At 51.7% G+C, this 136718-nt stretch overlaps 9 protein-coding genes and 4 non-coding genes across 20 annotated transcripts; 5 read left to right on the top strand and 8 right to left on the bottom strand.

Annotated features, from left to right (window-relative positions):
• The first annotated feature begins 297 nt into the window (after window positions 1–297).
• JPT1 (Jupiter microtubule associated homolog 1) lies at window positions 298–14285 on the top strand. 3 transcript variants are annotated; one of them, XM_068977749.1, is made up of 5 exons: window positions 298–449; window positions 6536–6678; window positions 7023–7120; window positions 8480–8502; window positions 13456–14285. In XM_068977749.1, exons 1-5 carry the CDS (start codon window positions 394–396, stop codon window positions 13706–13708), a joined length of 573 nt encoding a protein of 190 aa, XP_068833850.1. In that variant the 5' UTR covers window positions 298–393; the 3' UTR covers window positions 13709–14285. The 3 variants fall into 3 exon arrangements, with proteins under 3 accessions (XP_068833850.1, XP_068833852.1, XP_068833851.1); XM_068977751.1 differs by having other exon boundaries at window positions 8480–8498; window positions 13456–13714; XM_068977750.1 differs by lacking the exon at window positions 8480–8502.
• A 2853-nt stretch (window positions 14286–17138) lies between these two features.
• NT5C (5', 3'-nucleotidase, cytosolic) lies at window positions 17139–18696 on the top strand. Of its 2 annotated transcripts, none has more exons than XM_068978787.1 (5): window positions 17139–17334; window positions 17684–17784; window positions 17865–17925; window positions 18269–18383; window positions 18495–18696. In XM_068978787.1, the coding sequence occupies exons 1-5, from the start codon at window positions 17143–17145 to the stop codon at window positions 18674–18676; spliced, it is 651 nt and encodes a 216-aa protein (XP_068834888.1). In that variant the 5' UTR covers window positions 17139–17142; the 3' UTR covers window positions 18677–18696. The 2 variants fall into 2 exon arrangements, with proteins under 2 accessions (XP_068834888.1, XP_068834889.1); XM_068978788.1 differs by having other exon boundaries at window positions 18371–18373; window positions 18503–18696.
• Window positions 18697–20104: 1408 nt separating this feature from the next.
• Window positions 20105–34446, bottom strand: ARMC7 (armadillo repeat containing 7). Of its 3 annotated transcripts, none has more exons than XM_068978794.1 (3): window positions 34108–34446; window positions 33868–34011; window positions 20105–20466 (listed from the first exon to the last, which is right to left on the bottom strand). In XM_068978794.1, exons 1-3 carry the CDS (start codon window positions 34196–34198, stop codon window positions 20105–20107), a joined length of 597 nt encoding a protein of 198 aa, XP_068834895.1. In that variant the 5' UTR covers window positions 34199–34446. The 3 variants fall into 3 exon arrangements, with proteins under 3 accessions (XP_068834895.1, XP_068834897.1, XP_068834896.1); XM_068978796.1 differs by having other exon boundaries at window positions 20312–20466; window positions 33932–34011; XM_068978795.1 differs by lacking the exon at window positions 20105–20466 and adding an exon at window positions 31191–31248 and having other exon boundaries at window positions 33855–34011.
• Window positions 34447–37108: 2662 nt separating this feature from the next.
• On the bottom strand, window positions 37109–56263 carry SLC16A5 (solute carrier family 16 member 5). 3 transcript variants are annotated; one of them, XM_068977788.1, is made up of 8 exons: window positions 56210–56263; window positions 52217–52264; window positions 50541–50694; window positions 46799–47045; window positions 43562–43705; window positions 40200–40561; window positions 39752–39851; window positions 37109–38405 (listed from the first exon to the last, which is right to left on the bottom strand). In XM_068977788.1, the coding sequence occupies exons 4-8, from the start codon at window positions 46995–46997 to the stop codon at window positions 38158–38160; spliced, it is 1053 nt and encodes a 350-aa protein (XP_068833889.1). In that variant the 5' UTR covers window positions 46998–47045; window positions 50541–50694; window positions 52217–52264; window positions 56210–56263; the 3' UTR covers window positions 37109–38157. The 3 variants fall into 3 exon arrangements, with proteins under 3 accessions (XP_068833889.1, XP_068833886.1, XP_068833887.1); XM_068977785.1 differs by having other exon boundaries at window positions 39752–40561; XM_068977786.1 differs by lacking the exons at window positions 52217–52264; window positions 56210–56263 and adding an exon at window positions 51888–51965 and having other exon boundaries at window positions 39752–40561.
• Window positions 56264–66003: 9740 nt separating this feature from the next.
• On the bottom strand, window positions 66004–77683 carry LOC138083700 (E3 ubiquitin-protein ligase TRIM65-like). The gene is made up of 9 exons (XM_068977522.1): window positions 77667–77683; window positions 71903–71978; window positions 71706–71748; window positions 70747–71414; window positions 68557–68652; window positions 68120–68353; window positions 67720–67882; window positions 67434–67496; window positions 66004–66563 (listed from the first exon to the last, which is right to left on the bottom strand). The coding sequence occupies exons 1-9, from the start codon at window positions 77681–77683 to the stop codon at window positions 66004–66006; spliced, it is 1920 nt and encodes a 639-aa protein (XP_068833623.1).
• A 2558-nt stretch (window positions 77684–80241) lies between these two features.
• Window positions 80242–91867, bottom strand: KCTD2 (potassium channel tetramerization domain containing 2). The gene is made up of 6 exons (XM_068978407.1): window positions 91526–91867; window positions 89858–89966; window positions 87623–87714; window positions 83511–83606; window positions 81723–81848; window positions 80242–80687 (listed from the first exon to the last, which is right to left on the bottom strand). The coding sequence occupies exons 1-6, from the start codon at window positions 91865–91867 to the stop codon at window positions 80658–80660; spliced, it is 795 nt and encodes a 264-aa protein (XP_068834508.1). The 3' UTR covers window positions 80242–80657.
• A 280-nt stretch (window positions 91868–92147) lies between these two features.
• On the top strand, window positions 92148–96922 carry ATP5PD (ATP synthase peripheral stalk subunit d). Its single transcript, XM_068978598.1, has 6 exons — window positions 92148–92198; window positions 93638–93768; window positions 94042–94138; window positions 95562–95633; window positions 96501–96563; window positions 96714–96922. Exons 2-6 carry the CDS (start codon window positions 93647–93649, stop codon window positions 96843–96845), a joined length of 486 nt encoding a protein of 161 aa, XP_068834699.1. The 5' UTR covers window positions 92148–92198; window positions 93638–93646; the 3' UTR covers window positions 96846–96922.
• A 3575-nt stretch (window positions 96923–100497) lies between these two features.
• On the bottom strand, window positions 100498–100570 carry TRNAR-CCU (transfer RNA arginine (anticodon CCU)). The gene has a single exon. It is a non-coding gene; the product is annotated as a tRNA-Arg (tRNA).
• Window positions 100571–101040: 470 nt separating this feature from the next.
• Window positions 101041–101113, top strand: TRNAR-UCG (transfer RNA arginine (anticodon UCG)). Its single transcript has one exon. It is a non-coding gene; the product is annotated as a tRNA-Arg (tRNA).
• Window positions 101114–101437: 324 nt separating this feature from the next.
• Window positions 101438–101510, top strand: TRNAR-CCU (transfer RNA arginine (anticodon CCU)). Its single transcript has one exon. It is a non-coding gene; the product is annotated as a tRNA-Arg (tRNA).
• A 429-nt stretch (window positions 101511–101939) lies between these two features.
• TRNAR-CCU (transfer RNA arginine (anticodon CCU)) lies at window positions 101940–102012 on the bottom strand. Its single transcript has one exon. It is a non-coding gene; the product is annotated as a tRNA-Arg (tRNA).
• Window positions 102013–110977: 8965 nt separating this feature from the next.
• On the bottom strand, window positions 110978–117806 carry MRPL58 (mitochondrial ribosomal protein L58). The gene is made up of 6 exons (XM_068978436.1): window positions 117621–117806; window positions 114795–114831; window positions 112658–112717; window positions 111676–111758; window positions 111413–111582; window positions 110978–111191 (listed from the first exon to the last, which is right to left on the bottom strand). The coding sequence occupies exons 1-6, from the start codon at window positions 117804–117806 to the stop codon at window positions 111107–111109; spliced, it is 621 nt and encodes a 206-aa protein (XP_068834537.1). The 3' UTR covers window positions 110978–111106.
• Window positions 117807–121093: 3287 nt separating this feature from the next.
• On the bottom strand, window positions 121094–132877 carry CDR2L (cerebellar degeneration related protein 2 like). Its single transcript, XM_068978193.1, has 5 exons — window positions 132799–132877; window positions 126933–127045; window positions 126466–126614; window positions 124511–124675; window positions 121094–123439 (listed from the first exon to the last, which is right to left on the bottom strand). The coding sequence occupies exons 1-5, from the start codon at window positions 132875–132877 to the stop codon at window positions 122551–122553; spliced, it is 1395 nt and encodes a 464-aa protein (XP_068834294.1). The 3' UTR covers window positions 121094–122550.
• Window positions 132878–136718: the final 3841 nt, after the last annotated feature.

A 136718-nucleotide genomic window follows, 5' to 3' on the forward strand; every position in this document is an offset into this window, starting at 1 on the left:
CTTGTACGGAGCGCGGGGCAGGTTTGTCTTTTGTCCAATCATCTCCGAGATTTGGGGGTGGGGGAGGGGAAACGTCCCCAGACCTTCCCTGATTAGGAAGGGGGCGGGTTTAGGCTGAGCAGGGCCCGTCTCAGCCCGTCTTGACGTCTCAGGATGCTTGGCACTCCAGAGAACCAATAGGAGTGAACAGGGTCATTTGAATCGACCAATGCCGCCGGGGTGGGGGCGGGGATTTGCGAGCCCTATAAAAGCGGCGGTCCGTCCGGCAAGCCGCGGCGGAGGCTCCTGCAGCGGTCGCCGGTTTTGGGTTGGATAGCTGCTCTGCCCACCTCCGACCTGACCCTTTCAGCGCTCCGCTCCGCTCCGCGCCAGCCTACCTCGCTCTTCGGCGCCATGACCACCACCACCACCTTCAAGGGCGTCGACCCTAACAGCAGGAACAGCTCCCGGTGAGGCGAGGGGTTTCCGGGGCGGGAGGTCTGTTGCCCAGGGGGCCGGGCGGGTCTGGCGGCTGGTTGTTGGCTGTAACGTGCCCCGGGCGCTGCGCTCGCGCCCGGCCGACTGTCCTGGCTCGGCCACCGGCTCCGCCTTTGTGCGGCCGGCGAGCTTGACGCGCCGGCCCCGCCCGATTTCTGCTCCTCTCCCATTCATTCCTCCCCCGAAGCAAGGGGCTGGGAAGGGCCGGGGCCCCTCGCGCTCGCCGTGCGGCCGGTTTTCGTTAGTCGGGACGTGCTGAGAGGGTTCGCTTTCTGCCTTTTGCGGCGCGGCCGGTTCGGCCCCAGGACGGTGGTCTTGGGCCCCAGGTGTGCGGGTAGCCCGCGGGGCACCTTGATCTGGCCCCATTGTCCCACCCCCGACAACGCGCTCGTGTCTCTAGCCCGGGAGCAGGTGGGTGGCCCCGCGGCCGGCGTGGCGGTCAGATCCTGCAGCCGCAGCGATCGGGTCCGGCGGGCTCCTGCCCACTCGGGTCCGCCTGGCAGGTGGCATTTGTCTTCGGGCGGGGCTGGTCAGCACGATCCCCGCCCCCGTTCAGGACCCAACCGTAAACCCTCCGCCAAGTGCCTCCCCTCTGCTAACAAAGGAAAGACCCCTGCTCCTTCCCCTCCCGCGCCCACCTCCGAATGGGAGGGGGAGCGTGTCGTTCCTAGTGGGTTTTCTACGCTCAAACCTTCGGACCTCGGTCTTCGCATCCCACCTCTTTCTCTTCCCCCTTTGACGTTTGCCAAATGAGTTCACCTCTGGGCCGGATTCCCGGGCTGGATGGAGGAGGTTTCCTGTTCTTGGGCGGGGCCGGAGACATCCATTGTCTCTTCCGTACTATCTCCACCTGCGCAGCCCGAGCCTTTCTGGCCACTCATGCCACTGCAGCCAGGCAAGGGGGCCCTGGGCACGGTGTGTGGACTGGGAGGGCCTCTCTTCCGAGCCCTTGCCTAACTTGGTGGAAGGCTTTGGATGCCGTGGGAGATGTCCACATTGTCTCGGCTAATTGCACGCAGGCTGTTCTTCAAGGTGGGACACAAGCATCTCTGGGATCCTGCCCAAGGCGTGGAGGCAGCTTAGATTCCACTTTTTCTGAGCCTCTCTTCTTCACCGACCACGACCCGCCGTCATGTGTGGGCAGCCTTGGGGTCCTGGGCAAGCGGCACAAAGGGAGCCATTTTGTGGGGCTAAGAAGACAGCCGTGAAAGAGCAGTGTCTCACAGGGGTTGGAGTCCTTGGGGACAAAAAGCAGGCCGCATCAGTGAGGCTGAGGAGGTAGTGTTGGAAATGACATTCTTAAGACTTCAACTCTTTGGTTGCCTTTTCAAATGTAGAAAAGAATGGGGAAGATTTTAACAACTAAATCAGTGTGCTGCTCGGAGGAAGGGGAACTTGAGTAGATAGACCTACGCAAACCCTGGTCACTCCCTCTTCTCTTGTCATCCTTCCAGTGAGATTTTTTTTTTCCCAGAGGACACTGGAACAAACTGAAACCTTGGTTTTTCATTTTGTGCCCTGAGGTCAACTTTATGCTGGCCAGACTGTAGTGATTGGGATGTGAAAACTCAAGCATTCTATTAAAAAATCAAAGGTTTTTTTATCCTTTGTGGTTGAGCGCAGTTTAGTGCTGAATTCATAAAGAATTTAAGTAACCAGGTCAAATGAATCCTCACACTAGTTTTTTCATTTGTAGCTTTGAAATGTGAGACATACATGACTTTTGGTTTTGCAAAATAAATGTTTTAACCCCCTTTTGTCATCAGTTTTCCTCCAATATTGTCATCTTAAGACTCTGTGTAGCATTGTCCTTTTATTTACTTCTACCTTTCCTTCTGGCCTAATTCTCTTAAAACTTCTTTCCTTCAGTAACAGTTTCCTAGTTCTATAAACAAATTATAAATTTAGTCTGATAGGGAATGATCTGCAAAGCTCACATGGAAACTCTGGGATTTAAAGAGATAAGAAAGAAAAAGAGTACTTTTTGAAAATTGCTACCCGCAGTTCATGGACACATTTTTGTTGAGTCTCAGATACGTAATTCTGATCTCATTATCATAGTTCAGGAAGAATAGCAAGATCTTAGAAAATAAAATTGAAATAATTTCTCTTATGATCCAGATCCTTTGTTTGGGGATGTCTCGCTGTTACAAATGGGCTCCACAACACTGACGTCATTGGAGTAGGTAGAACCTGCTCTTGCAAGAGGGACACAGACCTTTAAAAAGTTGGGCTGGTCAGAGCTTTGACTTTCTTTTCTAAGCTGGTGTTTGGATTCTAGTGTCTTTTTTCTTTTTGTAAGGTAAAAAAGAAAAAAAATTCTTGGCCTATTAGGATTTTGAAGATTTTCATCTGGCTGAAATAATTCATGAGAATTTAATTATGATAGTAAGGAGAATAAGTCTAATCTCTGGGGAATGAAGGGGATGACAGTGAAGCAAGTTAAATTTGTTTTGGGGGGGGATCTTAGTTCCCCTACCAGGGATCAAACCCATGCCCCCTGCTGTGGATGCATGGAGCCCTAACCACTGAACCGCCAGGGAAGTCTCTGAAGCAAGCTAATTTTGATTATAATATTTCAAGTGTCTGTTGATCTGAGGTACAAATGATAAAAACCTAGTCACTTCTGACTTTAACATAGAGAATGACTATTAAGAATTTGTAACATATTTTAAATTATTATTTAAACAATTTTATTAGCAGACCCCAAATTATAAGAGGTATGCCTGAACATGATTTCTTAATTCATTTAATGAATTTAATCTGGGTGAATGTTTAATATGGGAGACTTACAAACAGTGGGCTTTTAAATGTTTTACATGTTATAAAAGCACACAATGGATTCCCCCCACCCCCACCCCTGGAAAATAATAATGACATTTTAATTTAGTGTAAATTGAGTACTGAATTTTACTATGGAGAGACATGAATATTAGATTTAGAGAAAGATGCTAGAGGACCTATATAAGAAATATATTCAGTCTAGAAAACATGAAAAGCAATCAGAACACCAACTATATAGGTTTGTAGTTTAAAGAGAAAATGGTATTGAGTGATCCCCCTACTTCACTTTGAGCCCTTTTTAAATGTGCCTGCCAGGGCTTGGGGTCTGGCCCCATCTCTGTCACTTGTTTTAACTAAAGTTGGGCAGTTCATTTAGAACTTCTCCAGGCCTGACTTTGTTCTTTTAAAAAATGAGGCTGTTTGTTGAACTAGACAGAGCAGAGCCCAGTGTACTACCACCCGATAGCCAAGTCCAGCTGGCACCTGATTTTTACAAGTATAAATGGCTGAAAAGGGCCAGACGAAGTATCTTTCATGACTTGTGAAAATGACAAGAAAATCAAATTTGTGTCCATAAATAAAGCTTTATTGGGACATAGCTGCCCTCATTCATCTTCGTGTTGCCTGTGGCTGGCCTCTGTGCTGTTATGGAGCTGAATAGCTGCAAAAAACCGAATGACCCACAGGCCAAAAATAATTAACTGTTTGGTCCTTTACAGAAAGAACTGGTGGCCAGAAAGAGAGGGTATCTAACATTCTTTCCTTTCGGTGTCCTACTGCTGATTTCTCAAGGTCATGGAGGGCTTCCTGGAAGAGGAGAAGGTTTAAGAAATGGGCTGGATTCTGAAACAGTCACCGAGGAAAGGGTGGAAAGTGCTCTGGGCAGGAGGAAATATGGGAGTAAATATTCTGAGGTGGAGATAAGGCAGAACAGTTCACGGAACAGGGAAGAATGTGGTCTGACTGGGCTGGAGAAGATGGTGAGAACTAGATATAGTTGAGAGGGGAAGTCCGAGCAGTTTGCTTCTGTTCTGCTTAGCCCTAACCAAGCCTGCATCTGCAAGCTTACTTGTACGTACGTCTGCTTATCTACTTAGGAAAACTTATGGAAGTAGAACCCCTTCCCTGATTCACAGAAGATGCAAATTTAAACACTTGATACATTTTTATCAAAATTATCTGTAGAAAGTTTGTGCAAATTTATATTCTCACACTTCAGTTCACACTGGAAATTGGCATTTTTTTTTTCATCTTTACCAACCTAATAAGCAAAAATACATTCTTTTGTTTTAGGTTTCATTTATTTGCTTGTGAATTTGAATTTTTAATGTTTAGAAACTACCCATATTTTTTAATTGTCTGTTAGTCCCTTTTGTCCATTTTTATTTCTCTCATGATTCTTTTAATTATTTTAAAAGTGATTCTATCATCCTTTGTCAAATATGTGTATTTTTGCCAAGTTTAATCTGTCCATTTTTCATGGTTTCTGGCTTTCATCTTGCACTTAGAAGGAAAGCCTTCATGACTAGAACCAGATTCGTACATGTTTTCTTCCAATATTTTTGTCTTAGGCTTTAAATTTAAATATTTGACCTAGCTGGAATTTATTGTGGTAAATGAAGTGAGTTAGGAATATATATTTGGTTTGTTCCTTTAATCAAAATGACTAGCCAGTTAATCCATCACAGTTCTCCCTTCTGAACTAAATAAAATACTCCAATGGTGGTCTTTTTGAGAGAGAATTCTTGACAGTCCTGAGCAGAAGTTGACAAAATCCCCCATTGCAGAAGTTGGTAACAGAATCTCAGTAATTGATAAAACATACTTAAAAATTAGTAGATTTGACGGCACTTTCTTGGTGGTCTAGTGGTTGGGATTCTGTGCTTCCAGTGTGTGCGGGGGCTGCAGGTTTGATCTCTGGTGAGGAACTAGGATCCCACATACCATGTGGCGCAAACAAAATCAGTAGATTTGAACAACTCAATTAATAGGCTTTATCTAGTAGACATATAGAACACTGCTAAGTATATGTTCCTTTCAAGCAGATACAGAAGATTTATAAAATGAAGCACCTATTAAGCCATAAAACACATCATATTTCAAAGGAACATGTCACATAGATCCTGTCTGTATTATAATGGAAAGCTGGAAATCAGACTAGAAAGACCTATGTTAGCAAATTTACAAATGTACTTTTAAATAATTTTATGGGTCAAAGAAGAAAATAATGGAAATGAGAAAATATTTAGAATGGGAACAAAAATCACAGCTTGGGGATGCCTCTGGAGGGATACTTAGAAGAGAATTTTTACCTAAAGTGTTAAATTTTTCCTTTCCTTTCAAATATAAGGAGCTGAGTTTACAAATGACAGCTAGATTTATCTGGAAACTTGAATGAAATGGACACCTTCCTAGAGAAATGTTTCTTACTCAAAATGACTTAAGAAATAGAAAAATAGACCACTCCCATCACCATAAAGGAACTGAATCTGTGGTTAGGACATCTTCCCATGAAACCATCTCCATTTTCTATGTTTTGAGTAGTGACAGGACAAATGAAATTGAGTTTTTTCATGGAGGGGACAAATTGGTCAACCTGTGTCCGGAAGACCTGGAAATGGGAAAGTGCCATATTTCCTTGTCAAACACAAGAGCTGTAGATGGTGTCTAAAGGTTCACGGGTGTAGAGCATGTCATGGAGTCCTACACTTAACTCTTGATTGACTCTCCTTGTGACTGGTCACTTGCGATGGTTAGTGAGAATAGTGAGGTACACGTGTATAGACAGGGCTTGTGAATGATGCTGAGATGGCAGAGACGGTTACGAGCTTTCCTTGGGCTTCTAAGTTGGTCATGTATATGTATAATCTTCCATTTAAAAATGTTTTGTTGGAAATAAAAATGGAAACTTTTTTTTTTAAATAAATAACAAGATGTGCTTCTAAACTTCTTTGCAAATGTGTCCAGCTGGGCCTAGCAGACAGGATCCATTAGGCTTTGGCCTGTTCCTAAAAGGGGATGCCAACCAGCCTGTTGCTGGTACTTTAGGACTGTTGCAGCTGCCTGGTGCGGTGCACAATCTCACCACCTTAAGGTCCATCATTGAATTTATACCACGTTGGAATCTATTCCTAATTTTCCCATTAACAGTTCTCTTTTGTGGGGGTGTGTGTGGAATGAATGGGTGGGTGAACTGAAATGAAAGGTGTTTGAAAACATGTACCAGGAAACATCTTGATCTGATCTGAAACTGACATCTCACCATCATTTCTAGGGTTTTGCGGCCTCCTGGCGGTGGATCCAATTTTTCATTAGGTTTTGATGAACCAACAGAACAACCTGTGAGGAGGAACAAAATGGCCTCCAGCATCTTTGGGACACCTGAGGAAAATCCCCCTTCCTGGGCCAAGTCGGCAGGTACTGCTCGTCTCTGTGGTCGGTGGTCAAGGGGTGGGCCCAGCAGGACCACTGCAGCTGGGTGTGTGCTGCTGACTAACATCTAGCTTAATCGTGGGAAACAACAATTAAAGCTTGTCATGGGAGGAGAGACGGGGGCTAAGACGGGGGAGATGCGGGAGTTGGTGTGATGGCTGAGAACAAGGAGAGCCGTCAGCTGGCTCATATGGCCCCTCTGTGGCATTTTACTAGCCGCCACTCCCTGACACTGTGGGCTCATGTTGTCATGTGACGCGAGCCCATTATATAGTGGCGTGCTTTAGGTCTTTCCCTGGTATTCCTCACGAAAGTATATTTTGATTCAGGTGCCAAGTCTAGTGGGGGCAGGGAAGATTCTGAGTCATCTGGACCCCAGAGAAGGAATTCTTCTGAAGCGAACTCTGGAGACTTCTTAGATCTGAAGGTCAGTGCAACAATACAGGGGGAGAGACAGGCTTGGAGGTTTACGCCCTTTAGAAATGAAATCCTCACGTCACCCCCCGCCCTTCCTCCACTATACTAAGACTTGCCACTGGAGTTTCGGGGTTTGTTTTTTGTTTGTTTGTTTGCGCTTAACCACTAAATTTTTATTATAACATCAAAAAATACAATATTAGTAAATAGAAATACAGAGTAAAGAGAAAGTAGCATAAATGGGGAGGGGTGGGGAGGTGGGGCAGGGGTAAGGAGGAGGCCACGGACAGGGGCATAAGCCTTGTTCTTAGTCATCACTTTCCTGTAACTTTCGTGAATCTTTCCCATCCATCATCACCAATATCACTCCAGCAACAATTTCTCAAAGGGCATCTGTCTATCCTAACTCTCTAAAGGCTTTGCTTATGATCTCAATCCCTGGAGTTAATACCCAGGGCAAAGAGCCTCTATTAAATTATTTATCCAGTCATCCCTGAGCTTTTTCTCCCACTAGGTTTTTATCCACTGGAGTTTTATTATATCGAGTGGTAATTAGGAAAGGGACTTGACTGTACTGCTGATGGAGGATTGATAGAGTAGATCAGAAAAATGAGTTCATGTGACCTTGGTCTGTTCATGTATCTCTGCTACCAGTTGGGTTCATCTTTATCCTTCAGTATTGATTTTTGAAACCGGATCACTTGCACTTCCTGTGTATCTCACACATAGTAGCATATCTGAGCTCAAGGATGTTTTAGTTGTTGGCAAATGTTGCCTGTTGTTTTGAGCTAAACTTCAGGAGGCTGTCGCACGGTGTTACCATTGGTTGTCTGCAGGTGAGCACGGCTCCTAGCCCCAGATGTTTGTCTGGAAAGCCTGGTGGGATGTCCCCGAGTGGGGACCTCAGGGCACATGGAGACGGCAGCCGCCTGAATGTGGGCAGACTGGTAGAAGGGCTTTGGAATTGATGAAGGCCCTTCAACAGCTAGATTAGAAAGAAAGGAAAGGGGGTGGAAAGATAGGTTTACCAGTTTCCCATTCTGATAAAAGCTCCTCTGAAGTGCTAACTGATATCATCAGTGTCAATGTTAAGGTTTTTTGGTGTTTTGACCATGTTACTAGTACTGGGGCAATTTATCCAGTAGCATGTTTTTTTTTTTTTGGTCCAGTAGCATTTTTGTGTAGCATTGTTCCAAGTTGAATAAAGGCTGTTTATTGTAAAGAGCACCTTGACCTTGAACTTGACTACATCAAAACAAAATTTGACATCTGTCTTCAGGGAGACAGTAGCTTCTCTGAACTATGATTGTTTTCTTTGTGTGTGGCCAAATTAAAATCTGAAGTAAATTGTAACTTTTTTCTTTTCCAGGGAGAAGGTGACGTTCATGGTGAGTATGTCTGAAAAAAGTATGCCAATTTCTGAATGTTAGAATAGACTCAATTTTGACTCAAGTCATGTCCTGGGGAAAGAGGCTGGCTGGAGAGTGAACCTGGCTGAGCCCCAGGTGCCAGTGTCCATCCTCTAGGGGGAAGGGAAAGCAAAATGGAAGCTATCAAGCACGGCCAGCAGCGAGAACAAGGCTGGAAACCTCCTAAAGCTTTCAGAACAGACGGATGTCAGTCAGGTTGGTATTTGTTACACTCAGTGAGAGCTTCTTAGTAACCGTCTCTGGCATCGCAAGCTCAGACCTCAGCATTACATTTACAGTTGATTTTCTACTGAAGTGCTTACTCAGCACGACAACCAGTAACCCTGTGATCTTGTGAATGATGACTTTAGCGGGCAGGTGTAAATTATCAGTTAGCATCCACATCATCAAATTATAAGTGGAAAAGAGCTGTAATCATTTAATTATTTAAAATCTTTGAAGTATTTATTGGCACTTCTTTAACAAGTGCCAGAGAATCACTGCTGCATGTGATGTGAGGTTTACGTGTGTTTGGCCTGCAGCCATCAGGTTCAAGTTGACCCGGTGACACGCAGCCGGCCCAGGACAAAGCCACTTCTTCAAGGCTTTTTTCTGTCATTACATTGGGCAAGTCAGTCTTCCAGGAAAACAGAAATTCCTGTTCAGTTTCTTGTTGTCTCTCGCTGGGCGTGAGGGGAGGAGAATCTTCCGAACCGTTGTGAACTTTACCTGGGTTTTCCCTCCGCAGACAGATTGCTTCTCATTGGACTGAAGGTGTATTAGTTTTTGTTTCTATCTAGTTTGTTCCATTTAAAAAGATTGTTCTGCAGGTTCAAAGAAAAAAAAAAATCTAGACTTTTTGATTCCGCTGCTTTTTGTATTCAGAAATACTTCCAATGTCAGACCTTATTTAGCAAGAATAATAAGTTAATCTTTCTTTTAATAGAATTTTATTTATTTTTGGCTATGCTGGGTCTTGGTTGCTGCACAGGTTTTTGTCTGGTTTCAGCGAGCGGTGACTGTTGTCTAGTTGAGGTGGTCAGGCTCCTCATTGCGGTGGCTTCTCTTGTTTTGGAGCACGGGCTCAATAGTTGTGTCACGGGCTTAGCTATTCCACATCGTGTGGGATCTTCCCTGACCAGGGATCAGACCCTTGTCTCTTCACCACTGAGCCACCAGGGAGGCCCAAGAAACAGCTCATCTTTATTCACTAATTTTGATCAATGAATAGAATTACATATTTGGGGAGCCCACAGTAGTATGTGAGAGCCTGAAGTTATGAAAATATATGTCATATTTGTCCTGCTAATAATTAATTCTCTTAACCTCTCCTTTGGGGTCGGCCCGCCTTCACGCCTTGAGGGTAAACTATTCTTTGTTTGCTGAATAAAACTCTTGAGCTGTAACTGAAGAAAAAAATTCTCTCCCCCACCCCCAGCTCAGTGTTACAGATCCTTCAGGTGAGTAGCACGTGCACCGTGTACAGGTCCTTCCTTTTCGTGTTTTTTGATCGATCGTCAGTTTGGCACCTGATTATTCTCTGCTCCTGACTGCTGCTACTTTTAGCTTGTCTGTCATAAAATGACAAGGGGCATGACAGTTCAGACCATGTCTAGTGAATAAAAGTCAACCCCAGTTCTGTTGGCAACGTCACTGCAAAGCCAATCAGTTCTGCTCAGTTAAATAAAGCAGATCTTGCTTGGATATACTGCCTTCATCTTTGGGATAATTAAAAACAGGAATGTCTATAGTGAGGACTTTGGAAATCTTAAAGAAAGAGGGAGAAGGTCCAGGAAGCTTGGGCAGAAGTCCTTACCTGCCTTCAGGCAAGTCTGTTGTGTTTTCTAGAGGTTCTAATTTTGTGATCCTTAGATGAGTCCGGTTTTTTCTCTTCTGACATTGCTATCTGATCAAGTTACCTTACTGCTATGCCAGAGAAGACAGACAAGTAAGGAGTAGATAGAACGTATATTATGGCAGAAGCCATAATTTTGTTTAAAAAAACAAAAACATCTTTAAAATTACTGGATTCAGTAGACAAACGATCTCTGTCAAGTCCCATAAAAGTTTCTAAAGCCTTTACTCTCAATTCGTATACTTATCACAGACTCAAGGAAGTAACAAGCCAACCTCTATTGCTGGCCAGAGTATTTCTGACCAGATAAATGAGTGTTTAGGTTAAGGGCCATGGTTGTGTAGTCTCCACGGGTGCTTTTTTCCTCCCTTTTTCTCGTTTGGCTTCTTGTTACCCAGTTGTGAAAGACAAAGCGGCTCCGTGCATAATGATAAAGGCAAATGTGAGATTGGCAGGAATGAGCTTGTTTATCTAAAAATCATTTTATGGAAATAAACTACCATGCCGGGTAACATTTGTGTCCATCTGAAGTGCTCCTCAGCTGGGTGGCCCGGATGGTGGATTCAGTTAGATCCTGTCCAGTGGGGAGGCTGTGTCCTCGCAGCAGAAATGAAACAGCTTGGGTTGATACGCTGGCTCAGGCAGAGTTCGTGGTCTGTATTCGTCTGTCTTGAATGGCTTTAAAATTTGGGTTCTTGGGTTTTGTTTGTATTTGCAGTAAATTGGACATGCTTCCCTAGGTTATTTAAGGGCGCCTGTCGGAGGACTTGGGTATGGTGTGTTGATGCATTTGGTCCAGTTTCTTGTGCAACAGGAAGCTGAGGGGTAACCCTTTCTTGCCAAGCTTTGGTTCATAACTGAGTGCTATCATCTTGGAAAGCGTGTACTACATTTTTACCTGTAGTTGAATAGTATAGAACATTATATGCCTTAGAAGTCAGGTTCTATCAAATAGTCCAAAAATTCATGAAATGAAATGTTTAAAGCAGCAGTAGCATATTCCTGAGATGTTATGTTTCTGATCTAAGACTTCCTCCTTGAACTTCTCTGTTTCAGTCGGCAGAGTGAAAACTTAGTACAAGTGGTTTTAGGGATGTGGACCTTTAATGTTTAGTCTGATGAGGAACTTTTTTTTTAATGAGTAATTTTTTTGGAGTTACTACTTTGCATTGGTGTCTAATATGAGTGCTTACAAAGTTCTTACATAGGATATGTCATAACCAGTATTTCTGCTTCGCTGCTCCAGGGTTTTGGAACTTCTAAACTAGGAGGAAATAAATGTCTTTAAACCTTAAGGTAGTTTTTCTTCCAAGTCTTATAAATATCTTAGTTTTTTATACTAAAGGTGCCTCTGTGTGATTATTGCAAGGTAGGTGTTAGAATATGCAACAGAATTTAAGATTTAACACTGAAATGAAGAGAGCTGGCTTTTCTTTTTAATTAAAAATAAGTCTGACATGCCTTAAACTATTAAACTCTTCATAAAAATTACCTTTTGCAGAAAATAATGCATTTTTTTTCCTTTTGCAATTACTCTTGAATTTGAATCAGTGGCAACAACCTGGTTAAGGATTCCTATATGCTGGTTGAGAATTTCACAAGTCAGTCTGGGAATCAGTCAAGCAGTATGTAGGACTGGATGAATTGGGTGATAATAACACTGGTTCTTAAGACTTTAATGAGGAAAGGGCAGGGTTGATATGATGGGAGTAACTGGATTAAGATAATTAACCATCAGTGGGTGGGGGTGGAGTCTTTAATAAACCTCTGTAAGCTGGATATTAAAAGTCAGCCTCACTCGTTAATCATGGAAACGTTAACACATGACAGAATTAAATAATCGTTTTTCACCTGTCACTTAGGCAGATATTAAGGTGAGGTGGTTATCAAGTGGGGGAAGTGGACCGATGTGAGTAGAGGATGCTCTGACGTGGGCGCTAGAGTGGACCTGGACTGCCACTGTGGAAGGAGGCGCCCAGTCTCTGTTCAAACTGAAGACGACAGCACGTGTCCCCCTGGGCCTGTGTTCCAGAGTACACACGTTACGGTTTCAGAATGGTCAGACTGGTTTTACTTTTTGGCTATCAGTAGAGGATTAATCACATATACTGTATATATACTAGAAAGCAGTGACTTAAGCAAGATCAAGTGTGACCATGTGTATGTTGTTTAATTGTTCAGTCATGTCTGAATCTTGCAACCCCATAGACTGTAGCCCTCCCAGGCTCCTCTGTCCACGGGATTTCTCGGACGAGATTACTGGAGTGAAGTGGGTTGCCATTTCCTCCTCCAGGGGATCTTCTCGCCCCAGGGACTGAACCTGAGGCTCCGGCATTGCAGGTGGATTCTTTAGCACTGACACCAGGGAAGCACCTGACCATGTGTATAAGTGAAGTGAAGTCACTCAGTCATATCCGACTCTTTGCGACCCCATGGACTGTAGCCTACCAGGCTCCTCTGTCCATGGGATTTCCCAGGCAGTAGTACTGGAGTGGATTGCCATTTCCTTCTCCAGCGGATCTTCCCGACCCAGGGATCGAACCCGGGTCTCCTGCATTGTAGACAGACGCTTTACCGTCTGAGCCACCAGGGAAGTCCTGACCATGTGTATAAGTGGGGGTAAATTTCCAAAAGGGACAAGTTGCTATCAATTATGTTAAATACAATAAAAACAAGATTGTCTGTGATATGCTGGAAATAAAGCACACAAAGCTTACGCAAAACAGATGGACAGAGGATGCACACAGCTAGTAGTGGGGCCTCTGGGAATACAGGGAGGAGACCCACCCAGCAGTGGAGTGGTGGACCTAGAGCTTATCTGTAATATTCACATTTAAAACATTTATGTCGCCATATACTTAAGTAATTTAGAAAAGAACATACACAGAGAAAGACCTGGGGATGCATACGGCAGAACACTAACAGTGGCTGGTTCTGGATGGTGGCCATGTGCCAACTGTTTTCTTCTTTATAGCTCCAGGCGTGGTTTGAACCATCCTCCAAAAAGCCCCTTCAAAAAACTTAGACTCGTCATCTTCACTGGGAATAGTTATTAGTCTTAATTTCATTCTGTTTTCCTAGAAAACGTGGACACAGACTTGCAGGCCACCCTGGGGCAGAGCGAGGAGAAGCCTGTGCCCGCCGCCCCTGTGCCCAGCCCAGTGGCGCCGGCACCTGTGCCATCCCGGAGAAACCCCCCTGGCGGCAAGTCCAGCCTCGTCCTGGGCTAGCTCCGTCTGCCCCGGACTCTCGTCGTTTTGTTTCTTTGTTTTTCCGTGCTTGTGAGCCGCACAACTTGAGCCTGACTGGACATCTTTTGGATTTGTTTCATTAAAAAAGAAGCACTTTATGTACTGCTGTCTTTTATTTTATTTTTATTTTTTGGAAGAACAGGTTCTCTGTCTGTCCTTATTCCTCTGGGTCTGTAGGCCTTGGCATGAGTGTTTTCTAGTAGTAGATTGGAGGGAAAGCTTTGTGACACTTAGTACCGTGTTTTTAAGAACAAACCATTTGGTTTCAAATGTGTTAGAGGATCTTTTGTACTGAGGTTTTTAAAACCCTTTTTTGGTCAGCTTTACTTGGGTTTACCAAGCCTGGATTGGACAGACCAGTAAACAGTCCACAGGCGCTGTCCCTTCAGGCCCCCAAACAAGGTTGTCTTGATGCTGAAACCTACCTGGTGTTGCCCTAACTTCTCAGTGCCCTTTGCTAAAAAGCATCTTCCTGTGCCATATGGAGTGATAAAAGGCCTGTGCCCTATGCCTTGCCGCCTGCAAAGCAAAAAAAAAGTAAAACAAAAAATTGCCTTTTATTTCTGAACCTTAAGATACATTTAAGCCAGATACTTAACATGACTGGCTGAGCAAAGCCTGCTGCTCCCACGCAGAGGAAGGCTTGATGTTCACTCAGACTGATGAACTCCAGGTGGTGAAGCAGGGGCGGGGTCTTCGTGGGGAAGGGACCCGTGGGGGGGGCAGTGCTCTTCTTAGATAACTTGAAGCTGTGTGCATGATGCTGGTGCTTGACCATGAAACGAAAGTCTCATCCTTAAAATGTGTGTTGTACTTCACAACCCTGGACTGTTGCTTAAAGTAAACGATGTACAAATTTTGAAACACTGTGTCCTGTGTCATCTTTTTGAGATTGTTTCTGCAGTTCTACCTGCTTAGTTGCTTTTTTCTTTGTTACTAACAACCCTGCTACCCAATGATTTGATGAGCCCTTCAAATTAAAACAGACTTAAGGAAGGCCTAGAGAGAAGTGGGCTTCTCTGTAAAGAAAACAGGTTTAAAGTCAGTGTGAGTGCAGAATGCCAAAATGAACATTAACTAATATCTGGTAGTAAAAGACAGGAGTAATACAGATACCTGGCTTCCAGAACAATTATTAGCCAATACACTTGGGACTCTTCTACCACTTATCCTCCTTTGCTGGGTGATAACATTAATATTTTAAGTTCTCTCATGCCTACAGGATGCCCCTCGATGGTCAGTGATCAAAGAAGAGGGCTCCAAAGAAAAGAAGGGTCATGTAGCCAGAAGAGGACAAGGTCATCTGAGTCTTGTCAAGTGATACAGGAGATTGGAGAAAGCACACTGGGTTCTAGGGAGAAAGTTCCAGATCGAGGTATCAAACGTCCAAACTGGGCACTGTCCGATGGCTTTTTCTGTGTACCTGGGCTGCTAATCAGCAGCGTTCCTTGGGCCTGTCATTTGGAAGCTCGATTCCTAACTTTGAGACTTTTGGGTACTTCCTTGGTGGCCCAGTAGCTAAGACTCCATGCTTTCAAGGGGGGACTGGTTGGGGAACTAAGATCCTAGGGGCGTGCCCTAAAAGTTAAAAAAAAAAGACTTTGAAACAGGTCACCTTTAACCATCCCCCACCATGGTTGAAATGATTTAAGCCTGGTTTGTAACCACCAGCTCATTTGACTTAATAAGCATCTCTTTGGGAAGAAAAAGGGTAATCATAGGTTGTGGGGGTGTTTTTCTTCCTTATTATTTTGCAAAACAGGCAGCTGTGCTATACAATTTTTCCAGTTTCACTAAAACAGATTAATCCTACAAATAACCTGAGTTAAGGTTTCTGTTAGAACTAAAGAGGCAGGAAAGCTGCGCCCTTTTCTCAGTAACTGGACAGACCTGGGAAAGACAGCTCCCTGATTTGTGTCATAACTGTAACTTGGCTTTAGCTCTCCATGCTATGAAGGTAAGTGCCTAGGCCAAAAGTGTTGTGAAGGAGTTCTGCTGGTCATCTTGGTACTGTTACAGATTTTTAAAATTCTTCATAAACATGTTTGCTAAGGGTGTTGAATTTTTCTCCTTAGAAAGCTTATGGTTTAGAAAGTGAAGTTGAACTTAAAATGATGAGGGCAGAAGAGTCAGTATTTTGATGACAGTCTTGGCTTTTTACACAGTTATGTGACTTGAGTGGCTTGGTATTTATGGCTAATACCTAGTCGTCTTCTTCGGAGAAGGCAAAAGCAGCCCACTCCAGTACTCTCGCCTGGAAAATCCCATGGACGGAGGAGCCTGGTGGGCTGCAGTCCATGGGGTCGCTAAGAGTCGGACACGACTGAAGCGACTTAGCAGCAGCAGCAGTCTACTTCTTAAGTGTTTTAAAATTAGACCACCAGGCTTCCCTTCCTGATGCATTTAGAAGTACTGGGGTGTTCAGAACCCAGTGGAACAGAAGCATCAGGAAGGGGAAGGGTGTTCAGGTGGGGAGTGACAGGAAGATGGGTCAGTCACTCAAATCTGAATCTAGTTTGTAGTAAATATATTTACATGTGAGCTTCTCTGGTGGCTCAGACGGTAAAGAATCCGCCTGCAATGCGGGAGACCTGGGTTTGATCCTGCGTTGGGAAGATGTCCTGGAGGAGGGCATGGCAACTCACTCCAGTATTCTTGCCCAGAAAACCCCATGGACAGAAGAGCCTGGCGGGCTACAGTCCATGGGGTCGCAGAGTTGGACTCGACTGAGTAACTAAGCGCAGCATATTTACATGTATTCAGGAAATAAATTATATGAAATCTACAAAAAATTGAGAGTCTACAAAAGTTAGCAGTGACCAGCATTTTCTCAGAGGAGTATATAACTGAGGAGGGTTCTAGAGAAAAATCAATTCCACAGAAAGGATGGTCCTGATTACCTGAGCCTGGTGGAAAATCGCCTCTTCCAGGTAGAACAGGAGGTTTGAAGTAGATGCTCCCATGTTTCAAGCCAACTCTGGCTTGTGAATTCATCTCTGAGGAGCTGTGCTAGCAAGAGCCTGTTGTCTTCAGATTCCCGCACTTCAGCTACTGGGACCCCCCGAGGTTCGGGTCTTGGGTTGGTGCTGCCTTGACTCAGGGGGAGGAAGCTCTCCTCCTATCCCCGCAAGCGGGGTGAGCAGGTGTGGGTTCTGAGAAAGCCGGAGCCGGTCCACGCTCCCCAGTATTCAGGCCAGTCCAGGGGACCCCCCCGGAAGGTCTGGCCCAGTAACGTTTGGGGTGAGCGAGGGCGTCTGCTCGAGCGGAGGGCGGCTGATGTCCACGCAGGCGCACCCTCAGACCAGACGCGTGGCGCGGGCACCGCCAAGTTCGGTCGGGCGCTGGGGAAAGCCTGGGGCTCCGGCGGGCGGGCGGGGCACCCGGGCGCCCATGCAAATCAGGGCGGCCCGGCTCCGCCCGCCGCCGCTCCGGAAGCGGCCGTTCCCGCGCCCAGCTCCGCGCGCTCCCGGGGCCGGTTCCGCGTTTCCCCCGGGTACCCTGCCTCGCGGCGCTGGCGATGGGGACGCCGGCGGGGCGCGCGCGGCCCGTGCGGGTGCTGGTGGACATGGACGGCGTGCTGGCGGACTTCGAGGCCGGCCTGCTGCGGGGCTTCCTCCAACGGTTCCCCGAGGAGCCGCACGTGCCGCTGGAGGAGCGCCGCGGCTTCTTCGCGCGTGAGCAGTACCGGGCGCTGCGCCCCGACCTGGCGGTAGGGAGCGGGTGGATGGGAGGGGTGCGGCGCGAGGGGAGCGGGGCCCCCGACCCCACAGGACATCCGGGGACGGGGAGCCTCTTCCATGGGTCAGGACTGTCTCTGCTCCATGTCCAGACACCTTCCTGTTTAAAATGAACAAAGCTCTCACCTCAGAATCCACACTGCACTTGGGACTAGACAGTCTGGGGGTGTTTCCTTACCGCTATACAAAATCCTCCACCCGGGACTCTGATTTGGGGACCAAAGCCCCCCAGGAAGCTCACCTTTGAGTCTTCGCTGTGTGTGTGCGGGGGAGGTGTGTGGTGAGGGGGCTTAGCCAGGACGGGAACGCTGTATCTTTCAGGACAAAGTGGCCAGTGTGTATGAAGCCCCAGGCTTTTTCCTAGACTTGGAGCCCATCCCTGGAGCCTTGGAAGCCTTGCGGGAGATGAATGACATGCAGGAGTGAGGATGGGCGGCGAGGGAGTGGGGGCTGGGGGGCAGGGGCGGGCACCACCGCGTCTAATCGTGCCCCCTCCTGGCAGCACCCAGGTCTTCATCTGCACCACCCCTCTGATGAAGTACGACCCCTGTGTGCCCGAGAAGGTGCGGCTGCCCCAGCGCTCCACAGGCAAACTTAGCTTCCGAAGTTCTGATTTGTTAAAAGAAACCATGGGGGACTTCCCTGGCAGTTCAGAGGTTAAGACTCTGTGCTCTCAATACAAGGGGATACGGGTTCAGTCCCTGGTCTGGCAACTGAGATCCCACATGCTGTATGGCCCAGCCAAAAAAAAAAAAAACAACTCCAACACACCAGCAGAAACACAGAAAGTTTGGGGGGGGCGGGGGTGGAGGGGTGTCTCTCACAAGCTGTAGACCCTCCCTCACACCTACTGGCCCTGAGTTCAGGGGCCTATCTTGCCCTGTTGACCCTGTGCCCACCTCACAGTACCGCTGGGTGGAGAAGCACCTGGGACCCCAGTTTGTGGAGCGCATTATCTTGACGAGGGACAAGACCGTGATCTCAGGGGACCTACTCATTGATGACAAGGAGGTCATTCAAGGTGGGGAGCCTTTCTCCTTAGCAGCCTCCAGGCATCTGGCCTGCTGGGATTAGGGGGAGGGAGTTCAGATAACCAGATTAGGGACTTCGGGTTCCCTGTCTCCCCTCCCAGGCCAAGAGGAGACCCCCAGCTGGGAGCACATCCTGTTCACCTGCTGCCACAACCAGCACCTGGCCCTGAGCCCACCTCGGAGGCGGCTGCGCTCCTGGAGCGACAACTGGAGGGAGATTATAGACAGCAAGCGGAGAGCCCTGCCACTGGACTCCAGCTGCCTAGAGCTGCCCCAGCAATGAGGCTGCAGACAGCGGCTGGAGGAGGGTGAGGCAGACAGGCAGGGAAGCCGGGCAGGACCGGGTCCCCGTGCAGCCTGGTGGCGGTGACCCCTCAGCACCGTGCTGGCCGGAAACACGCTGGGAGAACACGCACCTTTTAAATAAAACACTTCAGTTCACTGCTCTCTTAAGGCCTTTTATTTGGGAAAGGGAAGGGCCAGGACCCTCCGGAGGGCAGTGAGAATACAGGCCGACGAGGAGGCCTTTCCCTCCCTCCCTCCCTCTGGGCTCCTTAGTCGATTAGTCCCATAATCCACCCACCTCCAGGTCCACCTGGACACCGTTCCTCTCCGAGCCGCCTCTCCTTGGTCATGTAAGAGGTCAAGCTTAAACGGGGCCAGGACCTTCCCCTGCTCCTGCACCCCAGCTTTCCACAGGGGCCCACACCCCTTCCCCCATGCTGAGCGGTGTACCCTGGACTCTGGGTCCTGCGCTGTATGTCAGCATCTGATCCCCTCTCCCTTCAGCAGCCCTCTTACTTGCATCCCCGAGGCCCGCCTGAGGCCCAGATGTGCTTCCAGGCACAGCACCCCGCCCTCACTAAACCTGATGGCAGAGAAGGCGGGCCAGGGCTTCCAAGCAGGGACCGTGGGGTGGGGAGGGGAGAGAACACCGCTCCAAGAGTCCGTGCCTGTCCTCTGAGGTGTCATCACCCTCATGGCCACGGTAAGAGTCACTGGGCTGGACTCTCAACAGCACGGGGCGCACTCGGGTCTTTGAGGTGCCCTCCCGTGGTGTCTGGCTGACAGGTCTGTACGGGTCAACAGTTAAGCCAGAGAGTTCTCAGGGGCAGCATCCGCCAGGCCCAACGCCCAGCCTGGAGACTTGCGGGGCAGGTACCCAGCCTCCACAGACGGGGGCACAACACCGCCCTCAGCTTCCCGGAGCCGCGATATACTTTGAACAACAAAGCTTCTCATTTCTGCGTCTCAAAATGACTCCAGACACCTCTGTTAGGGGAGAATGCTTCCTTCCTCAAGCTCAGGCAATTCTCCTAAGCTCCAGGCCCAGCTGTTCCTCAGGAGAAACACCTTCTGCGAAGCCTCCGAGTCCAGGGACCGCGCTGCTTCCTCCGCGAGGTTGAGACCCGGCGGGGGTGGGCCAGCACGAGGGCCTCTCAACGAGGTTGAGAGCAGCAGCCCGTGAAAACGGCAGCATCTTCAACTTCCCCATCCACGCGCCTCAAGGCCTGGCTTCCTCACTCGTCTGGGGCCTTTCATCACAGTGCAAATACCTGCCATGCGGAGACAACGCACTTTGAAAAGGGCCGAGCGCGCGCCGTTAGCGGAGAGGGCGCGCCGCGGACGGGCGGCCGCCGCCGCCGCCGCCGCCGCCGCCGCCTCTCCCTGAGCCCCACCAGGGTTTCAGTCTCGCCCGGCGGGCAGCGGGTCAGGGCTGCTGTGGGGCCTCCGTCCTCGGCAGGGGGATCCCCAGGGCGGCATCCGCTTGCCAGCTGCGGGCCTCGGCCACCTGGCTGGGGGAGCAGAAGTCTTCCAGGAAGATCTGGGCCAGGTTTCGGAGCCGGGCGCTGGCCGACAGGGAGAAGCGCAGCATGCACTGGACCACGGGCCGGGCCGTCAGCTCGGGGTGGCGGCGCGCGCCGGGCGCTCCCAGGCCCATGAGCGCGGTCACGGCGGACAGCACGGTCTCCTCGCTGGGGCTGGACAGGCAGTTGACGATGAGGGGGACGCCCCCCGCCTGCAGGATGTGTTCCCTGTTGGCCCTGTCGGCGCACAGGTTGCAGAGGCCGCCTGGGGAAGAGCAAGCGGACTCTGAGGCCTCAGCCCTGGGCCTCCTCCGCCCTCTCCCCGCCGAGTCCCAGGGAAGGGCCGGGCCCCTGAGAAGCTGGCCCGGGGACAAGGGACCCGAAGCCCACCAGATCTCCAGCCCTCCCCTTCAAGGTTCCAGGCAGGGCTGCCTGCCGCGGCCCAGCCTTCTGGAGGTGGGCACTGGACCTTGCCGCTCTCCGTTCGGCCAGTTTGGCGCTTTCCTGGGAACTCCCTGGTGGTCCCGGGTTAGGGCTCCACGGGTTCCCTGCGGAAGGCCTGGTTCGATCCCTGGCCGGGGAACTAAGATCCCACAAAGATGTGTGGCGTGACCACAATGCACATGCACACATGCACATATATGCACACAGATACATACACGCACACATGTGTAAAGTGATCGTTTCACAGGTGTACATACGTCAAAACGTATCAAGCTGCCCCCTTTACTTATGTAAAGTTTATCACATGTCAGTTATACCGCAATAAAACTGTCAAGAAGGCAAAGTATAAACCATCTCAATCCTACCACCCATTTAATATTTGCTTTTCATCCCACGATATTTAAATATGACTCCATATACTTGATAACAATGTGATCTTCTGCTTACTGTTTTGTAAGCCAGTTGCTTTTATTTAACCATGTCCTGTGAACACCTCTCCAGGCCAATAAATCTACAATCATGGAATCATTTAACAGCCACGCAGTCTACCCTTTTACCATTTTATGAATATAACATAATTAAGAGGTTAAATATCATCCACTGCCACCACCCCCCTCCCCCAAGCCATCACTGTTGATAGGATTCTGGGGGATAAGACAAAAGGACAGAGTGAAGAGACCTGTGGTTCTGGGTCGAAGAACCCACCACCGCTCACGCAGTGCGGCCTGACCTTGTACTCTCCCACCAGCCCAGAGCCCTGGGTGTGGGAAGCTGACTTCCTGTGGCTCCTGGGTGAGCTTCCTGCCGTCAGGGCACCCCTACTCTTGGGTTCCTACTCCAAACAGAAGACCAGCATAACACGGCCGCCCAGCCAACGAGTGACTGACAGCCCACCCACTTCCCCTGCATCTCTAGAAACTGGCAGAGGCTCTGGCTTCTCGCAGCCTCAAACCCAACCCAGCCTCAAACCCAACCGGGATGTCTTTCCAAGCAAGAGGGAACAGGCGCAGCGAGGTGGGGGGGGGCAGGGCTGGTGAAGACCTCCTCCTCCTCCTCCAGGCTCAGGCACCTGCTCCTGAGCCTGGGTCAGTCTGGGTCCTGCTGAAGGGAAGCTCATAAAGGTTCCATCCACTTAACCTCTAGGGACTTCCCACTGCACCTGGAATAAAGTTCACACTCCCTTCTAGGATCTTCACATGTTGCCGCCCTCTTGTTTTTTTTCTGTTTTCTTTCATTGGCCATGCCATGTGGCATGCAGGATCTTAAGTGTCTAAGCAGAGATTGAATCGTGCCCCCCAGGCAGTGGAAGCTCTCACCACTGGACCACCAGGGAAGTCCTGACATGCTCTTGCTGGTAACCAGCACGTCACTGCTCCCTCGACAGTGAGGTTTTCGTGGAGCACCACATAAGCCACACCCTGCCACATCCAGGCCCTTCCCTCATCTCCTTGTTTCATTCTCTCTGCATGCTTAGAACTTTGATGGATCACCATGGCTTTTTCTTGCTCGCTGACTGCTGAGCCCCACTAGAAGGATACACTCCCAGAGGTCAAGACCAAGGCTGTCTTATTCCCACCACGTCCAGGGTGCCTGGTACAGGGCGCGCTCTTACAAACATTTGTTAGAAGGACTGTAAAGCGGTGAGCAGCAGGAAATGGCTGCACTGCAGATGGGTGGGAGGCTGGACGGGATGGCTCCCTGAGACCCTGCCCACCTGGGACATATGCAGTTCTGGGGTCTCACAGACAGGGGGCCTCTGAGGGGCGGCCCCAGAAGGGGAGGCACTGATGCAGGGTCCCTCCCCACCTCTCAGGTCACTCCAGTGGAGGAGCCATTAGCACAGCCTGGGACCTCCCTTCCCACCACCCTCTTTACTTGCGGTCTGTCCCCATCACTGGGCACCACACGGTAGTCATTTACCTCTGAATCCTGGGGGCCTGCAGCTGTGCTTTCTTGCTGGGCACAAACATGCTGGGCACATGACTGAACCCCAAGGAGCAAGAGTCACCACCACCACCCCCACTTGCAGAAAAGAAGCTGAGGCCATTGAGTAACTTTTCCAAAGTCTCAGAAGATGGGGAGCCCGCTGCCACTCCCAGGATAAAGGGTGTCCCTGTAGAAACCACGAGAACAACTAATCCTATCATGGGGGGACACCAGGCTCAGCCGGGCACGGGGACAAGTGGAAACGCTCCAACAGGACCCCGGCTTCTTGCACACATTGGCACCATCTCTTCTGAGCTCCGAGTGGAACTGCAGCCTCCTACCCACACTGCGGACTCAGCTCGGGGGTGGGGGATGGGACTTATCTCTGCCCTCAAGGGTGATACCGTGAAAAGCCGAAGTCATTCTCCAGGCTGGTGAGTCATCATCACGCCCAGCTGTGCCTGGGTAGGGCTCTGCCGCTCGGGATAATCAGAGGGCATCTGCAGGAGAATGGGCACAGGAGGCAGCCTCCCAACAGCCAGCCTCACCTGCTCCCCGTTTACAGGCCTGGGAAGCCTCCAGGGATGGATCGGGGGGCTGCCAGCGCTCACCGGCTGCTGGGTCCCCACCCCAGGCAGGGAACTCTTCAAGCCCCTCGGCCTTGCTGGCAGCGACCGTGGAAGATGAAAAAGAGCAGTGAAAGCCTGGAAAGAGAAGGGCTTCAGGGATTAAAAAGGCTGAGTAGGAGTGCCCGAGAAGGAGCCAAAAGACCCCCAAAGAGTGGAAGAAAAGCCGCAGCCGCTGTGAATTTTCCTCAGAGCCCACCTCTGTGCACTGGCCCTGAAGAACTAAGGAGGGCTGTAGAAAAAAGAGCAACATGAAGCCTGGAAGCTTCCTAAAGAAGGCCCAACAACAGCAAACTGGTTAAAGAAAGTAGGGTACATCCATATGATGAAACGTTATACAGTTCTAAAAATCACGTTTTTAAAAAAAAAGTGTAATGGGGGAAAATGCTTGCTATATAAGTTTAAGGAGGAAAAAAGGACACCAAATGTGTCATAAAATTGCAAAAAAAGAAAAAGGTCCAGAGAATTCCCTGACCATCCAGTGCTCAGGACTCTGTGCTCTCACAGCTCTGGGCCCAGGTTTAATCCTGCTCGGGGAACTGAGACCCCGAAAACCATGCAGTGCAGCCAAAAAAAAAAAAAAGGTCCAACAAGATGTTACCTCTTCTCAGAGCCTTCCTTGACCACCCTAATCAGTCCCCCTCCCCAAGAGCCCTCTCCTCACCACCTTCGCTTCTTTTCTTCATACCAAAGAAGGGGAAAAAAAAGGAAAAAAGCAAAAGAAGAAAATATTCATAGATTCTGACAGAGAACTCATATCCAGGATATTTAAAGAACTCCTTTGACAAACTGCACAAAAGGGCCAATATATGAAAATGTGCCCAACACTCCTTATCAGAGAAATGAAAATTAAAACCACAGCAAGAGCCCCCATACACCCGTCATAACGGAAAACAAAAAAAGACTGACAATAGTAAGTGCTGGCAGAGCCACTGGAACTCTCGTGCGCTGGTTGTGAGGAGCGCACACGCCGTAATTAGCTGGGAAACTATCTGGTAGCTAATACAGTTGAACATACATCTACCATGTGTGTGGTTATGTGTGTACACGAATGCGCATGCAAACTCAGTTGTGTCCCACTCTTTGCGACCCCGTGGACTGTAACCTGCCAGGCTCCTCTGTCCATGAAATTCTCCAGGCAAGAATACTGGAGTGGGTTGCCATTTCCTCCTCCAGGGGATCTTCCTGACCCAGGAGTCAAACCCACCTCTCCTGCGTCTCCTGCACTGGCAGGCAGGTTCCTTACCACTGAGCTACCCGCGAAACCCATACATCTACCCTGTGACTCAGCAATTCCACTTCTACCCAGGTCTGAGAAAAAAAGAGTGCATGCACATACTATACGAAATCTACCTGAGACAAATGAGTGCCTGACGTATACAAGAAAACTTGCATACAAATGATCATGACGGGCTTCCCTCGTGGCTCAGTGGTAAAGAATCCTCCCGCCAATGCCGAAGACACGGGTTCAGTCCTGATCTGGGAAGATTCCACACACTGGGGGGCAAATAAGCCGACGCACCACAGCTACTGGGCCTGTGTTCTGGGGTGCGGAGCTGGGACTGCTGAGCCCTCGAGCCACAAGTGCTGAAGCCTGCAGGCCCTGGAGCTCCACAACCTAAGAAGCCACTGCGATGAGAAGCTCTCGCACGGCAACTAGAGAAAAGCCCAGGGAGCAAGGAAGTTCCAGCACAGCCACAAATAAATAAAACCTTTAAGATGATCATAACAGCTTTACTCATAAAGGCTCTAAAGAAATAACTCAGAGCTCCACCACTGGATGACTGGATGAACAACTTGGGGCCTATTCATACAAAGACAAGAGCTACTGATACTGCAACAATTTACATGGACCTCAGAAACGTTATGTTGAGTGAAAAAAAACCAGAGACTCAACTCAAAGAAGCCTGAACCAGTCCACTTACATGAAGTTCAAGAACAGGCAAAACGAATCCACGGGGTTAAAGGTTGGAACAGTGGCTACCTCAGGGTGGAAGACACTAACCAGCAGAGGGTTATGAGGGATCCTTTCGGAGAGATGGTAATATTCTGTACCTTGATTTAAGTGCTGGTTACATAGATGTACATACACTTTAATGAATTTGAAAAATCATCAATCTGGGACTTCCCTGTGGTCCACTGGTTAAGAATCCACACTCTCACTGCAGAGGTCTCGGGTCTCAATCCCTGGTTGGGGAACTAAGATCCCCCATGCCATGTGGTGCAGCCAAAAAAAAAAAAAATTCATCAAACTGACACACCGTGTGCAACTCACTGTATGCTGATCCTGCTGCAATTTAAAGACTGGTTACCACACAAAAAAGGAGAACAAGTTCTGACTGGTGGATGAACATGTTTTGGACAAACCAGGCAAGGCAGAGAGAAAGAGAACAAGGGGCAAAGGCAGGGCCCGTCTAGACGGGAGCCCCAGAAAGGCCCGGGAGAGGCAAAGGAGAACCCCCAGGTGCCACCTGGGAGGAGAAAGCTGGCGGCTCAGAGAGGTCAGGCAGAGGATCTCAAGTCATACAGCAAGCAGGGCACTGGTGTTGGGAGGGACAGGAGGGCCTAAGGACTGTCCTGGCAATCGAGGGAGGGCGTGCTGACGAGTGCTGAGCTTGCACCTGGCGCCCTGGAGGGCGGGGCGAGTCCTTGGAGACACTGGCTGGAGAGGTTGCGTCTGAGCACCCGCCCGCCCCAGGGCATGGGGCTGGCCACAGTCAATCCCAAGTTAAAATCTTCATTGGGGACTATTTGTTTCAGGGTTTAACTTTAGTATTGGATTGGTCAAAACGTTTGTAACATGTTATGTTTTCCATACCATCTTTTTCTTTTTGGCTCTGCCTGGTCTTAGTTGGGGCATGTGGGATCTTTAATTCTTCAGTTGCATCACGTGAGAGCTTTAAGTTCTTTAGTTGCAGCGTGTGGAATCTAGTTCCCCAACCAGGGATTGAACCCTGGTATCCTGCATTTGGGAGCTCAGAGTCTTAGCCACTGGACCACAGGGAAGTCTCATGTTTTCCATAACCTCTTGTGGAAAAACCCAAATGAACTTTTTGGCCAACCCAATATCTTGAGTTGGTCTTCCCTGGTGGCACAGATGGTAAAGAATCTGCCTGCAATGGGAGAGACCTGGGTTCAATCCCTGGGTTGGGAAGATACCCTGGAGAAGGGAATGGCAACCCACTTAGTATTCTTGCCTGGAGAATCCCAGGGACAAAGGAGCCTGGAAGTCCATGGGGACACAAAGAGTCAGACACAACTGAGCAACTAAGCGTGCATACACACAGACACAACCAGTCCATCTTAAAGGAAATCAATCCTGAATATTCACTGGGAGGACTGATGCTGAAGCTGAAACTCTAATACTTTGGCCACCTGATGTGAAGAAGTGACTCATTTGAAAAGACCCTGATACCGGCAAAGACTGAAAGCAGGAGGAGAAGGGGATGACAGATGAGATGGTTGGATGGCATCACCAACTCAATGGACATGAGTTTGAGTAAACTCCGGGAGTTGGTGATGGACAGGGAGGCCTGGCGTGCTGCAGTCCTCGGGGTCGCAAAGAATCAGACACAACTGAACAACTGAACTGACTGATTCTCACACACACGTTATCTTGAGAATGGTTCTCTCTGACATTTCAGGACGGACACACAAGGGGTGAACAGCATACAGAGAAAGCTACTATTATGTGTAAGCAGGCAGCGGACAAACATACACATATGTACACGTTCACATCTGTTGATTCCATGAGAGGGGAACAGAGGGGAACGGACCAGAATGGTAGCGAGACTTCTCTAAAAACACAGGGTGATACAGTTTTCACTTGAGTGATCTGTTTTGTATAATCTAAAAAAAAATTTTTAAAAAAAATCATGACCTTTTGCGTTCCTGACCTAGACTTCAATTCTATAATTTTATTATACAGGGCCATTCCAGCAAGTGAGAAATGATACACAAATAAGCAGCACCGCCTGCGAGAGCAAAATGGAAACATCCTAGAGGGCCATCCTCAGGAGCCGGCTGGACCTCAGTCCCGCCACGCTGAGGACATCGTGCAGTGCTCACATCAGGCCGCTCTTTAAAGGCTGACACTGCACGTGTGCCAATAGGCGGTGCTAAGTTTTTTCCTGTTTTTTTTTTTTCCAAGGGACTTCCCTGGTAGTCCAGTGGTTAAGAGTCAGAGCTCCCAATGCAGGGGGCCTGTACTGGATCCCTGGTCAGGGAAGTAGATCCCAGATGTCACAACTAAGACCCAGCACAGCCAAATAAATTTTAAAAAGGGCCGGGGGCGGGGTGGGAGCGGAATACGGATATAGTGTACTACAGGCATGTGTAAGACATACAATGTATACACAGTATACATACAGACATATACATATTTGTTTATAAATCCTGCAAGTATCTCTGGGAGGATACACAAGAAACTGGTAACCGTGGTTGCCTCCAGAAAAGGCTACAGACTGTTACAGTTTACCACCTGCCCTTTTGAACTCTGTACCGGGTGAATCCATTATATATGCACATACATGAATAAAACAGACACACCCTGCCTGTGCCTAGACCTGAGAGGAAGCGGGGAGGGCAGAGGTGCCTGGAGTCAGCCTTCCCAGGCGGCGCGCGAGGAAGTGATGGGATGAGAGCCTCGACTTCAGCTCTTTCCTGTAACTAGCGGCGGGCTGGGGAGTTTTGCTCGTTTGTTTAAGCTGAAAGATGTGTGATCCTAGGACCCTAAAGGACCAATGAGAGAAGGAGGTTCCCCAGGGACCCCAGAGTTCGGCGGATGGAGCGAGGGCTCTGTGGTGGGCGGAGCTAGCTGAAAATCCCGGGAACGCCCCTGCAGACTGAGGTGAGCAGAGCAAGCAACTCCATTTCTCTAAGCCTGAGTTTCTTCATCAGTAAAACGGGCAGAGAGGATTAGATAATGTTAAGACCCCTCTCTGGCACCCAGTAGACGTGGACCAGGTACGCACCTGTTTACAGCCCCGGAGACTGGCCCAGGGCACACCTGCAACCCACACACAGAGAAAGGGCCGGCACACACAGGCAGAGGTGAACAGTGAGGACAAAGTGCCCACGTCACTGAGGCCAAGGACTGAGGCACAGTCAGCAGTCCAGTGCCTCTGCACATTCTTTTCTGACTGGATTCTCTCCCTCTCAGAGGTGAACCCCTTCCTGACTTGTAATAAACAGGACCTTTTATTTCCTGTGTGGCTTGTGGATCTTAGTTCTCCCATCAGGGCTTGAACCTAGGCCATGAGAGTGAAAGCACCGAATCGTAACCACTGGACCACCAGGGAGTTCTCAGGATCTTCCAAGTAATTTTTCTTTTTAACTACACACTCCCCGCTAAACACTATAATTCAGTTCTGCCTCTTTTTGGACTTTACAGAAATGGAATCATGCTGTACATATTATTATGTGTCTAGCATCATGTGCTTAACATTATGTTTGCAAGATAATTGCATGGAGCTGTGCAGATTGTTCATTTACCTTGCTAAGTAGTATGAATATCCACAATATTGATATTCATCCCAGTGTTGACTGTTCGCAGGTTGGGGCTATTACAGACAATACTGCTGGTGACATTTTTGCCTATGTGTCTACACGTGCCTGGACCTAACCCTGTGAATGTAACTGCTGGATCAGGGGGCATGCCTCCCTTCAATTACACTAGATACTGTTTTCCGAAGAGGCGGCTCAGGAGTCACCCACCAGTCTTTTTCAGTACACCACCACCATCTGGTGGCAGCTACCAGTATTGCAGGAAGTAGAACACAGGAAAAAGGATTTAAGCTCAATTGTGGGAGGTGCCTCCTACTTGGACTCTGTTTTGGTAACAAAACTGTCAGTATCCTATGTATCACAGAATCCTAGGATTCAGTTTTCATGGAAAAAGAGAGTTATTTCTTGGCTTGTTTACATCTCCACACAGCATCTAGAACGGGGCAGGTGTGCACACACAGCCGGTAAGACTGAGAACCAACCAGTGGTGCTTCAGGCCAATGCTCTCAAACTGATGCCACAGCCTGCCAGAGGTTTTATCTGGGGCACGAGCTCAGAACCCTTCACTCATTTGAGTGTTTACTGAGATTCTGGCTTTGCATCTGGTTCCTGATAATCCACCCACTTCCCACCCCCCGACCCAAACAAGGGTGGCTCTGGCCTGACCAGTGCCCATCACCCAGGGGTACATCCTCCTAATACCGCCCAGACACCCATTGTGAGGCTTAGGGTCAACTTTCATACCTTTTCCTATCATTCAGTGATGCTTTTCCAGAGGGAACAAACCCCTGAAACAGATAGGTCATGAGACACTATCCCACTTCAGTCTCTGGGAGATGAGGAAACTGCTTACCCTCAAAGGGGTCTGGATAGCAGACCATGCAGCTGCAGGCACTTTCAGTTCAGTTCAGTTCAGTTCAGTCGGTCAGTCGTGCCTGACTCTTTGCGACCCCATGAATCGCAGCACACCAGGCCTCCCTGTCCATCACCAACTCCCGGAGTTCACTCAGACTCACGTCCGTCGACTCAGTGATGGCATTCAGCCATCTCATCCTCGGTCATCCCCTTCTCCTCCTGCCCCCAATCCCTCCCAGCATCAAAGTCTTTTCTAATGAGTCAACTCTTCGCATGAGGTGGCCAAAGTACTGGAGTTTCAGCTTTAGCATCATTCCTTGCAAAGAAATCCCAGGGTTGATCTCCTTCAGAATGGACTGGTTGGATCTCCTTGCAGTCCAAGGGACTCTCAAGAGTCTTCTCCAACACCACAGTTCAAAAGCATCAATTCTTTGGCGCTCAGCCTTCTTCACAGTCCAACTCTCACATCCATACATAACCACAGGAAAAACCATAGCCTTGACTAGACGGACCTTAGTCGGCAAAGCAATGTCTCTGCTTTTCAATATGCTATCTAGGTTGGTCATAACTTTTCTTCAAAGGAGTTAGCGTCTTTTAATTTCATGGCTGCAGTCACCATCTGCAGTGATTTTGGAGCCCAAAAAAATAGTCTGACACTGTTTCCCCATCTATTTCCCATGAAGTGATGGGACCGGATGCCATGACCTTCGTTTTCTGAATGTTGAGCTTTAAGCCAACTTTTTCACTCTCCTCTTTCAGTTTCATCAAGAGGTTTTTTAGTTCTTCTTCACTTTCTGCCATAAGGGTGGTGTCATCTGCATATCTGAGGTTATTGATATTTCTACCGGCAATCTTGATTCTAGCTTGTGTTTCTTCCAGTCCAGCATTTCTCATGATGTACTCCGCATATAAGTTAAATAAGCAGGGTGACAATATACAGCCTTGACGGACTCCTTTTCCTATTTGGAACCAGTCTGTTGTTCCATGTCCAGTTCTAACTGTTGCTTCCTGGCCTGCATACAGATTTCTCAAGAGGCAGGTCAGGTGTTCTGAGGCACTTTAGCTTATTTAACTGTCAACAACTCTGTGAGGCAGGTATTGATCCTGCTCACCTGACTGATGATGGGAGAAGGGAAGTCACATGCCCAGAGTTAAGTCGCGGAGTGAGGACTGGAACCCAAGCCTGCCTGACCCCAAAGCCCTGCTCCTACCAAACTCACTCTCTTCCGCACCAACAAACCAACACTCGGTTTGATTCTGCCAAACCATGGCCGTGGGCAATCTTACCTAGTAGTTGTTCCAGAATTAGCCTCACTCAGGGCGCCAACCCCAAGTCAGGGGCAGGACTCTGCGTGCGTGCACTCGCCCCATCCCCTTTCCAGACCAAAAAGTCTGAGCATTCAAGACAAACATAAGCAAAGCACTCTGACCTCATGGAGATCACAATCTCAGACCTGCCACCAGAGAGAAAAGATTCAAAGCTACAAAGCACAGCGCAGAATAATCACTGACAGTGTAGCGCCACATGAAGCGCCACAGATATTAACAGGAAAGGAAACAGAAAGAGTAACAAAATAGGCTTCTAAGCACCACTTGGACTTCCAATTTATGCACAATAAATAAAAAAGAAATTTCATCTGCAGAGGACCCCATGGAGGGATTCAATGCTAAGAAAGCTGTTGCTCCTGGGACTGGGGACCTTAGGAAGGAGGAGAAAAAGAGAAAGAAAAAGCGGCCGTGAAGAGGAAAACTGGTGATAAAGATACAAACGATTATAGACAAAGTGCCTTCAAAGACACACAGACACAACAGCTCTGCTCCCCATAGCAGTCCTACAAGGCAGGCAAGGCTCAGATGAGGAAACGAAGCTCAGAAGAGATAGGACTCATCCACAAGGATCAGCTACAAAGTGAAGTGGGGACCATGGACTCTGGGTCCAGGGCTTGGTTACCCACGCTGGGAGCCCCCAACTCAATGGGCTGGGATCTCAGAGGTCTCTTGCCTTGGGAAAGGTGCTTCCTGATCCTGTAAAAACTCGCCTTGGCTGACTGCTCTTTTTAGCAAAGTTTTCTGCAGAGTCGAGACCCTAGTGGTCCAGCAGTTAACACTTCACACTGCCACTGCAGGGGGCATAGGTTCGATCCTTGGTCAGGGAACTAAGATCCCACATGGGAAGCACCCCCCTCTACCTCCCAAAATAGCTTCAGTTGGAGGAGATATATCATGGCCTTTTACCATTTACCTCTGTGGTCATCCTCCCCAATACCCATATCCCAGTCTAATAACGAGAAAAATGTCAGGCAAATCCCAACTGAAGGAAAACCTACAAAATACCTGACCAGTACTCCTTAAAACTGCCAAGGTCATTCACAAAAATAATAAGTCTAAAACCAGCAAAGCCCAAAGGAGCCTAAATCTAACATAAGATCTTGGATGGAATCCTGAAACAGTAAAAGGTTATGAGGGAAAAACTGACGAAATCAGAACAAAGTATGGACTTCAGTTAATAACAGAGGTACCCAGGTGGCTCAGTGGTAAAGAATCCGTCTGCCAGTGCAGGAGACGCAGGTTCTATCCCTGGGTCAGGAAGATCCCCTGGAGAAGGAAATGGCAACCCACTCCAGTATTCTTGTCTGGGAAATCCCATGGACAGAGGAGTCTGGCAGGCTACAGCCCATGGCGTTGCAAAGAGTTAGACAGGACTATTGCTATTGGCTTATTAATTGTAACAAGTGTACCATACTAATGTAAGATGGTAATAATAAGGAAACTCGGTGTGTATACATAGAAACTCTGTATTACCTTCGCAATTTGTCTACTGTTATAAAATACAAAGTTTATTTTAAAAGAGAGCGAGAGATTGAGATCTAAGGTACATAACAACCAGATTAAGAGCATGGATCCTGGTTTATACAGAACAACAAAAAATGTCCGCTTGGGAACTATTAGAGAAGTCTGCCTAACTGGGTATTTGGTGACAATGGAATTATTAAGTTCATTCCCTATGAAGATAAGACTCCTTTCACTATGCAGAGAAATGTTCTTTTTTAAAGACACATGCTGCAAAAAGAATGTTGGTTTTGTTCCCTTTTTGCAGGATCTCAGTTCCCTAACCAGAGAAGGCAATGGCAACCCACTCTAGTACTCTTACCTGGAAAATCCCATGGACGGAGGAGCCTGGTAGGCTGCAGTCCATGGGGTTGCTAAGAGTCAGACACGACTGAGCGACTTCACTTTCCCTTTTCACTTTCATGCACTGGAGAAGGAACTGGCAACCCACTCCAGTGTTCTTGCCTGGAGAATCCCAGAGACGGTGGAGCCTGGTGGGCTGCCGTCTATGGGGTTGCACAGAGTCAGACACGACTGAAATAACTTAGCAGCAGCAGCAGTTCCCTAACCAGGGACGGAACCCACCGCCCCTACAGTGGAAAAGCAAAGTCCTAGTTGTTGGACCACTAGGGAAGTTCCAGGAATGTTGGTTTGCCCTCAGAATAAACTCCAAACTCCCGCCCAATGCCTAGATCTGAATCCCTGTAAACTGGTGCGAGGTGCTCTCTAATTTAGCAGCACGAAATCCTTCTCTCTCATTTAGTACCACTCTGGGCTTCACTCACCACAATGGTGCCACATCAGCCTTCCTTCTGGCTCCTCCTGCTCTGGGGTCTTGGCCCGGCCTGTGCCTTCCCGCCAGGGCCAAACCAGTAGTCCCTTCCTTCCCTTGCTCTTCTTCATCAGCCTGTTTTCTTCAGTGCCTCAGCTTTTTTTGTGTGTAAACCGTGTGTCTCTCTCTACTAGAATGTAAATTCCCTGAGGGCAAAGATCTTTTCCCAACTTGTTGGCCATCTCACCAGCATTCAGAACAATACTTTGCTCACAAGGCACCAGCCCAACAAACACCTGACGTGTGAATAAATCAATAGGTCTGAGACCAGAACAACTACAGGAGCCATAAGCCCTTCCAAGTGAACGCTATTTCTCTTGATGGTGAAACATATAAGATAAAGAGGTTTTAAAAGAGCGCTCAACTTCCCCCCCCCCACCCCGCCTCTCCAAGGGGCTTCAATCCATTCCCATTTATGATCTTACCTCTAACCGACAGGGAAGGTAGACAGGTAGAAATGGTCCTGGGCGTGGGTTCCAGGCCAGACTCAAGCCACCCGTGAACCTGTACGCTGTGTCGGCCGCGGAGGCATTACAGACAGTAGGAAAGTCTGCCTTCGCTGCTGAGAGACGGCCTAAGAGCCCTTTCCCAACAACTCATTTCTAACTCGTTACCTCATCAGGCACCTAGGAGAGCGCCCCATCCTTACCAATAGCAAACTCCACCAGGGTCTCATTCTCCTCCGACAGCGAATCGAGGAATAAATCCAAGACCTGCAGCTGCCGCAGATACTGGTAGTTACCGGGGTCATAGGCGAAGTTGGCGAGGTTGGCCAACACTTGCTCCTTGGCGTCTGCGATGGAGAAGCGGGCAGTGGCGCCAGGGTCGGGGCGGTGGTCGCGGCTGGGCCCCGGCCCAGCCCCCCTGCCCCCCACCCCGAGACACTCACCTTGGCTCTGCGTCTCCTGGAACTCCGTGACCAGCGCCTGCAGGTACCCCAGCCGACCAACGTGGGGGTCTACCTTCGGCTTCTGGGCCATGGGCAGGCGGCGAGGGGCCCCGGGGAGCGGGCGGGAGAGTGTGGAAGGCGAGGCTGGGGAGCGGGGCGAGGACCCCACCTGGCTTCGCGGGGCCGGGGAGGGGAAACGAATTCCTTTCCTGGCTCCAGGCTCTCCAGCAGCTTGCAGCTGAGACTGGGCTGTGGGAGACGCGGTGGGGACTCAGAACCTCGTAGGAGTTGGGACTGAACACCTAAGTCGGGGAGCAGGAGACGAGGACCCACTCTCGCGCGGTATGAGGGAGGCCGGTCCCAGCTGGGCGGGACGTTCGGCTCTGCTCCGCACTTCCGGGGGAAGCGGCACTTGGCCACGCCCAAAGGGCAAAGGGGCGGGGCGATGAGGCGAGGGGCGAGGGGCGGGGCCGTCGCTGAGCGTGGGCCGGCTTCCAGCGGTTTGTTTCTCGCAGGCGGCGATCCGCCTCTTGATGGAAGTGGTGACTGAAGCCTGCGGTTGTGTTGAGGCGAGCCCCAAGGGCCCGTAGGAGCTCAGAGGTGCCGGGGGTCGCCTGTGTGGGGGACTGTCGGGGTAGAAGCACCTTCAGATGCACCCGCGTTTGGCGATGGGCCGCAGTCCCCGCCCCTCCACCATCCAGGGACGCCGTGGAAACGCGAGCGTCTGCTCCTTGTGTCCCCTCTGTGGCTCTTCTGACACTACCTTCTGGTCGGCTCTTCCCAAAAGGCCAGTGAGGACTTCCCTGGTGGTTCGGTGCTTAAGACTCTGGGCTCCCAGTGGAGGGGACACGCTTGGATCCCTGGTGGGGGAACTGTGACCCTGTATGCCCGAGGCGAGGCCAAGATGAAAACAAGTCAGCGCGCCTGGTATCCTCTGCTCCCCAGTCCCGAGCTGAGCCTGCCAGGTGGCGGGGCACACCCGGGGCAGCACCATCGGACCCCAGAAATACCACTTTGGTGGCTTTCTGGGTTGTGGGGAGCCCAGAATGCTGAAGCCCTCCTATCTAGTCCTTTCTCAGTTTCTCAGGAAGAGGTCAGGTGACAGAGCACCAGGGAGGAAGGTGGCCCTCTTGGACTCCAGCGTGCTTGAAAATGTGGGGGTGGAAGCGGCTTAGGCTGTGAATTTCTGGAGGGCAAGGGCCTTGCGCAAGGACAGTGACTGCCACACTCCAGCTTGCCACAGCCCCACTGGGAGCAGCCCCCACCTGGTGGGCTCAGGTGGCTGTGATCAGCCCCAGCCCTATGCACACACCTGGGGCTTGGGGACCCTGGCTGCTTCTTGCAGGGTAGTGGCCCCAGGCCCCTCACCAGAACCTTCACATTTTAAGGAGAGCTGATTCGACCTGGGGAAGTATATCTCAGCCCAAGGTGGCTAGGGGGATTCTCTGCTCCTGTCTGGATAGAGCAGTAATGACCTAGGGACAGGACAGAAGTGGGCTCTACCCCACACTGGTCAGGAACTGCTCTAGACCCTCTCTAGAGGAATCCCAGGATCAGCCAAGTGTGGATTCTGGAATCTGATGGGCCATCACATCCTCCATTACTTGCCCCCTCCTAAGGCTTTGGAAAAGCCCCTGATGCTGAGAAAGATTGAAGGCAGGAGAAGGGGATGACAGAGGATGAGATGGTTGGATGGCATTACCTACTCAATGGACATGAGTTAGGGCAAGTTCCAGGAGGTGGGAGATGGCCAGGCAAGCCTGGTGTGCTGCAGTCCATGGAGTCACAGAGTTGGACACGACTGAGTGCCTGAACTGAACTGAATTAAGGCTTCCGAGGCCCTCACCTCTGCAAAGAATTCTTTAAGTCCTTGGTTTTGTGACCAGGTCTTACTCCTCTCTGCCCAGTTCGTGACACACAGTAGCTCCTCAATATTTGTTGAAGGAATTCTGCCCAGAAATGATTGCCACTCTTGCCCAGGGTAGGGAGTGGGGGAGGGCAGGCAGAGGAGGTCAAAGTTCTCTATCCTAAATGTTTACTAATATCTTTTTTCCTTGAAATGTTTTCAAGAGTGGGCCTAAAAGGGGATGCATGTTTCAAAGCCATGTGGCTACTAGCACCAAAAAGGATTCATCTAGGGACCTCCCTGGAGGTTAAGACTCCGTACTTCCATTGCAAAGGGTATGCATGGGTTTGGTCCTTGGTCCTAGTCAGGGAACTTCAAGATCCCACATGCCGCGCATGTAGTGCTTCAAAAAAAAAGTATTCACCCACCCACCAGCCCCAGCTCTCTCCTCTTCCACTCAGTTAAGATGGAGGAGGCAGGACATGATAAAATGTGCCCAGCTGTGCATTCTCCCTTCAGTGTACAAGCTGTGGATGGTGACCAAGTGCAGACAGGTTGGGGCACAGGGAGGCAGTGGGGGGTCTTTAGGATCAGACTTTTCACACTGGAAGAGACCTTAGCTTATCTAGGCCAACCTTCTCTGTTTTCTGCGTGCCCAGAGTCAAGGCAGCAAATTGTGGCAGTCAAACATCAATTCAGGTTCCATGCCAGCTCAGAGCCCTTTGCCTCACCTCTATACTACTTTTTTTGCCACAAGGGGGCACTCGTGGGTCCTGGAAAAGACAATATCCAGAAGGGTGCTTACTCATGCCAGTTGGACTTGTGCTGGAGGGCTGGAGCAGGTCATAAAAAGAAAATCAGTTCTCTCCTGATAAGACTTTCTTGCTGAAACCCGGTTGAGCTTGAATCAACAAACCAGGTCCAGGGTGGGAGTAGCCCTGAAGGCGAATGGGAGCAAACTTACTCCAGGCCTATTTTTCAGCTTCATTACTTCACAGGGTTTATAACCCGCTGCAGAAAATGTTTTTGTGTGTATAATTCAAACAAACAGTTTTTCTATTCCCTCAGTTGGTACCCTGTTGGGACAAGCCTGGGCTGATGAGAGGCAGCTCCCAGGTGATGATGACCTCAGGGAAGGCACCGGCAAAAAGAATGTGTGTGTGCAGGGGGAGCTCTGACCTGCAGGCCAGATGCACAGGCCAACGGGGAGCAGGGGTGGCCTGGCGGGTGGCCCAGCCAGCTCCTTACCCCAGGGCTGACGCCTCTGACACAGCAGGGAGAAAAGAATGACAGGAGAGGGGAGTGAAAGGGCTTCTGTTGTGAAAGCAGCTCCATTTCACAGAGGTCTTGGGGCCCTGCCCAGCAACCCTTCCTCCCCACATCTGATGGCTGGCTCCCCGCACCCAACACTAATCTTCCAGCTGAGATGCAGGGAGGGGCCAAGGAAGGAGGAGACCCTTGAGCAGGCCCTGAGCGAGCAGGGGTCTCTCAGCCTTCTGTGATTCTAGGGCCCAAGCCAGGGGTTCCCCTCCAGTTCTCTGCACAGGTCCCCCACCCAACATTTAATCTGTCCACGGCCTGCATCCGGGCCCACACCTCCGCCTGGCCCCCGTCACAACTCCTTCTCTCCCAAGGCCCCTCTTGCCAAGGTTCCAGGAAGCATGGGGCCCGGCAACCTGTGCTGGGGGCAGCCCTTAGGGCACAGGCTGGGCCACCTGGGAAGGAGGAGGAGCAGGAGGGACTCGGAGAAGGGGCGAGCAGCTCTCCGGAACTGTCTGGAGGGTGATGGATAGAGATCACGTGGGAGGCATCCAGGCTGGACTTGAGGGTCCAGTGTCTTGAGCTGTAGCAGCAGCAAATAGGCAGGCAGCTGAGCCAAGCCAGTCATGACAGACCCGAGCTGGGCTCAGACCCACCCTCCTGGGCCCCAGGGTCTCTGGTCCTCAAGGGAAAAGTTAGGAGGACCTGCTCCTGGATTCTGCTTGTTGGAAGGAACCCTGAGTGTTTGGCGGCCAGCCTCTGAGGTCCCAGCTCCTGGTTGAGTCCCGACCTGCAGAGCCGGGATGCCTTTCGGGTCAGGCCTGCTGGGCAGTGCTTCACCCCAGCCTCTGGCGAAGCAGCCAGACATCCCCTTCCTGGGCTGAGGCAGGACTCACTGACTTCAGGGTTCGGAAGCTGGTCACACAGGTGAGTGACCCCAGGGTTCAGACGCTGGTCACGTACATGATCTCGACACGCAGCCGCTTCTCGGGACCATCCATGTCCTCTGTGGTGAGGCCCTGCTCCGGGGCAGCTTCTGGGACGGCTCCTTTGACCTCAGCCCACGGGCCCTGCCGCTCCTTCTTTCCCAGGACACAGAAACTGCCGCCCATGAAGAGGGCGGCTGAGATGAGGAAGAAACTTGACATGTAGAAAACGTAGCTGAAGTCGTCGGTGGCATCCAGGAGGAGTCCTGGGGGCACAGACAGCAAGTCAGGTCACTGCCCGGGACTATCGGCTCCCTGCACCCCCTAAACCGTGTGTTTTCTGAGGGCTGGGGTTCTGTCCCTGCCGCCTCCCCAGCACTGGCTGGTCCCTCGTTGGCATTCGTTAGGTATTTGTTGAATGAAAGGAAAGAGAAGCAAACCAGCCCTGGCCCAGGCAGCCAGTCCTCGGGCCGGAAGAGCACTTCAGGGCATGGTTCCTTCACCCTCAGTGGCAGGCGGCCAAGGACTCGAGGGCCAGTGGCGTTTGGGATATCTGCTCAGCCATGCCCTGGGCCCTCGTCAGCTCTCCCCACTCGTCAACCCTGGAGAACTCCCTTGAAAACTGGAACTCCCAGTGCCACACTCGGAGCGGGGAGTCCCCGTCACCTGACTGTGATAAGCACGCTGCCTGTCAGCTGTCCACCCCACCCCCAGCACCACAGGCTCCACACACACCCCGGCCTTTACTCTAAATGTCACACACTCAGCTTCTAGCATGGCCACTCCAGTGGGTCTGTACTTCCGTATCTGTTTGCTTCCCTTCCAGCACGAAATCACCACCATGATCGCAAAGCTGCCTCTTTGCCCCAGTCCTCGACTCTTCCACCAGAGGCTGAGCCCTGAGTGGTGGGGACCATTGCTCCATGTTCAGCCCTGCCCACCTAGTGACTGGCACAGGGGGAGGGACAGTTACAGTGGGTGTTCTCATCTGCTTTTGCAGATGACACTGTGGCTCACAGAAGGAACATGACTTGCCGAGGGCCCTCAGGCAGGAAGTTGGAGGAGGAGGGTGTTAACAGCAGACCCAACACGTACATAGCTTCTACCACATGCCAGGCTCTCTACTGACCTCTTTGTGGAATGACCTGTGATCCCCACAAACCAGCCTATGAGGTAGATTCTACTGTCATCCCCACTTTGCTGATAAGAGAACAGAGGCACAGAAGGGAAGACAAAGAACTGAGGTAGGTCTGGTACCAAAAGCCTTATTTTTGACTGTTTGTACCATAATCGCCAGCTGGGGAACAGGCTGTGGCCAGTCCCCCGAGGTGATCGAGAAAATCACAACTAGGGGCTTCCCTGGTGGCTCAGATAGTAAAGAATCTGCCCGCAATGCGGGAGACCAGGGTTTGATCCCTGGGTTGGGAAGATCCCCTGGAGAAGGGCATAGCAACCCACTCCAGTATTCTTGCTGGGAAAATCCCACTGACAGAGGGGCCTGGCAGGTTTCAGTCCATGCAGTCTCAACGAGTCAGACAGGACTGAAGCGACCTGGCATACACATACCCCGCCCAGGCCACCCCCCGCTTGCCCTCCATTCCCAGGGCCTCACCAGCCAGCGGCGGGGAGATGAGGATGGAGATGCTCTCCAGGATGGTGAAGAGCCCCAGGGCACTGGAGAACCGGTCCATGGGGACGATGTCCATGAGGACCTGGAAAAGCAGGGCACCAATGCCGCTCATGGACACGCTGTACACCAGGCAGTAGCCCACCAGGACCCGGAAGTCGGCCGACGCCACACACACCAGGTTGGTGAGCCCATTGAGCAGGGTCGCCAGGCTGAACAGGTACTTGCGGTGGCCCGCAAACTCCCGGCGGCCTGCCACCAGCCCAGCCATGGGCCGCAGGAAGATGTTGCTAAAGCCGATGACGGAGATGAGCAGGGCTGCCTTTTGTTCGTCCACCCCGTGCCGAATGGCGTAAGGGACCAGGAAGACGTGGGGCAGCGGGAAACCCATGATCATCCAGACAACCCCCAGCGTGTACACGCGGTAACCCACATTGTCCCGCAGGACGTCGAAGGCCAGGTGGCGCCGGATGGCCCGGCCACATGCCACCAGGCAGCCTCGCGAGGGCCTCTTGGAAGGCGAGGGGAGGCCTTCTCTGGCCTCCGGGGTCACGCTGGCAGGCACAGGCTTCACGACAGCCCCGCAGACGCAGCAGTGGAGAAGGACCCCGCCGAAGATGAGGAAGGTGCCTCGCCAGCCCAGGTCCTCCAGGAGGTAACGGGAGAGCAGCGGCCAGAGCGTGATGCCTAGGGAGACACCCGCCGAGGCCAGCGCGTTGGCCAGCACCCGCCAGCGGGTGAAGTACAGTCCCAGCACGGTGATGCTCGACTGAAAGCTGAAACACATGCCCAGGCCTGTGGAGAGAGAAGGGGGGGCCAGCTCCAGGGCACACCCGGTGTGGGGACCCTGGGGTCACGTCCCAGGTCTGTCTTCCGTTCCAGCCCAGACCCACTTCTAGGCACCCAGGGGTTTCAGATGGAATCAGCCCACCACACCACCTCCCTGGAAGCATCTCCCCTCCCAAGGCTGCCGGGGGGGCACACCTGTTCCCATGGGCAAGGCACCAGGGGATGTTCAAACACCTAAATCGGGTGAAGTCTCTCCCCTGCTTAACACCTTCCAGAGACTTCCCTTCACATGGAGGAAAAAAGCCAAAGTATTTACTATGCCCTGGAAGGCTCTACACAGGCTGGCCTCTGGCCACCTCTGAGTGCCATCTCAGGCCACTAGCCATGATAAAGCCCCATTGGTTTCTTTCTCTTCCTCTGGACACCAAGCTCCCACTTACTGGACGTGTGCAGCTGCCGTTCCATCTGCCTGGAATACCCTCCCCACCGACTCTCTCTCCTAACAGCTCAAATGCCACCGCCCCCACCTGAATGTGCAGGAAAGCTCACCACCGCGCCCCGACCACCAGCCTCAGAGTGGCTCTTGGGCCTCCCACGGTGCCACTGCAGTTCCATCAACCGTCTACTCTCCCTCACTCTTGCTGACCCCAAGCCTTCCTCTGTGCATCCCAACCCCTCTCCCATCACTCTCAGCTGACCAACTTTCCTTCCCATCGGTAGCAATGGACAGTCCATGCTCCCAGACAAGGGCGGCCCTCCACTTTCTCCCTGCATCCTGTCTGCTCAAGGCACGTCCCTCCAGCAACTTCCCTCTCTCCCAGCCACATCCATTTTCTCTTTACTATTAATAGATCATTCTCCTCCACTGTGATTTCTTCCATGAAAACAAAACTCTCTCTTGACCCCAGTCTCTTCTGGATAACGGCCCATGTCTCTGCTCCCTTATATAAAAATTTCTTGGAAATCCTATCTCCACTGTCTCCAATTTCCTCCTTCCTGTTCTTTTTTTCAGCCATATTCCATGGCTTGTGGGATGGCAGTTTCCAACTCAGGCCACGGCAGTGAAAGCCCAGAATCGTCCTAGGCCACCCGACTAACTCCCCTGTTGTTCTCTTTTGAACAAATCAGACTTTCATCCTTACTCTGCTCCAGAATTATCAAGGCTGCCGCCCTCCACATTACAAAGCCGCAGATGGAGTCTGATGTCCGCTCAATCTGATCCATCAGTGGCTTCACGGTTCCTCCCTCCTCCTCCTCGTCCTTGAGCACTTTCCTCACTTCCTTTGTCAAGAAACCACTCTCCTGGTTCTCCTTCTATCTCTGTCACTTCTTCCTGCCCAGGCCGCGAACCGCTGGAGTGTCCATGTCCTGGGCCCCAGATCCCAGTCCTTATCATCCCTCTTCCCTCGTTCCCTTAGTGACAGCAGGGTGATAACCTCATCTCAAGACCTGAATACCAGGGCTCTCAGGACTCCCCAGCTGGCCACTCCAGCTCAGGGCCAGACCAGGTGTGTCCAAACCTGAGCTTCCCACCTGCCCTTGAACCTGCTCTTCCCCTAGGGTCCCCATCGTAGTTAGCGGCCACTCCACTCTTCCATTCCACCCTTGGTATCACCCTTGGCTCTTGGGTCACCCTGGTGTCCTTCTCTGTACTTCACCTGCAATCCTGAACGAGACCCCTTCCCTTTGCCTCCATCATACCACCCTGGTTTAAGGTTGTAGCTGCCTCCTGGCTGGGCGATGACCACTGCTGTGTTGCTCCCAGCCCAGCCCCCTACGGTGTGTTCACAATACCACAGCTAGCGTACTGCCTGCATGCATGTTTGCTAAGTTGCTTCAGTCATGTCCGACTCTTTGGGACCCTATGGACTGTAGCCCACCAGGCTCCTCTGTCCATGGGATTCTCCAGGTGAGAATACTGGAGTGGGTTGCTGGGCTCTCCTCCAGGGCATCTTCCCCACCCAGGGATGGAACCCGCATCTCTTACGTCTCCTGTACTGACAGGTGGGTTCTTTACCACTAGCGCCACCTGGGAAGCCCCCAGGGTAGTACCTAGTTCTTCACAAATAGTGGCTGGATGACATCTCTCTGCCCAAACCCCTCACAGGGCTTCCCATCTCACTACAAAGCCTTTGAGCTACCCTATCTGGCCTTTTCCCCTGCTGCCATGCCGCCCCCGCCCCCAACCTTCTTGACCTTTGTTCACAGGCTTCTACCCTATTGGGCTTCCCTGGTGGCTCAGCTGGTAAAGAATCCACCTGCAATGTGGGAGACGTGGGTCCGATCCCTGGGTTGGAAAGATCCCCTAGAGAAGGGAACAGCTACCCACTCCAGTATTCTGGCCTGGGGAATTTCACAGGCTGTACAGTCCATGGAGTCGCAAAGAGTAGGACTCCTTCACTTTCACTTCTACCCTGTGTCCTCAGTGCTCCAAGAGTATTCCTGGGCCTTTGGTCTTGCTGCTCCTTCTGGTATGTTCTTCCCTGGGAGCCTGGTGGCAGATGCCTCACCTCCTTCTGACCAAATGTCACCTCCTCTGCAAAGCCTTCCCTGATAGCTCTGCTGAAAGCAGCAAGCTGGGACTTCCCTGGCGGTCAGAGTTAAGACTCCATGCTTCCATTGCAGGGGGGCGCGGGTTCCATCCCTGGTCTGGTAAGCGAGATCCGACAAGCCTCAGGCACAGCCAAAAAAAAAAAAAAGCAGCAACCTCCTCCAACCCTGCTGTATCTTTTGCACTGGCTGTTTTAGTCATTTCACCTCTTAACTTGTCTAATCTCTGCCCAACCTCACCCGAACGAGGACACTATGGCATCAGCAGTCCTGTCTTCTCGGGCACTTGTCAGGATTGACCCTCGTTACTTATCTGTTCATTGTTCCTCTGCCTCGAGTGGCTGTGAGCAGCCCCAGAAGATTCAGAGCTTTGCCTGCCCTGTTCACCACGCCTGGCCCTTTTCAGTCTCATACCCAGTACCTACCCAGTAACTCTCGAAATGAAATGACAGTCACCTGTGATGAATCCTGCCGTGAGGTAGAGCTGGCCGAGGGTGCGGCAGAAGGAGCCGGCCACCATGCCCAGGCTGGCCAGCACGCCGCCCAGCATCATCGTTGCTCTGCAGCCAAAGCGTCCCACCAGGATACTACACAGGGGCCCTGTGGGGAGGGGGCAGGCGGCAGGTGACAGCTGAATGACGAGGTCAGAGGGAGGGAGAGAACAGGCTTGGGAGGGGCTTCCAGGAACAACTAGCAGGTGGCTTAAAGGCTTCCCTGGGGGGCTCAGTGGTAAAGAATCCGCCTGCCAATGCGGGAGACATGGGTTCGATCCCTGATCCGGGAAGATCCCACGTGCCGTGGAGCGATGAAGCCCATGCACCACAACTACAGAGCAATGAAACTGTGCTCTACAGCCCGGGAGCTCAACCACCAAAGCCGACAGACCCCGGAGCCTGTGCTCCGCGATGAGGAGCCCCCACTCGCTACAACTAGAGGAAAGCCTGCAGCGCAACAAAGACAGCACAGCCAACAATAAATAATGAATGCGTGCGTGCTGTCACTCAGCCACGTCTGACTCTTTGCAACCTATGAACTGTAGCCCGCCAGGCTCCTCTGTCCATGGGATTTTCCAGGCAAGAATACTGGAGTGGGCTAACATTTCCTCCTCCAGGGGATCTTCCTGACCCGGGGATTGAACCTGGATCTGCTGCGTCTCCTGCACTGGCAGGTGGATTTTTTTACCACTGAGCCACCCGAGGAAGCCCTCAATTAAAAAAAAAAAAAAAGGCACAAAGCAGAAGCCCTGGAACGCATACGCCTGGGTTCTGATCCCCACCCTGCTAAAGACTGGCTACAGGCCAAGCAAGGCCAGTCCCTTTCTAGGCCTTGATTTCCCCCTGCAGAGACTGAGGGGTCAGGCTGGGTGATGTCTGAGCAGCTGTGAGGTGAGGTGCTGCAAATATTCAGTTTGACCCTGACCAGGATTCCCAGAGGTACAGACTAAGGCCCTTCACTGCACTGACCAGAGGCCACATCCATCTGGATGAAATCGTGACCTGGGTGGATGCCCCTCGCAGGGGTTGGTCTCAGCGGACCACAGTCCCAGGGCGGTTACATCACAGGGAGCACCTCCAGTCCCCGTTCCCCTCTCCCTCATCCTCAGGAGGACTGGCCACAGCCCTCCCACCATCCTCAACCTGTTCAGGGTGGGCAACCCAGGGCCTCGGGCTACGCTGCGCCCCCTTGCTCCAGCCTCTGGAGGAAAGTGTGTGGGGTACCTTCTCCCCTCCCCCATTCCCTCCAGCCACCACCAAAGTCTTGCATCACTGGATGTTTGGCTTCTGGAGAAGGGCCTGTCCTCCCCCACCTCTACCCTGAGCTGCTTTCTCATCAGTGCAGACCCGGAGTAGAAGTGAGCCAGTCCTAGCAGGCTGCTCCTTGACACCTCAGAGGGCCCCATCTGCCAAATACCTTGCCCTGGCCCACCCTACCCTGCCCTCCCAAATACATACCATAGAGTTTCTCCAGAGTTAACTCTCCCAGAGCGCAGCCAAAGGGACAGAGAAAATGTGTGTGCACACGCAATGTGAGTTTGGGTGCTGGGTGTGGAGAGAGGGTGTGTGGGTGTGAGCCAGTCTGAGTGTGAGAGTAACAGAGGAAGTGAGCGGCCCATCCTCAGAGGTAATCAAGGAGAGGCAGGCACAGAGGGAGAGGAGAGGCTTTGAAATGGACATGACCGCTGACCCACACATCCTTCCCACCCCCATACTTTGACCTGACTTTGGAAAGGTGACATTGGGGAAAGCCCTGAGTCATCGTGTGTGGGGTGGGGGCTGGGACGTGTGCCAGCTTAGCTGAGATAGCAGAGGGTGCTGGGGTGGGGCACTGGGAGGCAAATGCTCCCTCTGCATGGGCACGGTTTCTTCCCCAAACTCACTCTACAGCACGGGTAAGGCCTCGGATACTCCGTGCTGGCTTGTCTTCATCTCTAAAATGTGTGGGTTTTGGGGGTACTTAGGATCAAGGATCCTTGCAAGTTAAAAATCTCCATAATACTCTGAATGAGCATGGCCTAAAGGCGCGCGCGTGTGTGTATGTAAGACAGACCTATAGGAGTCCTGGGCTGGCCGGAATGTTGGCATACCTCCTGGGCGTGAGTCTGAAGCTGGCTGGGGAGCAGGGTCCCCACTGAATGCTTGGTTCCTAGTCCCTGGCCCAGACCCCTCTCCGGTTGCAGCAAAGGAACCATCTGAGATTCACACTTCTGCCCATGCTTGTTGGCTGAAAGGTTGTGCAGTCTGAGCCAGGCCTGGCTTTGCTCCTTGCCCTGAGCCCATGCCCCAGTGAAGGTGGCTTCTATCCCAGTCTGACTTCCCTCCCGGTGCCGGTGGAGGGCAGGGAGATGGATCACCTGAGACAGGCAAACAGGGGTGAGGAGAGCCCGGCGGGCTGTCAAGTCGAGCCCCCCCCAGAGGTCACTGCCCATGGAGTCTCCCTGGAGAGCTCCCAGGAATGGAGGGGCAGTCCTGTGAGCCCAAGGCTATTGTGGAGAACCCACCCGGGCCCCTTCTCTTTCCCTGGGGTCAAGGTGAGCCCTTCACATCCCTGGAGAAGGCAACCAGGAACTGATGGGACTGCCCTCCATCTTCCCAGCCCTCTGCTTCCTGGTGAGAGATGGGGTTCTTGCTCTGCCCCCTCTTGCTCCTGGGGTCCTTCTCCAGACCTCTGCTTCCTGTCCTGAAGCCTCGATGAGGGCAGTTTCCACTGCCCGAGCTCTCAGACCTGGCTGGACTCTGTGATCTTCTCTGCAACCCTGTGTGGGAGGTGGGCAGCCTGGGGCTGCTGGCTGTTACCCCCAAATGGCAGAGGGAAAAACTGAGGTTCCAAGAGATCACCCCGCGGGAAGCCTCGCTGTTCTGTGGCGTGTGCCCCCGCACTCTTATGGTCTGGCTCGATCCTCCCACGCTCATCAGGAGGACCGGCTTTACATCCTGGGGGCCTCCCTGCCCTGTACCCCTCCCCAGCCCAGTCCAGCTCAGCCCAGCCCAGCCCCACAGGATCCTGGGTGGGGGAACTGGCCCTGCTGAAATCAAGATGACATCCCAGGAATTCACAGCACCAGGCGAAATCTATGGCCCCAGAGAGAGGGACCCAGGAGGCCGGAGAGGTTGTGGCTTCCTCCCTTCCCCCCGAGCTCCTTCTCATCCCTCCCCACACCCCAGCCCACACCCGGTCCCTCCCCGCCCTGCTCACCCCCTGCGTGGAGCATGGCTGTCAGGATGGAGGGGAACCAGGAAGTCTCGCTGTTGCTGGCCTGGAACTCACGCTGCAGTTCAGTGAAGAAGATGCCGATGCACGTGGGGAAGCCCAGGGTGAGGCCCTGCGTCACCACAGAGGCCAGCAGCACCACCCAGGCCCAGCAGCCCTCGGAGCGCTCCAAGGCCTGGGGCATCCTTGGCTACGAGTGCTGCAGCCACAGCCTAACCGCTGCCTGGGTCACCTGAGGAAGGGACAGAAGGGAGCTGCCGGCTGGCCCTGGCCTCCCTGCCGCCACCCCTGGGCGGCTGGACCCGTTCCTTCCTCTCGCCCGGCACCGGGTACGGCAGAGGGGCGCCACCCCCTGGGAGGTGGCCAGAGGCCCACACACTGGCCTTGGCATTGCCTTTCCCCTACTTCTCAGAGCCAGCCTGGCAGGAGGGACAGGAGGGGCCGGCAGGTGAACCATTGTGGGCCCCAGTGGGCGGGCGGAACGCTTTCTAGCTGTGCCGTCATCTAGGGGTCAGCAGGTGGGACTGCCTGGCCCCGCCGTGGCCACGCGCCTGCCAGAACTGCCGGTGGCCGTCTGGAGCCGCTCAGTCCCGGTGCCACAGGAGCACAGTGACACCTCTCCAACGTCCCAACCAGCCTTCCTGCTTCCAGCACCCCGGGCACAGCCAGGCTCCCTGTCAGAGCCACGGTGACAGCCGGGGAGCCAGTGGGCGGGGGCCGCCGAGTGGGCAGCTGCTGCACAAAGCGCGTCGCGCCGCAGCGCCTGAGCGCGGAGCCCGAGTCTCCCTGCAGCGCTCCAGTCACGGCGCTCACGGCCAAGAGGCCCCACACAGTCCCAGAGAGAGGCCTGTCCCCGCGCGGGCTTCTCTGAGCACACACACAGCACACACACACAACACACCACTCACATCACACACACACAAACACACTGCACACACACACACAGCACACCACACACATCACACACACACAACACACACACAGACACACTGCACACACACAGCACACCACACACATCACACACACACTGCACACACCACACACACACAGCACACCACACACATCACACACACACACAGAGCACACCACACACATCTCACACACACACACACAGAGCACACCACACACATCTCACACACACACACAGAGCACACCACACACATCTCACACACAGACACACTGCACACACCACACACACACAACACACCACACACACACAACACACCACACACACACAACACACCACACACATCACACACACAGACACACTGCACACACACAGCACACCACACACCACACACACACTGCACACACATCACACACTGCACACACCACATCACACACATCACACACACACACACTGCACACACCACACACACACCACACACACAACACACCACACATCACACACACCCCACACATACAGTACACATACACACAGCACACACATCACGCACACATACCACACAACACACATACCACATACTACACAACTTACACACACCACACGTAACACACATAAAACATAACATACAACACGTACAACACAGTCACATGAATACATAGAAAGGTGCACAAGCACATACAAAGAATACAAAACACGCGTGCATACACAGTCACACAGGAATGCGTAGAAAGATACCCATTCACACAGATGGGCACAGTTACACACACAGACGTGCACTTACATAGGTACACACACAGACACATAGACACACACCACACAGACAGGCAGAGAGAAACACACAGGACCACCAGGCACACAGAGTTACATGCAGACCCACACTTACACACAGAAAAACCCAGAGACACAGGGACACACACAGTCACGCGTTCAGGAGGGCATGACACGCACAGAGATACACATGCTCAGACACACACACATGCAGCAGCACACCCTCAGACACACTCAGGCAAGCCCAGAGACAGACAGACAGATGCTGCAGACAAACGGACACACACAAACAGGGCCGCGTGCTATGCAGACAAACGCACCCCCCACAGCCTTGGCTCAGTCCCACCTTGGTTCCTCGCCACCACCAGGGTCACTGCCCCCATCATAGAAGCTGCCTTATCCAGGCCTTGACGCCCAGCCCCCTCCCCAGATGAAAAGCCCTTTTCCAGTCCCCTCCATCCTGCCTCTCCCCCTGCTCCCTGGCCCGCAGGGGCCCCAACCTCACCCTCGCCAGGCAGTGAGAGCAGAGCAGTCTCCGCGAAGCCAGCCATCCCGGGCGCTCCAGTCCCCACAGCCTCCCTCCTTTCTGCCCCAGGCCCTGAAGATCCAAGGAAACTCAGGAAACTATCAGAAATAGGAAACACCTCTTCCTGCCCAGCCCAGCACCCCACACCTTCCCCCCAGGCCCTGGAGCTTCAACACAGCACCCAAGCTGGATCCAGCCTAACTGCCTCCTTCCTGGGCTCCAACCCCTAACCCTTCTCCAGCACAGGCCTCTTCCCTCCCCAGAGGACCCCCAGAGGCCCTGCCACGGTGAGTAGCCCATTCATCCTAGCCTGGGAGAGTGAGTGTGTGAGTGAGTGTGAGTGTGTGTGCGTGACCTTGAGTCCTGCGTGTGGGCTAGGAACACCTCTTGCCCTCCAGGCTCCTGCACGTCACACAGGCCCTAGAGATCCCCCAGCCCCGATTCTCCTGGCTCGGCCCCAAGCTTGGGGGCAAACCTCAGATCCTCCTCCAGCAAACTGGCTCTCACTCCTACCAGGATTTCTGTTCCCTCAGCAAGTAGAAAGGCCACAGAAGCCACCTGATCCCGCCTGTGAATGTCAAGTCTCCCCACCCTGCTCCAGTGCTCTCCCCTCCTCCACACACCCCGGCCCCTCCATCTTCCTGGACCTGCCACTTTCCACTTTCCTCCCAGAAGGGCCATCAGCCTTCCCTCCGGCTGGTCCCTCACCACGGTGCCCCACCCCCAGTACCCCCCCACGCCCCTTCCGAGCAGCAGGCTGTCTCTGACCAGAGGTGGTAGGGAGAAGGAAGATGGGAGAGGAGACACGTGGGGGCCCCCAACCCCCTGCCCGGCTCTGGTCCCCTCTCCATTGCCCTTGCCTCCTGCCCCTCCACGCAGAGGCCTCTGGTGCCCTTATCAGCAATTACTCCTCTGAGCCTCCCCTCCAGTGAACTCTGTCCCGAATTCTGACCTTCACCCTGCACCTACCTTCCCTCAGAACCTTTCAGTGGAGCTGGTTTCTCCTCCCTCCAGGCCTCAGGGGACAATCAGAGCCCAGGAAACCCTAAGCTCCTGTGTTCTCTCTTTACCCTGGCCTCACTCTAGGAGCTGGCTTGCAGACTTTGGCTTTCTCCAAGGAGGCTGTGCCCTCCCATGCAGCCCCCAGACAACTCCCAGGTCACATGCAGAGCTTTTCTCTCCTGTTGGTCCTCCAGCACCCCCTCCCCGAGCCAACTGGTCCCTCCTCGGGAACTCGGTTGCCGAGATTCCAAAATCCTCAGCCAGAGAGAAGTCCAGTCGGTCCTTCAAGAGTCAGCCCCAGCAGCATCTCCAGGAAGCTATGCTGACCCCCAACTCTAAGGCCCTTTCCTGTACTTCTCTCCTTAATAGTAGTTTTCACACCAAACTGGAGTGGATCCTTCCGTGCTTATCGCTGTCACCTGTATTTCTCCTCCCACTTCTACACTATGAGCAGGGAGGGACCTGTTCACAGCCGCCCACCTGGCCTCCACCTGAGCCCAAAAGGTAATATCAATGTGACTCACCTGTGCTCCTCGGGGGGGCAGGCAAGCCCAGGAACAAGGGTGAGCTGGTTTCCGGGCAGGCAGGTCCATTCCAGAAGACTCAAGCGGAACAGAGCAGCAGTGTGGGCTCTGGTTCCACCTCTGCCCCGGCAGAGAAGCTGTCTTCCCTTTGTACCTGGAACCAGGAGTCATGATCACCCCCTGGCATGCAGTTGGGGCAATGAAGGAGACAGGGCTGGAGATGCTTCACTCTCACTTTCCGGGACTGGAGGTGAGCAGCTTGCCACGGGAGCTACTGACCTCAGTCCTCAGGGACCTGCTGCCCAGAGAGAACGACCGTCCTCATGCCAGGTGACCCAAAGCTGGCTGTGTGGACGGAAGTTCAGATGACATCTCCTGTCCTTTTCCCATGACACACAGTGCCTGGTCTGTTTTTTAGGACTTCCCATCTTACGCCAGGAGACTGGCCAGGCCCTCAGAATCCATCCCCAGCCCCCCTGAGCTTGCAGGTACAGGCAAAAAAGGGCAGTGATGCTCTCACGCAGGGGTCTGGGGTTAGGGTCCTGGTGTGCAAGGGCCTCCCCCTGGACCTCTGCTCTCTTCTCCTGGCGGAAGAGCTGGTGAGAGGAAAACAGGGAACCATCACCTTTACCAACAGTGGAAGGATGGCCAGACCCTGGAGACCCCCTTCCTCCCCAGGCTCCACACCAGGCAGGATGCCAGGCCTGAAGCCCAGGGCAGAGGACAGGCAGGAGTGAGATTCCTGCCGGAGAGGGGAGCAGCGCGAGCCAGCCTGAGCTTGGGGCGGACAAGCCCTCAAATTCCTGGACCTGGCAGGAGCCTGGGGAAGGAAGAAGGCGGTTCCAGAGGTGGGCCAGCTGGAGCCGGTCACCCTCCTCCCTTCTCTGCCTTCAGAGGTGCCCCCACCATCCAGACAGGGGCCCCGGTTGACCACGGCCTGGAAGGGGGATGGGCGAGGCAGCAGAAACCTCATGACCTCTTGCCACCCTGGCACATTCCCTGCCGTCCGGATCAGTTTCCACAGGGCTTGCTTCCCACCCTCCCCCTCACGGCGGATCTCCTCTGGGTGGGGCTTCTGGGACGTCCAGGCGCCGTCCCCTGGGGAGGTTTCAGCCCAGGCCTTGGGTGGTGCCTGTCCCCTCACCCGTCAGGCCTTGGGGGTCCCCAGCCATCCCAGGCTGGAGCGGCCCGCGGGACGCGGACAAGGATCCTCAACCCCAACCGGCGGGCAAAGGGCCCCGGAGGTCCCCGGCGGGGCGGGTCCGCGACGGTGCCCACGGGGACCCCGGCGAGGGAAGACACCTCGGGGGCCGTGGGCGGGGGGGGGGGCCCGGGGAGCCTGCTCACCGGCTCGCATGGGCCCGGCGGAGGGGCGGCTCTACTCCCGCCGAGCGGCTTCCTGCGGCCCGGCCCGCCCGCGGAGGAGGCGGCAGGACGCCGGGCGGCAGCAGGGACCGAGGGGCGGGCGCAGGGCGCGGGTGGGCGGAACCACCTCCGCGTCTCCTGGAGCCTGGCGGGAGGCCTCGGGACCAGGCCCGGGGGAGCGGGGAGGCACCCCATGCTTGCAACCTCGCCCCCTCCTCCGAGTGGTCCGGACCACTCCAGCAGCCCCGGCCCGGCTCCCGGCGCCTACGGGCGCGTAGGTACGTAATTAACAAGTAATTGGCGTAGCCCACCTGCTCGCTATCGAGCTTCTTGATTTTCCCGCTCTGATTCCAGGGGCCCTGGAATGGAAGGCAGAAAGCGTGGGGTAAGAGACGGCACCTCCCAGCGGCAGTCGCGTAGGCGGCCAGGGTGCAGGATTTCTTCTTGGGAGGCTCTAGCTTCCTCCCAGTGAAAACCTAGAGCTTTGAAGGCCACATCCAGAGGAGGCCGGGCAGGCAGCTGTCGAGGAGCAGAGAAGAGGGTGGACCCCCTCAGCCCTGGGAGCGGGTCAGCGGGCCCGCACTTCTCTGCTCGTGCTCCTCTCCCAGCTAGCCAAGCCTTGATACGTATTGTTTAAAATGCATAGTTAGTGCAGACCTACAGCAGTCAAGATGGTGTGGTACTACTGGGTAGATGTATAGATCAGTGAACCAGAATTGAGAATCAGCCCTTACATTTACAGTCAGTTAATTTTCCGTCAGGGTGCTGAGACAGTATAGGGTGGGAAGAATATATAGCTGCATGTAAAAGAATGTGGTTGGATTGCTACCTCATACCGTTTAAAAAACAAAACACAACACTAAAACTATAAAAATTCGTAGAAGGAAGCATAGCAGTAACTCTTCATGACCTTGGGTCAGGCAATGGTTCTTCTTGGACACTACAGCAAAAGCAGAAGTGACAAAGGAAAAAAAAAAAAAACGGTTTGGACTTCTCTGACAGTCTAAGACTCTGTGCTTCCCCTGTAGGAGCCATGGGTTCGATCCCTGGTCGAGGAACTAAGATCTCCGCATGCTGCCTGGTGCAGCCCAAAAGCTAAAAACCTTTGTGCACTAAAGGACACCATCAGGAAAGTGAAGAGATAACTCTCAGAATGGGAGAAAGTATTTGCAAATCATATATTTGATAAGGGACCTGCATTGAGAATGTATAAAGAACTCTCACAACTCAACCTCAAAAAGACAAACACTTTTTACAAATACTTTTTACAAACAGTAAAAAGACAAATAATTCCATTAAAAATGGGTGAAATATATGAATAGATATTTCTCCAAAGAAGATATGCGAATGGCCAACAAGCCCATTGAAAAAATACTCAACATTATTATTCATCAGAGGAAATGCAAACCAAACCCTCAATGAGATACCACTTCCCACCCACTGGAATAGTTAACTTCTGGGTGAGTGAGGTAAGAGATACTGTATCGAGTTGTGAGTCATACCTTAGACATCTGTGCCCCTGGTTCCTTTACTTGGCAACAGTCACAGTGCTGGGATTGCCTCTTACTTGGGGGATATTCATCCTAGTCTGAGGTTCCCTAGATACAAACCTTGGGAGGAGGGGATTAAGGTTTATCCCACGGTCCCAAAGGGATGGTCTCAGGCTTTGAGAGGTCCTGTGTGGGGGACAAAAGAGGGTCACACTGGGTCTACACCGTCTGGATACCCCTTATCTCAGCCTGGCCCAGTACTGGGTGGCAGTGAGACAGGAGGGGAGGGGGGCAGGGCACAATCAGTCCAAGTATCACATGCACACACGCACAAATGATGCAGCTCTTGAGAATACAAAAGAGCTACTTAGAACCCGGTAGGGCCGAGATAGGGGAAGATTCAACTTCTCATAGACTTTGAGCCTCATTATGTGCTCATTGTAACAGGTTAGCATATGCTAAACGACACAGGTGTCAAGATAGTTCCAAAGCTGACCAAAACAATGGGTGGTGGCCCAATTCCTGGAAATCCCCGCCTCTACCCCAAAAGAGTTGGATAATCCTCCTACTTGTTAGAAATCACCAACCTATACAAATGAACAACCCATATATCAGAACCACTCTCATCTGAGAGGGACCTCTCTCTCTGGAATGCGTATTTCTCTAAATAAGCTCGCTTCCGCTTTCCTATGGCTTGTTTTCTGCACAAAGTCGAAAACTCTCACTTGGCACCCTGTCCCAGGAATCTCACCCGAAACCTGGAACTTGACTATACCTGTCCTGGGAACTCAGAACAGGCTGGGTGTAGCCCTCCACCCCATTTGTGGGTACTCTGGCCCTACCTAGGGACTCAATGCCCAGGGACTTCCTGGAGGCTCTTACCCTCTCTGGAAAAATCAAACTAGGTTTCCCAGGACCCCACTGTCCTCTGGGGAGCCCCACTCTAATCTTCAACCTCTGCTCAACAAGATGAGACTCAGAGAGCTGTGGGCAAACCCCCTCCTCCATCCCAGACTCTGGGTACTTCTTCAGAATAAAGCTCCCACCAGGTCGGGGCATAGTCACTGGCTGCAGAGCTCAGAACTAGGGTCTGTGACTCCCACAGGTCACCCTTGCAGCCTTCCTCTGTGACTCTGCCCCAGGGGTTGCTCTGAGGGGGCAGCCTGGTCACCGGGCCCGGTTTTGTTAGAGCATATCACAGCTGTAAAATGAGAAGTGGGTGACCAGGGACTCAGAGAAGCAAACTGAGGCATCTGCTCAAAGAGAGAGGGAGGCAGCTGCTCAAAGTCATAAACCTTTAGGAATTAACTTTAAGTAGTCAGTAGTTGGGTTCCCTGGTGGCTCAGTGATAAAGAATCTGCCTGCTAGTGCAAGAGACGTGAGTTGGATCCCTGGGTCAGGAAGATCCCCTGGAGAAGGAAATGGTAACCCACTCCAGTATTCTTGCCTGGAGAATCCCATGGACAGAAAAGCCTGGTGGGCTACAGTCTATGGGGTCGCAAAGAGGCAGACACAACTTAGTGACTAAACAATTAGTATTGAATAACCCAATTGCCACATATCACTAAGAATAACAACCACCATGTTCTGCTGCTGATCTGCCAACCCCGCCTGAGATCTGCCCGGTTATTCCATTCCCTGAAACACTCTGTCCTGATGATCTTTTTTTTCAAATAACAAAAAACGTGGTCAGCCCTTGGTTGACTTGCATGTGTCAACTTAGAAGCCCCTTCCTCCAGGAAGGCCTCCCAGACCTCCCATGTTGAGGCCCTAATCCTGCCGAGTGTTGTGTGTCTCCCACACTAAGTTCCCTGAGCCTTTGGGAACTTTCTTGCCCAGCTGATCAACATTGCCCCAGCCCTTAACACAGGGTGTAGCATAGAATATAACAATATTGGTCACCATGTGTGGAGGAGGTTCTAAGTACTGTTCAGATACTACCTTATTGGCTTGGTGAAGGAATGGAGTATTGCCCAGTCCCTCATTCCAGGATCTTAGGATCCTTAAAAATATATATATGTTTATTTATTTATCCTTTAAAAAAAAAAAATATATATATATATATATATACACACATATAAGGCCACACTATGCACAATGCGGGATCTTAGTTCTCCAACCAGGGATCAAACCCATGCCCCCTGCTTTGGGAGTCTTAACCACTGGACCATCAGGGAAGTCTCTAAAAATATTTGAATTTTTTAGAAGCTCCAGGATGGGATGCTGGTCCCTCTGCCCCTCTCTCTGGGTCTTGGCCTGTGCCCATGACCCTGTGGTCTCCTTGGCATGGACAGAGTGCCCTCTGCTGGGTTAGTGGGGACAATCCATCCAGGCTCTTCTGGACGCTGCTGGCACTGGGCCCCTGGGCACCTTCCTGTTCGCAAGCCCCTCCCCTACTCCACCAGCTCTGTTCCTTTTCTACCTTCTGCCTGTCACCCTCCTCTGCCTGCTTGCCCTCCTCTCCCAGGGCCTGTATCAACTTGTCAGCTGGTCCCAGAGGCCTGGGCCATGCCACCCAGCTCGCTATATCCCCCAAAGATCCTCCTAAACTTGAATCTGAGGGGCCAAGTCTCTCCCAGGACTGACCATAGCTGGATACCTAATATTGGGGTACCTAGTACCCCAGCCTCCCCTCTACTCCAGCCCCCTCACTCTTCTCAGCTTTCTCCTCTCTCTCTCTCTTTTTTCTGGGGGGCTGCACTGCAAGGCAGGTAGAACTTCCCTGACCAGGGATTGAATTTGTGCCCCCTGCAATGGGGACCCAGAGTCTTAACCCCTGCACTACCGGGAAAGTCCTCCTTTTGCGTTTCTTACCCAGAGTCTCTCCTCCACGCCACCCCCGTTCTGGAGCTCCAAGCCCTTCTCCTTGAGATTTTCTCACCGTCACCGGAACTGAGCCTGTCCCTACCCTGCCCACAGCAGCTTCCTCTTCCTTCACAGCAGGCCCTTCCTCTGTTCTCTGACTCCATCCCATCCAGGGCCTCCTTCCTTCCCCTTGGCTTTCATCTTCATATCCAGCTGAGCTTAATTCTACTGCCTCTTCCCTTTGAGATCTTGCTCAGATGTCTTATCTCTTCCTGAAGCTGGGGCCCCTTCAGGCCTTGACAGCTCTCTCTCCTCAGCCTCTCTGCCTGAAATGGCAGAATCATCTTCCCAAACCCTCCCCACTTTGGGGACTTCCTTGGCTGCCCAGTGGTTAAGACTTTCTGCTTCCAACGCAGGAAGCCTGGGTTTGATCCCTAGTCAGGGAACTAAGATCCCACATGCCCCGTGCTGCAGCAAAAAAAAAAAAAAAAAAAAAAGGCATCTCACTTTTCAGGGCTGCACTGGAAGGCCGTGCCGGCTTTGAGTTCACAGGACACTCCGCCAGCACCCTGGCAGGCTCTGTTCTGCACACTTGTATCCCAGTACTCCAGCCCGCATGCCTGACAGCTGGCCCTGGGGATTTGCCTCCTCACCCATTCCCACCTCACGTGCGTTTCTACACTCAGATGTCACCCCCTGGGCCCTCACTTCACACCCAACACCCTTCCTCTTGGCCCCACTCAGCCTGGCCCTGGAGCCCATGGTTCTCCCCACCTGGGCTGCCCTGATACGCTCAAAACTGTCCATTTAAAAACAAACGGGGTGGGAAGAATCTACCTTGCAATGCAGGGAACGCGATTTCAATTCCTGGTCAGGGAACTAAGATCCCACGTGCTGTGTGTGGGTCAGGGAAGCCTGCTGAAGCCCAAAACTAAATAAATAAATATTTTTAAAAAAAAAAACCCTGCATGGGAAGGGGAAGCTTCCCTGGTGGCTCAGTGGTAAAGAGTCCACCTGCCAATTCAGGAGACATGGGTTCGATTCCTGGGCAGGAAGATCCCACGTTCACAGAGCCTGCGCTCACTGTAACAAGAGAAACCACTGCAGTGAGAAGCCCTCCTGTCACATCTAGAGAGTAGACCCCGCACAGCACAGTGAGAGAAAAACCCCTATAGCAGCGAAGACCCAGCACAGCCAAAAAAAAAAAGAAAAACTGGGGGGACTTCCCTGGTGCTCCAGTAGTTGAGGCTATAAGCTCCCAATGCATTCAGCCCGGGTTTGATCCCTGGTCAGTGAACTAGATCCTACATGATGCAGCTAAGACCCAGGGCAGTCAAAGAAAAGATTCTGCAAGTAGTGTGGCAGAAAAGCAAAAAAAAAAAAAAAAAAAAAAAATCATGCCATTTCCCTGAAGGCCTGCCTCCCTCTGGGGTGGCCAGAGCGCGCCAGAACCACATGCCTGTTCCGGTTCCCTCTGGCCCGCCGGTCCCATCCCTTCCTTTGCTCCAGCCACCTCCCTGCTTTCCCATCGCTCTGGATAACCCCTACAGCTTGCAAGGATGAAGGCCAAGTGACACCCCCTCTGGAACATCCTGGTGGCCCCAGATATGTGCAGCTTTCTGAGAACCTGGGGGAGCCTCCTGCTTCGGTATCTCCAGCGCCTGGAAGAGCACCAAGCCAAACACTCAGCAGGTGTTGTGTTGGTTTCCTGTGGCTGTCACGCAAAGGACCACGAACGTGGGGCTGACGGGGCGGTTCAGGGCGGGGGTGGAAGGCCAAGGCCACAGAACTGTATTCTCTCCCCATTCTGGAGGCCAGAGGTCTGAGATCAAGATGCTTGGCAGGGTCAGCTCCCTCTGAATGCTCTGAGAGGGAGTCCAGCCCACTCCTCCCTCCCGAATTCTGGTGGCTGCTGGCGATTCTTGGTTTGCAGCTGCATCCCTCTCTCTGTTCCATCTTCTCTCTGTATCTGAATGTCTCCACGTCTCTGTTTTCTCTTCTTATCAGGACACTAGGCATTGGATTAGGGTCCACCCTACTCCAGTATGTGTGTGTGTGCGCTCAGGCGTGTCTGACTCTTTGAAACCCCGTGGACTGTAGCCCGCCAGGCTCCTCTGTCCATGGGATTCTCCAGGCAAGAGTACTGGAGTGGGTTGCCATTTCCTTCTCCAGGGATCAAACCCGTGTCTCTTGCCTTGGTAGGTGGATTCTTTACCATTGCGCCACGTGGGAGGCCCTCTACAGTATGACCCTCTCTTAACTAATGACATCTGCAAAAACCTGTTTCTAGATAAAGTCACATCCTGAGGCTCTGCATGGACATGAACTTGGGTGAGATTTTATTCAACCCGGCTCAGGTGCCCAGTGGGCATTTGTGGCTTGATGGAGACACCCGTCTTCCGGATGCAGCCCCAGGTCCACCTCCTCTGAGGGGTCTTCCCTCGTGTTCCTAGGCTGCCCTCTCCCCCGACCCTTATTCTTCCCTTGGAAACTGTGGCTTTCTTTCTTTTTTTTTTTTTTTAGCATTTCCTGCTAAATCTAGAATTTCTGCTGGGCACAGATCTACCCAGAGAAATTTCAGATCGTCATGCAGGCAGGCTGTTGTGTGAGACTGGCATTCAAACAAGCTCGAGCCTCTCCTAAAATGAAACCAGAACAAAAATCTACCCTCCTTCTCTTCATACCCGCCTCGGGCTCCCGCCCCCACCCCTCCATAGCCTGACGCCTCCACTCCCCCTCCGCTCTCTAAGGCAAACTTCTGCCCCACTCACCATTCCCACCCTGAGAGCTCACATCCAATGAGCACATCTAGTCCTGATCTGCCTGAAGCATCAGACCACACTGGTCCCTCCCTCCTTGAAATCAGCTCTTTCTTTGGTTTGTGGAACATCTCTCTCTCCTGGGCTTCCTCTCGTGTCTCTGGCCACCTGTGATGTTTGCTCTTGACGTTTGTTTCTGTTTGTCTGTGTGTTTGGATGCATTGAACAGCACATGGGATCGTAGTTTCCTGACCAGTGTTCGAACCCACACCCCCTGCTCTGTCTGTCTTTTTTTCCCTCTGAGGCATTTTATTTGTATACAGTCCATCCCTAGAAAAAGGACCCAAGGATTTTTTTCCCTCCTGTACATTTTCATCTTGCTTCTGATGCCAGCTGAGGTTGTCAGGACAGTGTCAGGACAAATCAATGAGCTGGGAGCAGGTTATTCTGCATTCTTCTAGATCTTTGAGGTGCACATCAAATCTGGGGCTGATCACTCCACGCTTATTCCTTCCTTCTTCTAGGCCATGCTGCCCAGCTTGCAGGATCCTAGTTCCCTTACCAGGGACTGAACCCATGCCTTTGGCAGTGAAAGAGCAGAGTCCTAACCACTAGACTGCTAGGGAATTCCCAAAAGATGAGTCTTTATTTACAGTTTTGATATTCTGTCCATCATAGATTTTTGCATTAATTTTGATTTGGTGAAATATTGCCTTAAATATTATTTATCTTGTTTCCTGAGTTTTTTGCCTCCTCCCCTTTGTATATGTCCGCCTCCAGCCTGTGATCATCGATGATATCAAATTCGCCGATGTAACCATGCTTTGTCATCACAATTAGAAGCCCGACGATGATTCTGGAGCATGGCCTAACATGGCGTTTGCTTCCCTTTTTGGTATTGTTGATACGCTTGAGTGCATCAGTCAGGACATTCGTGAGCACCATTCTGGCAGCCCAGAAAGACGGCAGAAAGAGCTCTTTCTTTTTTAAAATGTTTATTCATTTATTTACTTTGGCTGCTCCAGGTCTTGGTTGCAGCATGCAGGATCTTCAGTTGAGGCACGGAGATCTAGGTTCCTGACGGAGGTGGGGGGCGGTGGGGGGGTGGGGGGGTGGGGACCTCAGGTAAAACAAACAACACTCCTGCTGGCCCAATTTACATAGGACAAGCCCGGGGGTGGGGGGCGGACATATACAAAGAGGAGCCAGAGCTCTCTCTCGCTTTCTCTCCTGCATGCGGGGCCGCTCTTCTCTTCGCATCTTTGGATCAACGTGCCCTCACGCCTTGAAGATGGATTTTCCTGCTATCTTCTAAATAAAATAGAGCTGTACACTGATTTGTCTAAGAGCTATCACACGGTCCTTTTGAGACCTGAGAACTATAACACGGTCTATCCAAGACCTGAGAGCTGTGACACGATGAGGGAGCTTTAATGCCCGTCACTCCAAATCTCTTTGTTGTGATGGAACAAAAGCCGAGGAGCGTACACTCGCGTGACAAATCCACCTGCCAATACAGGAGAAGTGGCTTCAATCCTTCGGTTGGGAAAATCTCCTGGAAAAGGAAATGGGAACCCACTCCCATACTCTTGCCGGGAAAATCTCATAGACAGAGAAGCCTGGTGGGCTACCGTCCATGGGGTTGCAAAGAGTCGAACACGACTGAGCGGCTGAGCCCATGTGTGCGCACTTAAATGCCGAGCCCTTGGCGAGGATCTCACTGGCTTCAACCTAGTCTTGGCTCTACCTGAAATGCACCATGTTTTCCAGCTGTCTGGTTTGAGGAGCTCTGGGAGTTGTATTAATCTTCAGGAAACACAAGTGATATCTCAATCCATGCCTTCCTACAGATCAGCAAACAGAGGCCAGAGAGGTCTTTGTCTCTCCCCTCACACACCTGCTGGAGGGCCCTCAGCCTCAAAGAATCTTGAAGCTAGAGGGGAGGTCGAGATGGAAACCAGGGAAGAATACACAGGTCCTTTGCATCTATCTGGATGCAGTGGGCACATGGACCTGGCTTCAGGAGGGAGAAAAGGATGCAAAGGAAAAAGGAACCAGGTGAGCGGCCATTCCTGGGCCACTTGCACCCAGCCAGCCCAGCCTGACCCAGGAAAGGATCGAGTTGGCCTTCCACCCTCTGACCGCTGGAAGTGTTCCTTCAGTCCTTAGGTCAATATCAATTAAGTGCTGGCTCAGATGGTAAAGAATCTGCAATGAAGGAGACCCAGGTTCAATCCCTGGGTCAGGAAGATTTCCTGGAGAATGGAGTACACTCCAGTATTCTTGCCTGGAGAATCTCACGGACAGAGGACTCTGGCAGTCCACGGGGTCGCAAACAGTTGGACACAACTGAGTTATTTTCACACTTTCACATGTGGCAGGCATGTGCTAAGCAAGAGAGACCAACATGACATCCCTAGCATGAAGCTGGTCTGATGGAGAATTCCCACATGAAACAAGGTGGGTGCCAGGAGGGATGCATGTAGAAAGTGACGGCAGGAGAGGGGAGGGCCCACCTGGCTTAGGGAGAAGAGGGCTTGCAAGTGGCTTTCTGGGGCAAAACATGTCTTAGTTAAGTGTGTTTAAGTGATTCCTCGGGTTTTTGTTTTTTGACTGCACTCGGTCTTAGCTGCAGAATGCAGGATTTTTAGTTGCGTCATGTGGGATCTAGTTCATTGACCAGGGATGGAACCTGGGTCCTCTGCATTAGGAGTTCAGAGTCTTAGCCACTGGACCGCTAGAGAAGTGGTCCCTCCTTCTCATCACTTGTTACTTTCTCCTCCTTAGTCCTTAAGACTCATTTGAGGGACTTCCTCATTGCAGAACTAAGATCCCACATGCTGTAGGGCTCAGCCAAAAAAAAAAGAAATAGTAATGAGGAGGAAGAATAAGGTAGGGGGTGAGGGTGGAAGCATGCTCCCAGCAGAGGGGATGGCAGGGGCAAAGGGCAGGAGGTGAGCCAGGTTGAAGAGGAGAACAGAGCAGGGCTGGTGACGCAGTCCATGAGAAGTACTGGGCACTGATGTTCGAGGCAAGGAGCTGGGGTGGGAGTGGGGATGGGACTGGGTCAGCAGGGAAGGCTGGAGATGGTTTACCTCTTTATTTTTTATTTTTGTATTTTTTTTTATTTATGTTTGGCTGTGCCAGGGCTCCGTTGCCGAGTGGGCTTTCCCCAGTTACGGCGAGCGAGGGTTTTTTGTCATGCATGGGTTTTGCATTGTGGTGGCTTCTCCTGTGGAGCATGGGTTCTAGGCTGGCAGGCTTCAGTAGTTTGGTTTCCCAGGTTCTAGAGCGCAGGCTCAATAGTTGTGATGGATGTGATTAGTTGCTCCATGCCATGTGGGATCTTCCCTGACCAGGGATCGAACCTGTGTCTCCTGCATTGGCAGGTGGATTCTTTACCACTGAGCCACCAGGGAAGCCCGGTGTACCTCTGTAGAGCTGGTGGGACCTAGTCCAGGTCCCCAACAGATTGCCTTTCTCATGGAAGAAAACTGTAGGGTTTGTGCTTATGCGGGCTTAGGGGAGATGCTCCTGACAGCCCTCCAGTAGCTACTGCATTACAGGCAGGGCCTCTGCCAGAGGCTCCCACAAATGTCCCCTCCCTTCCACCTCCAGCCTGCATACACCCTCTCATGGGGGAGGGAAGAGTTAAGACTCCTTCTTGAGGCTCCTGCCAGCTGGTCCTGCTTCCTGCTCTGTCCTCACCTGTGCGATGGGATGACAAGATGAACAGAAACCTTTGCTGCTACCAGGGTCCTTCAGCTCCATCCTTTCACCCTCCCACCCCATGAGTTTGGGTCAAACTCTTGGTAACATCCAGGAAGCAACATCTTTGATTTCGGCTGGGCTGCCACTTGCCACCCACCTCTAGAGGGAATCAGGGAAGGAGTTAAAGATAAAACAAAGCTGTAGGACAGATGTGAGGATGTAACATTATGTCATGTTACGTTTTGAAAGTAACTTTGGAAAATGCATGATAGTTGCGTCTTCTAGCTACAACATCTACATCTTTATAACAAAAGAAGACTGCAAGGAAATCCTCCAGGAGAGGTTACCTCTGCAGAGAGGTGGTAAGGATTATGGTAGGAATATCTTCTTTAAAAAAAAAAAAAATTATCTTTGGCCGTGCTGGGTCTTCATTGCTGTGCTCGGGCTTTCTCTAGTTGTGGAGAACATGGCGGAGGCGGGGACGGGTTTACTGTCTAGTTGTGGGGCAAGCGTTTCTCATTGTGGTGAATTATTTTATTGCAGAACATGGCCTCTAGTGGGAGCAGGCTCAGTAGTTGCAGCTCACGCGCCCTGGAGTGCTTGGGCTCAGTAGTTGTGGTGCATGGCTTAGCTGTCCCTTGGAATGCGGGGTTTTCCCAACCAGGGATGGAACCCAGGTTCCTTGTGTTGGCAGGCAAATTCTTTACTACTAAGCCAACAGAGAAGCCCCGGAATATTTTATTTTCTTTTGCATTTCTATATTTTGTACATTTTCTACAATGAATGTGCTATTGGAGGGGTGGTGTAGCATAGTGATTGAATAAGCAGACTGGGTTTGAATCTGGCTTCGCAATTCCTGTGCCTTCGCGATCTTGAACAAGGCACTTCTTATCCTCAGTTTCCTCCTGCGCAGGGTGGGGGTTGTTATTAGAATTAAATGAGCTCAGTTTTGCCATCAACATTCCATTTGCTATGAACAGGGCCCCTGGTGTGCAGTAAGCATTACGTGTTTGTTAAATAAAAGCAAAATTACTTTTACCAAATATGCAAAATATATATATTTTAAAAATTTCCCAAGTAATATAAGGACATAATCTTGTGAGAAATGACACAGGAATTTTTTAAGTGAAATAACACTTGGGAAGATTAGTTTACAGTCTGTTTGGATTCGCATTAAAAAAATATTCGTTGTGTTAAGGCAGGAGCAGGAAGGCATGAGAAGAATGTGGGTGGCAATCTAGGGACAGCACCTTCCTTGGTCTCTTCACGGGGAAAGGCCGAGGCCAGGGGTCACCCATGTGGATTATGGAAGCGCTCTGGCTGATCCTGCACCCTGAATCACCCGCTATGATATACTCACCGAGGAGGCAAATGCTGAGCCAAGAACCCCAACATTTTGGTTTCTTAATCAGCCTCACTGACACACAGGTGGGCTTGCTGTTTGGCTTTCTGAAATACTGGCGAGCATCTGATGACCCCCCCACACACACACACCAGGACTACTATTGTGGACCCCCAGGGGCTTACGAACTTGGGGAGCTGTTTAAGCGGACAAGTAACATGCATTTGATGTGGGTTTCACACCAGCGTGTGCCTGAGCATATCAGGCTCCAGCATCACACACCACGTGAAGGCTCCTTCAGAACCTGGAGGAGCTGGTGAGGGAGGCCCCTCCATCGGCTCCCCCGTGGGGAAGGACTCATATCCGTGGAGCTGGCTCTTGCTGTCTCCTTGGGTCACACTTTTTACCTTCTCAGCATTTAAAAAATTTTTATCTGGCTGCGACAGGCCCTAGTTGCAGCACCTTTGATCTTCATCACGGAATCTTTAGTTGCTGCACATGGGTTCTTGTTCCCCGACCAGGGGTCGAACCTGGGCCCCCTGCACTGGGAGCTCAGAGTCTTAGCCACCAGACCACCAGGGAAGTTCCCCTCAGCCTTTCCTGACCTCAGTCCATGGACTGCTTTGGGGGAGTGGGGAGGCAAGATTTAAGCATTTTGGCATGCAAGCTTTCCCCCCAAAGGGAAAAGGTTTATGTTTCATATCTACCCATCCACACTAGTAGCACTGGTGAGGAATGGAAGTTACTGGACTGGTGCTGAGTGGAGCCTCCAGGGAGGAAGGTCAGCAGAACCACAGCCCAGGGTCAGAGCAGCCACAGGGTGCCCTGCTCTGTGAGGCCATCCGAGCGCACCTTCCACCTGCCAATCGGCCACCCTGCCAGGCCCCAGAGTGAGAAACAAAGGTCACTGACGTCTCTGGCGACAAGCCAGGTGGGGATGGAATTCAGGCACGCCCTGGTTCTGGACCACCTTGCCCCAGGGAGTTTTCTCCCCCGTGACTGTCTCATTTCCTCTTCTGAGCCAATCATTAACCCTCCTGGGGTCCCCCCCCCCCCTGCATGAGAAGCCACAGGAACAAGTGACTGGTCGAGGCTGGAAATGTCCAGGCCGCTTCCCTAAAGGGGCTGAGTCCCCGGTCACACAGCTGCCGTGGTTGGAGGGCAGGGCCCAGCCTCTCCCTGTGACTTCCACATGGTCTGGCTTGGCTGGGCAGGTCAGACGGAAGAGACCTGGATGTGAATGAAGCCCCTTGGCTTCCAGGCAGTGCTACCCAGGGGAGCTGTGTGCGGTGGGCTTAAGGCTGGGGGTCGGGGAGAGCAGCTTCCAGGCACCCACCCACCCGGAGAGCTTCAGTTCCACATGCTCCTCAGCTGCAAAACACCAGCCATGTGAGAAAAACTCTTGCTGGGCAGAGGAATGGGGGCCCCAGCCCCGTCTGGACAGAGGCCCTCAGCCTTTTGGGGAGGGAGGTCTGACACAGTCATGATTCCCCGGCTTAACTCCCTAGCCTCCAGTCAAGCCAGTAACTCAGAACACCTCTACCCTCGTGGGTCAGGTGCCAACTCTCCCTCTGGCCACCTGCGGGGGAGGAGTCACCTGCGGGGAGGAGCCCCGCCCACTTCTGGGCAACCTGAGACCCTCTGACGGGGCTTGGGAGCTCACGGGTCGGGGAGGCCGAGCATCCTGGTCAGGAATTCCCCCCTCTGGAGGCCACCGGACTGTCGCCAGTCCCAGGGGGATCGCCAGCCTGGTTCAGAGCCCCTTCTCCCGTGACAATGGGGACGGGAGGATCGGCCTGTTTTCGGGGATCCCCAGGACCTCCCGGGACTCCTGGGTGGTCGTCGCTAGTGAAATCCAGGCAGCGGGTCGGGAGGCGGGTTCACCGCCCGCCCCTCCACCCCCGGGCCAGGGGACCCCGCGGAGCCGGCCACCCTCCCCGGCGCGCCCCTCCCCTCGGGCGCAGCCAGCGCTCGAGTCCAGCTTTATTGGCCTAGGCCTCGGAGGGGCGCTGCTTGAGCGTGACCGAGGCGCCGCTGCTGACCATGACGGCGGGGTAGAGCGGCTCCAGGAAGGAGGCGAGGAAGCGGTAGAGGAGGCTCACGCCGCCCGCCACGCTGTAGAAGGAGAGGCAACCCGCAGCGCAGTCGAGCATCACGCCGAGCGTGCGGTGGTAGCCGCCGTGCAGCACCGTCTGCGTGTTGTTGTGCCACACGGAGAACTTGAGCGAGTCCCACTCCAGGCACCACGAGTAGGGATTGCGGCCCAGCAGATAGACGATGCTGCGGCGCGGGCGGTCGCCGAGCGGGGGGCTGCGGCGGTAGGTGACGCCCAGGCACACCCACGAGTTGGACACGTCGGCCTCCCAGTAGTGGCGGCCCTCGGCCAGGCCCCGCGAGCACAGCACCTGCGGCCACTGCTTGAAGCCCGGGAAGGGGCCGCCCGCCGCGAAGGGCTCCAGGAGGATGCCCAGGTTCAGCACCGAGTGGGTCTCCTTGAACAGGAAGAGCTCCTCGCTGGCTGTGGTGGGGTCGAAGTTCAGGTTGCAGTAACCTGGGCCGAGGGGGTATGGAAAAGGGGGCTAGGGTCCGCGGGCCAGGGAGCAGAGCGCTGGAGGTCTAGAGAGGGGAGGGCCAAAGCTCACAGCTTTGGCACAAAAGTCACCAAGTGCTTCCACCGCCAGCTCCCAAGACTGGCCCCCCCATTCCCCTCTCTAAGTCTTCAACTCTGCCCGCAGGGGTGGACACTGTCTGGCTGGGTGCTGTCCAAAGGCCTGCCTTCCTAGAGAGGTGGACAGCCAAGAGTCCCCCTATCTGCCCTCCCCCCACCAAACCCTAACAGGACCCCCTTATCGGTTTGTGCAGGACACAAGACTGGGTGGGACTGAGGGAGCGTCAGGGGCTCCTGGAGGAGGTCGCTCAGAAGGGGTCATCAGAGGGTTCATCCACTGTGACCCTGGAGACCTCAGAGACATCACCGATGATTTCTTAGAGAGTCACTTGGTCCCTCACCCAGCCTGGGAGAGGGGCTGCAGGGACATTAACTGAAAAGGGAGCCTGACTGTAGAAGGGTCATCCAAGCTGGCTTGGCTAAAGTCCAGGGGAGGTCGGCAGGCACCCAGCTGAGGGCAGAGCCTGAGCCACATCAGGGCCACAGAGGGCTGCAGAGCTGGCCTCTGGGTGTTGGTGGAGGCCCTGCCACCCATGGACGGGGACAGGACAGCCTTCTCCCTTCCTCTTAGGGCCGTGGAGTCACAGACCTTCTGAGGTCTCTAGTCCAGAGTACAAGGTCAGGGCAGGAAAGACCTGGCATCTCTCTGGAGCCCTGGCCTGCATGGAGGTGGGGCTGGGTCGGTCGGGCAAACAAGGGCCCTGTTCCTTTCCTTCCCAACCTTGGGGCTGGACCCCAGGACTGAGGACTCACACTTGAGAAGTATTTTCCTGTCCACATCCGGGGGCAGCACCTCATAGGAGTTCATCTTAATGCCTGGGGAAGACGGAGGGGCTTTGCTGAGGACACTTTCACAGCCCAGTGCCCTTCCAGAGAGAGGCATGGGCTTTCAGGAGGTTGAGTCACCTGGACAAGGCGCACACAGACAGGCCCAGCTCTCTTACAAGTGCCTGGAATCCCAACCGCTGCCCTCGGAGCAGCCCATCCCCAGAAGGCAGGTGGGTCTCCAGTCGCCCCAGGCAAGCAGGTTCTAACTAACCCTTCAGGAGGAGCTGGTTGATGAAGCTGAGACCCATGTCCACCAGTCGGGTCCGGAGCTCCGCCAAGGTCTCTGGCAGCTGGAGGAAGCTCTGCTTCTCCTCACAGTTGGTGCCCATCAGGGGCTCCATGCAGGCAGGGAAGTGCTTCAGCCTGGGCAACTCCTGCAGGCAGGGAGGGGCTGGCAGTACCACTTGTTAGCCAGGCCCCAAGCAAGGGCCAGGGGCTTAAGCGGTTCCCCAGAACCAGGAGGCAGGCGGGAAAGCTGCCCATGTTCAAACCCGGACAGCTTTCTCCCCTCCTCCTGGCTTTTCGGACATCTGAGTTAGGGCTGTCAAAGCCCCTGCAGTCCAGTGGACGTTGCGATGGGCCTGGGCGGTGGGGGTGGGGAGGGGCCTTGCCTGCAGAAACTGCTGGTCGCTGCGGTTGGCGAGCAGGCTGCGGAGCCAGATGCTGTCCCCCTCCAGCTTCAGGAGCCGGTGGTGACTCTGCTGGATGGAGCCGCCCAGCTTCCCCAGGGCGGTGGCCTCCTCTTTCTCCACGAAATCCAGCACCTTCACCTGCATCTGTTTGATCTCCTGGATGATCTCCGAGAAGCAGGCGTTCACCTCGTCCCGAGTCGCCTGGATCAATTTCTGGGGCAGGGGTGGAGGGGCAGAGAGGTGTCTTTGAGCCCCAGCTCCTTATCCTCCTAGTCAGGGCCCAGAGCTGGCTGAGGCATCACCTCTCTGTTTGCCTGGCCCCACAGCAGCCACTCCAAGCCCTTGAGAGGCCCCCCTCAGCCTGAAGCAGGGCGCTGGGAAAGCCTGGGCTGGAGGTGGCAATGGGCCAAGCTTACCGAGAGAAAAGCCACCTGGCCCCGGTGCTTTTGGCTGTCGGAGGTGATGATCAACATCTGGTTCTCCACGTTGGCCTGGACCTTCCGAACTTCGACCTGGGGTGAGAAGGTGAGGTGGAAGAGGAGTGGGCCGGTGATTCAGAGAGGTGCCGTAGCAGAAGCCCTCTGTGGGCAGTCGCATGTCAGAGCTCAGAAGAAACACACCTCTTAAAAAAAAAAAAACCCTTATTTAGCTGCATCAGGTCTTAGCTGCAGCACATAGATCTTTCCTTTCAGTACATAGACTCTCTAGCTGTGGCATGTGGGATCTTCGTTCCCCTACCAGGGATTGAACCTGTGTCCCCTGCATTGCAGGGCAGATTCTTAACCACTGGGCCACTAGGGAAGTCCCACCTCTTATGTTCTTCAGAGGTCTGATGAGAATGAGGATGGGTAGGCTGAAGGGTAGATGACCCAGGGACACCCCTTTTTTGGCTGCGACGTATGTAGGATCTTAGTTCCCCAACTAGGGATCGAACCTGTGCCCCCTGAAATGGAAGTGCAGAGTCCTAACCACTGGACCATCAGGGAAGTCCCTCGGGGCCACTCTGCTCCTGTTCTCTCATTCCCTGAGAGACTCCCCATTCTTAGGGATCAGGTTCTCTGCTTCTGACAGCTGATGACCATAGGGTTCAGATCACAAGCAGCAGCTATGGAGGGGTTTGGTGATTTGAGAAGCCTGGGCGGGGCGCAGTGGGGCAAGCAGGGGTCGATCAGATGAGGAGCCCTTGGCTCCCTGGGGCAGTGCCACCAGGTCCAGGCAGAACTGTGTCCCCAAGTCCTTTCACATAAGCCTTTAGTCTCAGCTCCCCCAGAGGCTCAGCGGTAAAGAATCTGCACAAGGAGACACTCAGGAGATGCGGGTTTGATCCCTGGGTCGGGAAAATCCCTTGGAGGAGGAAGTGGCAACCCACTCCAGTGTTCTTGTCTGAAAAATTCCAAGGACAGTGGAGTCTGACAGGCTGCAGTCCATGGGGTCACAGAGTCAGACAGGACTGAGCCTCTGAGCACAAGCACGTCCCCGGAGCGGGCGCTGTCACGATTCACAACCTACTGTAGGACAGTGGGTACCAGGTACCTGTCTGTGAACTGTTGCTGACCCACAACAAAAGAAGCAGCTTGTGCCAGGCTGTAAATCAACACATTTCTCCCTTTGTTGAGAAGGTCCTGATGTGAAAAAATTGTCAGCTGAACTAAACAGTGGGGTGAGTCGGCTTACGTTCTGGCCCAAGCTTCTTTCTTGCAGGTGGCTACGCTGGAATAGCACAGTTCTAGAATATGTTTGATAGAATGTTTCAAATATAAGCACTCCAACAAAGAAAGCAATCCAAATGGAGAAAACCTAATTTGAAAATAGAAAAAAAGGAAGGGATTCACCCAACCTGACATGTTTGTATGTTGATATGTTACCTTTCAGCCATTCCTTTTTCTGTGCAAAAATATTTTTAAATAGGATTCATCACAAATAACTTTGGATCCTTTTTTTTTTTTAAAAAAAGAACTAACCATTTTATTAATTTTTTTTTTGAGCACAGTGCACGGCATGAGGGACCTTCCCCCACCAGGGATAAACCCGTGCTCCCCTAAGTGGAAGCAGAGTCTTAACCACCTGACTGCCAGGGAAGTCCCTGGATCCTGATTCAATCCGTCTGGTGGCACTTCTTCATGTCTTGCCAGGACCCTTGTGAGCATCACTTTGGGTGCTTTAGTCACCAAGTGGTGTCCAGCTCTTTGCAACCCCATGGACTGTAGCCTGCCAGGCTTCTCTGTCCATGGGATTTTCCAAGCAAGAGTACTGGAGTGGGTTGTCATTTCGTTCTCCAGGGGATCTGCCTGACTCAGGAATTGAATCCAGGTCTCCTGCGCTGCAGAATTCCGAGCACCATTTTAATGGCTGGAGAAGGAAATGGCAACCCACTCCAGTGTTCTTGCCTGGAGAACCCCATGGACGGAGGAGCCTGGGAGCCTAATCTATGGGGTTGCAGAGAGTCAGACATGACTGAGAGACTAAGGACACTTTAATGGCTACAATCCTTTCCTTCCCAGAAAGGTGTGCCTGGAACAGAGTCCTCTTGCTCCTCGGCCTCCCCTCCCCCATTTACCCTCTCCCCCTCCCCCTCCCCTCCCCCATCCTCCCCGCTCCCAGCCCACCTCCTTGCGCGCGCGCTCCTCCTCCAGCGGGATGGTGTCGTGGTTCTTGTGCTCCTCCAACAGGCAGGCCCCGCACACGCAGCAGCCCTCCGTGCGGCAGTACAGCCGCCGGAGCTTGCGGTGCTTGCGGCACAGCCGGCTCTTGAGGTCCCACACGGGCTCCAGCAGCTGGTGCCCCTCGAACACCTGGTCCTCTAAGTGGCTGCGCAGGTGCTTCTCGCACAGGGAGGCCACGCACTGCAGGCACGACTTGACGGACTTGAGCTTCTCGGGGGCACAGAAGTCGCAGGGCACGTCCCTGGGCCCGGCCAGGCTCCGTGAGGACCCCAAGGTCTGGCCCTTGGCCTGGGTGAAGCAGGTCACCATCTCCTCCAGGATGACGTTCTTGCAGAGGCGAGGCCGCGTGGGGAAGCTCTCCCGGCACTGAGGGCAGTAGAGGGGCTCGCCCATGGTGGCCTGGTAGTCCCAGAAACCCTGGAGGCAGCTCATGCAGAAGTTGTGCCCGCAGGCCGTGGTGACTGGGTTGCGGAACACCTCCAGGCAAACAGGACAGAGGACTTGGTCCTCCAGCGTGCAGAGACTGCTGTCATTCATCAGGAACTGGCCTTGGGGAGCTCCTGAGAGCTTGGCGGTGGGCTGCAGGGCTGGGGCTTGGTCCTGGACTGGCCCTGGGAAGACGAGGCAAAGCCAGGTTGAAGCCAGGGTGGGATTTGAGGGGCCTTTGAGGGGGACCCCTTTTCTTCTGTTGGAAGCAGCTGGTCTGCCCATGGGGTACCGGGACTGCCATTGGTCAACCCACACAGGGGCATAAACTGAAGCTTGTGTTTTTGTCCCTGCCCAAATTCCTGGGAGAAATCTTGGACAAGAAGGTAGGTAGGCAGGAAGAAGTCACATGGTGACAAGGGAAACGAGCCGTTTCCCTGGCCCTTTGGGAGAAAGGTCAGCGCACAAGTACTTACGTGAAACTCTCTGCATGTCAAGGAGAGCCAGAGGCTTGCTGCCCTGTGGATGGAGGGAAGAGAACACCTGGGTGCTTAGGCCCGCGTTGGGGCGGGGGGCGAGGTCCCAGGTCTCCAGCTGCCGGGAGGTCTCCCAGCCCAGTGTGCCCCCACCCCAGCCCTTTACATCCCCCGAGGTTGGACGACCACCTTCTCACCTTTCCCTTTGGCTGCTGTTGCGTGGTCCCCCTATCGAGTTGGACCCCCTCCTTGAGACTGCCCACAGTTTTGCTCCTGATGTCACAGTTCAAGCATGACCAGCCCCAGCCTTCTGCTTGTGATGTCAGCAGGGCAAAACAGACTCAATAAAGGAAGACATGAAGATAAGTAAATAGTAAAACATGGTATTCCAGTTAATTAAAAAAACATACACATTACACTTGATTATTAACAATGTTGTGTGCCTCAGTTAACCATATATATTCATCTTCTTCCTGAATGTCTTTATAGGGTTATAAGGATTTTTAAAGCTTTTCATCATCATAGAAATTGATGGCAAATGCCTCCTAGAGTTTGAATAATGCTTTTTTGAGGGGCGGTGGGGCGGAGGGGAAGGGCAAGGTAGTACATGGAAGGGCTTCTCAGTGGCACTAGTGGTAAAGAACCCGCCTGCCAAGCAGGAGACTTGAGTTGGATCCCTGGGTGGGGAAGATCCCCTGGAGAAGGGAACAGATGCCCACTCCAGTATTCTTGCCTGGAGAATCCCATGAACAGAGGAGCCTGGCGGGCTACAGCCCATGGGGTCGCAAAGAGTAGGGCACGGCTGAAGCGACTTAGCACACACGCACATGTGCACATGGAAATCTACTTTTAATATTTTCCAGGAAAATTTACTTCAGAAAAAAAGAAAGAGGTGCCACTCGACATGCTGCAGTGGTGAGGGGTCCTGCCCACCCAGGATACTCTTTGCTCTGGAACCTTCATTCCAGGCAGGAGACAGAGTCGCTACTGCACCCAGGGCCCCTTGCAGTGGACGTGGGGGACTCAGTTTACTAAGCAGAGAAGGAAAGTGGCAACTAAGTGGCAGTGAGATCTTGGGCAAGTTGTTTCATCTTTTGGGACCTTGGTTCTCTGGTGAATCCACAGGGTTGTTGTAGAAGAGATCTCAAGGCTCATTCCTGATTTGAAGTTGAGTGAGCCAAACATTATCCGGTTGGTGATGCTCAAGATTGTTGCTTTCCACTGTGGTTCTGATCCTCAGAAGGAAAAGATGACTGAAGCTTAGGAGAGAGTCTCATCACTGCGACAGCTTCTTGTCAGTGTTTGTTTACCCAGCCTTCTCACCCAAGAAGATACACGCCCTGAAAAGTTTGCAGTGTGCCCCTCTTTCTGTTTTTTGGGCCATGCAGCATGCAGGATCTTAGTTCCCCGACCAGTGATGGAGCCCATGTCCCCGGCAGTGGAAGCACTGAGTCTTAAATCACTGGACCACCACGGAAGTCCCAATATGTTACTTAAAAAAAAAAAATTATATTTATTTGACTGCTCCAGATCTTAGTTATGGCATGTGGGATCTAGCTCCCTGACCAGGGATTGAAACTGGGCCCTCTGCCTTGGGAGCGTCTTAGCCACTGGACCAGTGAAGTCCTCCTCTTTACTTCTGAAGAATATTTTCACTTGGTAATTCTACATTGGCAGCTATTTTCTTTTCAGTATTTTGGAGATTTAATTCCACTATCTTTTTTTAAAAAAAATTATTTTTATTGTTATTTATTTTTTGGCCATGCTGCACAGAATATGAGATCTTAGTTCCCCCACCAGGGATCACCTTTCCCCGCTGCGTTGGAAGCATGGAGTCTTAACCACTGTGCTGCCAGGGAAGTCCCCTCCACTGTCTTCTGGTTTATATTTTACTGTTGAGAAGCTGACTGTCAGTCTTATTGCCGATTCTTTGAAGGTAACCTTTTTCTCCGTTTCTGGTGACTTGTAAGGTTTTCTCCAAATGTGTTTTCATTTTGCCATTTCTATATTGTTGTTCAGTTGCTAAGTCGTGTTCGACTCTTTGTGATCCCATGGACTCCAGCATGCCAGGCTTCCCGGTCCTTCACTGTCTCCTGGAGTTTGATGTGTGTTCTTATTTATCCTCCTTAGGATTTGTAGGGCTTCTTTTATTTGGCCGCCTTGGGTCTTAGTTGTGGCACATGGGGTCTTTCGCTGCGGTGTACGGACTCTCTAGTTCTGGCACTCGGGCATTAGTAGTTGCGACATGCAACTTAGTTCCCCAACCAGGGAAATCTTAAGTTTCCTATCAGGGATGGAACCCGAGTTCCCTGCGTTGCAAGGCAGATTCTTAACCACTGCATTACAAAGTGCCTGTAGGGATTCTGGAATATGAGGCTGCCTTTACGTATCTCAGAGGACCTTGATTACAGCTCAGCATTTCTACCCCTCTGCCTCTACCCAGGTTCCGATGAATACTCCCTTAGCCATTAGGCAGCTAGCTGCTTGGCTGTTTCCTCTCTGCCTCCAGAATTCCCCTCTCCCTCCAGAATTCCCCTCTCCCACTCAAGCAGCAGGACTCCAGGACTCAGCTTTCGTTGTCAGTGCCTCCGGTTGGATCCCTGGGTTAGGAGGATCCCCTGGAGAAGGGATAGGCTACCCACTCCAGTATTCTTGCCTGGAGAATCCCCATGGATAGAGGAGCCTGGCAGGCTACAGTCCATGAAGTCGCAAAGGGTCAGACACGACTGAACGACTAAGCCCAGTACAGCACATTTCCAGGCACAGAAGTGGACGTTTGCTGGAGCCCTGATAGAAGCGAGAGCTGAGCACCACGTCCCTTCTGCACCTGCCAACTACCCCCTTCTCCAACTTCAGGGTCTCATTCAAGAACTCGGCGGCGTCTTCCAAACCCTCCCCCCTCCAATAAGTGCTTATCGGCTATCCATCATAATTGCACGAAGGAGGGCATATTTGGAGGGTGTTTTGCCAACTGTGTGGACAGTGCATGTGTGGAGCCTATCAGAATGAAATATGAGGAGGAGCAACAGCCCAAGCTTAGACATAAAGCCATCCAAGAATATCCAAGGGGACCTGCTCACAATTTTCTTACAAGAAAGCTGAGAAAAACGAACTATTAGTCTTCTGTCCACTTCATGTGTTTTTCTAGAAATAATTAACAGAAAACCAACCGGTTAAAAATACTCAAATTTAGATATGAGACTTAGATTTTTTAAAAAATATCTATTTATCTGGCTGTGTCAGATTGTAGCTGTGACACTCGGGGTCTCTGTTGCCGCACACGCTAGTTGCTGTGGGTGGGCTTAGTTGCTCTGCAACATGTGGGATCTTAGTTCCCCGAACAGGGATCAAACCCACGTCACCTGCGTCGGAAGGTGGGTTATTAACCTTTGGGCCATCAGATTTCTGAGCTGCCAAATGTGACATCTGACTTGGGGAAAATAAACAGGACACAAAAGCACAAAGGCAAGCCCACAAGGGCAAAAATATGACTCACGAGGGCAAAAGCTAGAATTGGTTAAACTGAATTAAATTTCCACCAAAAATCCCTTGGAAAACCATGACCTTAATGAAAATATTTTTAAGAAATAATGAAATAGAAAAGAACAATGTAATTGCATTGTATAGAATTAAACTGACTTCACAGAGTAGCGGTTCACTCCGGGGGAAAGCTTCACTGACGAGGATCCTTCTGCGCGGTATGGTTCTTATGAAAAATTCAGCTTTGATCTGCCACCTGGGCTTATGACTGAGCAGATTCAGTGGAACTGAAATGATCTGTGAACAGTGCCTTATAGAGCCTCCAGCAAGTCCCAACAGGAGACTCAGCACGCGGACTCCAGGGTTTCGGAATAGACCCATGACTCCTTTTACAGCGACCCTCCTTTTGAGGGCTTCCCAGGTGGATCAGTGGCAAAGAGTCCGCCTGGAATGCGGGAGACCCGGATTCCATCCCTGGGTCGGGAAGAGCCTCTGGAGAAGGGCATGGCAACCCACCCAGTATTCTTGCCTGGAGAATTCCATGGACCAAGGAGCCTGGCGGCTACAAAGAGTCGGACACAATGGAGTGACTAATTCTTTTTTCTTTCTTCTCCTCTTGAGAAACAGTCCCTGCTCCCTCATCATGGGAATCAAGAGACCATATGGCCTGAGTTGCCCATCAAAACCTACAAAGCTAATCTGAGGGGTAATTAACATAGCCCAGAAATAGATGTGACTGTCTCTCAGACCTGGGAACAACGACTGTTTGCAGTGTCTTATGTTAGGGCTTCTTGGTCCATGGAATTCTCCAGGCAAGAATACTGGGTGGGTTGCCATGCCCTTCTCCAGAGGCTCTTCCCGACCCAGGGATGGAATCTGGGTCTCCCGCATTCCAGGCGGACTCTTTGCCACTGATCCACCTGGGAAGCCCTCGAAAGGAGAGTCGTGGCTTCCCTGGTGGCTCAGAGAGTAAAGTCGTCTGCCTGCAATGTGGGAGACCTGGGTTCGACCCCTGGGTTGGGAAGATCCCCTGGAGAAGGAAATGGCAACCCATTCCAGTATTGCCTGGAGAATCCCATGGATAGAGGAGCCTGGTGGGCTGCAGTCCATGGGGTCTCAAACAGTCCGACATGACTGAGCGACTTCACTTTCACGTTAGGGGAGAGGGTAAGATTGTCTTTGTGTAAAGAGTAGCTGCATCTTGTCACATGGAGGCATAAAAGTTATTCTTACCATTTTGTATGAAGTTCAAATATACATAGAAGTGAGTTTATGGATACTGAGCAGCCCCAGCTGTGGTTCCTCTCAGTCCCAACCCACCCAGACTGCCGGGTGCTGCTGGGGCTGAGAAGCTGCCGTAAGGGACGTGTGAGGGAGCTGGGGGGGAGAAAGAAGATGGGCCCCTTCCTGTTATCAGAGCAACCACAGCAGCGCAGCTTCACTCTGGCAGCAACAGCTGGTCCTGGCAGCAACAGCTGCTCCCGGCAGTGTGGTGAGCCCCGATGGCAGCATCCCTCGCAGGGCCCCTCCTTGACTATGTACGCGTTGTATGTGTCTTTGCCATTCCCCAACCAGGGATCGAACCTGGGCCCACTGCAGTGGAAGTGTGGAGTCTTAAGCACTGGACCACCAGGGAAGTCCCGCCTCAACCTTTTATTTTTCATTCTGTTTAAAAATTTCTTTTATTTTTGGCTGTGCTGGTTCTTCACTGCTGTGCAGGCTTTCTCTAGTTGGCGGTGAACAGGGGCTACTCCGTGGTGTGCGAGCTTCTCTCTGCAGTGGCCTCTGCTCTTGTGGAGCACGGGCTCAACAGTTGTGACGTGTCAGCTTAACTGCTGCTCCACATGTGGAAATCTTCCTGGATCAGGGATCGAACCTGTTTCTGCTGCCTTGGCAGGTGGATTGTTTACTAATGAGCCATCACGGAAGCCCTGCATCCTGACCTTTAATAATGCCAACCTCTTTTCTTTGTTCCCCAGAATTGGGAACAAATGGGCTTCCCAGGTAGCTCAGTGGTAAAGAATCCACCTGCCAAGGCAGGAGATGCAGGAGACCTGGGTTTGATCCCTGGGTCGGGAAGATCCCCTGGAAGAGCAAATGGCAACCCACTCTAGTTATTCTTGCCTTGCAAATCCCATGGACAGAGGAGCCTGGTGGGCTGCAGTCCATGGGGTCACAAAGAGTCGGCCACGACTGAACAACTGAACACGCACACACACCTGGGAGCAGTAACTGTCCTGGGACCCCCACGGCTGACACCCGAGCCCCCAGGCCTTTTCCTTTCCCTCCTACTTACAACTGCTGTGGCCTCCTGTGGGAGCTGTTACAGCCACAGCCCCTCTCAGTACTTTTCTGTGTACATACCTCCTCCCCAGCCGTCAGCGCCCTGTAGGAGAGACGGCCTAACTCTTTCAGAAGATCCCGCACCCTGCCCAATGACTTAGGGATCAACACTTAAAACTTGTGTGACTGGATTCTCACCTCACGTTCTTCCTCATCCTCCTGGCAGAGAAAATGGGCACCCCATCACCTGTTCTCTTCCAGGAAGACTTCTTTCCCTTAAAGACCATCTCCCACTCCCCCGTCTCCTTCCTGCTCTCCTGCAGGAAGCCCGTCTGTCCCACCTTCTGTCCCTTGGCACTCTCTGGTCCTTTCAGATGCAGTGGAATGGAAGCCAGGAGAAAGGTCCAGCCCCTTCCCTCCTCCCCGGCCCCCCAGGCAGTCTTAGCAGCAGGAGAAACGAGCACTCTGTAAGAAGCTCTGCTACAAAAGGGTGCAGTGACATTCCTCTCCTGAGGACAGTGTGAGAATCATCAATGTTGAGCGACAGGACTCCAGGAGCTCTGAGTATTGGGAAATACACACCAAAGGTTTCAAGATTCAGAAGTCTGTTCCATGTCTTTATTGACAAGAGGGGGGGAAAAAAGGGGTCACAGCATTTCAGACTTTATTCAAAGACACAAACGGCAACAAAGGGCACCCACAAGTGACAGGCATGGTCCCTAAGGCCTGGCTCTAAGGCCATCCTGGAGGGTGTGGGTGACTTCTCAGCCCTTTCCCTCAGCATCTGTCTCTTCCTCCTCTATGCCTCATGGACACCCCTGAGATCAGTTAGAACTGTGCATAAACAAAGCCACTCCAGAGGAGGCTGGGCCCTGCCTGGCCGGAGTCGCCCACGTGGCGGCCCTGGGCAGCTAGAGAGCGTGGGGCACTGCTCACATGACCCCCCAGCCAATGGCCAGGCCTCTCTCTGGAGCGGTCAGCTGGGCTCTCCCCAAGGGAGCCGGCTTTCAAGAAAAAAACACCAACTTGGTTCATGAAGGACTTGGGTAAAATACTCTCCCAGAAACCTTAAGAAACAATCCCTCCCAGATTCCTGGAGCGCTGAAACAACTGAGGCCGTCGCTGGGTGGCCAGGGGAGGGAACCTGGAGGCCCGCTGGTCCCTCCAGGCGCTCAGCGAGGGGCGCGCCGGTCTTCGCAGATTCCACGGCGGACCCGTGAGAAGCTCAAGGAGAAAGACGTGTCCAGAGGGGCTGGCCCCCTCTGCCCTCCAGCCTCCTTGCTCCTGCTCACTGGCTTGGGACCAGAGGCTGGTTTTCAGACGAGCCCCAGGCAAGCAGGTCTGCTTGGGCTTGAGGCCCCAGATGCCAAGGCTTGCCTCCTTTCAGTCTGACGGTGCTAATTCCCATTGACCAGAGTTCCTCATCCACCGTCCTCTGGTTGACGGCAGCTTTTCCTTGACATGTTCAATTTTTTTTTCCCCCTGAAACAGGTCAGGATGGACACCTGCAACCATTCTGCAGGGGTAACTGTTTATTGTAGGTAGCAGTTCCGCTAACATTTTACAGTTGTAAGAATCCTGGGCACGGGCCAGAAGTCCGTGGTGCCGACATGCATGTTCACGCTGGGGTGCAGACACAGCGTGTCAGCAGGCGCCCCGGACACACACTTCTCCCCTACTCTACACACAGACGTGTGAGGGCAACATGAGGTTCCTGTCTGGGCAGGGGCCGGTCACAGGCTCGAAAGACACTTGGCACAGTCTATAGTCATTTTAAAGAAACCCTGAGCCCAGAGCCATGTGGTGAGCAGCTGAGCTGGGGGGTAGAGGGAACCTCAGCTTAGAGCCACGGGTTTGAGGGATCTTTTATGAACAAAGCGCTCCCCACAGGCCCCTCCCCTTCTCTGGACCACCTGCCATACTGGGAAAGTCACCCAGGGAAAAGCCAGGGTTCTCCGGCCCCTTTGAGCTCCATGACTGCTCACCAAGACTCGGAAGCTCAGACAGCAATCCAGTTACGAGCTCTGAGGCTCGGCTCCTGAGTCGAACAGTGCTGGATCCTCGACGCCTCGGTCCCCACAGAAGTGGCGGTGAGGGCCGGGTCAGATGAGGGGGTCCTGGGCCCGCCCGGCAAACGCACACACACTACGGCGGATGGTGGGGGCTCACGACCACTGCCAAGGTCAGAAACCAAGAGACACAAGTACCGCACTTTCGATCAAGGCATTTCCAAGACGACCACAAGAACAGCGCCACTTTTGATACTACTACCTACGTTTGGCAACTTTCAGAGAAAACGGCTGTCTCCACCCCAAGGCATCAGAGGGTCCAAAATCCCTTTATCCTCGGCCCCAGTTTAAAAAGTCAGGGAAGGAAGACGGGCCAACGGAGGGCAGGCAAAGGCTGCAAAAGCGATTACACCAACTACCTACAGCTCTCACCAATCTGTCTATCTGACTCCATGCAGGGTACCGCCTGCCTTGAACCTCTCCTTGGGGAGAAGGTGAGCTGTCTGGGGCGGGGGGGTGGGGTGCCAGCTGCTGGAGAGAAATGAGGCAAGCCGAACATGGGGCAGCTGGTGGCCTGGATCCAGAGCTGCGACCCCCTCCATCCTCCCCTCCTCAAAGAGGCTTTGTTCATAGGAATGTGGGGGTGCTCTGGCAACTCTATCCTTCACCGAAACCTCAATTCAACAACCTAAACCAGACTCCTCTGCGTCTGCTGCAGTAGTCTGGGGTGTGTGGGAGAGAAAGGTGGTGTGATGAAGCGGCTGCCCACGTCCAGCAGGGCACACTCGGGTGAAAACATGGCACAGCTCAGGACAACCCTCTTGCGTGCGCTCCGGCTTCCAAGAAGTACAGCATCTGCAAAGACCTAGGCCTTCCTCCTCCCTGCCCCATCCCGAGACAAGCTCCACCTGGGAACCCAGCCCAGTGCTCTTGGAGAGGTTACAACACCAGCTAAGAAAAGAAAAGCAGGTTTCTGAGAAGGTATTGTGCAGCCGAAAGTGGCATCTGTCTTCGGGTTCCTGTGGGTGGGGGTGGGGCTCCTTTGGTTTTGACCAGAACTCTCCTCTGCTGGGGGCCAGGCGCAGCTTGGCTTGGCAGTAGCTCGGTTACTGTACAGGAGCGAGACTGAACTTCACAGACGTGCTCGGTTGGGCGCGCTCGTCACTGCGGACTCGGGAGTTCACATCCGAGACCCTCTCTCCTGAAGAATCTGGAAGGGCAAGGCGGGGGAGACAGGCTTGGACCCTGGGTGTGCACTGCTTTTAGGTGGGGTGGCTTCCCAGCCCACTGAGGGAGGAGAAAGAGACTGGAGTCGCTTCCCACTGGACCCGGTGGAGCAGCAGCAGGACGACCCATTACCCCGGGAAGAAGGGCAGCACCCCCAAAGCACTGCAGTGTGAAGACGCTGGGGCAGGGCTTATGTGCTGCGGGGCCACCTCCCCTGAGCGGAGGGACACAGCCAGCTCACCACACGTGGTGGAGGACCACCGCAGGCGGAGGACCACCTCCCCTGAGCGGAAGGACACAGCCAGCTCACCGCAGGTGGAAGAGGACCACCTCGCGCGGAGGAGGACCACCGCACAGGGAGGAGGACCACCGCACAGGGAGGAGGACCACCGCACACAGTGGAGGATCACCTGACATGGAGGAGGACAACCTCCCCTGAGCAGAAGGACACAGGTCAGCTCACCACACGTGCAGGAGGACCACCTGTCCTGAGCAGGACACAGGCCAGGCTCACCATACACTGATGACGGAGAACCACTGTGGGTGTGTGTGCGCGAGAGGCATAGTGGAGGAAGGAGAGAACAGTGTGCAAGAAGCTCCCAGCAGCCTCAGGGAGTTGGGGTGCAAGGTGGGGGGGGGGCGGCCACAGAGGTGACCAAACACCTTTTCTCTTGAGAGAGAGAGAGAACGGTCTCTAACTATAAAGGCAGAATACTTCCAACTCTGAGTTTCGGAATTCTCACCTTATAGGAATCAGTGGCCATTAGCGTTCCTTCTTCACTGATCTGACAGAGCCTGGGAAAAGACTACCCTACTTTAGTTCACGTGTCTTAAACTAAAAGCCTATGTCACTGCTTCAAAAATCCTGGTTTAAATGACATTAGTAAAAGGGCCACAGTGAAGGGGAAATGCAAAGCTGGTCTGAGAAGGAAAGGAAGAGCCGGCGAGCAGCAGTCCAGGCTGGCCGAGCAGGGGCTGGGAGCAGAGTCAGGGGCAGACGCCGGGCAGGGCGGCTCACCTTCGCCTTCTCGCTCGGCTCGATGACAATGCCGTTGGTAGAATTATTTAGTTCTCTGGAGACAACACAGAGGAACTCTGCCTGATCCTCGTTCCCATAGTTATAGGAAGATCCGATGCTGATTAGCTGATCAAACGAGAACACGGTCAACATACGAACAAGGATCTTAAAATATGTGCCACAAGAATCAAACCCTCTTCCTGACTGAGCTTTGTTTTGCTTCTCAAAGGACAAAGAATTCGCTGGGACTATCAAGGCCCCAGGGGATGCCTGGATCCCAGTTATTCACCAGAGCGGCACCGGCAAGGGTTTCCTGCTGTGGCCTGGCTTCCACTCCTGGCTGGTAACTTCCACCCCTGGCTGGTAACTTCCACCCCTGGCTGGTGGCTTCCACCCCTGGCTGGTGGCTTCCACCCCTGGCTGGTAACTTCCACCCCTGGCTGGTAACTTCCACCCCTGGCTGGTAACTTCCACCTCTGGCTGGTAACTTCCACCCCTGGCTGGTAACTTCCACCCCTGGCTGGTGGCTTCCACCCCTGGCTGGTGGCTTCCACCCCGGCTGGTAACTTCCACCCCTGGCTGGTGGCTTCCACCCCTGGCTGGTGGCTTCCACCCCTGGCTGGTAACTAAGCTATGCAGCACAGCCACAGAATCAACCAACCGACCAAACGAAAAAACACGAAGCCTTAAACAAACAAACAAACAACTTTGTCTTTAAAATTTCATACCAGGGAAAAAATACTTCTGAAGTGGACGCATGACATTTTGCAACCCAAAGCTGAACAAGAACGAGGCGCACACAGAATTGATTCTGCCGTGGAAGATAACTGTGAGGAGTCACCCAGTATTGGTGCTGAAGACAGAGAAGCCTGTGTTTGGTCTATAATGTAATACTGTTAACCCAGTAACTGTCATTTAAGGCAACTATATGGTTACAGTTCAGCTGACCTCTTAAACTCTACACAGAAACAAGCATGATTCATTGAATTTATAATATGGTCGTTCGAGTCATGCTCAGCTTCCCTGTGTGTTTTGAAGACAACAGATGAACAACTCTGCCATCTAATGGAAGAAAACCGTAAAATCCTGGTTCTCAGATGCTTTGTTTCGATGCTGTGGTTGTGAGCACAAAGCTAAAGAACAGAAACCCACAGGCTGCCGGGGAAGGACCTCGCCAGGCTCCTCTGAGCCCTTCATGCCATGCCTGCTCACCACACCACGTGAACAGGGAGGGTCACTGCTAAACCCTGGTCTTCTTCAGCTACTTATTCTAGAATGTGTCAACAAAGCACTTTTGAAAGGAATCCCTGAAGGAGAAAAACCCAAAGAGGTACTTTCAAGCCTAAAGAAGCTGGCTGGCTCCCTCTGGGCAGAATCACGCGCAAGTTCTGGACATGAAGCCTGGAGACGTGACACCATTCTGTTTTACCCAGCTCATCACACCCTACCATGCAGAGTCCACACAGAAGGGTTCTTTTCCCCTAGCCCTACCCGACTCCTAGGGTGACTAACTGGCTACATGGTGACAGAGTGTGGGCTCCTAGGCTGATACACCCTATGAAACGTTGTTGTTTAGTTGCTAAGTTGTGCCTGACTCTTTTGCGACCCCATGGACTGTCACACACCAGGCTCCTCTGTCCATGGGATTCTCCAGGCAAGAATACTCGAGTGGGGTGCCATCCTCTTCTCCAGGGGATCTTCCCAACCCAGGGATCGAATCTATGTCTCCTGCATTGGCAGGTGGATTCTTTACTAGTGAGCCACCAGGGAAGCCCCAAGAAACATTACCTGTTCGAATTTCCAACCATCAGACATAGTGGATACCATCTGTGTGAGCTCCTCCTCTTGGCATTGCAGGACTCTGTACACGTGCTTCACGGGGCCCTGCGATAACCACATACAGGCTCTGAGCAACAGTTTCAGGGACACAACAGTTTGCAGCTGCCTTGGTGAAGTTCTTCAAAAGAATAAAGACTGGAAAGGAGTGTGATTGGAATTTTTTTCTTGGCAGCCACCACTACCCCCTTTCAAGCCGCTCTGTAGTTTCTCAATAAAAACTTATCCGAGGAAAGAAAGACAGAGAAAATACAGGGTCCAAGAACATGAATAAAACAAAATGATCGTGAACTTCAGAAATATGAATTATGTGAGCGGCCATGCTGATAAAGTTATGACTTCATCTGTTTCCCAAAGGAGAAAACAGAGTAAAATTACTCAGGACAAAAAGGTCACATTTTCTTCTTCAGTCTTTACAGCTGATGCACATGCTGAAAATGATACCTTATATGGAAACAATACATTGAACAGGACTCTACAGGGTACAAACGCTCAAGCTATTTTACCCTCTGCTGAAGCTACCTGGAACTGTTTCAGTGCTACACGGTAACATTCCTGTGACAGACAAGCCTATAATAAAAAACAAATACTTGGCCTTTGTCGGTGGTTCCTGGCACAGACCTCCGAAAAACTATGTCAACTCCTGAACCGTAGCAGTGTCTTTCGTATGCTAATAAGCTGGTCACCAGAAAGACCCAGGGGGTTAGAGGGTTAGAACTTGTGGCCCCACTCCCTGACCATGGGGAAAGGAGGAGAGACCAGAGATTGATTTCAATCACCAAAGGCCAGTGATACAGACAACCTTTCCTACCAAATAAACCATCCTGAAAAATCCCTAAATGACAGGGTTCAGGGAGCTTCCAGGTTGGCACACACATCCATGTGCTTGGTGGTGGAGGTAACGGATGCTGGGGACTACACGGGGACAGAGGACCCTTTAGGCCTTCATCCCACGAATCACTTCATCTGGCTGTTCATTTACATCCTTCATAATAAACTATAGTAAGTATAGCATTTCCCGAGTTGCACCAATTATTCTAGTGAATTACTGAACATGAAGGAGGCACTGTGGGAACCCAAATCCCAACAAGCATCCGTGCCCCGGGCACTCTGACACTGACTTGGGTGGTCGGTGTCAGGACAGAACTGAACTGTTGATCACCTGGAGGGTGTCAAAGATGAGAAAGGTCGTGTGCTGGCCACACTCAACTCTCTAGAACAGAAGCTAGATCAGGAAGCCAAAAGGCTAAGCAACTGAGATGGATACCCCAGAGCCACAGTACGAAGGCCCCCACGCTTGACCTACATCAACACTTGTGACCTGGCCCACAGGGAATGAGAAGCCGGTTGTGAGACGGCTAAGGTGGCTGCAGGGAAGCAGGCTCGCCAGATGTGTTCCTGTTCACAGGACAATTCCAGGCGCACAGGATTCAGTATTTAGCAGTCAGGGACCATCGGTGTTGGGTCCAAAGCTGCACACTTAACTGCCCATCCAAGAGGGTGAGAGAACCAAACAGCAGCCCAGGTTCAGAACAATGATGCCCAGTCACAGAGCAAGGGTCAGTTACCTTCTATCGGATTTTGAGACAATCTGTACCATTTTCTTAAGAATGATGAAAACTTAGTCCATTTTTAAAAGGATGAGCTGGCTTCAGCTGTCTGAAAAACTGAACAATCTGGGAAATACTGGACAAATGAAAGCACCTGGGCTCCAGGCTCCAGGTGCTGCGCCCGTCTCTTCTAGTCTTCACTGCAGACCTGGAAGGCAGGTGTCGGCTTCTTTCCACACAGAGGACACTGGTATTCAGGGCACAATGTCTTGCCCAAGCAGTGTGGCGACTAAGTGGACTGGAGGTGGAGCTTGGATACGAGCCCACATCCGCCTGACAACACTACAGTCTTTCTCGTATACTTTGTCCTTCTGAACGAGGTTCCATTCAATAACGTGCTAAGATGAAAAAAAGAAAATTCCTTCCATATAAAACACAGGACAAATCTTGTGACAATTTCAACCCCAGCTGCGCACCGTGGCAACGACCAGGCGTTTCACACTGTAAGATGCAGAGCATCACGAAGAGCCGACAGTGGACGCAGCTGTCAAAGTCCCAGTTATTAAGATAACTGTACTGCCTCTTCTTTACTCCTCTTCCCAAGGAAACCATCACCACTCTCAAATGCACCAAGATCCACCTCACAGCAAAAAACGCTTCCGGGGACAGCAGAGTAATAGGATGCGGCAGCCACTGAAGAGAAGCGAGGCCACTGAAAGAAACTGGGGAGGCCCTCTACATCCTGGGCTTCACCTGACTGCCTGCCAGGCATGTCTCCTTTCAACATAGACAAGATGAAGCAGACACCGAGTTTGAGGAGACAGCCATGGAAATCGACACGCAGCCTTAAGGTGATGTGGGACAAATGTAAAAGGGGACATCTTTGAACGACATCAAACCCATTGCCCACCCAGAGTCCCACTAAATAAAGGGGACAGGTGGAAAGATCAGTTAACTTCAAAAGGGTCTTGACATTCCTAGAGTAAAAAAGCTTCCAGCTAGGTAAAAATCCATGAGCCTCAAAATTGAAAAAACTAATTAACTTAATTACTGTCATCAAATAAAAACCTTACAACACTCTCAAGGAATTCACTGATGGCGAAGAACTGAGATTGTTCAGGTGCCATTTGGACGGTTTCAAATTTTATACTTGATGGTACCATCAAAACTTATATTAAGCAATCAAAGGTTTGTTTTTTTGTTTAATGTGAAAAACTGAGGATGGATGAGATTCGCAGAATGTCTAAGCTATTACATATCTGTCACAGTGAAAGAAGCCACGTAAACACACCAGGAGACGGCAAAAAAACCGGTGACACTAGGTCATATTCCACATGGTAACCTGCAAACCAACTATGAGTTCATCTTTGAACATTAAAAAGGAGCCTTGCATCCCAGGTTTCAGCACACAAACACACAAAAAAGCCTTTCAGCCACTGGCCAGATGGAGAAGAAATAAATGAGTAAGCCTCCTTTCCACCTTCGCAAAGTGCTGGAGATAAAACAGAGAACAGACTTCGTTATCATAGGGGTCAGGTGTTTATCCAGATAATTCCATTCAGAGCCAGAAAAAAAAAACCTGATTCATGAAGTCTAACACAGAACATGCAAGGAACAAGTTTCTACTTTTGAAATTCTGTATTACGATAGATCTCAAGAAAGCAACCATCACCAGTATCTGAGGGACAGGAGACAAGTTATGCTGGAGTCGGACTCTGTCCCATTAGTACAGTTAAACCCTCTTAAAATACCTGCCTGTTTTTCCTGCTAGACTTTAAGCTTCTTGAGGGCATGGACCTCCTATCAGTCAGGGTTCCCAGGGCCTATGAGAAGTTATTGTGGCCACTTGCTTAAGACTGACGATGGGTGATGTGCCATGAAACGAGCGAAGTGTGCCTCACTGCCTTCCCTGCTCTAACTACACAGCAAATTCGGTTGGATTTTTGTCACCGAATCTACTAAGAAAATCTGGACTTCCTAAAAGAAAGAAAAGCTTGGTATTATTTTCTTAGAAGCATGATTCATAAGCCATGTGCGAAGTCTATGCCATGCAAGTGTCTGTTAGCAGCTGGCTGTTGACACGGTCACAGGCTGAAGGCTGGTCCTCATAGAGAAGCCAACAGGTAAACAGGTAGAAGCAAGACCTCGCTCGGCCCCCATGTGGACATGGAGCGAGGCAGATGCTCTGCTGGAGAGAACAGGCTTTGAACCTCAAGTACGGTGACTCCTCCCACTGCCATATGGCAAGCAGCCACTATTTCCCGTTCTTCTAAGGGGACATGGGCCTGTTTCGTTCTCTTTGTGATTTCTCCTCTGTTTCCCTGTTCTGAACAAGTCTGGCGGAATATGTGCTGCCTGTCTGGCAGATGGACCGTATGCCAAACGGAGACCTCTGGCTCACAGGGGAGACGCAGGGCTCTCAAATGGTACATTGTCCGTTTCTAATCACCCCAGACATGGGGACGAAGACTGACACATGGGACATTTTCTTCTTAAGAGCTCAAAACCCATTACCTGTGAAGTTCTGTTCTCGTTGTCCCGTATTCTTTCCTTAACCAGTCGCACGAGAGATGCAATGTTGTAAAACTCCGCTTCCTCCAGCACACCTAGAAGGAAGACCAACCCGAGGTTAGAGGTGTGTGAACTCCCCAGAAAACAGCAGAAAGAGGCTGGAGAACACGAGCTTGCTAAGAACTGCATCTCTCACTGCCAAGTCTCATCTCCCTTCTGCAGCCTGGGGAGCGCTCCTTTGCTTTTTTGCTGGGTGCCTGTGACCTGTTCCCCAACGTCAGCAAGGCAGGCGCCAGGGTCTGCTCTGTTTACTGTTTCGCCCCTGCGGTTCCCACCTGCCACCTCCCCTGGCAGCTCCTGCTCCTGCCCATCAGCTGCAGGACGCCTCAACCATATGTCACTCAGTTCCTGGAGCTAGTCCCGCTAGATAACTCTTGAGCTTGCAATTGCTACCCAGTTTGTCCTAAAAGTGACCAATGTCTCTCTGTCTAAGTGTAAATTTATGTGGACCAGTAAAGCAATTATCCTTCCATTTAAAATAAATAAAATTTTTAAAAAAGAAAAAAAAATTATGTGGACCAAATTTAACAAGATGCTTATTATCTGAGCAATGTAAAAAGCAGTCAATGAAAGAAACCCATGCACAGGACTTCCCTGGCAGTCCAGTCGTTAGGGTTCAGTGCTTTCATGGCCGAGGGCCCAGGTTCAATCTCTGTTCAGGGAACTAAGATACTGCAAGCTGTGTGGCATGTCAAAAAAAAAAAAAAAGAATCCCATGTTTAACAAAATCAAAGACCTGGGACAGGACAACTAAATGGGATGTGTGATCCTGGACCAGAAAAAATGTTGCTATAAAGACTTTCGTTGAAACAATTGACAAAATTAGAAAGTAAGCTATAGTTAAAGTGTTTATCAATATTAAATGTCCTGAATTTGATAACTATATGGTGGTTACATGAGAGAATGTCCTTGGTCTTGAGAAATAGACCGAGAAGCAGTAAGGGGTCAAGTCTGTAATCTAGACTCCAGAAGTTCAGAAATAAAACTGTGGAAAGGAGAGAGGAAGGAGGGGGGAGGAGGAGAGAGAGAATGAATGAATGATAATGCAAATATAACCAAAACTGTTGCTTTTGGTGAATCTGGATAAAGAGAGTTCTTTGTACTATTCTTGCCCTTCAAAATCTTTTTTTTAAGGCGTTAGAAAAGATGCTTAAGATTCTTCTTTTGAAGAAACAAGACTACCCATGAGCTGGTAATTGCTGTGGATGGTGGATGCACAGAATTTATTGTACTATTCAGTTACTTTGTATGCATTTGAAATGTTAAACAAAAGGGGGGGCATTAAAAATAAAAAAGGAGACATATTCCTCTTTTGACTGGTTGTAACAGCAGTGCTCTTCAGCTGTTTCATTAGCGAGCACAGCCATTTCAGCTTTCTTATGCAGAGAGAATGCTCCCAGGTCAGGGTGCCCTGCATCAAGGGACAGGCACCCATCTTCAACTGAATGTCTCAGGGAGACGAAGATAGCCTTTTAGAAAGACGTCTAGACCCACTTATAGTCCAAGTGCCCTACAAACCAAAAGGATGAGTCAACTAATGATGCCCCTGACAATGGGCTGGAGAATGAATTAGGTCAGATGCAAAAATCTACAAGGAAGCATGAGACCAGTCTTAAAGAAATGAGGCCAAACCTTCATTATTCCTTTTTTTTTTTTTTTTAACAGCTGCAAGTTCAAACTAAAATTGAAAGAATAAATACCTAAATGTCAGAGATTTGCTGTTTCAGGTTGTGGATATTCACTGCTAGTAATAAGTCAATGTAAAAAGAGGTCCTGATAATTTTGCAGGTCCAGAAAAAACTCTACCTCCAAAGCTGAGCTGTGTCTCTTCCTTCTCCCAAAGGAGGATGAGAACAACAGGGCTCCTCCAAGACCCTCTCAGACTAGATGAGGTGATTGGAGGAACCCTACTTATGTTTAAAAAGCTTTGCTTCCTGTGCACCTGAGCCTGCTAAAAATCTCAAAATTCAAATCTCAGGACTTCCCTGGTGGTCCAATGGCTAAGACTCTGTGCTCCCAAGGCAGAGGGCTCAGGGAACCAAGATCCCACATGCCATACAGCATAGCCCTCCCCCCACCAGAAAAAAAAAACCTGTGAAAAATACATTCCAATCTATGAAACAGCTTTAAAGATTTGACCTGAATTTTGAAGATGCCCAGCACAAACAGTGTCCTTACCTTCTTCTGCCAACTCCTTTGTAATGATGAGCTTCCCATGGCGGAGGTAGTTTAGGATTGGACCAAAGTAGGTAGGGTCCCTGTCAATCAGATAGGCCCCTGTCTCGTCCTGCCAACCAAACACAAGGGTATCACTGTGGAGCTTTCATGCTAAATTAGGGCAGGGTCTCCACTTGTCTGTCACAATTCACAAGTGAGAGGGCAAGTTCTATTAGATGTTTATCACTAACTACTGGCAAGAAGGCTAGCTTTACGGGTCTTATACGTCAAGATCATTTCTGGGAGGGTGTTGCAGATGTATAGTCATATTCGTTATCTAGGCGTTGACTTGAACTTCTAAAATCTTTACTCAGACACGATTACCAATCTCTTCTCAGCCTTTTGGGTAAGATCAAGCGTAGATACAACTACCAACATTCTTCCTGTGGGATATTTGTTATAATGAAACGGAGGAAGAAAATGCCATAGCTGCGTGATCTAAATTTCTGCTTGAGACATTCTGACTTCTCTATTGTCCCTGAATCACATTCCTAATTCTAAGAAAACCTCTGTTTATTTGGCAGTGCTCCTGAGCTGAGGGCCAACGGCAGTGGGAGTCTGCGTTGGCAGCTGTAACTCACACACTCCAGATCTGTGCCCAGAGGAAGCTTGGCATGGCCGGGACTTGGCTCTGAGCAATTTTAATCCTACTCATCTTTACAGTAAAGGGAACAAGAAGAAACTGGCTTCTACTGCAACAAAGAAGATTCAGGACAGATAAAATCGTTCCTTTATAATAAGTTAGGGCAGGACAGTTTGCCTTCAATCTGAGATGACAGGAGAGGTAGTAGATGAATAAATGAAACTAACCAATGTTTACCTGACCCTAACTGTGTTGCAAGGGAACAGCTAAGCGCTACATGGGATACAGGCGATGCAGGCAACAGTCAATGCTTTTAAGTCAGAAACTAAAAGATGAACGTGTAAAGTTAAAAAAAAAATCAAACAACTCTGGGTTTCATTTTCCCTGGTCTTAATCTGTCAGCTTAGGTTTGCACTGGCAAAGGACAAGCTCTTTCCTAGGAACGTATCTGAGCTCAAACCGGGACCTAAAACAGTGACAGTTACCAAATACGAGCCCAGAGACCAGGACCACAGGAAAGTGTGGAATCACGACAAGCGCTTCCTGCAACTGTCGAAGCCATCATCACACCCAGGCTTTCACCCAACTTGGCAGAGGGGTCGGAGCGGAAGTCTCACAAAGCTACCTGGATGCCTTAGCTCGCCCTGACCCAATTCTGGATGCGTCTGCCATAGGCGTTGAGGGTCTTGACGAGGAACAAGGGAAACAAGGAAGTCAGGAGAAAACTCACGCAGACCTGAGGGGCTGGGATGAGGTGCAGAGAGGAAGGGGAAAAGGGGTGTGGAGCGGACGCTCAAGGGTGCGGGTAGGCACAGCGCGGGGAAGCAGCCGCTGAGAACGAAGGGTGCGGTCAGAGAGAAAGTCTGCGTGCGTCTGGGGCTGGGGCAGAAAAGCCCCCACGGCTGGCTGGCTGGGAAGGACGAAGAGGAGGGGGTCCCGGCCCCAGGTGCCCTGCGGAGAGAGGCGCGTCGCAGGAAATCCGGGGACCAGCCTGGGAAGAACGAGGGGGTCCGAAGGCCAGGGGCGCGCCCGAGGGCGGGGCGCACCTTGTCCGAGTCCAGCTCCGGGTCCTCCTGGCAGCAGAGGCGGCAGAGAAAAGACTTGGGCTCCCGACCTAGGGTCTGCCTGGTGGTCACGAAGTAAGTGCCGCCCACGTTCAGCCGGACCCAGCGGGCCGCGCCACCGCCCCCTGTCCGCTCTGGCGGCCCGGGACCCGGCTCCAGCGGCTGCGCGGCGGCGGCGGGGGGCGGGCGGCCGTGCCCGCGGGGCGTGGGGCCAGCGGGGCGAGGGCTGGGAGGCCCGCGACCCGGGCCGCCCCCATCGCCCAGCCCGCTCCCGCCGCCCCCTCCCAGCCCCGCCATGGCCGGGTCGAGCTGCAGCTCCGCCATCTTGGGCCACCGCCACCGCCGCCGCTTGCTGCCCGCGCGCCGCCGGGCCGGCCCATCTCTCGGCAGGGAGAGCCGGGCCGGCCCATCGGCGGGGGTGGGGCCGCGGGAGAGGGACGGGAGCACCCCCAACCAGCGTCCGCGTCCCCGGTCTGTGGAGGCGCTACGCCCGCCCCTGGAGGCGGGACTTCCTGAATCAGCCCTCGCCGCTATTCGCTGAACCGCAAGGCAAGGCCCGCCCCCTTGGGTTTGGGGTTGGCTGAGGGGAGAGCTTCCGGTGACCCACTTCCGTTCTCTCCTGCTGTGGACTGCGGGCCGCCTGGGGTCGGTGAAGGTGAGTGGTCTTGGGGGCCTCTCTGCTCTGCTCCTGCATACCTCGGCTCGACCCTTGTCTCGCCCCTGCTTCGCGCGGCTGCTCTTTCGCGCCCTTCTTCCTCTCCCCTGCCTCTAGCGCGAGGCCGCAGAGGCCAGTTTGGCCTCTTGACTTTTAGGGCTTCCAGTAACCTTTGTCTCGTCCAGCCTGACTCCAGCCTGGCGGCTTCAGAAATCCGGTTTGGAGGCTGAGGAAACGCTGCCGGGACGTAGTTTCAGTCGGCTTGGTGATGCCCAGCAGGCTGGAGGGCTGTGCGCTTCCCTTCTGAAGGTTCCAGCTTTCGAGCGTGTGGAGCTTTCAGAGCTTCTCTAGTGCAGGGTTCATTTACCGATTCAGTAAATATTCACTGAGCACCTGCTGTGTTCAGGATCTGTTCTAGGCGCTGGGGATTCAGCAGTAAATAAAAGACAACAAACCCATTTACGAAGCTTCCGAGCTTGGAAAACTCTCAGCAAGGGCACTTATTCTGTCTGGTGTATTTAAAGGTCACCCGCCCCTTACCTCCACTCCAGGGAACATAAGCTGTCTTGAGAGTGAAAGGAAGAGGCAGATGTTGGACATGTGTCTTCTTTCTTTTAAGGCCCTGGGGAAAATTTCCATCTCCTTTGTGATCCACCCCATAGTTTATAAAGATCTTTAACGGTTGTGATCACTTTGCATGTTCTCTCACATTCACGTATGTATTGAATACATTTTTTTTTTTTAAATTAAGAGTATTGCCAGTATACTCAGGGTATGTGCTAACACTACAGGGGATCACCAGGCATGAATAAGGTGTGGGCGTATTACCAGTTTAACAAGGAGTGGGTAGAGAGCCCCTTAAGTTTGCAGTGCAAATTGGTGTGCACAGTTATATTTGATCTTTTTAACAGCCTTTTTTTGGCTAACAGGGCTTATTATCCCCATTTTTCAGGTGAGGAAATTTTGGTCCAGCGTCTGCTTTATTTAACTGAGCCTTGTTGAAATGTGAATATGTGTCAGGTTCTGTGCACTGGAGAATCAGTGAATAAAATGTAGGCTGAGTGGAAGTGTTTTTAAATTACTAACTTTTATGTAATGCATGAATATTGCTTTAGCAATGTTTCCAAAGGTACATGGAGTGCAAACACTGGATAACTGGATTTTTTTTTTTAATAACTGGACTTTTAAGGATAAATCAGGAGATGGGGAAGAGAGGGTATACCATCTAAAATATATTTATATGCCAGGTTGTACACCTTGAATTTTAAAAACTAAAAGAAATATCCTCTTCTGATATTGTCATCCTAATTCCTTTAGTTGACAGATATACCCACTCATATGATGCTGATCTATTTCTTAAAACTTGAATACTTCTGCGATGCCCTTCAGAGGATTCTCTCCAAGAGCCCTGTTTTGATCTGACCTGTTGTATTTTCCAGGATCTCAAGATGGCTGGACGGAAACTTGCTCTAAAAACCATTGACTGGATAGCTTTTGGGGAGATCATCCCTCGAAACCAGAAGGCCGTGGCTAACTCCTTGAAGTCCTGGAACGAGACCCTAACCTCCAGGTCAGTACCTTGCTGAGAGGGAGCCTCTGGACTTGTGATTTCATGTGGAAACAAAATATATGAATTCTGATGTTCTTCTGGCAGAAAAATTCATGCATTTTCTAAATACTAGTGAATTATTATTATTATTTTTTGTTACATTCCTATAATCTCTCTCCTAGGGAAGAGTGTGGCGATAGCTCCAGGCCATAGGAATGAAGAACAGGGAAATTGCTGTGTGAATTTCCTCTTGCTTGTGGAACAGTCCTAACTTTTGCTTTTCTATGTGAGCAGGTTGGCTACTCTGCCTGAGAAGCCACCTGCTATTGACTGGGCTTACTACAAGGCCAACGTAACAAAGGCTGGCTTGGTGGATGACTTTGAGAAGAAGGTGAGCCTTCAGGCAGCTATAGCCCTGGTCTTGTAACACAGCTGTGGGTGGGGGAGCAGGACCCTGGACAGTTACACGGGATGACAGTGAGGAAAGAGGAGTGGTGTTAACACCCAGATCCCAAGGGAGGCTCAGGAGAGACGGGTATGGGCAAAGGTCTTGTGATGACAGATTTAAATGGTAAGTAGGTGCGGGAGAATTCAGGGTGTCCTCATTCAGCAGGTTTCTTGTCTAAGAAAACGGTATAACAGAGTCTTAATCCGAGAGCCAGAGGGCTGTCAAGTTGGGTGTTTCTGCCTGGCTCCCTTCTGCGCTCCTCGCCTGCCTCCTTTTAAATCAAGCTGACATTTTTTCCTACGCTTTTACTATTTTCCTCTTTCCTCTGCTTTTTTGTTGTCCCTTGTAGCTGTGGTCTCTCACTCACCTGTCTTCTTATTTGTATAATTTATGTTTTGACCGTACTGGGTCTCTGTGGCTGCGTGGGCTTTTCTCTGGTTGTGGTGAGCAGGGGTTCACTCTCTAGTCATGGTGTGCAGGCTTCTGGTGGTGGTGGCGTCTCTTGTGAAGCAGCAGAGCTCTGGTGTGAGGGCTTCAGTATCTGCAGCAGCTGTGGCTCCTAGCTCTAGAGCACAGGCTCAGTAGCTGTGGGGTCTGGGTTTAGTTGTTCCACTGCTTGTGGGATCCTCCTAGATCAGGGATCGAACCTGTGCCCCCTGCATTGCCAGGTGGATTCTTTACTACTGAACCACCAGGGAAGCCCTCGCCCACCTATATTCTGATGTTAAATTTCATCATCCAGGATTTGCTTGTTCATTCAGCAGATAGTTATTGAGGGCCCACTTTGCTAGGAACAGCACTCAGTGCCAGGGCCAAGACACTAAGCCGTCTTCTAGGGAGAAGGTCTCATCCATCTCTGTTATGCAAGCATGACTTCCACTACCTGTCCACTAGGGTTTCTTTTCACAGAGAAATCAGGGGACTTCCCTGGTAGTCCAGTGGTGTGGACTCCGCTTTTCCACTGCAAGGGGGCACAGGTAACCATCCGTGGTCAGGGAACTAAGATCCTACATGCTGTGTGACACAGCCAAAATAAATAAAATTTTTAAAAAAGAGAGAAATCAGAATTACTTTAGAACTGCAGGGTTCTTTGAGGTCAAGTCTGCCTCTTTTTATCAAATGAAGAAACTGAAGCTCATTGTAATGAGAGAATTGTCCAAGGTCTCCAGCTAGTGATGAGGCAGAGGAACCTTGAGCTCCCATTGCCAGTCTAATACTCTTTCCAGTAGAATGCCCTAGATGCCTGCTTGTGCCGCTTGGAATGGAGAATGTATTTTTATATGATCTATTACAGTTAGCAGCTTTGAGTCCTTTTGAGGGGACTCCTGGTGATATTAACAACAGTTCGTTATTCCTGTGTTTGTAGTTTAATGCCCTGAAGGTTCCTATACCAGAGGATAAATATACTGCCCAGGTGGATGCCGAAGAAAAAGAAGATGTAAGTAGTTGAGGCTCTTACTTACTCTAAAATTCTCTTAATTCCTGACAGTTCTGTTTCTTACTAGTAAGGTTAAGGTGGAGTGAATTTAAAGGATCGCTAAAAAGGGATGAACTGTTAATAAATGCAGTAATACGGATGAACCTTAGGATAATTATGTGAGTGAAAGAATCCAGCAAAGGAGTACACACTGTATGACTCCACTGCTGGGAAACTATAAACAAATTCAGCTAAATGTCTGGTGACCAGCACATCAGTGGTTGCCTAGGGTTGGGGTGGAGGGGATGATAAGTATTAAACTGTCTTTACTGTGGTGATGGTTCTGCAGGTGGATGCGTATATCAAACCCTATCAAGTAGTAGTTTTTAAATATGTACATTTTATTATATGTCAGTTATACCTCAACATGACTTAAAAACAATCAGGGAGCTGAAACTGGGCAGGAAAATTATACATGGTAGTGAGTAGTCAAATACCCGTTTGCTTGAAAGTACTAAAAGCCCAATGTTGGAACCCAGGTGGCTCCACCAAGAAGAAGTCTGACTAGGTGGTCAGTGGCTTGTCCTGGCCATTTGGCAGGCCCTGGTGAGGCAGGCATTTGTAGGTTGCCTAGATGAATAACTCACTGAAGAACCCTGGGCCTGCCACCTTAAGCTGGTTCTCCTGTACGGGCTTCTTTGTGGGTGTTGGGGAGAGCTGCAGTTTGCCCCCTAAAGCAGAATCCCCCAAGTAGTCAGAGGAGCCCACCTCCTCTCCACAGAGTGTGGGAAAGCAGTGAGGGGCTCCGGGACTCCTCATACCTTGGGATCCTCGGGGTCAGAAAGGTACAAGTTGGTTTCAAAACAGAATTTCTCCCTTCTCTTAAAGGTGAAAAGTTGTGCTGAGTTTTTGATTCAATCAAAGACCAGGATTCAGGAATATGAGAAAGAGGTAAGGATGAGCCTTGGCCTTTGCTTGTAATCCGTTTTCTCTCCTTTCACAGCCACGTGTCTTTCACCTAGCAGTGGTCACCTGCCTTGGATTCTTTTTTTGTATCTCTGCTACCCTATTTATCTTGACACATTTCCCCTCTTTTTTCAGCTGGAGAAGATGAGGAACATAATTCCATTTGATCAGATGACCATTGAGGACTTGAATGAAGTCTTCCCAGAAACCAAATTAGACAAGAAGAAGTACCCCTACTGGCCTCACAGGCCAATTGAGAGTTTATAAGCTCGAGTCCAGGAGACAGCTCTGGCCCTGAAATTATAAACTCTGGACATTAAAAATAATTACATGGTGTTGTGTGTGTCTGCTCCATTGTGGTTGAGATAATTAAAACTCTGGGGTGACCTCACTGGGAGCAGAGTTTTTGTTGAACTGGAAAGGTGTGCCCACAGGTGTGTGCGTTTGTCTCATGGTGAGGATGTGTAGGAAGCAAATTACTGAGGCCCAGGGCTGCGGTGGTTGTTCAGTAGCTCAGTCGTGTCTGACCCTCTGTGACCTCACGGACTGCAGCACACCCAGTTTCCCCGCCTTTCACTATCTCTTGGAGTTTGCTCAAATTTATATTCATTGAATCAGTGATGCTATATACCATCTCATTCTCCACCACCCCCTTTTCCACTTGGCTTCAGTCTTTCCCAGCATCAGGGTCTTTTCCATAAGTCGGCTCTTTGCATCAGGTGGCCAAAGTACTGGAGCTTCAGCATCAATCCTTCTAATAAATATTCTGGACTGATCTCCTTTAGGATGGACTGGTTGGATCTCCTTGCCGTCCAAGGGGCTCTCAAGAGTCCTCCAGCATCACAGTTCAAAAGCATCCGTTCTTTGGCGCTCAGCCTTCTTTATGGTCCAGTTCTCACATCCGTCCATGACTACTGGAAAAACCATGACTTAGTGACTAAACAATTATTATAGCAGGATTTATTTATTATTATAGCAGAATTCCTTGCAGGATGCCTGAGCAATGCCAGGAAATACAGGTGGTATAAAGTAAGATGAGATGATGGGGAAAGTTCTGTTGTCTTTGAAGTCAGAGGAGCTTGTATGCCTACTGCTTACACCTGCGCTTGACCATTTAATTGCTGGTTCTAGATTAATCTGCCATCTCCAGACTTTTCCTTTCCTCATTTACAAACATCAGGATTGTAATAAGAAAGCAATGAGAGAGTCTGAGAAGCGTCTCAGTAAGAAAGCAATCTAAGCAAAGGCATCCGCCTTGATGAGGCTTAAATCCTGTAGGAAAAAGACCTACTGAGGAAAAGACACACATTTCAACAATTTTGTGACATTTCTGCCAGAGATTGCAGATGGGATTTATGGGAGGAGATCAACTGGCTGATAACCCTCAAGGAAGTAATGTCTTAAAGGACATAAGCTGAATAGATCCTGGAGCACCGTCACCCCTAATTTATAGGGCAGGGGCTGGGCTGAAGGTAAAATGTAACTGGGGGGCAAGGCGTGTTCCACTTAGAGCAGCTTCAGTCCGATCCGTGACGTTCAGCAGTCAAGCTCTAGAGAAGGGCTTTCATGCACAAAACAAGTACCACATGCTCCCTCCCCACCGCTGTGAATCATTGCGTTGGCACCCAGCCATCCAGCTGAAGATCTAGGGATGCAGAAAAGTGAAAACATAGGGAATCTTTTGGAGTGTGGTTAGAACCAGGAAGGGAAAAATCAATGAAAGGCCTGTGAAACTTTTGTAACAATGGGAGGGGAGTCCTTGGGATTTCCGTGGTTGTCCATGGTTAAGACCCCGCACTTTCACTGCAGGGGACGTGGGTTGGATCCGGGTTGGGGAACTAAGATCCCTTGCAGCAAGACCAAAATTAACGGAGGGGTCCCTAGCATTTGAGGGAAGGCGTTGGAAGACTTACAGTAAGAAACAACAGTGAAAAACTGACATTATCTCAGTCCCAGGCATTTATGAAGCATGGCGGGAGTGGGGGGGGGGCACTTTGAGGTTTTATATCCTGAATTGTTTGAAGTTTTTGCATTGAGCATGCATTGATTTTACATGAAAAATTATCACTAGTAAAATAGGATCGTGCTTTTCAGATCACTAGAGAGAGAGATGTACTTCCTACATGGCAACAGTTAAAGGTAGAAATCAGCAAAAACATAAGTAGCATAAACAGAACCAAACACACAGGATGATTACGAATCAGTAAACACCTCTGCTGCTGCTGCTAAATCGCTTCAGTCGTGTCCGACTCTGCAACCCCAGAGACGGCAGCCCACCAGGCTCCCCAGTCCCTGGGATTCTCCAGGCAAGAACACTGGAGTGGGTTGCCATTTCCTTCTCCAATGCATGAAAGTGAAAAGAGAAAGTGAACCCGCTCAGTCGTGTCCGATTTCTAGCGACCCCATGGACTGCAGCCCACCATGCTCCTCCGTCCATGGGATTTTCCAGGCAAGAGTAGTGGAGTGGGGTGCCATTGCCTTCTCCAGTAAATACCTCTATTAGAAGGGAAAGTTTCTAATGGGTCAATTAAAAATCCAGGTACAAGCTGTTCATCCTTTAAAAAGTTAGGACCTTCCTTGGAGGTTCAGTGGTCAGGATTCAGTGCTTTCACTGCCCAGCAGGGTACAATCCCTGGTCCAGGAGCTAAAATCTTGGAAGCCGAGGTGTGGCAAAAAAAGAAAAAAAGGAGAGGGAGAGAGTTAAAAAATGGATAGATGGGCTATATCAAGGGTTTCAACTCCTTACTGTAAAAACTGGCATTGAAGAAAAAATATGCATTTATCGTGTCTTAAACAAAAGTATTTCAGGATAAACTAATAGACCTAGTTAATGACAAAAGTTCTTTACAAAGTATTCCAGTTAATAAATGTGGAAAGAAAAGTAATATTAGGAAAATCGCTATTTTGTAACCCCTAATGAAGTACAGTTGACCCTTAAAACAGTTGGAACTGATTGGGACCATTTATATGTGTGTTTTTTTTTTTTTTTTTTAAATACATACTACAGAACTACACCATCTGAGGTCAGTTAAACCTGCGGGTGCAGAGAGCCGAGTATAAAGTTAAACTCAAGATTATTTGACTGAGGAGGGTCGGCAGCCCTAATCCCTAAATTGATCCAGGGTCAACTGTAGTTTATTCAGGCAAAGATCGTTCGTGGACCTGCTAGAGCCGCCATTCATGGTTTGGTCATTTCTTCCCTGAACCACAGTCTCTCCCTAAGAGGTCTGCCTGCCTATACCCTCACCTGCCTGTAATTCCTTCTTAAAATATACATATATGTAGGAGTATAGTTGATTTACAGTGTTGTCTTTAATTCATTCTTTAAGGTGCTGCCAAGGGGATCTTTTCAAAATGCAAATATAGTTATCTTATTCCTCTGCTTAAAACCCTCTGCACACAAGAGACTGGCCGTTGTCGCCTCCACTGTCCAAGGAGCGTGCACACACAAGCTTCCTTGCACCCCTTCTCGCCGCAGCACAAGGCACTGGTGGGCGCGCTCTCAAACGAAGGGCACGGAGCTGGTCAACGCCCACCCCGACCCCGCCTGACTGTCTCTAACTGGGGTCTCCGGGGGACAGGGAGGGACGGGGGCGCTACTGCGTGGTCTGCTTTTAACTTCACAGCGGTGGACTCGCACTGAACACGCTCGCTTCTTTTGCACAGGGATTCGTAGCTGGCGGAGCCCGTTCGCCACGTGACTGTTTAGACGTCAACCCAGAGAGGCAACACGAAATGGGGAACCATTTGTGCTCATATCAGTCTACCTTTCAAAGTACAGTCACGCTCGATCAAAATGAAACGGCAAAGTGGCATCCACAGACACGAAAACGGTCTCAGAAGGAAGGAGAAAATCTTGCCGTCTTGGTGGTCGTGAAGACATATAAAGGAGAATTTTTGGTGGTTTTTAATCCACCCCCACCCCAGATGGGACTCGAACCCACAATCCCTGGCTTAGGAGGCCAGTGCCTTATCCATTAGGCCACTGGGGCTTCACGAAAACGGCCCGGATCACATGTCTCTTGAACTATGACGCCGGAGACCGGCGTAGTGACGTCAACCCGGAAGTTCCCAGGTGCAAAGTCCGATTGGACACGAGCCCCAGGCGATGGAAGTAGCTGCGAGGAGAAGGTCCCGCGCTGTCTCAGAGCCTGAAACAAGCGCAATGGCTGGGTTTGGTTGCGGGGCAAGAGTGCCGCCCTCTTCTCAGGATTAAAGCGTTTCGACCACGAAGGGGCGCAAACGCTTAATCCGAAGTCAAACACCCTACTTCTTGGGGCATGCTGCCTCCTCGCTAAGTGGGAACTACCTGCGGCCGCCCCGGCGCTGGCGCAGCGTGGCTGTTGCTCTGCAGCCCCAAGGACGCGCCCTGGGGCCAAAAGAGCACGGTTTTCTCCCTCGGGCCAACGCCGCCTCCGGGAGGGTGCGCTCAACTATCTTCCCGCGAATAGGTAGGCCCTGGGACCGCGTGGCCTAACGGATAAGGCGTCTGACTTCGGATCAGAAGATTGAGGGTTCGAGTCCCTTCGTGGTCGGCTTCGTTTTGGACGAGCAACTCCTCCCGAATTTAAAATGCGTACCCGCTTTCTTCATGATTTCATCCCCGTTTCTGCTTCCTTCAGGCGTTCCCTTTCCGCGCCCCTTGCCGTCCGGCATCGTCCTCAGTCTCGCCTCACCGTGAAGTTTTAACTTTTCGCGTGGCCCCGCGGCCGCGCCCCCCGCTTGTCCTGCAGGCCTCCCGGGCCCGGCCCTGGTCCTCGGGGTCCGCGGTCCGGCCGGTGTTGTCGTAGGGCCGATTGAGGCCTGTGCGCGCGCCGCTGCGCGTTACCACGGACCACGTGGTCGGTCCCGGCCGTCGCGCCCCAGTGGCCTAATGGATAAGGCACTGGCCTCCTAAGCCAGGGATTGTGGGTTCGAGTCCCACCTGGGGTGGTGTCGGGGCGGGCGCGCCTAGCCCCACGTTAGTTTTTGCGTCCGCAGAGAACGAGCCTCCGAGGTTGCAGCCTAGGGATCTGGGAACTCAGGGGCGCCCCACCCGACTGCTCTCAGCTCGCCTTCTGCTGTGCAGCTGACCCCGGCCTCGTTTGCAGTCAAATAGTCGGCGCGTCCCGGCCCGGGACTCAGTGTCCCTCACCCCCTCTTCCCACCCTGGTGACCTCGCATCCGTCCTCCCGCTTTGTCCGCTCGGCCTGTGCTCTGTCCAAAAGTCAGCGGCTTCCAGGGAGGCAGAGGTTCTTCAGGTTCCTGCTTTGGGATCTAGCCGGTTTTCCACCCACAGGCCGGAGCCCAGTGTGTTCCGAGTCTTTCGAGCGGCGAACTATTAGCACATGGATTCTAGGTGCAAGGACCAAAAAGGTGCTTTACCCCAGGTGGGACTCGAACCCACAATCCCTGGCTTAGGAGGCCAGTGCCTTATCCATTAGGCCACTGGGGCCTGCGGCTCGCTTTTGCGACATCTCTGCCTCTAGTAGGAGGTCCGACCCAGGGCCTTGCAAAGCACGGCTTAGCGAGGCAAACGCCCTAGGATGCGGTGCCCGGGCCGCGCCAAACCGAGACCTCGGATGCTCACGGAAACCGCGAGGAAGAAACATGGTGGGAAGTGAACTGCCACCCCCTGTTAGCCGCACTGGCAAGCGCACGGGTGCTGGGAGGGCGGCACTGATTCTGCCTGGACACCTAAGACTATGGATGGCAGGCGAAAGCTGAGGTTTGTAGGCATTTCCAAATTTTACCATCATAGCTAAGTGCAGGAAGTGAACAAGAGCTAACTCATCTCAAGCACGAGTCCTGAAACAGAAACAGTAACACTCTCCCCCGTCATGAAACAATGTACAACCGGAAGGAACACATCCTTCCAGTCTTGATAGTAGAAATATATAGGTACGCAATTTCAGCATAGAGCGAAAAGAAATGGATCACCCAACTAGACACTTTAATGTCTTGTTTCTTTTGGACTGTTATACAAAAGGGAATACAAATACAGAAAAAGCACATTTTAAAATGTTACACATGTTGCAACCCCACTACTAAAATCCATACCTATTGGAAAATTGCAAGGGAAGGAGAGTCAGCCCAGGGCAGTCACTGTCTACTCCCCGCCTGTGCTTGCGTTGAGATCTTAGCTCTCAGGGACTTGGAGACGTTCTTTTTTCTTTCTCTCTCCCACTTACAGAGTCTGCACAAACCCGTAATACCAACAAGAAAGAGGAATGTACCCCCACCTGGCTCCAGTCTCCTTCCTTGAGCCTGTCCTCCTTTCAGTTAACTAATTGGTCTGCTTGTTGAGGTGTAACATCCATGCAGTAAGGTGTACATATCTCAAGGTCATGGCTGGAGGAGATACAGAACTTTGCCAGCGCCGCTGAAGGCTCCCTTCTGCTTCCTCCCCACTGCCCCCAGGGTAAATACTTCCCTGACTCTCAACGCCATAAGGCAGTTTTGCCTGATTTGAACTTTGTATAAACGAATCATACTCTTACAGTCTGACCTCTATGGCTTATGTCTATGAAGTCCACCCATGTTCATTCTTCTGCCCTCATCTTCTTCTTGTTGCTGTTTTTAATTGGAGGATAATTGCTTTACAATGTTGTGTTGGTTTCTACCATACATGGACATGAATCAGCCATAGGTAACGTGGAAGACCCAGGTTTGATCCCTGGGTCGGGAGGATCCCCTGGAGAAGGAAATGGCAACCCACTCCAGTACTCTTGCCTGGAAAATCCCATGGACTGAGGAACCTGGCAGGCTACAGTCCATGCGGTCACAAGGAGTCGGACACGACTAAGTGACTTCACTTCACTTCACATACATATATCCCCTCCTTCTGGAACCTCCCTCCTGCCCCCTACCGCATCCCACTCCTCTAGGTTGTCACTGGGCACCTGGTTGAGCTACCTGTGTTACACAACTCCCCACTGGCTGTCTATTTTATGTATGGTAATGTGTATGTTTCAAGGCTACTCTCAATTCATCCCACCCTCTCCTTCCTGCACTATGTCCGCAAGTCTGTTTTTACATCTGTGTTTGTATTCCTGACCTGCAAATAGGTTCTTCAGCACCATTTTTCTAGATTTCATATATATGCGTTCAGTTCAGTTCAGTTCAGTCGCTCAGTCGTGTCCGACTCTTTGTGAGCCCATGAATCGCAGCATGCCAGGCCTCCCTGTCCATCACCAACTCTCGGAGTTCACCCAAACCCACGTCCATCGAGTTGGTGATGCCATCCAGCCATCTCATCCTCGATCGTCCCCTTCTCCTCCTGCCCCCAATCCCTCCCACCATCAGGGTCTTTTCCAATGAGTCAACTCTTCGCATGAGGTGGCCAAAGTACTGGAGTTTCAGCTTTAGCATCAGTCCTTCCAAAGAAATCCCAGGGTTGATCTCCTTCAGGATGGACTGGTTGGAGTCCAGGGGACTCTCTCTCAAGAGCCTTCTCCAGCACCACAGTTCAAAAGCATCAATTCTTCGGTGCTCAACCTTCTTCACAGTCCAACTCTCACATCCATACATGACCACTGGAAAAACCATAGCCTTGACTAGACGGCCCTTTGTTGGCAAAGTAATGTCTCTGCTTTTGAATATGCTATCCAGGTTGGTCATAACTTTTCTTCCAAGGAGTTAGCATCTTTTAATTTCATGGCAGCAGTAACCATCTGCAGTGATTTTGGAGCCCCCCAAAATAAAGTCTGACACTGTTTCTACTGTTTCCCCATGTTTCCCATGAAGTGATGGGACCGGATGCCATGATCTTCGTTTTCTGAATGTTGAGCTTTAAGCCAACTTTTTCACTCTCCTCTTTCACTTTCATCAAGAGATTTTTTAGTTCCTCTTCACTTTCTGCCATAAGGGTGGTGTCATCTGCATATCTGAGGTTATTGATATTTCTCCTGGCAATCTTGATTCCAGCTTGTGTTTCTTCCAGCCCAGCGTTTCTCATGATGTACTCTGTATATAAGTTAAATAAGCAGGGTGACAATATACACTGTATGCAGGTCAGGAAGCAACAGTTAGAACTGGACATGGAACAACAGACTGGTTCCAAATAGGAAAAGGAGTACATCAAGGCTGTAGATTGTCACCCTGCTTATTTAACTTCTATGCAGAGTACATCATGGGTACATCATGAGAAACGCTGGGCTGGAAGAAGCACAAGCTGGAATCAAGATTGCCAGGAGAAATATCAATAATCTCAGATATGCAGATGACACCACCCTTATGGCAGAAAGTGAAAAAAAAAAAAAGTGAAGAGGAGCTAAAAAGCCTCTTGATGAAAGTGAAAGAGGAGAGTGAAAAAGTTGGCTTAAAGCTCAACATTCAGAAAACGAAGATCATGGCATCTGGTCCCATCACTTCATGGGAAATAGATGGGGAAACAATGGAAACAATGTCAGACTTTATTTGGGGGGGGCTCCAAAATCACTGCAGATGATGACTGCAGCCATGAAATTAAAAGACGCTTACTCCTTGGAAGAAAAGTTATGAGCAACCTAGATAGTGTATTCAAAAGCAGAGACATTACTTTGCCGACTAAGGTCCATCTAGTCAAGGCTATGGTTTTTCCAGTGGTCATGTATGGATGTGAGAGTTGGACTGTGAAGAAAGCTGAGCGCTGAAGAATTGATGCTTTTGAACTGTGGTGTTGGAGAAGACTCTTGAGAGTCCCTTGGACTGCAAGGAGATCCAACCAGTCCATTCTGAAGGAGATCAACCCTGGGATTTCTTTGCAAGGAATGATGCTAAAGCTGAAGCTTCAGTACTTTGGCCACCTCATGCAAAGAGTTGACTCATTGGAAAAGACTCTGATGCTGGGAGGGATTGGGGGCAGGAGGAGAAGGGGACGATTGAGGATGAGATGGCTGGATGGCATCACGGACTCGATGGACGTGAATCTGAGTGAACTCCGGGAGATGGTGATGGACAGAGAGGCCTGGCGTGCTGGGATTCATGGGGTCGCAAAGAGTCGGACACGACTGAGCGACTGAACTGAACTGAACTGACGTACTGCTTTTCCTATTTGGAACCAGTCGGTTGTTCCATGTCCAGTTCTAACTGTTGCTTCCTGACCTGCATACATATTTCTCAAGAGGCAGGTCAGGTGTTCTGGTATTCCCATCTCTTTCAGAATTTTCCACAGTTTATTGTGATCCACACAGTCAAAGGCTTTGGCATAGTCAATAAAGCAGAAATAGATGTTTTTCTGGAACTCTCTTGCTTTTTCGATGATCCAGCAGATGTTGGCAATTTGATCTCTGGTTCCTCTGCCTTTTCTAAATCCGTCTTGGACATCTGGAAGTTCACGGTTCACGTATTGCTGAAGCCTGGCTTGAAGAATTTTGAGCATTACGTTAGTATACAATATTTGTTTTCTTGGCTGACTTCACTGTGTAACAGGCTCTGTTGTTGTTTTTAATGACGGGTCCTACCCCTGTTCTCCACTCTCTAGTGTCCCCTTGCCTAGTTTTGTTTCTCTTCACCTCTCTTTCCCCTCCTCTGTATTTTAAATGCTCTTGCAAGCCCCGTCACTAGCCACCAATGTCTTCTGAGAGCCTCAAAGGCCCAGCCCCCAGGTCCAGAGTCAAACTGTGAGGATGCTCGCTCTGGTTTCCCGCTGCTGTCATCTTATCAAGCATCTTCCTGCTTTGCTCCTCCACGTCCCCAAGACACTGCTTGTCCCCTTCTGTCCTGCATCCCTGCTTCAACCTCACTCCCCAGCTCCCGCTTCACTCCCTGTCTTGGGCATCACCATGTAGGCATTCTTCCTCAGGCCCCACAAAGCGGCTCCTCCCAGGCAAAACCATACCCATCATCCAGCCAGCCTCCCAAGCCTGCTCCCTTGGTGATTTTCCTGTTTCAGAGCACCACCTCCTTGTCACATACCAGCTCTCACTCCAATCAGTCAACTTTCTGTCCTCCGAACCCTCTTGCATCCGCAGGTTTCTCTCCATCACTGCTGCCACTGGCCCAGTTCCAGGATGGGTCCCTAACTGCTCACTGGATCTGTCCACTGAGTTGTGCCCACTTCCCTGAAGACCAAACGTTTTAGGTGTCACATTGAAGGCCTTTCTAGACCTGGCTCCCACTCAAGGTGGCAGACATGTCTTCTGCAGTGCCTCATCCCCTGGGTTCCAGCCAAACTGGGCTATTAATCATGGCTAACATTCCCTGGGTACAGGCTCAGCGCCACTAATGACTACCACCCTACCACCCTATTAGAGGTTGGCACTAAACATTCCTAGTTTGTAGAGGGGCCGTGGGATCACAAAGATTTGCACGTGACTTAGCCACTCAGTTCAGTTCAGTTCAGTTGCTAAGTCGTGTCTGACTCTTTGCGACCCCATGGACTACAGCACGCCAGGCTTCCCTGTCCATCTTCAACTCCTGGAGTTTACTCAAATTCATGTCCATTGAGTCAGCGATGCCATCCAACCATCTCATCCTCTGTCATCCCCTTCTCCTCCTGCCTTCAATCTTTCCCAGCATCAGGGTCTTTTCAAATGAGTTAGTTCTTTGCATCAGGTGGCCAAAGTATTGGATTTTCAGCTTCAGCATCAGTCCTTCCAATGAACATTCAGGACTGATTTCCTTTAGAATGGACTGGTTGGATCTCCTTGCAGTCCAAGGGACTCTCAAGAGTCTTCTCCAACACCACAGTTCAAAAGCATTAATTCTTTGGTGCTTAGTTTTCTATATAGTCCAACTCTCACATCCATACATGACTACTGGAAAAACCATAGCTTTGACTAGACCGACCTTTGTTGGCAAAGTAATGTCTCTGCTTTTTAATATGCTGTCTAGGTTGGTCATAGCTTGTCTTCCAAGCAGCAAGCGTCTTTTTATTTCATGGCTGCAGTCACCATCTGCAGTGATTTTGGAGCCCCCAGAAAAAGTCTGTCACTGTTTCCACTGTTTCCCCATCCATTTGCCATGAAGCGATGGGACCAGATGCCGTGATCTTAGTTTTCTGAATGTTGAGCTTTAAGCCAACTTTTTCACTCTCCTCTTTCACTTTCATCAAGAGGCTCTTTAGTTCTCCACTTTCTGCCATAAGGGTGGTGTCATCTGCATATCTGAGGTTATTGCTTTCTCCCGGCAATCTTGATTCCAGCTTGTGCTTCTTCCAGCCCAGTGTTTCTCATGATGTACTCTGCATAGAAGTTAAATAAGCAGGATGACAATATACAACCTTGATGTATTCCTTTCTTTATTTGGAACCAGTCTGTTATTCCATGTCCAGTTCCAACTGTTGCTTCCTGACCTGCATACAGATTTCTCAAGAGGCAGGTCAGGTGGTTTGGTATTCCCATCTCTTTCAGAATGTTCCATATTTTGTTGTGATCCACACAGTCAAAAGCTTTGGCATAGTCAATAAAGCAGAAGTAGATGTTTTTCTGGAACTCTCTTGCTTTTTCCATGATCCAGCGGATGTTGGCAATTTGATCTCTGGTTCCTCTGCCTTTTCTAAATCCATCTTGGACACATGGAAGTTCACGGTTCATGTACAGTTGAAGCCTGGCTTGGAGAATTTTGAGTGTTACGTGTGAGATGAGTGCAATTATGCACTAGTTTGAACATTCTTTGGCATTGCTTTTCTTTGGGATTGGAATGAAACTGAACTTTTCTAGTCCCATGGCCACTGCTGATTTTTCCAAATTTGCTGGCATATTGAGTGCAGCACTTTCACAGCATCATCTTTTAGGATTTGAAATAGCTCAGCTGGAATTTCATCACCCTCTCTAGCTTTGTTCATAGTGATGCTTCCTAAGGCCCACTTGACTTTGCATTCCAGGATGTCTGGCTCTAGGCGAGTGATCACACCTTCGTGGTTATCTGGGTCATGAAGATCTTTTTGTATAGTTCTGTGTATTCTCGCCACCTTTTCTTAATATCTTCTGCTTCTGTTAGGTCCATACCATTTCTGTCCTTTATTGTGCCCATCTTTGCACAAATGTTCCCTTGGTATCTTTAGTTTTCTTGAAGAGGTCTCTAGTCTTTCCCGTTTTATTGTTTTTCTCTATTTCTTTGCACTGATCGCTGAGGAAGGCTTTCTTATCTCTCCTTGCTATTCTTTGGAACTTGACATTCAAATGGGTTTATCTTTCCTTTTCTCCTTTGCCTTTTACTTCTCTTCTTTTCTCAGCTATTTGTAAGGCCTCCTCAGACAGCCATTTTGCCTTTTTGTGTTTCTTTTTCTTGGGGATGGTCTTGATCCCTGCCTCCTGTACAATGTCACGAACCTCCATCCATAGTTCTTCAGGCACTCTGTCAGCTCTAATCCTTTGAATCTATTTCTCACTTCCACTGTATAATTGTAAGGGATTTAGGTCATACCTGAATGGTCTAGTAGTTTTCCCTACTTCTTTCAATTTAAGTCTGAATCTGAGTCAGCTCTCAGTCTTGTTTTTGCTGACTGTATAGAGCTTCTCCATCTTTGGCTGCAAAGAGTATAATCACTCTGATTTCAGTGTTGACCATCTGGTGATGTCCGTGTGTTGTCGTCTCTTGTGTTGTTGGAAGAGGGTGTTTGGTATGACCAGTGCATTCTCTTGGGAAAACTCTATTAGCCTTTGCCCTGCTTCAAGGCCAAACGTGCCTGTTACTCCAGGTATTTCTTGACTTCCTACTTTTGCACTGAACAGCAACAAAAGCTAAGGTTCAGAGAGGCTGAGTAGTTTCCCGGAGGCCCCACAGCTGGGAGTGGTGCTGGTCAGGAGCTGACCCCGGGGCAGCTGGCTTCACAGCCCGTTCTCTCCGTGTGATGGTTCACTGTCCCCACCGCAGGCAGGGCCCTTGGCCACCACGGGGTCTCCAGGCGATAAGCTTCTTACTGTGCTTGCATGGCCAGCCCTCCCCCTCCTTCAGGCCCATCTGAAGCACCTCAAGTACCTCTTCACTGACCCTCCAGCTGGAACCAGTTACTCCCCAAAACTATTTAGACCTGCCTTGTGTTATCATGTTTTAGGTCATGTTACCCTAACAAGAATCATTTTGCTTCTCAGCTTTTATCATTCTGATTGAAGGTGAGTTCTCTGGGAGAAAACACTTTTGTTCACTGCTGATTCCTCAGGACCTTACCCAGTGCCTGGTATTCAGTATTTGTTGAATTAATGAACCAAAGAATGTTGCACTTCCTCATATATGAGCCTCAGCTCCCTACTGGGCTCTGAGTCCCTTAACCCTGTCCTCCACATTGCAATTTCATGTCATTTATCAAGGACTCCCCTGTTTACATTCCCATGAATGACGAGGTCCCTGTTCACATGAAGTGTACATACTACTACAGTTCTCAATCTTGCATTTAGAGCATCACAGCGCAGTCGGCTGTCAAAGGAATAAACTACATCAACGTAACAGAGAACGTTTTGAGAATCCATACATGTCTGAGTAATCTGCAGTTGGTATACTGAACTGGGTGCTTCCCCATAAAATAGGATCTCAAGAACCTCTTTCCAGTCCCAACTCTTTTTAAAAAAAAAATTTTGGCCATATCACATGACATGTGGGATCTTAGTTCCCTGAAGTGCAAGTTGCTCAGTCCTGTGTCAAATTCTTTGCGACTCCATGGAATTCTCCAGGCCAGAATACTGGAGTGGGTAGCTTTTCGCTTCCTCAGGGGATCTTCCCAACCCAGGGATCGAATCCAGGTCTCCTGCATAGTGGGCGGATTCTTTACCAGGTGACCTATCTTAGTTCCCTGACTAGGGAATCAAACCCACACCCCTCTACAGTGGAAGCTCAGAGTCTTAACTGTTGGACCCCCAGCGAAGTCCCCCAACTCATTTTTTTTCTATCTCCAAAAGCCCACAGCCTGCAGTAGCACCTAATATACTACACTCCTTCCCACTCAAGGCCCTCAGTGGCTTACTACCCACATCTTAGAACCTAAACTTCTCCACTTGAACTCCAGATTCTTCACCGAGAACTTCTGTCTCCCTCTCCAGCCTCACCTCCACAAGGCCCCACACAGATCCCTAATTCGACAGATTCCTCCTCAGCTCCGCCGCCCCAGCCTGCTCTCTGGTCTCCTTTATTCACACCATTCCCCTCACCTGGCATGTCCTCCCGGCTCTCTCCTGATCAACATTCCACACCCGTCTCCAGGCCCAGCTCTGATGCCCACCCACCTGGCTCAGCCCTTCTGCCCTTGTGTTCCTGAGGGCTGACCCCACAGTTCACCCCTCTGTGCCCCTCTGGACTGTACAGTCAGTGCTGGTCAGTAACTATCAGGCAGATTTCAACTGAGAGAAAAGGTAGGAATTCTGTCCCGATGCATTCTGAATGAGAAGGGGAAGCCCGCTGAGTTTAGAATTTTATTGCAACTAACATAGTAGATGGATGACGGTGCGTCAACATGGTGATTGCCTCTAAAGACCTCGGCGACCAGGGCCTACAACCCTCATTCCCGATGGACGTTCTTGGGACAGTTCCGACGTGACAGACGACCACTGGCTTGAGCAGACACCGGTCTCCTGATGGTGCCCAAGCCGCCTGGGCGCCCTGAAGAGGGGCTCCGCCGTCTCGAGGGGATGCTTTCAGTCCACATCGACCCTCCTGCTTGTCTTGATGGCAGAGTTTATTCTCTTTTTTCGGAGCCTTTCGCGATTCAGATTTTCTATCCTGAAAACAAAGAAGAACACAGTTACGCCCAGGTGCCCAATCAGAGCCTCTCAAAGTGGCGAGAGGACCTGGCACCAAGGCAGCAGGTGCCGGGCCGGGGCCTCCACTTGAGGTCCATCTGCCCGCTGGCCAGTCTTGGGCCTCTCCTGCCTCCTTTCCCTGTGTGGCCCCCTTGCCCACATGAATCGGTTTACAGAAGCTTGGGGCGTGTTCTGAAGGACCTGAGTTTCTGAAGTGCAGCATCTTCTTTGGAAGGCTCCGTGGCTGGCTGGCTGGCCTCGGCAATCATGTCTCGAATCTTCTGGAGGCAATCTGCCAGGTTTCGGAACTGATAGCGGCTGCATTCAGACGTGAGGATCAGCTCTCCCGCCCTGTTGATCTTATTTTTGTGCTGTGGAAGACAAAGGGAAAACCAGAGTTCTGCATAGAAGAGGTTTCGAAGAGACTGAGGAGTTAACAGGGAGAGCAGGGGCTGGCGGTTTACCGTGAGGGCCATCTTCTGCCGCACCGGCTCTGCGATCCAGTCGGCGCTCGCCAGGTGGAACCTGACTTCGGCCTTGGAGTTCACTGTCGATAAAGGGAGGGAGCGAGGGTCACTGAGACGCTCGGTCACCCTCAGCATCCGGGTGGCTGGTCACCACCGGACTCTGAACCACAGGGAGGTGAGACACCCACCCAGGGACGCTCCTGTCCTGTGTGAACTCGAGGAGACCAACTTGGCCGTGGAATGAGCCTGCCAGGACAGTGAGGTGCTTCTGGACAAAAATAAACTTCTGGGACTTCCCAGGTGGTCCAGGGTTAACACTCTAAGCTCCCAAGGCAGGGGGCCCAGGTTTGAGCCCCGATCGGGGAACTAGATCCCACATGCCACAACTAAGACCTGGCACAGCTAAATAAAAAGAAATACAAACAAACTTCCAGTTAAGTGGATAACCGACCAGGACCTACTGCACAGCACAGGGAACTCTGACGGAGGCGAGTTTGGGAGAGAATGGATACATGGATATGATGGCTGAGTCTCTTTGCTGTGCAACTGAAACTATCAGACCTTATTAATCGGCTATACTCCAATGTAAAGTTAGAAAACAAGCAAAAGAACCCAAACTTCCAGGAATGAAACTCCCAGCGGTTTCTTTCTCTCACAGTTTACTGGGTTCTGCCAAGAATGCGGCGGGGGAGGGGGCGCGAGTCCCACAAGAATGAAGGAATCTGTTCTGGGAGCTGGCTGCCAACTCACACTGTGCGGTCCCTTTGTTCAGACCCCCAGACCGACCCCAGTCCTGGCAACCCGCAGCTGGGAGTCCGAGGATCAGACCATATTCAAAAGAATAAAGGGGGCTATTATATAAACTGGCAGTATTTAAGTTTCTGGAAAAAAAAATCCCTTTATTTCCACATGAATGTAAATACAGAATCCTCAAGCCCATCTCTCAGCTACGCGCTTAAGAAAAGAAGGCATCTCGTACCTTTGTTAACGTTCTGGCCCCCAGGACCACTGCTCCGACAGTAAGATATCGTCAAGCGATCTGAAAAACAGCACGCACATCATCACAGTGATTTCCCCAAGGCCGGAGACAGCAGCGGATGTAAAATCACGACCCAGGTTGTCCACTACTGGTCTAACACGCTCCGCTAGATCTGACTGCCCTCACTTTTTGCTGTTTGTTTTAAAGCAAAGACCCTTTCAAAAGCCCAAATGGAGGGACAAACTGAATTTCAGTTGTATTTCGAAATGCGGTGGTCGTGGAACGCCGGCTGGCAGGTGTGTGTCCATGCGCGTCCCTGGGCCGAGCCTGTGTCAGTGATGAGAACACCTGCTGGGTCAATTAGCACTCCACTTGCAGCTGGGAGTCCCATCTTCTAACCCCGGCTCAGCATAGGCTGACTCTGTGACCCCAGCAAAGCCTCGCTGCTTCCCTGTGTCTTGGTTTTGTTTTGAATCTGTAAACTGAGGTTGCTTCCTTCTCCTTCTTTTTCCTTTAGCCACGAATTTTATTGTTTGAATGAGCTTCCCTGGTGGCTCAGACTGTAAAGAATCCGCCTGCAATGCAGGAGACCCAGGTTCGATCCCTAAGTCAGGAAGATCCCTTGGAGAAGGGCATGGCAACCCACTCCAGTATTCTTTTCTGGAGAATCCCACGGACAGAGGAGCCTGGCGGGCTACAGTCCATGGGGTCCCAAAGAATTGGACCCAACTGAGCAACTAAGACTTCATTGTTTGAATATTTGCAACTATTATTCTATACACCAATTTTCATTTCTTACAGAACTCTATATTCCATATTGCCAGGTCACTTCACTCTCCACTTTATGCCACATTTCCATCAGGAAGTATCTCCCCAGATCACAATCTGCCTGACTGTGTGTTGTTGCTGTTCAGTTGCTAAGTCATGTTTGACTTTTTGTGACCACCCACCAGGCTCCTCTGTCCAGGGGATTTCCCAGGCAAGAATACTGGGGTGGGTTGCCATTTCCTTCTCCATCCCTTCTACTTTTATAATTCATGAAAAGCAGCCTCATAGTGTCTGAGGAGAGCCAGGGAGGTATGGCAGTGGGCAAGTTTCAGGAGGGTGGGCTACAGGGGCTCAAGGAACACTGCTGCCCCATGCTTGTGGGAGCAGGCCTCAGTGGGAGTGGGGACATCTCCAGACAGCTTCTGAGAGGTTTTCCACCCTTTGAAAAAATCAAATGAACTTATTTTTCCCAACAGGTGATGAATGCCTGCGGTTCTGTGTGTGTGCTGGGGGGGAGCCTCATCAGCGTCTGCAGAGGCCTGGGACCCTCTCAGAGGCAAGTGAGGAGGAAACGGTGACTGGCCATTCCCGCTGCCTGCCCATCCGCCCAGGCTGTCAGGAGACAGGCTCTGTTATCCCTGGTTCTCTGCCTCCTCCTGCCACAGGGCACCAGCGCTGGCTTCAAACTACCGAGCAGCAGCAGGCTGCCGGCTCCTCTGCTTTAGACCGTGGTCACCTGGCCTCCTTGTTTTGGGGTCACCTTGAGCCGGCGCCTTTGGCTGCTCTCCTTTCACTGTCTGTGGGTGCCAGAAACTCTTTGACTCTCAAGAGGCCCGCTTGTTTCTTTACAGACCACATCTTAGGCTTGATGGGCACAAATCTTTGAAGTTATGCAAATGGTTTACAGGGAGAAGTCCTCACTCCTGTTTTCCAGACACCAAGTTCCCAACTTTGTCTCCGCTCCCCCCTCGGGGCACCCCTGTATCCAGTGCCCTCCACATCCTTCAGACCCATGTGGACATCCAGAAACACATGCCTCAGATAGATAGACATACAAGAAAGGCACAAACGGCAGCTCATTGTAGAGATGCTTCTGTACCTGACTTTTTTCAGAAAGTGACCAGTTCATCTTGTGTAGACCGTTCCAGGTCCCCAGCCCATCAAGAGCTCTCCACGTGTGCTGGGGGCTGCCCTGTGCTCCGGGGGGGCTGCCTCATCACTTTCTGTTTCCTTCCTCTTCTCAAAAATGCTACAAGGATTCCCCTTCTGCACCCTCAAAGATGGCTTCTTTACTTTCATTGGGCTGGGGAGGAATGCGTGACAGAGGGAGGAAACGATTGGGTTTTTTCTGTGAAACAAAACCACTCACCTACAGGAATGTCATCGTTGCCTTGCTTTGCGTTGCCCTGTAATGAAACATACACAGTGTCAGGTGAATATTAGCTGCGAAGCGACTCCTAACTGGTCCAGAGAGACAAAAAGAAAACGATGTAAAGTTACAACGTGAAGAAAATACAGCTATTTTCAGGTCCCCAGCTAAATCTTGTCGAGATGACAGAAAAAGCTTCCCCAGGCTCCAGAGGTACCGCCTCACAAACACTCCTCCAGAAAATGGGACTGACTTCTCCAGCCCTCCCTGCCGCCTGCCCTGCACCCCAGCCCGCTCAGCTAGGGTTAGCACCGTCAGCAGCCTCAGAGGGAAGGGGCTACAGTACATGAGCGTCAGGGAGACTCAGAGAAACACCCTCTGCCCCCCAACCACGAGCCGCAGACCCGGGAGGCCCGAGTGCGGGGCTGTCTGCCTTCAACAGTGACCAGCACAGGGGCCCTGAGGGTTTGTGTCAAGCTGAACTGCTCACTCCAGGACCTCCCGCCCCACGTCTCTCCTGAGTTGTTCCTCTGTGGCCTTAAATCCTCCCGCCCATGGGCCCAGTGTGAGCATCACCCACTTGGAGGCCCTTCTCGCCTCCCAAGCTCAAAGGCGCTTTACTTGTCCCTGCTGTCCTTCATTATTTTTCATCTTAGAATCATCTGGCGGTGAAATCCTCAGCGCGCTCCCTGTCGGCCGTGCTGGAGACCCAGCGCGGCGCCCTCCTTCACGCACGCTCTTCCCTCTTCTGAGCTGGCCTCTCCAGTTTCCTCTCACCGCCCTGTAACTTTCCTCACTCTCCTCTGCTTGCTCTTTGCAAACCTGAAACACTGAAATGTCCCTGAGAGCCTTCCTCTTCTCTTACTCTTTCCCCAGAACATTCCACCCATCTCCTTTGAAAATATCATCCTTGGTGATAATTCTGGCTCAAACTCAAACCTCTTTCTCCAACCTCGCGTCCGCAGAGCCCACTGCTATTTGATGTCTCCTCTCAGGTGCCTAACTGATGCCTCAGATCTCCGCCTCCTCAAAGAAGACTCCCCTTCCTGGCAGCCGGAAGCAGCTCCCTGGCTCTCAGGTCAAAGCCCTCCAGTCAAGTCAGTACTTCACACTCTCTGACGCGTTTTCCTCATTTATTTACTGCCTGCTCCTTCTGTTAGAACGTAAGCTTCATGAGGTGGGAACTAGTTTATTGTAGCTGTATCTGCAATGCTTGAAACAGTTTCTGACACAGTTGGTGCACAAGACACTTTTCGTTGAGTGAGTAAAAGGACAAATGAATGTTGCTGCCACTCTGTCATCTCAATTAACAGCAACTCAATCTTTACAGTGCTCAGTGCCCTAGACTTCAGTTCCTCTCTTATTTCACACTTCTCCTAGAAAATCCATTAGAACTTCTGTGGGCTTTCCCTTTAAAACTTATCTAGAAACTGACCAAGTCTCATGACTCCTATTGCTTCCACCCTGCTTCTCATCTTTTTTTTTTTTTTTTTTCTGCATTGGGTCTTAGTTGCAGCATGTGGGATCTGTTAATAGTTCTTTGACCAGGGATCAAACCTGGGCCCCCTGCACTGGGAATGCAGTGTCTTAGCCACTGGACCACCAGGGAAGTCCCCCTGCTTATCATCTGTTGCCTGCATTACTGTGATCTCCTCACTGGTCTTCCTGTTCTTGCCGTTTTGCAGTCTATTCTCTAGAAGAGTGATCTTTGTAAAATTAATTAGGATCATTCCACTCTTCTGCCTCCATCACATTCAGAGTAAAGCTAAATGCCCATGAGCCCTATAAACAGACCTCCCCTCACCCCTTTCTTTAGTTTCATCTCTGACTCCCCTGCTCAGCCACACTGGCCTGCTTGCTGTTCCTTGAACCAGATGAACATGCTACCCCTTGAGAGGGTGGCACTTGCTGGACCCTGCACAAGGAAAGCTCCTCTTCTCATGGCTTGCTGCCGTGTTTCTTCCAGGTCCTTCCAGGCATCACCTCAGAGGCCTCCTCAGACAACCCTTCTTAAAACTGTAACCCCCTCAAAACAAACAAACAAACAACTGTAATCCCACCCCCGACCTTAGCACTCCTTCCTTCTGGGCTTTATTTTCTCCACAGTACGCGTCATATACTCTGTATTACTGCTTTTATTTGTTGCTGCTCTCCCTTCATTAGCAGATAAGGTAACTAGCATTAGGATTTTTGTGCTTTGGTCACTACTCTATCCCCATGCCCAGCACAGTGTACACAGCATGCTTTCAACACAAGTTTGTTGAACGAGCGAGTGATTGACAGAACGCTCTCTTCCAGTCCTGTAGCTGGAAACTCAGCAGAACTGGGTGCGTCCTCATTTTCCTGCCCCGGGCCCTGATACAGCGCCTGCACACAGCGAGCATCCTAAGGAAGCGACCAGAAGCCCTGTTTCCTCAGGCGTGCTGGAGGCCGGGGACCGCGTAACTCGGCAAACGGCTCCCAAAGAGAGCTACTTGGCAGCTTCCTGCATTAACTGTCCGCCTTGGAGGGCAGTTTTCCCTGAGGACAAGAATGTGAGTCTGAGGGACGGGAAATGAAGGAGGAAACGCTGGTGGTCTTCGAAGAAGCGGAGCCAGCGTGCCCTCCCGGCGCCCGCACCCCTCAGGCGACACCGGGTGACGCCATCCGCTCCACCGCCCCAACCCTGCGGTTGCTCGGGCAACCGGCCTCGGCTCGCGGCGACCGCCGTGTCTGAGCGCGTCTGCCCCCGGACCAGCCGCTCGTCTCGCGCTTGGGGCCCTGGCTCCCCGGCGTCGCCCGGCGGAGTCCAGGAAACGCCCCTTCAGGCCGGCCCTCCTGGCTCACCGGGACCCTCCAGGCGGTGTCCGCGCCCCGCGATTCCGGGTAGAGCTTGTCCAGGCTGTAAGCGCTCCGGAATTCGGTGCCCGCTACCTGTCTGTGCAGGGCCCGGTGGCAGCAGCGCGCGGGCGGCGGCAGCAGGCAGGCCTCGGCTCGGCTCAGACCCCAGCGCAGGCACCTGGCGGCCGCCATGTTCGGCCCTCGGGGCCGCTTCCGCTGTGTTCTTCCTCTCGCGGTCCGCGGGCCCGCGCTTCCCTCGCGACTTTGGTTCCGCTAGGCTTTGAGCGCCTGCCGTCGGCAGGAATCGAGAACGCCTAGCGTTTCCCTCACGAGAAGCCTGTGAGAGGCTTCCTTGGTCCCGGAAGCCCCTGAGCGTAGCTGCCGCGATGGAGAAGATGCTGGCGAGCCCTCAAGGCAGCCTCCTGGTGAAAAGAGCCCCAGACACACCACTTCTCTCCCCTTTAGTCTGTGCCCTCCCGGACCGCGCTTCCCCCAAATTGTACAACATCAACGAGGCCTGCCCAGGTTCATCTCTACCCCCTTTACTCTTTTATCCACTTTATCCCCCCCCCTTCACATCTTTCAATCTTATTTTTCTGTCTGTTGCCTATCTCCCAGCCAGAATGCAGTCACCTCTAGGAGGGCAGTGGCTCACTGTTGGATCTCCAGTACTCAGAACCTGGCGCATCACAGGTATTCAAAAAAGACACTGATAAAAGGAATTCTCTGGAAAGGTGTTTTGGAAAGTTGAGTTCCGCCAGAGGCGAGTTTTAGTAACTTCAGGTTCATTCACAAGGTAGCCTAAAAGCAGATCCCCGGGGACCACCTGTGAAGAAGGCTCAGCATGACAGACACCAGGTGGGACTAGAGGCGGGCAGGTCCAGAAATACTTTAAAAAGTGGCCAGTCTCTTCCCACCCCACCTCCACCCTCTCCGACCCCCAGGATCTGTGGAGCAAGATGGCGGTTTTTTCTAGCCAGAAGATAAGAGGAGAATGGGGAAATAGGTACAGATTCGGACAGCTACAGATAGGCTAAGTAGAACTCTTTTTTAGAGAACTATTAAAAGATGAACTCCAAAACTAAGAGGTTCTTACTCTGAGAAAGGTTTAAAACAGAGCTAGCAGTGTTTGGAAACAGTTAAATGTTAGCTCAGTTGCTTTGCTGAGAGACAGAAAGGTAAAACGAAAACAGAGCTCAATAAATGCTGGTGATTATTAGTAACACTAGTGGTGGTTTCTTAATAGCAGGTTCTATTTTTAGGAAGAACATAATTACCTAGAAAAACATGCCCCTAGGAGTGCTAGCTGTTTGAAATAGATTTCATCAGGTCAAGGCTTTATAATTTTTGCCTCACTAATAAAGGCAAATTCTTTTGTAGGGAAAAAAAAAAAAGAAATACTTCCCAAGCACTGGCTTTGTAAACCCAAACTAGGAAGGGAATGGCAATTGACATATGCCTTTGGGGCTCTAGGCTTTAAGGAGAGTCTCCTGGGACCCTCCCTGCCTGACTTAGTCCCAAGACCTCAGAGTGAACAGAGGCGTCTCCATGGTGACTGGCAAAAGCTGCTCAGGGAGGTAAAGCCAGGGACTCGCCCAGGTTGACGGCTCAGGGATTATGAATAATGAACGCACCATCCCGCGGCATCATTGCTCTAAGGCTGGGCTCCAGCTCTGTGCCTGACCCAGAGTGATAGGAAAAGGAAGCTGCAGGTTTCCATGGCCCCAAATAAACACAGCCTGCTCGGGCCATCTGGTGGCCTGGATTCTGGGAGTGGAGGGGGGTAGCAGAGAGAATGGAACCAGCTACCCTGGGGTGGAGAGGAGCAGCTGGCAAGCTCCTTTTACCTGCTGTTGCCATGAACCCTCCAGAATTGAGGCCCTTTTGGGAGAAAACAGGCCTGAGGTACCACCTGTTCTCTTAAAAGGGTGATGCTGAAACCGGAGGCCAGTCTTCTTCCCTTCTCTGGTTCTTCATAGGCTGAAAGGGTACTTCAGGAAGGGATGTGCATAGAGGTGAGAAGAGGGGAAGATAAGGGACCATCAAGCCATTCCTGGAAGCCAAGGACCTTGCTGACACCAGCCCTTCTGTATAGCTGTGATTTGGGGTACCACTCTCACGTAGGGGTCCACAGGATTTTCCTTTCTTCTCATTTTCAGGGCCCTACGGGCTTCCCTGGTGGCTCTGACGGTAGAGAATCTGCCTGCAATGTGGGAGACCCAGGTTGGATCCCTGGGTCGGGAAGATCCCCTGGAGAAGGGAATGGCCACCCACTCCAGTATTCTTGCCTAGAAAACCCCAGGGACAGAGGATCCTGGCAGGCTACAGTCCTTGGGGTCTCAGAGTCGCACACTACTGAGCGGCTAACTTTCACTAGGTCAGTCTGGCTTTTAGAACTCAGTATTGTGCAGAGACAGGGAACATGCAGTATCACATACTGGAATTAATCAGGTCTGGGTTCCACTGTTCCTGTGACTTTGAGTTACTGACTTAACCTCCGAGTGTCGGGATCGGATCCGTGTCAGAGGTTGTATTGCTGCCTGGGAAGGTGGCTGAGGGTAAGGGTGATTTAAAAGGCCCGGCTGGATACAGGCCCGATTCCTTTGCTTCTCAGGTCTGATGGCTTAGGGAGTCACACGTCTTCTCCGGCCCACTGGAGACAAGTCACAGCAGGACCGGAAGATCCCACAGCAGCTTGCATGCTGTAAAATCCCCCTTGCTATTCAGATAATGTAAAAAGCTCCTTGCCAGTCTGGGACCCACCTCTGGGCTCCCCACACCACAGTCCTAACCTCCCGGGTTCAAGGAAAGTTGCTCCTGGCTCATTCTGGAAGGCGGGGGGAGACAGGGGTTGGTGGGAGGTACCTGAGCATACCCCCACTGAAGACTAGACGCTTTTCCACATGGGACTGGGATCCATAAAGCTGATTGAATTTTCGGAAAGGGTAGGTTGGAGAAGGGTGCAAGAAACTGACTCCCCCAAAGATTCAGGAGCATCTTCTTTGACTTCTGGTTACCCGGGCTGTTGGCAGGTGTGGGTTGGGGGGAAGGAGTTGCAAAATCAGTACAGTGAGGAGAGTCTATCCCACGGGCACCTGGCAAGGCAACACTTCTGGCATGGCTGGCACTCAACAAATATGGAAACTTCCAAGAGTCTGCTGTCTGGCTGCCAATCACAAGGGAGTGGAGTCAGGATGTGCCCCCGCCTGTGTGATGGGAGGCTGGTGTAGGAGATGCATAGACAGGACCACCGGCTCCAGAGCCATTTCTGCTTTTAGAATAATGGTGCGTTTTTTTTTTTTTTATTAAAGAAGAGAATAAAGCATTTGTAAATATATTTCTCTCATGTATACTTCAAAGATGACGCTGGTCGGCAGCTACAGAAGTGGGGAGCAAAGAGGCAGGAGCCGTTCCCCCACCTGTCCTGTCCCACCCCACCCCCTCCACCCTAGATGACAGAGATACACGGAGGGCTGGGAGCTGTCTGGCTCCAAAGGACGAAAGCTTCCAAGATGTGTGAATGCAAGGACCACCTGACAGGTCTCATCACAGTGCCGCCCGGAGAGCAGGGTGGTGCCTCCAGGGAGGCTGGGAGGCTTGTTAAGAAAACCCCTTAGAAACAGATAAGGCATGAAGGTTCCCCACTAGGCTCCCAGCACAGAGGCCAGGGCCACTGACTTCCCTCCTCCAATCCTAGGGTCTCAGGATAGGTGGTAGAAGGAACTGGGAGCCTGAAGGGCAAGCTGGGGATCTGGGCCTCTCTTAGCTGAAGCTGGATCTTCTGAAGCCTTAACATAAGATAAAGTCCCTGATCCTCTTGGGTCCTCAAAAGCCCCCCCACAAAGCTGAGTGGTTAAGAGCAGGCATTTTATGGGAAGGAGGAGACATGTTCCCCATCTAGTCCCATTTCAATACTGCCCAGGGTGGGGTAAGCATCCTGGGAGGAGCGGGGGCAGGGGAGGATCCTGGGACCGTGAGCTGGTGGGACACGCCCAGGACATTCTAGGGGTGGCACTCATGACCTGCAGTGGGGTGGGCCTGGTGGTGAGCGTGGGAGTGAACGAGACATGTTGTGGTCCCTGAGATGGGGACAGGCAGAGGCCAAGCTCGGTGAGTGAGAGGAGGCGTGCAGAGATGGGAACTTCCATCGCCCGGACCCCTGGAAGGCTTGATACCCAGAAGGCATTTCTGGGGCTGGAACCAGGAGGGGCTGGCTCTGAGTTGATTGGCTACAGATCTGGGGTGGGCTGAGGGTGTCCAGGGACAAGCTCGCCCTCACCAGGATTGGCATTGAGGGTTGCTCAGGCCTGGCTCAGGCTTTCTGCTCTGCCTGGCAGGGGCCATCTCTGACCTGGTCAGGACCCTTGAGGCAGGGCAGCTGGTGCGAAGGGAATGACAGCATGTCACAGCTGGGGAGAAGCAGTGGGTGGTCCGGGAGACCCCTAGAACCTGCAACAGCTGGCTCTGGGGTCCCCCTTCAAGTGTTTCCAGTTGTGGCGAGGGGGAGGTCAAGGAGAACTTGCCTTGCAAAAAAATCTCTCAGGAAAACCAACGTTGAAATAAAAAAGTCAACGGGTCCAGAATGGCTTTCAGAAGCTTGGCCACAAATCTGAGAGCAAGGCCTGAGGTCAGGGGTCAGGGGTCAGGGCTGGGAGAGCTGAGAATCCCCAGGGGAGTGGGGACGTTTGGCTTGCAATCTGTGGGCTGCGCCTGGGGGCTGGCGCGGGTGACGGAGGGTCCTGGGACCTCCATCGGTCCAGGACCTGTGAAGGCCTCCATCATCAGCAGAGAGTGGGTTTCCCCGTGCTCCCTGGGTCAGAGGACAACCTCCCTCCGGGGTGTATTGCTGCTAAAAGGGCTCCCTCACTCACCAGAGGCTGAAGGGCCCAGATTCGAGGGACCCCCACTGGCCTGACCCGGGGTGGGGGGGGAACCGTCACTTGCTGCTGTGCGTCTTGACTTTGGTGGCGTTGATGTCGGCCTTGGTCTTCTGGATCCTGGAGAAGATCTCCTTGAAGAGCGCCTTGTACTCGGGCTGGCTCTGCTCCAGCCGCTTGTCCACGGCCTCCACGTGCTGGCTGAGGCTCTTCTCTGCCTTGGCCTCCCCCAGGCCCTCCTCGCCCGCCCGCAGGTCCCTCCATGAGCTGTCCCGGGAGATGGGCCGCGAGGTCTGCACCCCCGCGTGCCGCACCCCGGCCCCGTGCTGCCGGCACTTGCTCAGCAGCTCCTCATACTTCTCCAGCAGCGCATGGTACTGCTCGTCCACCTCGCGCAGGATGGACATGCCCCGCTTGCGCACGCTGTTGGCGTGCAGCGTGAGGTTGCCCGCGTGCCGGCTGGCCGGGTCTTTGGCCATGATGGCGTTGAGCGCCGTGTCGCTGCAGCTCTTGCGCACAGCGTGGCCCGGGGAGGCGGCCGGAGAGGAGACCCCGTCCTGGGAGCCCGAGTCGTCGCCACTGCCGGGCTGGGGGTCGTCGGCTTCGGGTGCCTGGGTGAGGGGCGCCAGCAGGGCCTCGGCCAGGTGGTCCTCCCGGCCCAGCAGGTAGGTCTTGGCCTGCTTCATCTGCTGTAGCTCCAGCAGCTCGGCCTCCAGCTCCTGCACGCGGAAGCGGCAGCCCTCCATCTCGCACAGCTGCCGCTCCAGCTCCGAGTACTCCTGCAGCACCGCCGCGTACTCGCGCTCCGCCCGCTCCTTGCGCTGCCGCTCCTGGCTCACCTGGGAGCGCAGCACGCCCACCAAGGTCTGCAGCCGGTCGTTCTCCTGCTCCAGGGGCCGCGGGCCCAGCTCCAGGGAGGAGCTGTGCAGGCGGAAGGCATCTTCACACCTGGGAGGGAGCAGGGGCAGGTGGGCAGAGGGCGAGGGTGCGCTCAGGCCAGGCCTTTGGAGCCCAGCTGCATCTCTCTGCCCCACTGGGCTGCATGCTCTGCCCACCTAGAATCACTCCTGGGCCTTCTCCCCCGGCTCTCTGCCCTGCGAGCTTGCCCTTCACTTCAGCCAGGTGTCCTGGCTCTCTCTTGGGTTCAGCCGATGGGAGCCACCAGCAGGAGGTCCAGGGGTGGGAGCAGAGAGAGGTCTCCATGAATGTCTCTCCCTGGGCTTCCTCCCTGGTTACTGCGGGGCAGGCAGGAAGCCTGCTCCATGCCCTCTGGGTTCCAGTATCCTCCCTTCTCCTGGTCCCTTTAGGTCTCAGGATGGTATCAACTCCTGACTATTGCAACCCCAGGGTGTAGCAGTGTCCGCCCAGTTTCCCCACACCTTGGCCACCCCTCTTTATTGATCTGTCCTCAGTTACCCTGGGCTGGGTGCTATCCGTCTCTTGCCAGGACCTTTATTGAAACACCCATTAATCCACAGTGTGTATTCTTATTTAAAAAAAAAAATTGGCTGTACCAAGTCTTAGATCGTCAATCTTTATTGCAGCACGCAGGATCTTTAGTTGTGGTGTGTGAGATCTAGTTCCCTGACTGTGGATTGAATCCAAGCCCCCTGAATTGTGAGCGCGGAGTCTTAGCCACTGGACCACCAGCAAAGTCCCCCACCGTGTAAGTCATCCCAATTCAAAAGGCTTAATGGGAACTGAAAGGGACAGTGGTTTGTCCCTCCTGGGTGAGACGTCTGACTTACTAAGCAGGTGACCTTGGTGTCTCATTTTCCTCTTCTGAGGAGTGGGGATGATTAACCACACCTCACCGTATTGCCATGAGAATTAAGTCACTTAGCAGCGTGGTGGGCATGTGGCCAGGGCTCACAGCGCCAGCTGCTGACTGCTGTTAGCTCCACGACCTGCCTCTGCGATAGCCCAGAGGATGCCACAACCCTCCTCCCGCCTGCTGCCTGGTGCCCACCCTGCCTTCCCCTCACCCCGTGGAGACGGGCCCAGCGCGCCCTCACCTACCGGGGGCTGGTGCACAGCTCCTTGAGGCAAGGGAAGGTGTGGATGGTGCGTCTGCGTTCGCGCTTCTCCCGCCGCAGGCGCAGCTGCTCCAGGTCCCGCAGCTGCTCCACCTGAGCCTGCAGCTCCTCCACCTGGGTCTGCAGGCGCTCGATGGTTTCTGTCAGCCTGGGGTGGAGTGGGGCACACACGGATGGGAGGGATGCTCAGGGGACGGGGCCAGCCCTCCTCACTGCAGCCCTGGTGGGGCTTGGAGGCTGGGGCCAGATAGGCAACCTTGAGCCACACTGCCTGGGGCTGAGGTCAGACGAGGAATTCCTTGGGCAGCCAAGGACCCACGGTTCGCTCCACTTCCCAGGCCGAGCTGACACTTCTCCGTGTTTCCTCCCTCCATTTCTTTCTTTTTTAATGTATCTACTTATTTACTTAAATTTACTTATTTATTACCTATTTTTTAACTTATTTGGCTGTGCTGGATATTAGCTGCAGCACACAGAATCTTTGATCTTGAGAGAGTCATTTCCTAGGCAGGTAGATAAGAAGTCTAGGGGTCCCCAAGGAGAGAGGGGTCTGGAATTCTCAAGGAGGAAGAAAGGACAACGTTTTTTTCCTTCTCTACATTCCTTACGATTATATAACAACAATGTATTATGCCTGAGGACAGTCTCTGGATTAAACCTTCTGGCGAATTCTGTAAATTATGGGAGTAGCCCTGCTCTTTGCAAGGATTATATAACAACAATGTATTATGCCTGAGGACAGTCTCTGGATTAAACCTTCTGGCTAATTCTGTTGTCTTAAAAGGTAAATTATGGGAGTAGGTCTGGTGAGGTCTTTACAACCTCCAGACATTCTTTGGATTCACTGGAGAGTATATAACTCCATTGCCAACACTAACAAGCGGGTACTCTTTCTACCCCCTTCTGATGCCTATGTCAGAAGCTTTCTCTATCTCCTTTATACTTTAATAAAACTTTATTACACAAAAGCTCTGAGCGATCAAGCCTCGTCTCTGGCCCCGGATTGAATTCTTCTCCTCCGGGGGCCAAGAATCCCGGCATCGTAATTCAACAACAACCTTTCAATCTTAGTCTTGGCATGTGGGATCTTTAGTTGTTGCCTGTGGGATCTAGTTCCCTGGCCAGGGATCAAACCTGGGCTCCCTGCATTGGAAGCAAGGAGTCTTAGTCACTGGACCACCAGAAGGCTCTTTTCTTTCTTTCTTTTTGTTTTTTAAGATTTTTACTTTATTCAATCGGGCTTGCCTGGTAGTTCATCTGGTAAAGAATCCGCCTGCAATGCGGGAGACCTGGGTTTGATCCCTGGATTGGGAAGATCCCTTGGAGAAGGGAACGGCTACCCACACCAGTATTCTGGCCTGGAGAATTCCATGGACTGTATAGTCCACGGGGTTGAAAAGAGTTGGATAAGACTGACTAACTTTCACTCTCACTTAATTAATTTATATTTATTTTGGGGCCATATGATGTGCAAAATCTTAGTTCCCTGACCTGGGATCAAACCTGTACCTCCTGCAGTGGAAGTGCGGAGTGTTAACCTCTGGACCACCTGGGAAGCCCTGTTCTCCTCAGTTCCTTGTACACTCTTCTATCACGTATCACTTTGCACTGCAATAAAATATTCACGTACCTGCCTTCCCTCCCAGAGGGCCGGACAGTGTCTTTGCATCCCCATCACTATATTTTCCCTAAAACAGAGCTTGGAATATAGTTGGTGCTTAAAGAAGGGTTGTGGCCTGGATGTTAAACCAGCCCAAATCAATGAGGGCAAAGTCACTGCCATCCCAGGTTCCCAGACCTGGGCTTTTGGGAGAGGGAATCTGAGTCACACCCACTGGTACACACACACACACACACACACACACACAGAGGTACACCCAGGCCTGGGGCCTCCCCTCACCACCTCACACCCAGGTTCCCAGCTCCACCGGTCCTCACCCGTGGATCTTCTGCTGGGCCACCTTGCTCTCCAGTGCCAGCTTCTGATTGGTCAGCTCCAGGTCTCGGGCCGCCAAGTCCAGCTGCTCGTACACTTTGGCGTGCTGTTCATTCACGTGGCGCAGCGTGTCCAGCTGTTTGGTCAGGTACTGGGGGGTGGGCGTAGGGGTGGGATAGTTACCTTTCAGAACTGGGTTGGGGAAAATGTCTCTGCCTGGGCCCTCCTCCCACTTTCAGGAACAGGTTTGCTTTGGGGTATTCGTCTGCAGCGGAGGGAGGGGGTTGAGCTGGTGGTTCAACAGGGCTGCCTGGGACAGTTGTGCAGGCTGTGGACTGCACAAGGCTTTTGGGTCAAGTCTGGGTCTGCTAAGATGGGCTACCTTTTCCTAAGCTGCATACAGGTACACACAGACTAAGGGGCCCTCAATGGGTCGGGGAGCATGTATAGGGCCCAGGGGGCCCCTCACCTCGATCTCCTGCACTTGCTCCTCGTTGGTGGAGTACATCTGCTGTAGAGACTCCTCTAGCTCCTTGTTCCTCTCCAGCAGCGTCTTCCCCAGCTCTGCGGCCAAGTGCAAGTCTGGTGGGGGGGGCAGGCAGAGGGTGGGAGGAGCATGAGCAACTGAGAATGGAGTCAGAAAACCCCTCCCATTCCTGTTCTGAACATTCATTCTGCGCTGAGCCTTGCAGACCCAGAGAACCAGGACCCAGGGGCCGCCTCTGGGGAGACTCTAGGCCTGGAAGGAGATGTAAGCCCTGAGGAGACCTGTGCATTGGCCTGGAATGCCCTCTCCCCAGACACTCCCAGGGTTCCTCCCTCTGTGCCCTCAAGTCTGTGGTTTAATGTCACCTCCTCCAGGAAGCCTTTCTCAAACACTGATTTAAAGTCGCACCCTCCCCCACCCCCATGCCCTCCCTGCTTCATTTTTCTCCTTAGCTCCTATCGCTATCTAATTTACCCAACAATTTGCTCATTAACTTGCTCCTGCCCCTTGACTGATGGTAAGCTTACAGGGTAGGGATTTTGCCTGTTTTAGTCACTGATACCCTGAGGACTTAGAACAATACCCGGCACAGAGCAGGTGAATAATAATAAATCTTTTTTGAAAGAATGAGTGAGTGGAATGTGATAAGCGCATCAGCATACAGAGGGGCAAAGTGCCCTGGGAGATAGGGAAGGGAGAGTTCACGGCACGGATGGTGGGAATCTCAGACAAGGAGCAGCTTTGGAGGTGGGCTTGGAAGGACGACCGGAGCTCACTCAACAGGAGAGGGGGTGGAAGGGTTTGCTGGGTATTAGAACTGCACCAGGCTTCAAAGCCTGGTCTGTCTTTAGGGGGCTGTGTCATGGAGAGAGGAGCGGGGGTTAGAAGGAAGTGGCAGGTGCCAGAATCCCTAAAAATCATCTCAAGTGGGTCTGGAGTTGGGTGAGGGTATCATGACATTTGGAGTGGATATTTCCACATATATATGCCTAACTCCTTTCAGACACAAAGGGTAATGTATAAGATAATGAACAAGGACCTACTGTATACCACAGGTGCATGCATGCTAAGTCGCTTCAGTCATGTCTGACTCTTGGTGATCCTATGGACTGTAGCCCACCAGGCTCCTCTGTCCAAGGGATTCTCCAGGCAAGAATACTGGAGTGGGTTGCCATTTTCTTCTCCAGCGGATCTTCCCCATCCAGGGACCAAACCTGCACCACCTTATGTCTCCTGCATTGGTAGGCGGGTTCTTTACCACTAATGCCAGCTGGGAAGCCCATAGCACAGGTGAGTCTACTTAATACGTTGTAATGACCTATATTTGGCCACCTCATGCGAAGAGTTGACTCATTGGAAAAGACTCTGATGCTGGGAGGGATTGGGGGCAGGAGGAGAAGGGGACGACCGAGGATGAGATGGCTGGATGGCATCACGGACTCGATAGATGTGAGTCTGAGTGAACTCCGGGAGATGGTGATGGACAGGGAGGCCTGGCGTGCTGCGATTCATGGGGTCACAAAGAGTCGGACACGACTGAGTGACTGAAGTGAACTGAACTGAACTGAATGACCTATATGGAAAGAGAATCTAAAAAAAAGAGTAGATATATACCTAACTGATTCACTCTGCCGTAGAGCAGAAACTAACACAGCGTTGCAAATCAACTCTACTCCAATATTTTTAAAAAGAAGCAAAGAGTAGTATATATATATATATATTATTCATTTATATTTAAATATATATTTATAAGGGAAGCCAAGAATCACATTGTGGTCTCAAAGAGGAGGGCAGGTCAATTTCTGCTGTTTGCTTGGTGGAAATTCAGCAGGACCAACCATCCCTGGTTCATGATGAGGGAGGCACACCAGCTCCCTTTTCTCTGTAATGAGATGGCGAGCATTTGGCTCATCCACAAACCCTTTCAAATAACTCAGGTATAAATGGAAAAACAGAAGGTCACACTCAACACAGCTCTTTTTTTTTTTCCTTGGGAACTGGGTCAGGTGGTCTGCAATGGGGCCATTGCTACTGATGCTGTCTCCTGCCTTGGCTTTGGGGGACAGGCTCTGTGGATGACCTGCATGAAACCCCTGAAACTTAAGCTAGAGTCCAAGGTCACAGTCAGGGCCGAGAACAACTGCACTTTATGCTTTTTCTTCCAGGTGAGCATCTGAGCTGGATATGTATTCCTACCACCAGCAGGGTGGGCTGGAGTGGCTGCAAGTCACACTATAAACTGGGGATGTTGAAGGTAGCGAATGTGATCAGAGCTGCCTAGTGATTCCAAGGAAGGGGAGGAAGAGAACACAGTGCAAGTAGTTTGGGGTGGGGGAGAATCTCAGGGACTGTTTCAGGGAAATTGGATCACAGTGGAAGCTAAGCTGGTCAGAGCAGCCAGGAGGGATCATGAGAGAAGTTTAGAAGCTTCAGGGCAGGGGACTGAGTGGAGCCAACTGCTGGGGAAAGGACCCCAGCTAGATGAGGGCTGGGGATGGCTCTGGGGTGGGTGCAGACCCCAGACCAGAGTGGGAGGGGGGCCTAGGAGTGGGGGAACAGAGGAGTTGGCTAAGCTGGAAGTGGAATCTGGAGTAACATGGCAGTATCCTGCCAGAGCCAGAATAATGGTCACACTGGACCACTACTGGGAAGGTACTGGGTCTGAACTGGCATTTCCCCTGCCTGGACCTAAGTTTTCTGGGGTCTCCTGCAGTGGGCTCTGAATGCCAGTCAAGGTGTTGCCTGGGAGCAATGCCCCAGAACCTGAGAGACAATGGCTGGGAGCCAGGGGGATGTCTTTGAAAGGAAACCCTGAAATCCCACTGCCCCTCCTGATTGGGGTTAGCATGGAACCCTCTAGACTTGGGAGAAGAGAGACAAGAAAAGGACAGAGAGCAGACACAGGGAAGAAAAGACAAAGATAAAAGGGATGGGAGGAGGCCAGCTACCACCTGGCAGTGTGGCAGGGGTCTGTTCACAACCTTCAGGGCACCAATGTTGGGAACTCTGGGTCTGCGGAATTGGGGTCCACTCACCTTCCTCCCCTTGCCATGTCAGAGCTCGGCCTTGAGGCTGAGACTCAAGGTCAGGAGCCCAAGACTTCAAATGTGTGACTCAGCAGCCAGCTCTCAGTATGGAAAGAGGTACCCACAGGGCCAGCCACACCTGGTCCAAGGTGGGGGAGGGAGGCAGGCAGAGAGAGTGCCAGCGCTTAATAATTAATGGCTTTTTCTATTTTCACGGGTGCTTGTGGCAGAGGGCAGAGGGAGCACAGCGAGAACTGAGGGCCTTGTCTGTCCCCACCGCCTCCCTCCACTAGGACAGAATAACGTCAAAGTCGAACAGGAGCTTGATGGCGAAGCATCTGAAAGTAAATTTGGGACCCATCCTCAGCGGGGGTGGAGCTGGCTGAGAAAAACCAGGTCCTGGGATGCTCAGAGGAAACTAGGGGGCACTGCGCAGGAGAGAATTTGGGCACTGGGTGAGGGGAAGAGGGAAGCAACAGGCCCCGGATCCCCCATATGGTTGGCCTCTGGTCCAAGTTCACCCCACCATCTGGTGCTTCATGCCGGGCCCCACAGGGGTGGTGCTGCAGTAGCTGTGCCTGGGCCTTCCTTCAACTCCAACTCTGGATAATTCCCACTTTCCGGTGCAGTCTTTTCACATCACTCTGTGCCTTAGTACACATACTGTCTCCACTAGACCACTGGCCTTCCTTCCTCTGCCGGAGCAGTAGGGGTTTGGGGGTGTGGCTCTTCCCCTCCAGCTCCGAGGGGGTGCATAAATCTTGTGCATCTCACAGCAGAGGGCCCTCAAGTCTGTTCTCACTGTCTGCAGGGCTCACTGCTGCAGAGCCCCTGTGGCTCACTCACAAGCGCTGGTTTGATCCCATTTCTGCCTCCTAGGCTGGGCTGTGGAGACTCCGGAGGGTGGAGATCAAGTCCCCAGGCTTGGCCTCGCACCTGGCCCTTGGCAAGCCGATGTTGGGGTTTTGGTCAAAAGCTCTCGTTTCTTCTGAGACTGTCTCTGGTTTCCCTCCTTGCCGCTGGGATCCAGCTGCTACTCAGGCCATGAGGCTAGGCCTACTGCTGCAGATCAGCAAGGCCAGAAAAGCAGGGGCCTGTGGGGCCCATTCCTGACCCTGGCCCCAGAGCCGGGCTGCCACCCTGGGATCTGGGCATCCCTCCCTCTCCGGAAGCAGCACATCTGCCAGCCTTTCTCCCTGGCTCCTTCCTCCCACATCTGGGCTGGGCATGGTGCCAGAGCCTTCTTCAGGGGCACGGGAACGGAATGAGACAGCAATGACATTAGCATCTGCCTCCCAGGAGGCCATCTTCCCAGGCACTCAGCTTCCAATCTTTTCTTCCAGGCCCACCTCTTCCGTGAAGCCCTCTCATTGCATCCTGTCGTCCCCACTCAGTTACAAGCCCAACTTCACCTAGCCGGGTGCACCTAGGAGGCCAGGGCTAGGACTGCTCCTAGTTCCCAGGATGGCGTCTGACCCAGTGGAGCCTGATGGGTGTTTTGTGTAATGTGAGGTTTGGGGAGTAGTTGGCCCAGGGTGGGGGAAGGAGCTGTTGCAGCCAGGATCGGGCATTTCACTCCAGGCAGGGAGGCTGAGGGTAGAGGCAGGGTCTAGCCCAGCACCCTCAGTCCCATGCTGGTCCCCCGGAGGCTCTGATTAACCCACACCCCGGAGCACAAGGGCAGAGCCTCATCTACCAGCAAATCTGGCCACTTGGGGTTGTGGGTCAGGGCTGAAACACAAAGGCTCCAGGATGGGGGTAGATGCCTCGCACAGGGGCAAAGGCAGATATTTGGGCCCCAGAGTTGGAGACCCAGAGCGGAGGCTGTCGGCCCACACCCAGACTGTCCACACCCACCCGGCTTGCTGGGTGACTATGGTCACTTCTAGGATACACTTCCTAGCCCCTCCAATTCTGACCATCCCAGAAGGAGGCACTTTGCAGAAGAGAGGGTGGATTGGACTCCAGCAGGCCTTGTGGCCCTGACCCTCTCAAGCCTTCTCCTCCTTCCTGTCCTAACAGCCCCGCCCCCTCCTCGGAGTGATGTCACCCCGGCCACCTCACCAACCCCCTTCCAGTCGCCCTCTTTGCCCTCAGATGGGAGAAATGGAAACGTGGCTCCCTCTTTACTCAGGCTCTGATCTGGGGCACTGCTCAGAATTCCCAAATTCGACCTGCTCCAGACCTTGCGCCATTTGGGAGAAGGCCAGCAGGGGAAGGGCCCGGGGGACTCCTCCCTCCAGAAGGCGGGTTGGACTCCTAGTTGTCTCTGCTGTCTTCACCCGCAAGATGCCGGCACCCTCATCACCTCCCCCGGGGGAGGAGAAGGGAGCTGGGGAAACTTTCTAGGAGTCTGTGAGCTCCGGAATCCTGGCCAGGGAAGGGTGCCGCTGGGTTTAGAATGGGATTAACTTCCTCCCCTCACCTCTCCCCACACACAACCCCACTCAGCAAAACAGAACCAACAAGCCTCCTCCTGGCCTCCAAAGACTTTCAGTTAGCATTCTCAGACTCCTCAACCATACCCGGCGCTCCTGGGCAGTTCCTGCCTCTATGATGAGGTGGGCGAACTGGGTGATGTCCGCCCCTGTTGTTTAGGGAAAGAAGACCGCTCCCCTGACTTCTGCAGGTCTCCACCGGTCTGGTTCCGCTTTTCCGGGGCAGGCCACCGTCTCTCCACGTCCCCACTCTCCAGACGCATCTCCCCTCGGAGTCTGGCACGCCGGGTGCAGTCTGGCCCTCCCCGGGGTGACACCTCCCAACAATGGAGAAGGGGACAGGAGTCGCGGGGCACACCCCGCTTTCCCGCTCCCTGCGCTCACCCTGCTCCAGGTCCTGCTGGTCGTACCAGGGCTCCTCTTCCTCTGCCGTGAAGTCCTCCATCCTAGCGGCCCTCCGCATGGCCCCGCAGGCGGCGGGTGGCGGGAGGGCGCTGCGGCGGCGCGGCTCAGGGCCGGGGCGCGGGGCCCGGGACAATGCGGTGGAGGCGGGCCGAGCCTCCCGCGTCGCGGACTCGGGCTGCAGTGCCCCCGCCCGCGCCGCGCCCCCTCGCCATCGGCCGCCGGTCGGACGCCCACGCGGGGCTGGCTCGCGCGGGCCGGCCGGGCCGGGGTCTTGCAGAGAGGGTCGTACCGGGCGGCGGCTGCACAAAGGGTGGAGGGGAGGGGACGGCGGGCAGGAAGGCGACAAGGAGGCCCCCGGCCCGACCGGCAGGTCTGGGGCGCTAGGAGCGCGCGAGTGCCGCGGCGGGCGCCCCCAGCCCGGCTCCTGCCCGCGATGCCCCCAGCCCGCCCGGCGACACCCGGAGCCGCCGCTGCATCTTGGTGGTGTCCGCCCCGCGCCTCCCTAGCTGCCTGCTCCGAGGGGTGGAGCCAGAAGCCGCCGGCCAATCAGGAGATGTATGCAAAATAAGAGGCGGGGCCGAGGGCGGGATCTCCGCGAAGAGGCGGTCGGGCTGTTGTTGAACCAACCCTCCCCTTTTAATCTCACTCCAGTTTACATCTCAATGTGAAATCGTTTTATGATGTTTACCTATTGTTGTCTCTCTCTCCCTGTAGATCTCCTAACAGCAACGATCTTGTCTCTCGTTCTAAGCTGGCTCTTCAGTGCCTAGAGCAGGCTGACCCATTGCTAGCTTCCATGGACATTCTTGGAATGAATGAAAATTAATTTAAAATTACCTTTAGGAAATTGTGCTTCAATGCCTGTGGCCTGAAACCTCACGCTAGGAGTGGTGAACTTTGACTGTTACCCGCATTTTGGGTCTTTCCCTTTAAGATCCTGTTTCCCTCTACTTGAGATCCATATTTTACGCCCAATTACACTGCTTACTGCGTATATAGTGTCACCTCTCCGAACATTCTTTCCTTAAAGGAGTTTTCAGAATCAAGTATACATGTAACTCACTTTTTATTAGGACTTACCACGCGCTGGTACTACTAAAGCACCCTGACCATAACCCACTCTATATACATGTGGCAAAAACATCCGACAAAGGACTTGTATCCAGAACAGAAAAAGAACACCTGCAAATCCACAAGAAAGCTCAGTGGAAAAGTGCATAAAAGACTTGACCAAGCACTTCATAAATAACCCAATAAACACGTGACAAGGCATTGAACTTCTTTAGAAGAATCGACACCTGTAGGGGTAAAGAAGGAGGCACCATTGTTTCTGTAAGAAACTACTCCAAATTTAGTCGCTTCAAACAACACGAATTTATTAATCTTACAGTTCGAAAGTTAGAAGATTGACATGGCTCTCGATGACTAATATCTCGTTATCTGCAAGGCTTTGTTCCCGTCTGGAGGCTCCAGGCAAGCATCTCTTTCCTTCCTGCTCCCACCTTCTAGAGGCTGCCCACATTCCATGGCCCATAGCCACCCTTTTCCCCATCTTGAAATCCACCAACAGAAAATGACCTTTCTCACTCTGGATCACTCTGACATCTTTGGCCTCTTTCTTTCACTTTAAAGACCCTGTGTGTACACTGGAACCACCTGAATAATCCAGCATAATCTGCCTCATCTCAAGATCCTTGATTTAACCACATCTGCAAAATACCTTTTGCTAGGTGAAGTAACATATTCAAAGATTCTGGTGATTAGAATGTGAGCATTTGGGTGTGTGTGTCATAATCCCATTTACACAAAGTTCAAAATTGGCAAAACAAATCTAATCAGGATAATATTTGGGCTTGGGGAGACATGTGGGGAAACACTGAGGGGCTGGAAGTGTTTTATTTTCTGATCTGGGTGTTGGTTACATACAGGTGTGTTCATTTGTAGAATCACTTATGATACATGCATTTCTCTGAATATGTTATATTTTAATACAATAGTTTACTCAAGAAGAAAAAAATAATCCTATGGCTGAAAAACAGTCAGTTTCTGTCCTTGTGTAGCATGCATTCTAGCAGGGATAAATAAATGTGCTATGAAGGAAATTAACAGGGTCAAAGACTCTAAGACAGAAAAAGCTGGACATACATCGGAAACTGAAGGAAGCCCAGCATAACTGGAGTGGAGTGGACAGAAGAGAAATGAACTGGAGTTAGTGCCGTGGGAAAGAACTGGGGATTTTATTTTGTTCCCAATAGACAAAAGAGACCCAATAAAATGCTTTTCATTTTCAGATGTGAAATATCACTGGCAATTTTGGAGCATGGATTGGAGAAGAGCAAGAGTGGAAGCAACATGGGACTTCCCTGGGAGTCCAGTGGTTACGACTCCACACTTTCACTGCAGGGAGCACAGGTTCAATTTCTGGTCAGACAATTAAGATTCCACAAGCCAAGGGGCAAAAAAAAAAAAGAAGAAGAAGAAGAAAAAGAAATAAAGAGTAGAAAGAAGAAGATCATTTTGAAGGCTGTTGTGATCATGTAGGGCAGGTCTGATGGAAGTGGAGATGGAACGAGATGAGAAATATTTAAGCTAAAGAAGGCTGAGAGCCAAAAAGTTGATGCCTTTAAATTGCGATGCTGGAGAAGACTCTTCAGAATCCCTTGTACAGTAAGGAGGTCAAACCTGTCAATTCTAGAGGAAATCAACCCCGAATATTCACTGGAAGGGCTAATGTTGAAGCGCCAAAACTTTGGCCACCTAATGGGAAGACCAACTCTTTGGAAAAGACTCTGATGCTGGGAAAGATCGAAGGCAGGAGAAGGGGGTAACAGAGAATAAGATGGTTGGCTAGCATCACCGACTCAATGGACATGAGTTTGAGCAAACTCCAGGAGATAGTGAAGGTCAGGGAAGCCTGGTGAGCTGCAGTCCATGTGGTCTCAAAGAGTAAGACACCACTTAGCGACTGAACAACAACGAAGATATATAGGTGAATTGACTGAAAAATCAGAAAGATCCCTTAAATGTGTGGCTTTAGTAACTGGGCAATGGTGATGCCATTTATTGAGATGGGGACAAAGTGAGTCTAAGGGACAAACAGGTTGGGGGGCTGAGATCCAGAGGAGACTGGTCAGCACACCCAAACCACCAAATCCCCTTCCATTTGTTCTTCATTCTGCAGCCCATGGACATGTACCCACAGGAGCCAGAGAGTTTCAGGAGTCCCCAGAGAAGAGCAGGGGCAAAGGGCTGGGGGCCAGGACCCGGGCAGTGAGGATGCTAGCAATGAAAAGCAAACACATCAACCTGAAAATTCACCCCAACCCTGCAGTTAAGAATGCTTTCAGTAAGGACTTAGAACAGGGGTCCCTCACCCTCTGGGATCTAACACCTGGTGATTTTAGGTGGAGCTGATGTAAGAATAATAAAGTACACAATAAATGTAATGTACTTGAATCATCCAAAATCACAGCCGCCCCCCCAATCCTGGCTGGTGGATAAACTGTCTTCTATGAAATTGGCCCCTGGTGCCAAAAAGGTTGGGGACCGCTGACTTAGCAGACCCCCATGTTTGAAAGCATCCAGCTCATAGGTCATCACTCAGCTTTGGACCTTTACCACACCGACCACATCTTCAGCATGACCCAATATGCTCCCTTCCTGGAGCCACTCGCTCCCTGCCCCGGAAGCATCGCCTGGCAGGGATAAATAAGCCTGTCACAAAGGCTGGATTCTTGTTGCTGCCTGAGCACTGGGCAGAGTGATTCAGGCTGGAGCCCCTAGATCTCAGGAGGCTGGTGCGGGAGGTGAGCTAGAGCTGGGCAACCAGCTCTTCCAGGTTGGTGGAGTCTCCTTGTCCTGCCTGCAAGGACCGAGGGCAGAGGCTGGGGTGACTGGGG

This window comes from Capricornis sumatraensis, chromosome 8 (genome assembly GCF_032405125.1).
Source record: "Capricornis sumatraensis isolate serow.1 chromosome 8, serow.2, whole genome shotgun sequence".
In the NCBI taxonomy this organism is placed as follows: domain Eukaryota; kingdom Metazoa; phylum Chordata; class Mammalia; order Artiodactyla; family Bovidae; genus Capricornis; species Capricornis sumatraensis.

What these genes read in the sequence shown, in the direction of transcription:
- MRPL58 (XM_068978436.1), bottom strand. Translation starts at nt 117,806, where the DNA reads ATGGCGGCCGCCAGGTGCCTGCGCTGGGGTCTGAGCCGAGCCGAGGCC. An exon ending in ACACCGCCTGGAGGGTCCCG is followed by an intron (nt 114,832 to 117,620) that starts GTGAGCCAGGAG and finishes GTTTCATTACAG; the next exon opens with GGCAACGCAAAGCAAGGCAA. An exon ending in GCTGCACTTCAGAAACTCAG is followed by an intron (nt 111,192 to 111,412) that starts GTCCTTCAGAAC and finishes CTTTGTTTTCAG; the next exon opens with GATAGAAAATCTGAATCGCG.
- ATP5PD (XM_068978598.1), top strand. Translation starts at nt 93,647, where the DNA reads ATGGCTGGACGGAAACTTGCTCTAAAAACCATTGACTGGATAGCTTTT. An exon ending in AACGAGACCCTAACCTCCAG is followed by an intron (nt 93,769 to 94,041) that starts GTCAGTACCTTG and finishes CTATGTGAGCAG; the next exon opens with GTTGGCTACTCTGCCTGAGA. An exon ending in TTCAGGAATATGAGAAAGAG is followed by an intron (nt 96,564 to 96,713) that starts GTAAGGATGAGC and finishes CTCTTTTTTCAG; the next exon opens with CTGGAGAAGATGAGGAACAT.
- LOC138083700 (XM_068977522.1), bottom strand. An exon ending in AACAGCAGCCAAAGGGAAAG is followed by an intron (nt 71,749 to 71,902) that starts GTGAGAAGGTGG and finishes CTCCATCCACAG; the next exon opens with GGCAGCAAGCCTCTGGCTCT. An exon ending in GCGACCAGCAGTTTCTGCAG is followed by an intron (nt 67,883 to 68,119) that starts GCAAGGCCCCTC and finishes CCCTGCCTGCAG; the next exon opens with GAGTTGCCCAGGCTGAAGCA.
- CDR2L (XM_068978193.1), bottom strand. Translation starts at nt 132,877, where the DNA reads ATGCGGAGGGCCGCTAGGATGGAGGACTTCACGGCAGAGGAAGAGGAG. An exon ending in CCAGCAGGACCTGGAGCAGG is followed by an intron (nt 127,046 to 132,798) that starts GTGAGCGCAGGG and finishes CCCCCCCACCAG; the next exon opens with ACTTGCACTTGGCCGCAGAG. An exon ending in AGCAAGTGCAGGAGATCGAG is followed by an intron (nt 126,615 to 126,932) that starts GTGAGGGGCCCC and finishes CCCACCCCCCAG; the next exon opens with TACCTGACCAAACAGCTGGA.
- KCTD2 (XM_068978407.1), bottom strand. Translation starts at nt 91,867, where the DNA reads ATGGCGGAGCTGCAGCTCGACCCGGCCATGGCGGGGCTGGGAGGGGGC. An exon ending in CGGAGCTGGACTCGGACAAG is followed by an intron (nt 89,967 to 91,525) that starts GTGCGCCCCGCC and finishes TTTGGTTGGCAG; the next exon opens with GACGAGACAGGGGCCTATCT. An exon ending in AAAGGAGTTGGCAGAAGAAG is followed by an intron (nt 87,715 to 89,857) that starts GTAAGGACACTG and finishes TCTTCCTTCTAG; the next exon opens with GTGTGCTGGAGGAAGCGGAG.
- SLC16A5 (XM_068977785.1), bottom strand. Translation starts at nt 46,997, where the DNA reads ATGCCCCAGGCCTTGGAGCGCTCCGAGGGCTGCTGGGCCTGGGTGGTG. An exon ending in AGCCATGCTCCACGCAGGGG is followed by an intron (nt 43,706 to 46,798) that starts GTGAGCAGGGCG and finishes CCCTCCCCACAG; the next exon opens with GGCCCCTGTGTAGTATCCTG. An exon ending in CATCTCCCCGCCGCTGGCTG is followed by an intron (nt 38,406 to 39,751) that starts GTGAGGCCCTGG and finishes CTGTGCCCCCAG; the next exon opens with GACTCCTCCTGGATGCCACC.
- JPT1 (XM_068977749.1), top strand. Translation starts at nt 394, where the DNA reads ATGACCACCACCACCACCTTCAAGGGCGTCGACCCTAACAGCAGGAAC. An exon ending in TTCCTGGGCCAAGTCGGCAG is followed by an intron (nt 6,679 to 7,022) that starts GTACTGCTCGTC and finishes ATTTTGATTCAG; the next exon opens with GTGCCAAGTCTAGTGGGGGC. An exon ending in GAAGGTGACGTTCATGGTGA is followed by an intron (nt 8,503 to 13,455) that starts GTATGTCTGAAA and finishes CTGTTTTCCTAG; the next exon opens with AAAACGTGGACACAGACTTG.
- ARMC7 (XM_068978794.1), bottom strand. Translation starts at nt 34,198, where the DNA reads ATGGCCCAGAAGCCGAAGGTAGACCCCCACGTTGGTCGGCTGGGGTAC. An exon ending in CCAGGAGACGCAGAGCCAAG is followed by an intron (nt 34,012 to 34,107) that starts GTGAGTGTCTCG and finishes TCTCCATCGCAG; the next exon opens with ACGCCAAGGAGCAAGTGTTG. An exon ending in CCTGGTGGAGTTTGCTATTG is followed by an intron (nt 20,467 to 33,867) that starts GTAAGGATGGGG and finishes GCTCTTCCCCAG; the next exon opens with GCGGCCTCTGCAACCTGTGC.
- NT5C (XM_068978787.1), top strand. Translation starts at nt 17,143, where the DNA reads ATGGGGACGCCGGCGGGGCGCGCGCGGCCCGTGCGGGTGCTGGTGGAC. An exon ending in CGCTGCGCCCCGACCTGGCG is followed by an intron (nt 17,335 to 17,683) that starts GTAGGGAGCGGG and finishes TGTATCTTTCAG; the next exon opens with GACAAAGTGGCCAGTGTGTA. An exon ending in ACCCCTGTGTGCCCGAGAAG is followed by an intron (nt 17,926 to 18,268) that starts GTGCGGCTGCCC and finishes CCCACCTCACAG; the next exon opens with TACCGCTGGGTGGAGAAGCA.